Source organism: Palaemon carinicauda, chromosome 3 (assembly GCF_036898095.1).
Source record: "Palaemon carinicauda isolate YSFRI2023 chromosome 3, ASM3689809v2, whole genome shotgun sequence".
NCBI classification, from domain to species: domain Eukaryota; kingdom Metazoa; phylum Arthropoda; class Malacostraca; order Decapoda; family Palaemonidae; genus Palaemon; species Palaemon carinicauda.
Window position 1 is genome coordinate 137,332,015 of NC_090727.1, and position 144,179 is coordinate 137,476,193.

The window sequence follows — 144,179 nt, forward strand, 5'->3', positions numbered from 1 at the left end:
TATAATAAAAAAGGGTTTATAATAACATGCTCCCTGTTAAACAATTCCGTAATTAGATATGATCATTCAATGAAATAATATTGTCATAGTAGGAGATATACTATCCCGTCGTTACTGGGGAAGTATAGGATAAAAATGTTATACAGTAATAACATGTTATAATAACATGCTACCTGTTGGCTCCGGGGAGACAACTATGAGAGACCCGGGGGTCGTAACATGCCTACTGGGGTAGGGGGAGTCGAAAGGGGAGGGAGGAAGGGGTTCAATGACTCCCCGCCAGCCACAAGAACCCAAACGAACACCAACAATAAATAATATAACAACAAATATCTGCTCTTCCGTGATACCCCACGAACAAAATTTCTACGTTATAGTAGAAACTAAAATAATACAGTACATAACAAAACATAACCAATACACAACCGAGTTCCCCCCGCCGAACGATGGCCAATCAGAACGGCGAGGAAAAAAGGCTACGACAAGGCATGAGAATTAATGTACTAGACTGAAACCCCGGTGGATGTTCTCGGTACCAACTAGTGAGTCATAAGGTATCCCAGGAAGGGATGGTGTGAGGGGGGGAAGGAGGTGGTGGCAAGGCTGAGGTACGAGAGGACTCGATCCGTAATGCCAAACCGCTCACACAACATGAGAGACGAGAGGAATCCCTGAATTGGGGATAATGGGGGGGCAGGAGGCAACGAGAACTAACCAATGAGGGGGCAGGAGGCGATCACGTGGACATGAGGGAGGACAGGAGTACCAACCTGACCGATGGAACCATGTAAGTAAAACTGAATGATCATAAACGGAACGGGCAATAAAATAATGTACAATAATGTTAAATAATGTAACACATTGAACTGGTTTATAGGCATGCGTAACTTAAAATAAAATTAGTAAGAGAAGGACGCAAGGGAATGGCAGGGAGATAATAGCTGGCAGCCCTCCAGAGCGGGGAGGAGTCGCGCTGGACAGGGATACCAACATAACTTCTACCTCAGGTAGATGCCGAACGGTAGGAAACAAATAAAATAACAACTGCCCCGCGAGAGTCCCACTCAAACTAAGCGATAACTAGACTAGATGGTAGTCGCAATAATTATTAATAAGATCACTATATAATATCAATAATATAATAATATAAACACTTAATGCGGTAGCGAAACCAACTAGACCGTGCCCGAAGGCAGGCTTGCCAACCGAGTTCAAAACTATATGTAGTATATCATCAAAACAATATCCAAAGCACAATGATGAATTGTAATCGGTGAGAAAAAACTCCAAAGTAAGGTTCGAAACGAAAAACAATCAGTATGGAAGACCAATTGTAATACGTTAAGAAAGAGCGAAGGTGGTAGCAAGCCAGCAAGGGAGCCGCAAGCGGTCTGACAAGAGGAAAAAATAAAACCTCGAATAAAATTAAAATTAATGGCAATGCTACCCCCAAAAGCTCAAAACTCATAGATCTGGTACTTAACTTAGATGGGGAGACCAGGGAATCCGCCATCTGCACAAAGAAATGAGATAACGAAAACACCGAAGAGAAAAATATACAAATGTTCATAGAAACATGTGCTATAAAGGAGTGTCGTCACTGGCGTGGGTTAGGTTAGTGGTAGTAGTGTTGATCGGCACCTCGCTGTGGCGGGGGTTTTGAAGAGGAGATATCTAAATGGTACGAGACCTCTGGTTGTGAATTTTCACGCCCCAGTATTATATCGACACCTTATATAGGTGAGCGAGCTGGGTTCAACCTGGCATTCCTATGCAATTTTTTCTCTGGTAATATATAGCAGTTATATACCTTAGAAATGGTGCTAAAGGAGCATTTCACTGGGCGGCACAGGTCTCTCGCCCAGAAATAGATTTTTCCTTCGTCAAAACCCCTTTTCTCTTTTTCTCTTAGAGAGTGTGTGTGTGAAGTTGACTTCTGCGACCATGCGCACCTGCCCTGAACTCTCCGGCCGCCCTTGTGGAACATATATGTCGGCGGTCGAGACTGATCCTCACTCCCTTTGTCCTTCCTGCAGAGGTCAACGGTGTGATAGTGTTAAGTGTAGTGAGTGCAGGAAGTGGTCTTCCTCCCAGTGGGAGAGGTTTGCGCGATGGGGGAAGAAGTTCAAGCGGGATATTTCTCCTTCAAAGGTTGCTTTGAAGGGAGAAAAACCAAAGGGCTCTTCTTCCGTCGCCCAACCCTCCTCCGAAGCTCCTACTCGGTTGAGTAGTAGCGTAGACCAAGTTATTTCTGACCAACCCTGGGTCTTGAGAGATGAGGTTGCTTCCCCTAGCGAAGCAGCCCCACCTCTCCCCCTGGGTGAGGCCTTGTCACTAACTTCCATTTTTCAGATATGGTCCTCCGTGGGGCTCATGGGTTCGCCCTCCAAGGAGGCCCTGCTGCAGTTCACCCGCATGGGTGCTTCTGTTAAGCAATCTTAGTCGCCGTCAGAGGTAAATCCCCTGACACTTGTCGACGTTGTTGTGTCAGAGGTGTCTCATGCGGCGTCATCCATCTCCTCTGCCACTCCAAACTATACAGCTGTAGCTGCCGACATAGTTTCCCCTGTTCCTGACCATCCTTCGAGGGGGAAACTAAGTTCAACGTCGGTCTATCCTGCAAGTGTTTCCTTATAGAGACTCCTCTTTGGAGGACTGCCGACGGTCAGCTTGCTGATCCAACAACCCCCAGAGGGCACATCCGTCGGAAGGCTTGCATTCCTCTTCGCCTTAGAGGTCAAGAGGCGCCTCTATGGTTCAACATCATCACTGCAGTCCCCCCGCAGAGGAGCCTCCGTCAGACCTTCATACATCATCCATCACTGCACCTTCAACCAGTCTTGTGACTTTGGTCCTGGACCTCTCTGCAGATCATTCGCGATCTCCTTCGGTGGATGGTCGTCCTTACAAAGGACACATCGACCATCCGTTCTCCAGACCTGCTGACCTTCCATCATCTTTCCTGACGCCTGTAGAGCCGACTGTAGCTCCACCGAAGTGCGCAACTGCGCGCCACACTCTCGCCCTGCACACCACGCCCCAACGCTCCCAGACCTGTGCTCACCAGCAGCTCCACTCAACATGCCCTTCGGCGTGCCTCTGATCCTGCTCGCCCTCACAGACGGCAGCATCGTCACGAACTTGCATGCCAACACGCGCTTACGCGCCAACAGTTTCCTACACTTCAGCGCTCTCCTACACGCCCACGATCACCTGCGCGCACAAGCCCAGGGTTGCCCACGCGCCAGCACACCACAGCGCATTTTTGCTCTCCTGTGCGCCCATGATCTCCTACGCGCCAGCTCTCTCCTGCGCCTACACGCATACGATCTACGCACCTACACGCATACAATGTATGTGCCAATGCTCGCCCACACGCCAGCATTCTCCTGCGCGCCAATACTCTCCTACGCGCCAACACACTCCTGTGCGCCAACGCCCTCCTACGCGCCAGCGCTCACCTGCGCGCCAACATGTGCGCTCTTTTAATCCTCTTCATCACCCGCTCGCCAAATATCTGAGCGCCAACATGTGCGCTCTTCATCACCCGCGTGCCAAATATCTGCGCGCAAATGTGCGCTCTTCATCACCCGCGCGTCATCATTCTCCAACGCACAAGTCTGTAGGGAGACGACAACCATGTTGCCGCCCTCACTTACGTGCCAACCTTTACCAGCGCGCCAGCGCTTGCCTGAACTTTCGGGCTCACCTGCGCGCTGACTATCTCCCGCGCGCGCACACAGAGATGCGCCCGCGCACCAACTCTCTCCTACGGACGGGCACTAACACTCAAGTGCGCCCGCGCTCGCTCGCCAGCATTCTCCCGCGCACCAATATTCTCCCGCACAAGCATAGATGCGTCATCCGGAAAGGTCGCCATCACCTCATTCCCCTCCCCGCAAGTGCATACCAACTCGCACTGTGGGAGAAGGGAAACACTTTCATGCAAAGGGGTTCAGGATCCCTAAACTGCCTTCACAGTAACTCCTCGTAGGGAACCTTCGGTCCCTTTCCCTTTAGGGGATCTGTCTGACAGTGCATCTGTCAGCCAGCAGCCCTGGTTCAGTGCCTTAGTCAGAGCCATAACACAGGCTTTCAAGCCTGTCTTGTCTGATCGCTCATGAGAACGACCTATAGCTCTAGACCTAAGGCACGTAACCATGGCTTCCTCTACCCCTTTGAAGAGGAAAAAAAAGAGTTGTTTCTGACACGGTCAATTCCCCGAGGGCGAAGCTGACTCCATGCAAACCATCGAGGCATGTTCCTCCTGTTTCTCAGAGAGAGACTCCATCCCTGTCGGACGAAGATCTCCCGTCACCTAGGGAACCACGCGAGGAGAGAGACTCCCCCATCGCATCAATGTAGGAAATCTCTCTTCACACTGAGAGTTCCCCGCAATCTGAGATCAGAAGGGACATGCCACACAGGTCATCGATGTTGGAGTCTTTTCTCCTTCCCCGGAAGGAATCCAAAGACTCCAAAACTCTGCCGAAGTCCTCCACTAGGGCTAGAATGGAGACGGCCAGCAACTCAGGGAATGTCCGCGACTCGCCCCAAGAAGAGCCTTTGGGGTTATAAGGAGACTTCGCTGCAAGTCCCACAGCAGGAGGAGACCAGGAAGATTCAGAGCATGCATTCTGGCAGGTTCTGACTCTGAGGGTTCTCAATGGGTTTTCCGACCCAGAGATACCGCCTCGAGAGGGCGCCAGAGATACCCCCTCGAGAGGTCAAAGACAAGGTCCTAGACCGAGTCTTTGGTACTTAGAAACCCTCAAAGACCAGGGCAGCCCTGCCCTAGTCTCAAGGGGTGAAGAGTACCAGGGACAAGATCTCCCTACAGCTCTCCGAGTTTACCTCCTCCAACCGTAGAGCAGAGGAGGTACTTCGAGATCCTGGAAGAACCCAGTTCAGCTCTTCCTCTTCACCACTCTCTGGAAGAGCTAACCAGGGGAATCCCTCTTGAGAGAGACTCCATCTGGCAGGTCTCGTTCTCGGCAACCGAGATCCTTAATCAGAAGGTCACAAAGTATGCTATGCAAGCTACTTCGTTGCTGGACATCTGGTTAGGGACCTTAGGTATCCTGATACGATCCAAGGACTTTTCCAAGGAATGTACTAGGAAAGTTATGGAAACCTTCCTACTCTCTGGCACTCGCACGATCAAGTTTCTTGCCCACCAAGTCTTGAACTTGTGGGCAAACACCATCTTGAAACGTCGAGATGCAGTGTTTGAGAGGTTCCACCAGAAGGCCCCTGGCATCTAAGATAAACAGGCTCAGACATTCCTCTCTAGAGGGGTCTCATCTGTTTGAGCCTAAGGATGTGGAACTTGCTGCTGAGAGGTGGAGGAAGTCTTGTCAAGACTCCCTCATCCATAGGGCTTTAACATCTATGCCCTATAAACCTCCAGCACCACAGTAGTCCTGTCCAATCAAGACCACAACGATGACAAAATCAGCAGGAAAGACAATGGTGTCTAAGCCCTTTCTTGTCAAAGACAGGAAAGGCAAAAAGTCCCCCAGGGGAGGAAAAAATCCTAGAGGGAGCAGCCAAGGCCGCAAACGCTAGGATAAGCAGTCCCCCTGCATTTCCACCGGTGGGGGAATGCCTACAAAGTTGCGCAGACAGGTGGAAGCAACTCGGGGCCGATTCCTGGACAATCTCCGTGATCAGTCTAGGATATCGCGTCCCGTTCATAACATCTTTACCTCCCATGACCAGGAATCCAGTGTCATTGAACTCCCTTGTCATGGGATTGGCAAGGGGCAAGCCCTTCGGACAGAAGTCCAGACCCTGTTGAAGAAGGGCGCTCTCCAAGAGGTCGTCAACGGATCCCCAGGCTTCTTCAGTCGACTCTTTCTTGTAAAGAAGGCGTCTGGAGGCTGTAGACCAGTCATCGACCTCTCAGCCCTGAACAAGTTTGTCAAACAAACTCCGTTCAGCATGGAGACGGCAGACACGGTCAGACTAGCAGTAAGACCGTAAGACTTCATGTGTACACTGGACCTAAAGGACGCGTACTTCCAGATCCCAGTCCATCCGTCTTCAAGGAAGTACTTAAGATTCAGCTTAGACAACAGAATGTAACAGTTCAAGGTGCTGTGCTTCGGTCTTTCCATAGCACCACAAGTCTTCACCAGAGTGTTTACCCTAGTGTCATCTTGGGCACACAGGATTGGCGTCCGTCTCCTCCATTATCTGGACGACTGGCTAACCCTAGCAGACTCAGTGTCAACCCTTCTTCAACACCGAGAGAAACTTCTGAGACTTTGCCAGGATCTGGGGATCATGGTAAATCTCGAGAAGTCCTATCTGTTTCCTACTCAGAGACTGGTATACTTAGGCATGATTATAGACACCAATATCCACAAAGCCAAACCATCAGATGACAGGATAACAAGGCTGAGAAAGATCGCAAGACCTTTTCTCAGACGAGAAGAACTTCCAGCCCAATCATGGTTACGTCTCCTCGGTCACCTTTCATCGCTGGCCCGTCTAGTTCCCAATGGTCGCCTCAGGACGAGATCCCTCCAGTGGCGACTCAAGTCCTGATGGAATCAAGTTCACGACTCCCCAGACATCCAGATCCCCATGGGACCTGCGGAACTGACAGACCTTCAGTGGTAGGTGACAGACGAGAATCTACGAAAGGGAGTGGACCTTCTCGTCCGCCCCCTGAATTTGATGCTGTTCTCAGATGCTTCAAAAAAAGGGTGGGGGGAGGCCCACGTGGTGCACCACATGACCTCAGGCCTCTGGTCAGAGTCAGAAAAGTACCTCCACATAAATCTCCTAGAGATGAAGGCCGTCTTTCTGGCCCATCAACAGTTCCAACAGTTCCTGGCAAGTCACTCAGTGGTGGTGATGAGTGACGTGACAACACCACAGTAGTCGCCTACATCAACAAGCAAGGAGGTACTTTTTTGCAGCAACTATCCCATCCAGCAGTAGAGATACTGAGATGGGCCGAAATCCACTCGATACCACTATCGGCACACTTCATTCCGGGCAAAAGGAATATGCTCGCCGACAACCTGAACAGAGCATCTCAGATAGTGAGTATCGAGTAGTCTTTGGATCATCTAGTAGCCAACAAAGTCCCGACTTTGTGGGGTTCTCCGACTGTGGACTTCTTCGCAACGACTCTGAACTTCAGGCTCCATCTGTATTGTTCCCCAGTCCCAGACCCCAAGGCTCTCTGGCAAGATGCTTTCCAACAACGGTGGGACAACATCAACGTTTACGCCTGTCCCCCGTTCTGTCTGATGAGGAGGGTACTCAACAAGACCAGAACATCGCTCAATCTTTCAATGACCCTCATAGCTCCGCTATGGCATCACGCAGAATGGTTTCCGAACCTTCTGCAACTCGTAACGGAGCCTCCAAAAGAACTCCCTCCATGACACAATCTACTCAAACAACCACATGCCAACATCTTTCACAAAGCCGTAGCGAAGCGCCTGGAGACTATCCAGTATCTCCTCTCTCAGAGAGGATTTTCGCAACAAGTTGCCATCAGGATGTCTGGATACCTGTGAAAATCATCAGCAGCAGTACCAGGCAAAGTGGAAAGTCTTCTGTGGTTGGTGTCGTGGAAGGGGTATCTCTCCACTCGATGCCACTATTCCAGCAATAGCGGAGTTCCCTGTGTATTTGCGTGAAGATATGCGCCTATCAGTCTCGGCAGTGAAAGGCTATTGCTCAGCCTGAAGCCTCACCGTCAGACTGAAAGGAATGAATATTTCCATTTCTTCATTGCTAGAACTTTCTTTACTCATACGGAGTTATGAACTTACCTGCCCCCAGTCAGAAGTGAGACCTCCCCCATGAAATGTGGTTCAAGTAATCAGGTCTCTTAAGAGACCTCCCTATGAACCATTACACCAGGTAACAAATCGCCACCTGACTTGGAAGATGGTGTTTGTGCTAGCTTTGGCTTCGGCCAAACGAGTTTGTTTACTTCATGGTCTCTCGTACCACATCGCCCATTCAAGGGGGTGGGGAGAGGTAACGTTCAGCTTCGTCCCAGAGTTTATTGCTAAGACTCAGAACCCGGGAGTAGCGGATCCTCGATTCAACTCCTTTCGGATTTCTAGTCTCTGTACTGTAACAGATGACCCAGACCATCTCTTACTATGCCCAGTAAGGAGTTTGAGGCTGTACCTCAAGAGAACAGCCGCAGCCCGTCCTCGTGTGCCTGCACTATTCGTCAGCACAGGAAGGACCAAGAGGAGGGTCACCAAGAACACCATCTCAGCATGGATTCGCAGGGTCTTTGACCATGCACTGAATCCAGACCCTCCTCCGTCACATCGCCCCAGAGCTCACGATGTCAGGGGCATAGCTACGTCCCTGGCCTTCAAAAGAAACTATTCAGTGACGCAGGTTCTTCAAGCTGGGGTGTGGAAGCGTCGAAACACGTTCACATCCCCCTACTGCAAGACGTGACCTACAGGAGACTCGATATGTTTTCTATCGGTCCTGTGGTGGCTGCACAACAGCTGGTTTAAAACCTCAAGCTCCTTATTGGACAAGTAGCAGAAGGTTGAAGGCATTGTTACCCGGTTTTAGTCTGCATGAATTTAAAGGTTTGACTGGCCCTTATTCTTTTCTTCATCATCCCTTCTCTCGGGGAAAGCAGCATCCTGGGTTCTCTGCATAGCTGACCTCAAACCACTGCAGGTAAACCATGTTCCCTTGTATACCTAGTATCAAGATTAATACTGTTGCGTCCTTATACCCTGACGAGGTGGTATTGGGAAAGTCATAGTGCACAGTTTTTCCATCTAAAGAACTAGGAATAACTTTCCTAGGACAGTCACACTTCTACATACCTTCACACACAGCTTGCGTAGATCGCAAACCTTGCGTAGCAAGGTTTTAGCAAGGCGCAGGGACTCCTTATTCCACGAGTGCTAACACACTCGGATAAGGAGCCCCCGGGTAAAGCCAAAAAGCCAGATTGGCTGGGACGTCCACCCCTCCTAATAGGTGAGTCACCCCTATTAACCCACGAAGGGATGCATTAATTGTCATCAACTTGCGAGCGTCTATATTGTGGATGCATTTTTTTCTTCCTTTCTCCCTCATACGTATGCCTTTAGCTCCGCCTTCTATTGACGTCACAGGCTACTTTAACCAATCAGTGATTGTTTACAAAGCAAAGTTGCCAGAAATCTTATACTTTGAGGTTATAGGAGTGTGCTAAGCATGCGCCGTTGGCGATGGGGGTAGGTGCCGTTTGGCTTATTGATCGAGATTTTATCTGTTGGCTGGATAAAAGATATTGATTATCTTTATGATTCAGAAACAAGTGCTGATGATTTAGACAGCCCTAGTGAGCATGATAATGATTATATTACTAATAGCGATGTTTATGACGACGGTCTTGACATTGAACCTGTTGCTTCATCCTCTAGCAGAAGCCCTACTAACAAAAGACATCACTCACAGGAACAATAAAGATTAATTCTATATTTAGTTCTAAATGCTTATATTATCTATCAGCAAAATACTGATAGGCCATCCAAGAGATAATTATAAACGCTGTAATATTTTTGTAAATCCGCATTACCAAATGGTGAAAAAATGTCACTTGATATGTTATATAATTTTTTTTTTACCACGCTATTACTGGATAGAATATTCTGGTTTTTTTTGGACTTTTCCAAAATTACATTCTTTACAAAATTAGCACTGTTATAACAAATAGGTTTTAGAAGAGGTAGGGGTTGTATGAATCAGATTTTTACAGTTAGGCAGATATGCGAGAAATATTTAGCAAAAGGTAAGGAGGTGTATGTTGCGTTTATGGATCTGGAGAAAGCATATGATAGAGTTGATAGGGAAGCAATGTGGAATGTGATGAGGTTATATGGAGTTGGTGGAAGGTTGTTGCAAGCAGTGAAAAGTTTCTACAAAGGTAGTAAAGCATGTGTTAGAATAGGAAATGAAGTGAGCGATTAGTTTCCGGTGAGAGTGGGGCTGAGATAGGGATGTGTGATGTCGCCGTGGTTGTTTAACTTTTATGTTGATGGAGTCGTGAGAGAGGTGATTGCTCGAGTGCTTGGACGAGGATTAAAACTGGTAGGCGAGAATGACCATGAATGGGAGGTAAATCAGTTGTTGTTTGCGGATGATACTGTACTGGTAGCAGACACAGAAGAGAAGCTTGACCGACTAGTGACAGAATTTGGAAGGGTGTGTGAGAGAAGGAAGTTGAGAGTTAATGTGGGTAAGAGTAAGGTTATGAGATGTACGAGAAGGGAAGGTGGTGCAAGGTTGAATGTCATGTTGAATGGAGAGTTACTTGAGGAGGTGGATCAGTTCAAGTACTTGGGGTCTGTTGTTGCAGCAAATGGTGGAGTGGAAGCAGATGTACGTCAGAGAGTGAATGAAGGTTGCAAAGTGTTGGGGGCAGTTAAGGGAGTAGTAAAAAATAGAGGGTTGGGCATGAATGTAGAGAGAGTTCTATATGAGAAAGTGATTGTACCAACTGTGATGTATGGATCGGAGTTGTGGGGAATGAAAGTGATGGAGAGACAGAAATTGAATGTGTTTGAGATGAAGTGTCTGAGGAGTATGGCTGGTGTATCTCGAGTAGATAGGGTTAGGAACGAAGTGGTGAGGTTGAGAACGGGTGTAAGAAATGAGTTAGCGGCTAGAGTGGATATGAATGTGTTGAGGTGGTTTGGCCATGTTGAGAGAATGGAAAATGGCTGTCTGCTAAAGAAGGTGATGAATGCAAGAGTTGATGGGAGAAGTACAAGAGGAAGGCCAAGGTTTGGGTGGATGGATGGTGTGAAGAAAGCTCTGGGTGATAGAAGGATAGATGTGAGAAAGGCAAGAGAGCGTGCTAGAAATAGGAATGAATGGCGAGCGATTGTGACGCAGTTCCGGTAGGCCCTGCTGCTTCCTCCGGTGCCTTAGATGACCGCGGAGGTAGCAGCAGTAGGGGATTCAGCAGTATGAAGCTTCATCTGTGGTGGAAAATGTGGGAGGTTGGGCTGTGGCAACCTAGCAGTACCAGCTGAACTCGGCTGAGTCCCTGGTTAGGCTGGAGGAACGTAGAGAGTAGAGGTTCCCTTTTTTGTTTTGTTTCTTTGTTGATGTCGGCTACCCCCCAAAATTGGGGGAAGTGCCTTTGGTATATGGATAACAAATAGGAATAATAAGATTTGTAATAATCCAGCTTCAAAGTGACTTTGATTTATTTGAAACTGTGATTTCTAAAGACATTTTTTTTTTATATCCAAAGTAATTAATGTATTACTGTAAACAATAAATGCCCTATTAAAAAAGCTCATCTTCTTGTGGTTTCAATGATACCAAATACTATATGAGTAAAAAATAATATATTTACAGTTTTTGTTTCTTTCTTCTATAAATATCAATAAACCGTCGTCGTCCTTTGTGGGTTAAATAGCGTGGTTTGTATTCCAGTTATGGAACAAATGACAAATTCGTAGATAATTTGTATTTTTCCCAACTATGCAAACCTTAGCTATTTAACCAAACTTGCCTGCCAGCCCTATCCCCCTTGAAGTTCTACCTCCAAGCAAAGTGAGCTCAATCACAGGTGTGTGAGGGGGAGCGGTAGCAAGCTACCCTCCCTACCCCCCCACTAACTAGCGGTGTGGGTAGTTAACCCTCATTAAAAATTAATGGCTCATCATTTCAGCTACGCCGAAAGTAATACCCCTGTTAAATAGCTAAGGTTTGTATAGTTAGGAAAAGTACAAATTATCTACGAATTTGTCATTTTATTCAGTTTTATCAATGTTATAATACATTCAACATTTCCTCTTTCATTCAATATTTTTACCAATGTTATTCTGAAATATGGTAAGGAATAGAAATAATTCATATCTACTCTAAAGAAAATTTAAATATTTTAGCTTAACACAAAAACTATCAGTTTTCACCTGAAACTTGCAATATTACATAGACAAACTATACCTTAATTTACAACAAATCTACAGAATTTAAAATTACCATATTTCCCGTGTCATAAGACACTACAAGTGGTAAGACGCACGCTTAAATTACCAAATCTATTTTTGGAAAATATCAAATTGAGGATTTTACAAGCTATCTTGGCAGCATAATTAGCATTTTTGTCTGGCACAGTAGATTTTCATATTTTGGGTTTATTATGAAATGTCTAAGTTAATATTGATTAGCTTCATGCCAGTTACCCCAATTTTATTGCATATTCATATAAGAAATCATTAAACCAGTCGTAGTTGCCATTACAACTACAGTTTAGTGTTTAAAGTGTTTACATAAAAGCAGTGTTGCCAAATGTTCTAAATCAAATTTGTTAGTTTAAAGTGTTTACATAAAAGCAGTGTTGCCAAATGTTCTAAATCAAATTTGTTCCAACACAGGAACTTACCTCGAACTTCTTTCATAGGAGTTACCTGGAACCTCCTCTCAATCGACCAGTTTTGTGTAGTTTACCCTACTCCCGTTTTCTGTAATGGTAGGCCTAGTCGGAAGGATACGTGCCCTGAGGGCAATGCCAAGGCAGGCCACATGTGAGCTTGGGTCGCGACCTTCAGTAAGTTCTCTGGTTGCGTCGTGATATCATCTCGACGCTCCTCACATCTCAGTGCGACCCTTTGTGTTGTGTACCGCGTGTGTGACCACGTGTTTTACGTTGTGCTCTCCCTTGAGCTTCGCGCTTTAACTTGTATTCCCTTGTGCTTCGCGCTTCAGCTTGTGTTCCCTTGTGCTTTCCTAGCGTTCCCTTTCTTTTTCCGCTACGTTCCTGTGTCTGGCGGTATTGAGTTAGTGTGAAATGGAGCATACCCGCTGTTGTCCTGGGCCTAGGGCCGGGAAGTTGTGTAGCGCGTTTTTATCGAAGCCCGATGTGGACCCGCATACCCTTTGTTCCACGTGTAGGGGTAAAGTGTGCTCGCCTTCGGACACGTGTCCCGAATGTGTTACGTGGAGCAAGGTTCAGTGGGTTAAGTTAGGGACTAAGAAGAAGTAGTCTTCGAAGCGGTCTCCCAGGAAGACCCTTCTTCTTCCCCTACCCAGAGTAGGGGACGAGGCAAGTCGGTTAAGGGGAAGAAGTCAGGGCTTCTTCACCAGGAAGGTCTTGATTCTGGGGTGTCTGTGTCTGTTCAGGCGTGTGAGGGGCCTGAGGGTATGTTTAGTGGGGGTCCACGGGACGTTGCTCTTGTGCAAGGGGAGCACGTCTCGGCTGGGGACTCCATGTGGAATACTATAAACATGTTCCTTTTTCTTCCCCAGATTCTTGGGTGGATGTTTCAGGCGCCTCCACAGTGGAAGGCGCCCCAGAGAGAGAAGATTCCCCGCAGGAGGATCCCCTTGGATGGAGTCTACCAAGGACGCCGTGCAGGTCGCCGTTGAGGGTGGAAGAAGGTCTGAGCTCCTTCTTTCCGTTCGTGGATCGACCGTCTGCGCCTCCAGCACCTCCGTCGGCGGTTCCCGCCAAGTTTTTGCAGCCTTCAACGTCAGGTACGCAACAGGTGTTGAGCAAGGCTCCACCCGTACCGCGTTCCCGTTATGGAAAGGAGTCGTACTCGTCCGCAGCTGGGTCTTCTTTGTCGTCGGAGGAGGAAGATCGAAGGAGACACAGAAGGAAGAGAGACAGATCCAGGGGAAGGCGGTCTGTCTCTAGGTCTCCGTACAGGTCTCGATCTAGCACGAGGAGGTCTCGTTCCCCGCGAAGGAAAAGCAGGAGTGCCTCCCCGAAGGAACAAGAGGAGTGGGTCCTAGTACCCCGCAGTAAGCTTAAAGACCTTACTACGGTCACGGGCACTGCAGTCAGGCTTACCGGAGACAGTCCTCCAAGAAGGGCCTCCGACAGCCGCAAGTCGGCTTCAGCCTCGGACTATAGACCCCCGTCGGAAAGGCGTAGGTCCCCCTCGAAGGTGTCTCAATCCGCCCAGCGGAGAGAGTCGCCTTGGAGGACGGGCAGCCGCGACGAGTCAGCCCGTGGAGGTGATCGTCATGCACGGATCCCTCCGTCGAACACCTTCATGGAGGAGCCCGTCCCCTTGTTGAAAACCCAAAAGACGGCGGAGGCCCCCGTCTTTTCTGAAAGGTCCAACCTCGAGCCTAACTAGAGCGGAGTTGCCCGTGTCAGCGACACTCGACATCGCAGGACGGAGGAAGTGGATGGGGACCCAGATGATGGACCAACGGAGGACTCCGCGTATAGAAGGGTGATTAACCTAATAAGGAGACACCATAGGATCGAGGAGCCTGTACCTTTGGAGGAAGACGTCAGGCGGTCCGGCCTGAATAGGATTATGGATGAGCCGGTCCAGAAGAAGTCATCCTTAGCCCTGCCAGAAGCGAGGGACGTTAGGATGGGACGGTCCCATATTGATAAGGTCGTGAACCGGAACAAGGAGACCTCAAAGGGACAGAGTTCCTCCAAGCTCCTCCAGGGCCTTAAGTCTCAGAGCAAGTACTATGCCTTGGAGGGACGCCCTCATGGAGCCAGCAAACTGGAAGACGTGCTGGAAATTTTGGGTCAAGGTGCCCCGGAGGACAGGGCTTCCTTCTGCATCTATTTTCTTCTCCCAGGCAGAGGCTGTTATGATGGAGGAAATGTCAAAGGACCTTATTAATGTCGCCTCATGGTTGGACTGGTGGGCCTCTACTCTGGTGGGGTCCCAGATTGCAACAGACTCTATGGACCCTGCCAAACGTGATGCCTTGAGGGAGTTAGTCAGCTCAGGAGGCCGCGCCCTGAAGTTCCTGACATTCCAGTCCTTAGCACTGTCAGCGAACTGGGTGTTGAGAAGGAGAGATTCTGTCCTGAAGAATCTCTCTAAGAAAATCCCGGACAAGGAAGCCAAGGCTCTTCGGAACCTGACTGTGTGGGACGAAGGACTTTTCCCCCTTAAGACGACGAAGGAGGTCGTTGAGAAACTAGCTAAGAGGAAGGAGACCGAATTACCGAAACACCAGTCGATGAGAAGGCCTGGGTTTAGAAGACCTGCTTCCGATGCTCCTTCAACTTCTCGCTCTTCCTCTACGCAAGTAAGGAGAGACTCCTCGGCATCTCTGTGGTCGCAGACAACTCATCCCACCCGAAGGGGAAACAACGCAGCTCCTTCCTCGTTTAGAACAGCCTACCCTTCAAGCAGGAGAGGACGTTCAGGACGTTCATCCCGAAGGAGGTAGAGTGAGAGGCCCCTCTCTCCTGCCCAAGCCTCAGGTAGGGGGATGCCTCAGACTATTTTGGCAAGCTTGGAAACTTCACGGTGCAGAACCGTGGACGGTGACGGTTTTAAAGGAGGGCTACAGGCTTCCTTTCCTGGCGGATCCACCTCCCCTTATACCGGCAAGTCAGGCGGAGTGGTTAGCCCCCAAGGACACCTTGAAGAGAGCAGCCTTGCAAGAAGAAGTCTCCACTATGTTAGAAAAGGGAGCAATGGAGACTGTTCACCTACCAGGTCCGGGCTTCTACAGTCGGCTCTTCCTGGTAGAGAAGGCAACGGGAGGTTGAAGACCAGTGATAGACCTGTCAGCCCTCAACAAATTCATATGGAAAACCGACTTCAAGATGGACACCCCGAAGTCGGTCCTGGGGTCCTTGAGGGAGGGGGATTTCATGTTATCCATAGACCTCAAGGACGCCTATTTCCAGATTCCAATCCATCCAGCCAGCAGGAAATTTCTCCGGGTGAGGTGGGACACCCGGAACTTGCAGTTCAGAGCCCTGTGCTTTGGACTCTCCACAGCCCCCCAGGTATTCACAAGAGTATTCACGACGGTCTCCGTTTGGGCTCACGAACGGGGAATCCGTCTAATTCGGTACCTGGACGATTGGTTACTCCCTTTCTTCCTCAGAGGAAGTCTTGAAGCAACAGGGCATGGATCTTCTACACTTCTGCAAGACCCTGGGTATCACCATCAACCTGGAAAAATCTCACCTAACCCCAACCAACAAGATGACGTACTTGGGCATAGTCCTAGACTCCTTACTGGTCAGAGCCTTTCCGTCGGTAGACAGGTTGAACAATCTGGACCAGGTCCTTCACCCCTTCTTAGCGGACCAACCCAGAAGGGCAAAGGATTGGCAGAGGTTGATAGGCAACTTAGTGTCTTTGGAGAAGTTGGTCCCTCAAGGGAGACAGAATCTCAGGAGCATTCAGTGGAACCTAAAGGATCTCTGGGATCAGAGGAGCTCCCCTTACAAAATCGTTCCGGTTCTCCCAGAAACAAGACAGGCCCTGGAATGGTGGCAGGATTGTACGAACACTCTCAAAGGGACGCCACTGGCTTCCGGAACTTCTGTTCACAGACGCATCAAAGGAGGGGTGGGGAGCCCATCTCCTAGGGAAGACGGCGAGAAGTTGGTCGGAAGTCGAGAAAACCCTGCACATCAATTTTCTGGAGATGAGAGCTGCCCAGGAAGCCTGTCTGCACTTCGGGACTCTCCTAAAAGGAAATACAGTGGCTCTGATGTCAGACAACGCCACAGTGGTGGCGTACATAAAGAAGAAAGGCGGATTGAAGTCAAAGGAGTAGTGCGTTCTCGCATTGCAAATCTTAAAATGGGCCGAAGAAGAACAAGTCAATTTGACGGCGAGATTCATTCCGGGAAAGAAAAATGTACTGGCCGACGGCCTCAGCAGGGTAGGCCAAGTGGTAGGAACAGCATGGTCCCTTCACCCGGAAGTAGTGAAGTTCATCATTCGGATGTGGGGATCTCCGGTAATGGATCTCTTCGCAACAAGGCTGAACGCACAACTTCCCTTATTTTTATTCTGTTCTCCTGTCCCAGACCCAAAGGCAGCATTGGAGGACGCCTTCCAGCACAAGTGGGACAACTTAGACGTGTATGCTTTTCCTCCTTTTGCTCTGATCAGACAAGTGCTCAACAGTCAGGACAGCCAACCACCTAAATATGACTTTGGTAGTGCCCTGGAGGCCGGAGAGGGAGTGGTTCGCAGATCTGAAAGGACTGGCAATACTCCCTCCGTGGCCTCTTCCAGACATCAGACCTTCTAAGATAGCCACACTTTCTAAGGTTCCACGAGAATCATCAGTCCCTTCGTCTACACGCCTGGAGGTTATCCAGCGCCTTCTGAGGAGACAGGGATATTCGGCGAAAACAGCAGATAGAATGTCTCGATACCTTAGGCAGTCCTCTACAGCAGTATACCAAGCAAAATGGGCAGCGTTTACAAGGTGGTGTGCCTCAAGAAAAATCAAGCCCTTGGAAGCATCGATCCCTGACATCGCGGACTTTCTCGTCCACCTCAGGGATGAGGTGGGCATGTCTATTCCAGCAGTGAAAGGAGTACGGGCCGCTCTAGGACAAGTTTTTCTCTTGAAAGGAATTGATCTAGTAGCTTCTAGACATATTTCGATGCTCATCAAGAGTTTTGAGCAGTCCTGTCCTCCCTTTTTGTCCAGGGCTCCTCAATGGGACCTGGCTAGAGTACTGGATATGCTTAGTAAGGCCCCCTTCGAACCCTTGAAGGATATAGTGGATAGGAATCTTACGCTTAAAACGGTCTTCTTGTTAGCTTTGGCCTCAGCGAAGAGAGTAGGAGAGATCCATGGGCTGTCCTATGAAGTAGATTATCAAGGGGTTGGCGAGATGTCTCCAAGTTTGTACATTCATTCGTGGCCAAAACTCAAAACCCCTCAGTTTGGGACCCTAAGTTTGAGGGCTTCTCCATTCCAGCAATTCCCGGATCGGTCAATCAGGATGACCTGAAATTGTGTCCAGTCAGAGCTATAAGGAAATATCTGAAAAGGACGGCCAATCTACGTCCAGGTATAAAGAACCTTTTCGTCTCCACAGGCCCGACTAAGAAACAGGTTTCTAAAAACACCATTTCCTTTTGGCTCAGACAAGTCATCATCAAAGCTTACACTAGTGTGGGTCTTCCAGTGCCAGGGAGACCCAGAGTGCATGACGTTAGAGGTATTAGTACCTCTCTAGTTTTTGAAAAGAACATGTCAGTAGCACAGATTCTTAGAGCAGGCACCTGGTCAAACCAGTCGACGTTCATGTCTCATTACCTCAAGGAGTGTACGAGGAAGTCCCTAGATGGGTTTTCGATTGGTACAGTTATCTCCGCGCTCCAATCGGTTTAACGGCCCAAGATCCAGGTTCAATCATGGATATCAAAACCATCAGACACAGGTGCGATCTTTTCTATCTTCCCCTTGTCTTTACTTTCAACTTTCTTTCCTTGAGAGCTCGTGACCAGTGGTCCTGCACAACCATGTCCTAATTCTTCAAGCACTTCATCATGGATTTTTCGAAGGGTGAGTACTTATACACTAATATGAGCTCTTTGTGTAGTTTATCCTACTATCCAGTTTCTTACCCTTTAGTACCTAGTCCCCTGTCCAGGTACGTGTCATCCCGTCAGTTGGGTCTTATGACAGGTAGGCTCTCCCACCTCCTAATGTGTAAGTCTCCTATGAAAGTAGTTCGAGGTAAGTTCCTGTGTTGGAACAAATCACAAATTATTAGTAATTTGTATTTTTCCTATCATACTTACCGAGAACTACTTCCGGGTTATGGCCCTCCCTTCCTTCCCCGAGTGCCTCACTGACCTTTGGTATTTTTACTCTCATAGAACTTACTGAAGGTCGCGACCCAAGCTCACATGTGGCCTACCTCGGCATTGCCCTCAGGGCACGTATCCTTCCGCCTAGGCCTACTATTACAGAAAACGGGAGTAGGGTAAACTACACAAAACTCTGGTCGATTGAGAGGAGGTTCCAGGTAACTCCTATTAAGTATGATAGGAAAAATACAAATTACTAATAATTTGTGATTTTAGTAAAGAAGTAAAAATTCCAGTAATATTTTCCAAATTCCTCATATAGCCTACACAGTTTCACACAAACTTAACTATTGATCAAAAGTCTCCAGAAATTCCTCTAGGTGGAATACTTTTGCTTTTGTATGTGACTCTAGGTCTTGGTAACACTGCACTCAACTGATCACCAAAAGAAACAAATAACTTGCTACTGTACTACATTAAATGAAGTGCAATATAAAAATAAATTTATTTATTAGTTATAAATAATAATTGTAGGTTTATATTTTATGTCTGGTGAGTATGAGTCCTTTATGTCATAAGTTGGGTGTTTGATGGTTGTCAAACTCCCATATACAACTTTTTCTTAGTGTTGAGATGCATGGTGATTTTTGGGGTAATTTTTTAAGAAGAAAAGGTGCTTCTTATGACACAGGATATACGGTGTACTGTACGGTTGCCGCAAAACAACCCCTACAAAAATTAAAGGACCAAGACTAAGCACATCCTCCAATTCATATAATTGCTCTTCAGATAATTAGCAAATATTGTCACCATAGATCTCCATGAGGTGCTGTCGGCACTTTCTCTATCGATAAATTCTTAACTATGTTGAAATTTGTGACCATCCCTTTGATATAATGTGCTTGAACTTCCAATAGAAAGTCCTTTAGTTACAACGGTATTGACATTTCAAGGATATGATACATCTCCCAGAAATTATGAACATTTTTCAACCTAAGTTTGCCTTGTAAATACGAATGGGCATACAAATTCTGAGTGCAGCACAAAAATATATCCTTTGGTGGTAGAACATGGTGCATCATGCTGCCTGAATGAAGAGCACAGCATCCTCTCTTCCTAGTGGTAGACTGTTCTGGATTGTTGCCATCTCTGAGCTTTTTTACCAAGAGCCTTTTGCTCTTCATTATTTGCCCCAAGCATAAAGCAGACAAAGATGACAGCGCTTTTAAGATGAGGAAAGCCATCAGTATGGAAGTGAAAATAACATCTGGAAGTAATTTGTAATTTTCCTACCAATATAAACCTGAAATTCTTTACAGGTTTGTACTCTATATGAGAACAATTAGATACTGTGGAAAAAGAAAAAGGTAAAGATCACCCACATGCTACAACTAAGCCATTAACCTATCGTGACGATTATCAATGATTAAGATTATAGTCTTGAGCATGTGAAGGAGTCTTATCACATGAAATTGACAGTAATTTCAAAGCTTTGTAATTTCATTATTGAGATGGAGATGAGACAGTTCATTCTTTGGTTGGAAGACCAGTGTCAACAGTATATCCCAGTGAGTCTCATGCTAATTCTGGAGAAATAAAAAAAAATTAAAAATAGGAAGAGAAAGAAATTGAGGAGTTTGTGGCCTATAGGGGTTGGTTTGGCAGTTTAAGGATTGTGCAAATTACCATAACCTTAAAGATCAAGTTTAAGCTGCTAGTGGTGATAAGAATGGATCAAGTGTATATCCTAATGTGTTAGTTAATACAATCAAGGGCATAAGAAATATTAAAAATTTAAGTAATTTGTATTTTTCCCAAATAAACAAACTGAGTCTGGATCCTGTGTAGTGTTCTTCTGAAATACACGAGAATCCTTTACACGTATACACGACGTTATTTTAGGCGTAAATTTTCCGAGGGAGAGAAAGAGGGGTTAGTTGGAAACCTCCTACCCTCTGATGTTTAGAAAAACTTGAGATTGAACGAAATTTGTTTATTCCTATGATGATAGAAGACGGTCCCTACTGGACACTCTTTGGAATAGGGAATGTGAGGTCTACCCAAATTATATCGGAGACAATTTATAATTGTTGGCAAAAAAAACTACTGAATTCAGGGTGATCTTTATCCATAATGGGATCAATGTGAGAATCACCCTTACTAGTAAAGTAACTGGATGTCGATGGTCACGACTCAGGAGTCAGGGAAGTCTGTTGGCTAGACCTACCAGTCATAAAAATGCCCGAGGTCTGAAGAGCGCACACATTAAATGCATGCATTTAGCTCTCGCAGGCAACAAAGTCTATTATGAAAGAGAATTCACACTTGCGCTCTTATGAGGCGCTTAAGAGTGATTCACGTAACGTTGAGGTGGGGTAAACAACCTATTCAATACTTCTAACTGGCTGAGCACATGCCAGGGGTTTAGTAAGGTTAGTTCTTCTACATGCACATTCATAAATGCCATGTTTAGGTGTGCTTGCATTGGCAGACCATGCAAGTACTCTGAAGAGCGAGCTTGCTCCAGTGAGAGTGAGAGTCCTGTGTTCAACTTGAACATCCGCATGTAGGCGATTAAGTCTAGTGAGGCTTCTACATGATGCTGATCTGGGCAATGGCCGTCTGAGTGAGGCATGTCTGGGCGCAACCACCGAAGGCGCATCTGGTTGTGGCACGTGTAGGTGTCTGGTAGAAACTCGTCTGTATTCTTCAAGATGATGAAGAGATCCCACAAAGGTTGACGTGCAACTTTGCTGAGGGTTAAGAGTGCTCACTTGGCAAGCACTTTTCAAGTCTAAAAAGCGAGATGATCGTAGACCAAGTCTGGCAATCAGTTAACTATTTGCGAGGTTGAGAACATTGATTCAACAGCCCTCGCTGGGGGACCTGTTGCTTGAGTGTATATCCAAAGAAGTTAACATAATTTCTTTGGGAAGGAGCTTGTTCCTTCGACATCAAGAGTTTAACTTAAAGGTGAGAATCCTGCATTCTCCTTCAGCCAACCGATCGAGTTGTGGGAGACGTTATCTTTAAGCATATTTCAAACTCAAGGACAGTGTCCCAAGAAACTATAGCATCACACCCGGAAAAGGCAAGTGCTATCATAATGACTACTCAATAAGCAAGCAGAGTGACGGGGCTTCCCAGCTCCCAGCCAGGTAACTACGGGCCACCTGCTTACACCTCATTTTACAAGTTTTAGCTGTCGCATTCTCCAGCTTCACTGTTATCTCTCCTATGTAAAGGATGATGAGTTGTATTTTTGTAATGGAACAAGTGAACATTTCAACATAAACTTTATTATAAATTTGATTAAAAGACAATAAAAATTTACTGTCCATCTTTACTTTATGGTAAGACAATAAAAATTTACTGTCCATCTTTACTTTATGGTAAGACAATAAAAATTTACTGTCCATCTTTACTTTATGGTAAGACAATAAAAATTTACTGTCCATCTTTACTTTATGGTAAGACAATAAAAATTTACTGTCCATCTTTACTTTATGGCTGCTCAATTTCTTCCAAACAATGCATAGCAGTTTTATTTTTACCACAATTTATTAAGCTTTCAAATGTAATATTCAATTTCTTTATATCTTCATTCCTTAGCTAGTTATGCTACAAATGTTAACGTAATTTCGCATTTTATAATCAATCACCACTCCTTATCAATCGCATTTATAGCAAAATCATTGATACAGCATGGCAGATCAGCTATTTCTACACAATTTCCTTATAGAATAAAGTCCCCTAACAAAAATATATTGTGAATATTTTTACAAGTACAGTACAGGTGTATCTAACATTTTTGTAAAATTTTCACATTATCCTCACTTTTTTTAATGCTTCCTAGCATTGCAAATATATTCTGCTTACATCATTAAAGAAAGATAATTTTCAACATAATAAACCAGAATTTCATATCTGTTATAGTTTGGCCATACTGAGGTGCAGAAACAATTTCTCATCAGGTGCATAAATTTTGGCCCTAGCCAAAAGTCATGAGCCTGACAGCAATTTTGTTCTGCTGAAGATCATAAGAGTTGAAGAGCATACAGTATATTGTACTTAAAAATACATATTTTCATGTTACATATATCCATATATTTTACTGCAAGCAGTACGCTTACAGTCAAATGAAGAAAATGAGAGGGAATTGTTGTATTGGTACTGAGGAAAGTTCCAAATAATCCATGCTATCTTCATAAATTTACAGAAATTTTGACCTTGGATGATTCCTCATGCTATCTTTTATATAGATTATGTTTAATTCACTTGAATTATGCTGTATGGACTACGAGAGGGACAATCACAGGTTTCGACTGTTTTGACAATATTCCCATTGTTTATCACTTCTAGTAAAGCTCCCACCTCTATAATACAATATGTACTATAAACTTGTATGGTTACTAGTACTTTTTATTCTTAATGCCCTTTTCTTACTTTTTCATTTGGAACAAAAAGGACATCCTTTTTTTATAACTAAGGCAAGTACCATAAAATTACATCATTCAATATATTCACTGAAAAAATAATTCAACAAATCCTAATTTTTCTTTGTAAAAAAATCATATTTTAAGAATTATTTGAATTTTTCCTAGCTGTACAATCCTGAGTCATTTAAAATGGATATACTATAGCACACAAGCTGGTATGGCAGATGAAAAATCATCGAGGATCTGGCAACCAATATGGCATGCCCTACTCGCCCATGTGTCGAATCAAGAGTCTGTAGCATGAAGGGGAAAACCCGCTAAATCCAGGTGGGACTTGAGGGGTGGATGTGGCAGGAAGAAAAACTTAAATGTCTCAGGTTTGTATAGATAGTTGAAATACTATTTTCAAAATTTCTGTTTTGTTTCTACATGAAAACAAACCTTCGTCATTTAAAACGGGAGTCTACTTAAGGTAGGAGAAATTTCCGTTGGCCATCTGGCTAGCAAACAACCCAGAATGAATATGCACATTCTGGTAAGGTGAAAAAGAGTACATGTAACCCTTGCATCCCGTGACACAAGAATAACTTATAATGTGTCACAGCCCACCGTGTTAGATGATATGCTCTCGTCTGTGAACGACATATTGACTGCAAAAGTTGTAAAGACCATGAGGATAATACTTCTACTTATCGTAAAAAACTGCCCATCACCAGTGAGCTTACCTGTATAAGTATCTGGCCAGCAGTAACGTCGTACATGACGATTCCAAGAGAGGATGATGACGATGAAGAGATGAAAAGAAGCATAGAAAAATTATGGGTGCAACTGCCAACTCACAGACATGATATCTGTTCTGTATGGAGTGGGTTCACAACACCAATTGCTGGGCATCTACCACGTGTCCAATGGAAAACATTTACAGACATGAGCTTTAAGGTTTTGTGCCCTTGAATGGATCTTACAGAAAGTCATAGTGGGCTTGGGAAGTGGATTACATAGATGAATCTCCCCTATTCTTGAATGCTCTCATGATGATTTCCCAAAGATAGAAAGAGATGGTGTTTATACTTTCCTCTTTGTCCTGCCTGTACTGACAAAAGGATTCAGTATTTTAGGACAACAATAACATGTTTGTTTCAGTACTGTAAAGACAAATTACCCGTACAAGCCAGAGAGTAACAGATCATCCATATTATCAGTTACTTCCCTTAGTGACGAAAGAGTCTAACTAGATGGGTCCTCAATCATAATTGGAGATGGAGAATCAGTGAGGTCTCTCCTAGCCCCTTTACTCTGCAGAGGAGCATCAGCATCTTCCTGCTTGATTCAGGGATGACAACTATTGCACCTTTCAAGAATACCTTTACGTTGTCTAACCAAGTCATTTGCAGGAACGGAGGAAAGAGACGGTGACAAAACCTGATCGTGACAGGGCAACTCCACTGGAGAGGTTGGGTCAGGGACAGGGTATTGTTTAGCAGAAGGAAGCAGAGGTTTAACATCCTCTTCCTTTGAACTTGGGTAAAATCCAATCAGGATCAAACAGTAACCTCTTTTAAAACGTCCCTTCTTAGAAGCAGTCGTAACACGAGACTCTGGAAGACGCGCATTAGAAACATATAGAATCGGGGGAGTACTAGGTCTAATGTGCCTAATCCCTCTTCAAGGATGATCCTCGGTAACCATCCTAGGGAACATAGGTAAAGTTTCAAGAAGCTGCTTTCTTTCAAATATTGTGGAAGCAAAACACCACAGCTGCCTTCATAGGAACTGGGAAATTTCCACTTCTCTAAGGAATCGATCTAGGAGGTGGACGTGCCTAACCTGCAACACCTCATCCTCCTCCAATAAAACAAGTGGTGGCAGAGAATGAGTTTCCTTATGAGGTACTGAATAATCCACCCCTGAAGGATGACACTGTAAAGGACGAGAGCGTGCACCAAACTGCAGAATGGCGGACGCACCTCTAATCTGCAGTATGACGGACAGGCCACCGGATTTTGGTTTGGTGACACACAGCTAACTTGCTGTATGGCACACGCCTCTCATACTCATAACTTGTACTCTTTATTGTTACTGATGACTCCCGTTACTATGTTGATGCTCTGTTCTGGGGATAAAATCATGACATTGAACTCTGTGAGCAACCCTCACCTGACGGGCCACCTTTAATGACGCTGTCAGAGAAGATTGGTGGATATACCTTGATTATCACGAAGTCGTGGCTCTCAAGGTGTAAGCGGAAAGCCAGACTTCATTGCACAAAGTGGAGAAGAGTAGGATATTAAGAAAGGCAAAGGAATAGAGTTGGGCGAGGTTAATGAGTACGCTCAGGTGATGGTTGGCGCTCTGGCATGCATTCAAGCAAATGCTCAGGAGATTGTTCTGGAGAATGTTCTAAAAACCTCAGATGCAAATCACGAGAAGTATAACATGAGAACTCGCTTTGATACCCCAAGTCAGAAATAAAGACCTGATCATAATAGGCCAGAGCACTGAAATATGGCAAAGTAGATGACTCAACATGATGCTCTTTAGCTGTCATGCGGCGAGTATCAGTAGAAGCAAGCTCAAAAACCGGAGACAAAGAGATAACAAGGGGACTAGCCTCTAATATAAATTAAGTATCTCCTATCTCACTATGGAGGACAGAAGAATCTACATCTTCAAGATAAACCTGGAGAATTAAATGGTAGCCGTCCTTCATTGGTTGGCTTGGTGGAAGACAAATAAGGCTCAGTCAGGGGAATTTCCAGAATCACAGTAGGAGATCTAGACTTCTTCTGATTCAACACTGAAGCAGTCGAAGGAGAATAAGAATGATCCTATTTAGATTTCTTCTTCCATCAGTGAAATTTCTTCCATTGGGAGACCAACCACTCCCTACAAACAGCAGAAGGGACTCTGAGGAGCATCGACGTCCCCTACACGTTGCATACAAAAGGATGAAGGTCAACTTCCACATGACTCTTGAAAGCCCCACAGAGATGTCCTTCCACACCAGGGCAAGTCCTCATCTTGCTCTACTTGCACTCATTCTGGAAGACAAGAGAAAAACAATCAATGCAAAAGCAATGAAAACTTCAAAAGGGCAACAACGGATGTCTGAGTGTCAGCAGAGCTGAAGTTAGAGTGGGTTACCTGCTTCAAGCCACAGCCCGTCGATCCTAAACACAGGCAAGTAGGGCATGTCATATTAGTTATCGGAACCTCAATAATTCTTCATTGGAAGTACCAGCTTGAACACTAAACTATACCAATCATAAATAACAAAGGTTTGTTTTTGCACAGGAATAACAGACAATTAACAGATACAGTACTTGCATAAAAATTAATGCTCTATGCAATTTATGGTATGAAATAAAATAATGTCACAAAATAAATAAAAAGATAATAGGACCTTGAAAAATATAATTTGGATTACGTTACAACTTATTCTTCCTTAATATCATGGAATCAAAATTCCAATGACGAACAGATTGATGGCTTGATTGTTCTTTCATGAAGATCCTACACGGTCACGAGGAATTAGTCGAAGCTCTGAGCCATGCTTTAAAAACACTGTTCCTGTGGACAACAATAACAATAATGTACAATAATTATTTTTTTTTTATATTCTGACATAAAATCAGATGTAGTCTTAACTTACCAGTATCAGTAATTCTCTCTTAAATTAGATTACCTTTGCATGTTCTCTTCAACTTGATTATCATGTGCACGACTTATGCTAGATTACACTATGTTCTCATTGACTCAATCATTAAATGCAAACTGAATTTTAGATTACTTGTATATTCAGTGTATTATTTCAGATTTTGTTCATTTAATTTCCTAAATCCTTAAAAGAAAGTAATTTTAGATCATATAAGTATTTAATAATTAAATAAACTGTTTATTCTACATTATTATTAGTCAGTCATGCTCTTTTTAACTTAATCTTTAAATACAGTTAACTGTTTTGGATTATATTTGTTCTCTGACTTATTTATTAAAAAGTTTATTCCTGATTATATTTTTATGTTCCCTTTAACTTCAATTATCAAATACAGTAATACTGTCTTTATGCCAGTTCAACAAATGTCGGTTCTAACATTACGGGGGTCATCCTTGAATATTAAATACAAATACAGTATCAAATTTACATAACGCCATTTGACCCAGCCTTACATCTCTCTGTAAGTCGTGCAATGACAATGAAGTACTGTACATGGAGGTTTATTAATGAAGCTATCTGGTTTTTATAACATTACAGGTTATAAGTACTTTTTCCTGTTCAGTATGTGTATCGCGGAAGTATAAGTTACTTTATTCGGTAAATATCTGACCGATGTCAAAAACCAACTATTGTTCCAGATTACATGTATAGTAACATCCAACCATATGATCACTGTACTAATAACAACCTCTCAGCTAATACTGTGTGTAAAAATGTATTTCAATATTAATCTTTTTTATTTCTATATTCACCTGATTTTCATATTACTTCTTTCTCCAGAAGCTAGGTTTATTGACATTTACCCTTAAAATTTTTGAAAAATAAATCCCACTTTCTTTCCTTTCAAAAGACATATACCAATAGTAAAATAATGAGACACTAGCAGTTAATGGCAAGAAGGCCATTGTTCCAGTTTCAAAGTCAAACTATTTCCTGTTCTCTGATATCAAGTTAGTGGGAAGGAGGGTAGTCATGTATATGAACAGCAGTTAAGTATAGAAATAAAAAATTTTATTATTAAGATGTTTATTTCTATAAAACTCCCCTAATATTCATATTGCTGTCTCCCACACACTGATGGAGAAAGAGATAGGTACTGGTAAATAATACAATTAAAAAAGTATTATAGTATAATCAAAATTCTAAACTCCGAAGTGATCTAGATTACAGGTAACAAACCTTCAAATATGAGACTCCTGACTGTTTTCCTCAGGATATTTGAAAATTTTTTTAAATATGAAAATCATATATTAACTGAACTGAGCCCAGTAATCTCAAAAAGAAAACGAACTCTTCAAGGTAATATTCAGCGAACAACATGGTGATGCCATTGAGCTGCCTCATTTGATATCTGCAAAAATTTAAGAGATGCAGATTTAATCCTAGTATCCTGATAGAGTAGCCAGGTGTACACTAGCACCCTCACGCGAGCTACACAGAACCATTCCATGAATCTCCAGATTTTCCATGCCCATAGAATGTCTCTAGAGGGGAGGAGGGGGGGAATAAAGGTTATATAACCAGCGGGTAAGTATGTTCAAAAATTAATTTTATTATGAAAATATCATTTTTAAACATTAAACTTACCTGCTGGTAGACGAGAATGACCATGAATGGGAGGTAAATCAGTTTTTGATTGCGGTTGATACTGTACTGGTTGCAGACACAGAAGAGAAGCGTGGACGATTAGTGACAGAATTTGGAAGTGTGTGTGAGAGAAGGAAGTTGAGAGTTAATGTGGGTAAGAGTAAGGTTATGAGATGTACGAGAAGGGAAGGTGGTGCAAGGTTGAATGTCATGTTGAATGGAGAGTTACTTGAGGAGGTGGATCAGTTTAAGTACTTGGGGTCTGTTGTTGCAGCAAATGGTGGAGTGGAAGCAGATGTACGTCTGAGAGTCAATGAAGGTTGCAAAGTGTTGGGGGCAGTTAAGGGAGTAGTAAAAAATAGAGGGTTGGGCATGAATGTAAAGAGAGTTCTATATGAAAAAGTGATTGTACCAACTGTGATGTATGGATCGGAGTTGTGGGGAATGAAAGTGATGGAGAGACAGAAATTGAATGTGTTTGAGATGAAGTGAGTATGGCTGGTGTATCTCGAGTAGATAAGGTTAGGAACGAAGTTGTGAGGGTAAGAACGGGTGTAAGAAATGAGTTAGCAGCTAGAGTGGATATGAATGTGTTGAGGTGGTTTGGCCATGTTGAGAGAATGGAAAATGGCTGTCTGCTAAAGAAGGTGATGAATGCAAGAATTGATGGGAGAAGTACGAGAGGAAGGCCAAGGTTTGGGTGGATGGATGGAGTGAAGGAAGCTCTGGGTGATAGGAGGATAGATGTGAGCGAGGCAAGAGAGCGTACTAGAAATAGGAATGAATGGCGAGCGATTGTGACGCAATTCCGGTAGGCCCTGCTGCTGCCTCCGATGCCTTAGATGACCGCGGAGGTAGCAGCAGTACGGGATTCAGCATTATGAAGCTTCATCTGTGGTGGATAATGTGGGAGGTGGGCTGTGACACCCTAGCAGTACCAGCTGAACTCGGTTGAGTCCCTTGTTAGGCTGGGAGGAACGTAGAGAGTAGAGGTCCCCTTTTGGTTTTTGTTTCTTTGTTGATGTCGGCTACCCCCCAAAATTGGGGGAAGTGCCTTGGTATATGTATGTATGTATCCTGAACATTAACCTTCAGAGCCTTTGTAAGATTTATATCCAATTTACTTTGGGAATTTTTATGATCAAACTTTTTACTAGAAATGTGAATTTTCAACACAATGATTTGGTATCCTAATCTCCAATAACAATCTAAGGTTCAATTAATGAATGGCTCTTACCAGACAAAGAAATTTTTCAGATGCATTTTTACCTTACATCCATTTCCAACAAAGGGGAGTGAAAAAATTGTGGCAGACTCTCCGTCTGGAGATGATGTTTGCTCTGAAGGAAGGCATTACACAAAATCACCTTAAACTACTAAAGCTTACCTTATAAGATGTGTGTCCACAGCAAAATATGCATTTAAATGAAGCCAATGCTAATAGGAAAAGTATTTTAGCTGGGAAATCCGAAAGTTAAATATTTTTCTAATGTTCAAAAGTCGAGTCTTTTAAATACTGTAAAACCACCTTCAAACGCTAAAAATCAAAACTGATTACTGATGGCCTTTTAATAATAAAAACCCCAAATATGATATTTTCCTAATAAAATAAAGTTTTGAACATACTTACCCGCTGGTTATATAAGAATAGCTTGAGTCCTCTGACGTCCGGCAGAAATTCAAAACTCGTGGCAATTGCAGATAGAGTAGCCAGGTGTACACTAGCACCCTCACGTGAACTACACAGAACCATTCCATGAATCTCCAGATTTTCCATGCCCATAGAATGTCTCTAGAGGGGAGGAGGGGGGGAATAAAGGTTATATAACCAGCGGGTAAGTATGTTCAAAAATTTATTTTATTATGAAAATATCATTTTTAAACATTAAACTTACCTGCTGGATATATAGGAATAGCTGATTGACACCCTTGGTGGAGGGTTAGAAACAGCAACATTGTTGGAATATTACTTAAGAGTTAATTAAAACAAGCTTAAGTTTTTGTAGCGGTTAAGGAAGCTGACTTCAATGATTCTCTGCCTCATTATGTCTGCTATCCTTATGAGATCCAGCGATCCACCCAGGGGGCTGAAGATCTCTAGGAGCTGTCAAATGGGTAAATAACCTCTATGCTGACAGGACCTCAACTAATAGCCTTGTTCCGGGCGCTCTTAAGGAACAAAATGACCACCTAACTAAATCAAAGATTGCGGAAGATTGTCGACCAATCTCCACATACAACCATAAAAATATATAAAAGTTCCAAGAGAAGAACAAGGGTACTAGGGATTTTGGGAACGTAGTGGTAGATCCTTCACCTACTACTGCACTCGCTGCTACGAATGGTCCCAAAGTGTAGCAGTCCTCATAAAGAGCCTGGACACGTTTGAAATAATGCGAGGCGAATACAGATTTACTCCTCCAAATGGTTGTATCCATGATGCTTTGCAGAGAACAATTTTGTTTAAAAGCTACAGAAGTTGCCACAGCTCTAACTTCATGAGTTTTTACTTTCAGCAGCTTAAGGTCTGCCTCACCACAGTGTGAGTGAGCCTCTCTAATTAAAAGTCTTATAAAAAAAAAAGATAGGGCGTTTTTAGACATGAAGAGCTTCTGAATTGCCTCTTAAATCTTTAGTTCTGTCCAGATAGAACTTCAGTGCTCTAACAGGACACAGGACTTTCTCCAACTCTTCACCAACCATATCAGAGAGGTTAGCAATCGCAAAAGATTTAGGCCATGGATGAGAAGGACGTTCGCTTTTGGCCAGGAATCCAAGTTGCAAGGAGCATATGGCTTTTCCGTTTCTGAAGCTAATATTCTTGCTAAAAGCGTGAACTTCACTGACTCTCTTAGCTGGTGCCAGACTTACTAAGAAAAGTGTCTTCAAAATCAGATCTTTAAAAGAAGCCGAGTGTAAAGGCTCGAATCTGTCACTCATGAGGAATTTTAAAACAACATCTAAATTCCAGGCTGGTGATTCTTGTTGACGCTTCTTAGAAGTCTCAAAAGATCTGAGATCTTGAAGGTCTTTATTATTTGAGAGATCTAAATTCCTGTGTCTGAATGCAGCTGCCAGCATGCTCCTGTACCCCTTGATGGTCGAGGAGGAAAAGTTGTGCTTTCTTCTAAGGTCTAAGAAGAAATCAGCAATTTGTGTTACAGAGGTACTGGATGAAGAAACTGATTTAGTTCTACACCATTCTCTAAAAACCTCCCCCTTGGACTGATAAACCTTGATGGTAGAAGTCGTCCTTGCTCTAGCGATAGCCCTAGCTGCCTCCTTTGAAAATGCTCTAGCGCTTGCGAGTTTTTCGATAGTCTGAAGGCAGTCAGACGTAGAGCTTGGAGGTTTAGATGGTTTCTTGCCAAGAGAGGTTGTTTGAGAAGATCTATTCTCAATGTCAGGCTTCTTGGAATGCCCACTATCCAATCCAGTACCTCTGTGAACCACCCTCTTGACGGCCAGAAAGGAGCCACTAAAGTCAACCTGGTTCCCTCGTGAGACACAAACTTTTGTAACACCTTGTACAGCACTTTAAATGGTGGGAACGCGTACAAGTCCATGTCCCAAGCTGTTTGACGCTCGGGGTCGCATTGTGCTTGATGGTTAACGTCGCGTCTCGATAGACACTCGACATCACGTCTTGCTGGACGCTCGATGTCACATCCTGCAGGATGTCTTGTTCCGCTGGAAGCTCGACGTCCTGTTAGGTGAACGTTCGACGTCACGTCTGTTTGCTCGACTCCTTGGGTTAAAAATGGCTAAAATACAACATTTAACTCGGGAGTTGTAAAGACGTTCGTCATCAAGAACATCTTGACTAGTAGCCTCACTACGCTTGGTGTCCAGGTGTGAAGTTACCTGACACTCAGGGTCCAGGCCTGCTACTCTCTTGTTGTTCGCAGGCCGATAAACTAGCATGAGCGAAGAGAGCTTCTGTTGCATATCTAGCAGCATAATAAAAATAGGGTCTACACCGTTTAAAAAACACGCAGAGCGTCCAGAAGACGATAACCAGTTTGACAGTGGAGAAGGCGCATGAACCGATGTCATGTCATGCTAGGCCCAGACAACTGTCCTGCAACTGGGCGAGTTGGACGTTATTTGACAGTTCAATGGAATCGGCACTCGAGTCAGTGGAGGAAGAGAGAGCGTGAACGGGATACGATACCCTGAAAGAATCACCTCGACCATCCAGGGTTCGGCCCTGTGGTGAAGCCACCTCTGCCAGCGGCTTTGCAGGCAACCCCACACAGGTCTTATTGGGATCGGCCTCGGCCAGATCCCTTCTTACCCTTTCCTCCACGGAAGGACTTTTTGCTGTGAAAGGCCTGCTTTGCACCCTTTTTACCCTGCTGTTTTGGGTCTCTAGCACTTTTCGGCTGCGGGTTTGTCTGTGCTTTCCGCTGTGGCTGAGAGGGGTAAGGTCTAGCTGTTAAGACCTTTTGGATGAGGGAGTCCTAACTGGACTTCCTCCACCTCTCTGCCACCCGCTCGACATCCTCGGGATGTAACAAAGCATTGCCCTCGAAAGGAGCATTTCTCAGACTCGCTACTTCGGCCTGAGGGAGATGTCTATAGAGCTTGCCTATGACGGCATCTCTCCTCTTCAAGATAGTGTTGGGCCGTGTTGGCCCAAAGGTTCACTACCTGATGGGAGAGGAACTCGATGGCCCGAGTGCCAGACAATAGGAAAGTCTCCAAAGACTTCCTGGAGGACTCCCGAGACAGGTTTTTAGACCGCATCAGTTGTCCTAAGGATCCTAACCAGAAATCCAGCCACGAAGTAGCCTGCATGGCGTACTTCGCCACCTTTTCTTGGTTTAGGATTTCAGAGGCCGAAAAGGAGACTGGAAGTCCCACAAGTTTCTCGAAGGGGGTGGCCTTCGAGAGTGCCTCTATAGAGTGGTCGAGAGGCAGCGTTGGAAGAGATTCCCCAAGGATCTCGTAGTACCTCCTCTGAAACACATACGGAGGAGGTAGGAGCTTGGAGGACGAGTTGGAGCGGAGAGAAGAGGTGGACCCAGTTGCCTGGGACACTGCCTTCTGTTTGGCACTCTTCAACCCCTTTGACCAGGGCAAAGCTGCACTGGTCCTATGAGGTTTCTGAGTGCCATAGAACTGGTCAAGGACCATTTCTTTTCCATCTAGAGGGGCTGCCGATGGATCTGGAAGTCCATTGATGGAACGGATGCAGGCTAGGATCTGCCAGAAGGCATGTTGCGACTCCTTCCACTCATCCTCTGTAAGCTTAGGGCTAGTGGCTGCTGGCAGAGCGTCATCCTCGAGATCGCTCTGCCCTTCCACGTCCTAGCTTTCATCCATAGGAGCCCGGCATGGGTCGAAGTCGTCAACTGTATAGACTGGGGATAGGGAGACTACCGGGGAGGTGCTTGCTTCCGGCTGCCTGGGAGGCAGTGAGGAAGAAAGCCTGGCCGAGGATTTGGGGATGGTGAACAAATCCTTCGGTTCCCTCCTACGAGGCCGGAGGTCTTCTGTCCCCAAGGGCCCAGAGGACTCCATCGGCTTACGGGTGGAATGTAAGTCCATTGCCGTACGGGGGGAATCCCGTCCGGTCGCAGGTCGTGCCTCCTTAGACACTATCTTGACCGGTAAAGAACGGAAGGAGTTTCCATAGTAAGTAACCCTATCCTCCTTGGGGGGCGAAGGACGAATCCTTTTCCTTTCCCCCTTTGGCCTGGCCTGTGGCGTCTTGAACTGCTGGGGGCTACCCTGAGGTTCATGCCTAATCTCCTCCAGAGGTCTTTTGCGAGGGGATGATTGTCTCCTCTTGCCTGAAGGACCCGCCTGTGCTGGAACTTCCGACCTTCTCCTAGGATCGGAGGGAGGAGAGGACCCTGGGAAAAGAGGAGGCGACAAGGGAATCCTAGGTGTATCACCTAAGGGCTGGGAGCGGGGAACGACTCCCTTCATTGAATAAGGTGCTAAGCCACGGGGGGTCACGGGCTCCTTAGGAACTAGGGGGAAGGTCCTTAGCAAAGGACTGCTCCCTGGGTTTAGGAACCTGGGCAGGTTTCCTAACCCTCTTGTCTGATGGAGGCTTCCCTACAGGCAAGATAGGCACAGGTCTACCCTTAGGGATAGGGTCTGGGCTCGGTCGCACAGGCGACCGTTGTCTCTGTTGAGGCCTAAGGGGCTTGAGAGACCGATTGTGAGCGCCAAGATGGTCGTGCGCTCTTGTGCCGAACTGTTGGTAGGCGGAAGGGAGCTCGTGCTCGTGCGCGCGCCTTTCCCGATTGCGCGCACCTTTTTCGCGCTCCTGGAGCGCATGAGGGGTTTCGCGCACCTGGCGCGCACAAGGTTGCTCGCGCACATGGCGAGCAACAGGATGTTCGTGCATATGGCGTGCCATAGGATGAACCCGCGCGCCATGATCCCCATTTTGTTTGCGCGCGCCAAGACGGTCATGCGCGCTAACTTGGTCGTGCGCGCGAGAGCTCTCAGGTTGGTGAGAGAACTCATTGCTACGCTCACCCGAAGGTTCATGATAGCTTGTGTTGTGTGACTGCGAACGATCAACACAACGAGAGTTTAAAAACTCTGTCATAAAAAGAATGACTCTGGTGACGAGAACCCGAAAGTTCAGCGTGAACTGTGTTGCGCGAACCCGAAGTGTTAGCGTGACTAGAGTTACGAGACCCCAATGGTTCAGCGTAACTCAGGTTAAGAGACCCCGAAGGGTCAGCGTAACGAGGAATCGAGGTTCCTCTGTCACGAGATCCCGAAGGATCAACGTGACTGACGGTACGAGAACCCGGAGGTTCAATGTTACTGTCGTTACGAGAGCCCGAGGGTTCAGCGTAAGAGAAACCCAAAGGTTTCAAGTCACGAGAGCCCGAAGTTTCAGCGCGACGGAGACCCGAAGGACACCTGCTGTCATGAGAACCCGCAGGATCAACATGACGAGAGCCCGAAGGCTCACGATCACGTCAGCCCAAAGGGTGATCATCACGAGACCCCGAAGGGTCAACGTGAGGAGAACCAGCAGGCTCAAAAAGACGTCTCCTCACAGCCCGAGGAGGAGAACGCCCGGGGTGGAGACGGGTTACCCACCCCTCCACTCTACGAACCTCCGGAGAGGAACATACAACAGACTCCGCCCGAGGGAGAGACTGATTAAGGTCAACAGATAAATCCTCCATAGGGGAGGAAAGTTCGCCCTAAGGAGAACTACGCTTATAACAAGGTTCTCTTTCCGCCCCTGGAGGAGAACCTAAAGCGTAAGGAGATTGCCGATGCACAGAGGCAACCTTCTCCCGCGAACGAGAGATATGTTCCCCGGAAGGGAAAGCTCACCTTTGAGAGAGCCCTGCCACTGCTCCTGGTGGGTTAGCTAACTCCTCGACGTCGGAACCAGACCCAAGGTCTGGAAAAGAACAGGCACTCCCTGGGTGAAGAGAAGGAGCCGACTCACTAGGGGAGTCGCCATCCTCGTCTATCCCACAGGGTTGACCTGGAGTCACAAGACCTGCGCTACTGCTCGACCGTACCCCGGAAGGGCCTGGTCGAGGATTAGCTTCGGGCAGAGATTTGGGCGTAGAGGAAGCAGAAGCCCGCGATTTCTTCGATTTCGAGGAAGACCCCGAAAGCGAAGATTCGCATTTAGACTTCCTTTTCTGCTTACGTGCAAACCTCTCCCACTGGGAGGCAGGCCACTCCCTACACTCGGAACAGGTGTTTTCCCGCGAACACCGAGTTCCCGGCAAGCCGGGCATAAAGGGTGTGGGTCTGTCTCCACGGATGACATGAAGGTGCCGCAGCTGCGGCCTTCAATCCCTGGACATCCATACACACACTGACACACACAAAAGAAAAATAAAAAGTAATAAAGTCAAGGCAGTTTGTTTAACGTGGTTACTCAACCGACAGGTGTGAGTGAGTGGGGTAGCTAGTTTATCCCAACCCCCTACCGCTAACTAGCGGATGGGGTAATTATCCTTCACTAAAATTGTCTTGGCTAGTTTCCAGCGTAGCCGAAAGTAATACCCTATAAATAGCGAAGGTTTGTATCTGTGTCAGAACAAACATTAGTAAAGAATATTTTTGTGCTTCATATTAACACAAGTAAAAATAATAGAGGAAAATATTACTAACCAGCACTCTGACTTGGATTGATGCCTATCCCATCATCAGTAATAATAGCCGAAGTTGCAGGCGCAACCTTAAATTCCTCCGCAGCAAACTTCAATACGGCAGTAAATGGGGTGTTTTCAGGTACACTAAGCCTGTGAGAAGATTGGAGATTGTGAAATAAATAAATATTAATGGAAAACTGACTACAGTATAATCACACAATATGTGAAGCATAATTGTACAATCATGAATATCATTTCATGTTTTCAAAGATAGCCTTAATTTCACAAGTACAGTACAGTAGTTTTTATCCCACTACACAGTGGACAAATCCTTCACTCAAACTTAGGTGACCTCTTAATAAGAAGTACAGTACCAAAGTCATAACTGGATACTCCATGTACCAATTATCAAAATGGGATATTACCCAGCCCTATGAATCAAACTCAAAAGAAAATATAAAATAATAAATATAGGTAATAAAAAATAATAAAAAAAAATTCTGTAACAGAAATTTAAATTGTATTTACTGAATATGTGTTCTTTAAAATTGTTAAAATCTTAAATACAGAATCTGATACAATGTTGTAGATAGTTTTCTGATCTTTGTTTTTGAAAACCTGCATTCACAAAAAAAATTACCTAATCTTTAACTCATGTCACACTCACTGCACTTGGGACATCTCATGAGTGCATATTAAAAACAAAGGTCAATCTTGCATGACCAATATGCAAATTAACTTCAAGGATAAACAGTTATGATTTTTCCCATTTATTACTTTCCAAAACATTAATCCACACAGTTCACCGTTTTCTTACTATAAAATTCTTTACTGTGCTTACGTAATCCTTAACGGGGAGGTTAATGGTATGTTGTGGTAAATTTTTGCTGATATAGCAGCAACATCTGCTTTTTCATTACCAACAACTCCAACATAGGCCAGAATCCAGCATATCTCAATATTTACCAGTTGATCATAAAATCTAAGGAGCTCTTTTATTTGTAATACAGTACCAGTTTGAGAGCTTCTATGGCACTTCTCAAATCAGAATAAAGGACAAACTTCAGATTCACCCAATCTGCAATTGTTTCAATGTTAATTGCAACCAAAGTGTGGATAGTTTAGATGTAAATATTAATGCTTCATTAGATAATGAGGAGACATTTTCTGTCTGAGGAATCAAATATTTAGTCTTCTCGCATAAAGTGAGGGAAACCTATTTTTCGCGGTTTACGTATACCGGTAATTACACTGCCATATAATGTACACGTAAAGTTAAGCTAGCCTAGCCTAGTTTATTGGTACAGGGCTGGAGTACATTATTTTATACAAGTTCACTACTATAGAAGAATGGCACTACAAAGAATACTTTAAGGCTACTGGACAGTGAGAATTTCTCTAGAACATTACTATGTAATTTAAGGCTAAGGGACATGGAATATTTCTCTTACACTATTTTATTCAAAATATTTATATTTTGCTATATGCATATCTAATCATTCCTAAATAATTTTACATAATTTTAATTGATTCTGTAGGGGGTACTTACCTACGATACACAGTCCAATGAAACTTTAATGATGAAGGCATGATAAATTAGCGGTGCAGCAGATGATGATGAAGAAAATTATATTTACTTCACAGCCAACTGTAGGCACCATTGTGATGTTTGATTGAAATTAATCAGATAAAAACTTTAACGAAAGTATACGTATGGCTTGGAAAACGTAAAGTAGAAAACAACAAGGAAAGAGGCTGCCTGGCCTAGCATCATTTTCTTGGCTGATGCTAGGATCCTTGGGCCAATCAGCAGCCAGGATACAGATACCTATGCCCCAATTGGTTGACACTCATCTGTCAGCCAATAGCGTGTGGTATACGATCTCACATGAGGAACAAAGATGAACAAAGATGATATAAGAAGTCTCAGCCCAGCGTCAGAATACACAAGCCTAGTGTATTTTCTATCATACTCTTGTTCCACCATGCTTTATTTATATTTTGTTACAATAACATATTTTTATCTAGTTTTGTTATATTTTTATTATTTTCAACTTGTTGGGGGTAGAAAATTATCAATTTATCATTAAAATTATTAAAATAATGGAATTTATTTATTTTTGGCAAAATTCAGCACATTTCGTGTTTCGCCGTGATTTTCAAGACCATGAGATGAGAGCATAGATGAGACCAAGATGAGAGCATATTCTTGTAATATGTTATTTTTATTAGTAAAATAAATTTTTGAATATACTTACCCGATAATCATGTAGCTGTCAACTCCGTTGCCCGACAGAATTCTATGGAGGGATACGCCAGCTATCACAATACTAGAAGGGGGTGTATTTACCAGCGCCACCTGTGGCCAGGTACTCAAGTACTTCTTGTTGACACCTCCTCAATTATTCCTCGGTCCACTGGTTCTCTATGGGGAGGAAGGGAGGGTCGATTAAATCATGATTATCGGGTAAGTATATTCAAAAATTTATTTTACTAATAAAAATAACATTTTTCAATATTAAACTTACCCGATAATCATGTAGCTGATTCACACCCAGGGGGGTGGGTGAAAAACCAGTGTACAAGACTAAAGGATAGCTAAGTATCCCGTATTTCATATAATCAGTTATCCACAATAACAATGAAATAATAAGTACCTGGTAAGGAAGTCGACTTGAACCGTTACTCTGCCTTTAATAAGATCGTCTTCCTTACTGAGCGCAGCGTTCCTCTTGGGAGGCTGAATCAACTCAAAGGTGCTAAAGTATACAGGGCTGCAACCCATACTAAAGGACCTCATCACAACCTTTAACCTCGGCGCTTCTCAAGAAAGAATTGACCACCCGCCAAATCAACAAGGATGTGGAAGGCTTCTTAGCCGACCGTACAACCCATAAAAAGTATTCAAGAGAAAGGTTAAAAGGTTATGGGATTATGGGAATGTAGTGGCTGAGCCCTCGCCTACTACTGCATTCGTTGCTACGAATGGTCCCAGGGTGTAGCAGTACTCGTAAAGAGACTGGACATCTTTGAGATAGAATGATGCGAACACTGACTTGCTTCTCCAATAGGTTGCATCCATAACACTCTGCAGAGAATGGTTCTGTTTGAAGGCCACTGAAGTAGCCACAGCTCCCACTTCATGTGTCCTTACCTTCAGCAAAGCAAGGTCTTCTTCCTTCAGATGAGAATGTGTTTCTCTAATCAGAAGCCTGAATAGTAAGAAACTGAGTTCTTAGAACTTGGAAAAGAAGGTTTCTTGATAGCACACTATAAGGCTTCTGATTGTCCTTGTAAAGGTTAAGACCTTTTCAGATAGTACCTAAGAGCTCTAACTGGGCAAAGTACTCTCTTCAGATCATTCCCCACCAAGTTGGACAGGCTTGGGATCTCGAACGACTTAGGCCAAGGACGTGAAGGAAGCTCGTTTAGCAAAAACCGAGCTGCAAGGAACATGTAGCCGTTTCAGATGTGAAAACAATGATCCTGCTGAAGGCGTGGATCTCACTTACTCTTTTAGCTGTTGTCAAGCACACGAGGAAAAGAGTTTTTAATGTGAGGTCCTAAAAAGAGGCTGATTGGAGAGGTTCAAATCTTGATGACATAAGGAACCTTAGGACCACGTCTAGATTCCAGCCTGGAGTGGACAACCGACGTTCCTTTGAGGTCTCAAAAGACCTAGGGAGGTCCTGTAGATCTTTGTTGGTGGAAAGATCCAAGCCTCTGTGGCGGAAAACCGCTGCCAACATACTTCTGTAACCCTTGATCGTAGGAGCTGAAAGGGATCTTACTTTCCTTAGATATAACAGGAAGTCAGCAATCTGGGTTACAGTGGTACTGGTTGAGGAAACTGCATTGGTCTTGTACCAGCTACGGAAGACTTCCCCTTGAGACTGATAGATTCTGAGAGTGGATGTTCTCCTTGCTTTGGCAATCGCTCTGGCTGCCTCCTTCGAAAAGCCCCTAGCTCTTGAGAGTCTTTCGAAAGTCTGAAGGCAGTCAGACGAAGAGCGTGGAGGATTGGGTGTACCTTCTTTACGTGAGGTAGACTTAGAAGGTTCACTCCTAGAGGAAGAGTCCTGGGAATGTCGACCAGCCATTGCAGTACCTCTAAGAACCATTCTCTCGCGGACCAGAGCGGAGCCAACCAACGTCAGCCGTGTCCCTTTGTGAGAGGAGAACTTCTGAAGTACCCTGTTGACAATCTTGAACGGCGGGAATGCATACAGGTCGAGATGGAACCAATCCAGCAGAAAAGCATCCACGTGAACTGCTGCTGGGTCTGGAATCGGAGAACAATACAACAGGAGTCTCTAGGTTATCGAGGTAGTGAACAGATCTATGGTTGGCTGACCCCACAGGGCCCAAAGTCTGTTGCAAACATTCTTGAGAAGGGTCCACTCTGTGGGGATGACCTGACCCTTCCGTCTGAGGTGATCTGCCATGACATTCATACCGCCCTGAATGAACCTCGTTACCAGTTAGCTTTCGATCTTAAGACCAGATGAGTAGGTCCCTTGCGATCTAGAACAACTTCCACGAAAGAGTCCCTCCCTGCTTGAAGATGTAAGCCAGGGCTGTGGTGTTGTCAGAGTCCACCTCCACCACTTTGTTAAGCTGGAGGGACTTGAAGTTTATCAAGGCCAGAATAACCGCCAACAACTTCTTGCAAATGATGTGAAGTGTCCTTTGCTCCTGATTCCATGTTCCCGAGCATTCTTGTCCGTCCAAAGTCGCACCCCAGCCCGTGTCTGATGCGTCCGAGAGGAGACGGCGGTCGTGTTTCTGAACAGCCAAAGGTAGACTTCCTTGAGAAGAAAGCTGTTCTTACACCACGCGAGAGAAGACCTCCTCTCTTCGGAAACAGGAACTGAGACCGTCTCTAGCGTCATGTCCTTTATCCAGTGAGCAGCTAGATGAAACTGAAGGGGGGGGAGGTGGAGTCTCCCTAACACGATGAACAGGGCCAGCGATGAAAGTGTCCCTGTTAGACTCATCCACTACCTGACTGAGCATCGGTTCCTTCTCAGCATGCTCTGGATGCATTCTAGGGCTTGGAAGATCCTTGGGGCCGACGGAAAAGTCCGAAAAGCTCGACTCTGAAGATCCATACCCAAGGAGACAATGGTCTGGGATGGAACGAGCTGAGACTCCTCAAAATTGACCAGGAGGCCCAGTTCCTTGGTCAGATCCATAGTCCATTTGAAAATCTCCAGACAGCGACGACTTGTGGGAGCTCTTAAAAGCCAGTCGTCTGACGGAGCCGGACACAAGATCATGATACTGCTGCACAGTCTGTGAACTGTCAATCATGGGCAAGCGAGGAAGTACAGTGACAACCCGAATCTGTCTAGACTGTCTGGGTCGTACAGACAACTCCTTATCGGGTTGCTGAGGTTGCCGCACTGCGTCACAACAAGTCACTTCTGTTGGTTGTTGAACGTCTTCCCCGTGACACATTGACTCCGTAAACAAAAAATCCTCTAACAAGGACTAAGCTTGGACTGCATGTCATGCAACACAGCTCAAGGTCTATGGGAGCAGGTGTGGTAACAGACGGGATTAGCGACTGAAGTGGAACCATTACCTTCCCTGGAAGCATGTTATGCTTAAATAAAAGTCCATAAGAGGTTATGCAGCTAAAGGCTCCCTCCAAATGACAGAGTCCTCAAGGGAATATCAGAAGGAGGGAGAAAAGAACTTTCTCATCTACAGGGACCATATCCTAGAAAAGCTAAGTTCTCTCAGTGAGGGTTCACTGGTGCAAAAGCAGCAGACTAGAAGGCAACGTTATGAAACTGCTTGACAGTCTAGTGAGTTGGCAACAACCAAAGATGTGTGACTGAGAAGCATGCGGTAAGGTATGCAGAGCATGATGTATGCAGAGTATGCTGTATGCAGAGCATGCTGTATGTAGAGCATGTTGTATGCAGAGCATGCTGAATGCAGAGCATGCTGTATGCAGAGCATGTTGTATGCAGAGCATGTTGTATGCAGAGCATGCTGAATGCAGAGCATGCTGTATGCAGAGCATGTTGTATGCAGAGCATGCTGTATGCAGAGCATGCTGTATGCAGAGCATGCTGTATGCAGAGCATGTAGTAAGCAGAGCCTGCTGTAAGCAGAGCCTGCTGTAAGGAAAGCAGAGCGTGTGCATGGCGTTTAACATTTCTCAGAAATTCCATGACCAGTGCTAGAGTGCTTTATGCATGCTTGCATGGGGTTTTAATATCAACATAATATTTACCTTACATTCATAACTCATGATTCATATTTTTGCCATATTTTGCGATCTTGTTAAAAATATATTGCAAGGAATACAAATATATTTTTATAAGTAATACAAATAACCTCCATTATCATATGGTTTGAAAATGGAGGTAAGGTATGCTGAACAGCAGAGTCAGAACGAGTTGGAACAACAATAGTTGTGGTTTCCTCTTCAAGACTCTGTTGAGGGAACACCTGAGGCTCAGTCTGCAAAGGCTGAATAAAAGACAAGCAGAAGGAAGGCGCATGGGTGGAGGAGGCTGACTCCTAGCATGAGTGGTTGAACCCAAGGGTTGCGCTTGCTGAGCGGTTGGCGGAAGCGGAGTAGCAAGTTCCAGTTCCTGTGGTGTGAGCGGAGCGCGATGAGGAAGAGGCTGCGCAGAACAAGGTAAATGTCTCGCAAGCTGAGGCTCCTGAGGCGCAAGGCTAAGGTGTTGTGGTGCTTGCCTTGTGGAGGGTTGAGCTCGCTGCAGCGAGAGCTGAGGAGACTGACTCATGGACGGGAGAGGTTGTTGTACCTCAACCGAGTGTTGCATCACTGGTGGAGCAGCAAGTGGAGGCGGAGGAAGAGAGGAGTAATCCTCCTGATCCCATTGTAAAGGTTGCCTTAAGGAAGGCGGAGGCTGAACACCACTGGGAACAGCAAACTCAGCACGTGGCTCAACATCGTACGCCTGGCAGGTGGTACTGCGATCAGGCGGAGCGAGCGTAGGCGGAGGGAGTGTAGGCGGAGGCGGAGGCGCAACACTCTCAGCCCGACACTCACGCATCAAGTCCGAAAGCTGTGCTTGCATGGACTGTAGTAGAGTCCACAACATCGTACGCCTGGCAGGTGGTACTGCGATCAGGCGGAGGGAGTGTAGGCGGAGGCGGAGGCGCAACACTCTCAGCCCGACACTCACGCATCAAGACCGAAAGTTGTGACTGCATGGACTGCAATAGAGTCAACTTGGGGTCTGCAGACACTAAGGTCTGCTGAGGTAAAGCCTTAACAGCAGAGATCTGTTGCGGCAGAACCTTACTCCTCTTAGGCGGAGTGCATTCAACTGATGACTGAGGAGAGTCAGAGCTAACCCAATGACTGCATCCGGGTTGAACTTTAACTTCGTACGTCTGGCATAGGTCTGGACTTTACGTTTAAGAGGTCTTGAGACCTGAGACCAGCGTTACTCTGCCTTTATTTTCTCCCCTAAATCTCTTCTGCAGACGAGCAAAATAAGGGCTCAATCGTCTGCGGGTGGGAGTGACGGTCTCGGTAAGACACGCCCACAACCACCGAGGATACTTCTGTGCGCCGATCAAGGCCTGCTGAACCCTTATGCCCTTCGACATTGCTTCTCCCCTGGGCTTGGGAGCTTGCAAGAGGTCCCGGACTGGGAGGACGACTGGCGCGCACAGAAGTACCCTCACGCACAACACTGACATACTTTGCGCTAATCACTTATCACTTTGATTTCTGTTTGCACTTATTTCACTGAACTCGAAACTTTAAGTGGTTTGTACCTGAAACACGCAATTCTATCCTTTCTCAAAAGTTAGTAATTGCGAAAACAGAATTACAATGTAACAGAAAAATCTAATGAAAGATAATTCAGTGGCTGGAAAGAGACTAAACACTAGATCACTCTAGAAACGTTTAGTTTCTACCCCTAAAGAGACTAGGGAGAAGAGCAAAAACGATAACGACGTTACTCGTACGCCTGGCAGGCTTGAATGAAACGTTTATCCTCCTCTTTCTCCCTCCGTCTCTATCTCTCTCTCTCTCTCTCTCTCTCTCTCTAGACTTAGAACCTGAGAGAAGAGCCCAATCATATATATCGTTAAAACATATTATTGTTAAAGGAAAAAACTGAAATATTTCCCAAAATGAAAAGTTCCTTTATTAGGATCAAAACCATTAAGTTAAGAAAGAATGAACAAAACGCTAGACACGGTTACTCTTACTGCAACGTGAAACCGTGAACATTCTTTCTCTATCGTAACGATAGAGTGCAAGTTGAACGTTCTGAACGTCAACAACTGCAGAGACAAAACAAAACGTTAGTTCAACTTTGAAAACAGTACGAGACTATCAAAGAAATTCTTTCAAACTCTGTGGCGGAAATAGCATAATATGTTAACAGGTAAAACCGAAATGACGGGCTCAATGTTAATTAACTTCGGTACCAAGAAAAGACCGCCTACTATTAGGAAGGTCGAATATAAACAAATATAAAAATTAATTTTAATAAGTTTATAATAAAAGGAAGTTAATCGAAGAGGCCTATAAGAGGCGGAGAGATATAAAATAAATCTATAACTTTTGTTAAGCAAAATTAAGAAAGAGAGTCTATACTCTCTTAGACACCAACACTTCCGTCTAAGGGAAGGGTCGGCCATTGAAAGGTGAACGAGAGTTCATACTCTCTTCGTCACCATAATTAATCAAATTAATTCCAAAAGCTAACTAAGCTAATATAGAAGTTTCCAGTAAAGCGACAGCCGAAATCAAAGAGAAATACTTCACCAAAGTCGTGAAAATACTCCAAGAACATAAGCGTATCCCAGAACGTCCGTTTATTTTCTGATACCAAGTAATAACTTTTCCTTATCGAGTGACAGGACGAAAAGAGAGAGGAAGAGAGATCCCTTCACTTTAATTACTGATTTAGTGGGTAATTTGTGGCAGAAGATTAAAACTCCTAATACTTTTATGGTGGATGGTGTGACAATACAAAAGCAGCAGGGTCATTCAGAGAGGGGGGAGGATGCATAACAGGTTAAGGATTCAAGGGGGGCACTTGACCCACAGAACTTAGATTTCTCCTAGTCAGCTTCATTTGTTTTCTACCATTGAATAGGAATTGGTGTATACTCTAATGTACTGCTATAAAGGTAGCCTAGGGTGCTCCATTCAAACCCATCAACAATGCAAGTGGAACAAAAGAGTTAAATCTATTGATGAATAGTTTGTTCCATGAGATTTTGAATAGTAAGAGCTTACATCAGAAGCCAAGAAGGGTGTGCCTTCTGATCTGATTCTCTCAAGGGAAGACTCCTCATCAGTGTGCACACTGAGGAGTCAAAACTGAAGAGGTACTGATGCAAAAGATTCTGACCTCCAGAACCTCAATGCCTCAAAGCGTGGGGGAGGGGGGGGGGGTTGTGGGACTGACTGCAAGCAAGAGATTTCTGGGATCCACAGATCTGATAGCCAATCCATTCTCGGGCAAAATAGCAAGATCCAACCATGGCAGCTCCAGAGAAGGCCTTAGCCTTTGAGAGGCACCGAAGTATTGACCAACGACCAAAGACCTACCTTTGGTTGGCGTCATTGTCCCCATATCCATTGGTTGCATTCACAAATGAATCCAAGAGCCTCCACAAAGTACAGTGCACTATGACAATAGGTTCTCTGCTTCCGTTGGTATTGGGCTCAGGTCTGTACCTTCAGGGCAAAAGAATCCAGAGTCCTCATCCCTTGCAAGGGATCAAGGCGTGGCAGTTTCCTCCAGAGGTGTACTTTCCATGACAATTACAAGCAGTCTGTCCCCAAAGCCAAAACCAGCAACATAATTGGGGGCTGATGAGGGGTCAAGCTGGTTCTTATTGATGATTTAATTAAACACAGATCTGGTATCAGTACCCTTCTCTCAGTTGATTGTGGTAGAGAGTAAGGGACTCTTTAAGTATGGTAAACAGCTCTTCTAGGAGGACACTCCAAAATCAAACCATTGTTCTCTGGTCTTGGGTAGTGCCATATCCTCTGTCCCATGGTCTTCCACTGCCTTGGGGTAGAGTTCTCTTGCTAGAGGGTACACTTAGGCACATTTTCTATTCTATTTCTCTTAAGACTTATTTTAATGTTAATGATCTCAAAAATATTTTATTTTAATTGTTAATTATTTTCTTGTAGTTTATTTATTTCCTATTTACCTTTCCTCACTGGGCTATTTTCCCTGTTGGAGACCTTGTGCTTATGGCATCCTGCTTTTCCAATTAGGGTTGTAGCTTAGCAAGTAGTAGTAGTAGTAGTAGTAGTAGTAGTAGTAGTAGTAGTAGTAGTAGTAGTAGTAAATAATAATAATAATAATAATAATAGTCAACTTAATAATAGGGCCAGTAAACGAGGCATATGGTGCAAATACTCCTGAAAAAGCAATGATATTGCTAATGACTGAAGAAATGATTGATGAAACAGTGCAGTGGACAAATATGAGGATTCCAACTGAATCTGTGAAGCAGAAATGGACAATATCAGTTGTAAGACTAACAGAACCATCTGAAATGAAGGCTCTTCTTCGAGTATAGATATTTTGTGGTGCTCAGAGAGATAACCACCTATCAAAAGAGAAATGTGGGACACCAAGACAGGGTCACCCACTTATTGAATAGCCATGTCTGAAGCTCTATTCAAATTCCTGATAAGCTGCTTATCTTAAGCAGCTTATCAGGAATTTGAATGATCGAGATGCACAGGACGCCAGACATGCAGTTGACAAATTTGCTCCAATTAGGAAACTTTGCAACATGTTTATAAGAATTGTGAAATCATGTATGTCCCTACAGAACCTCTGACTGTAGATGAACAGCTATTTGCATTCAGAGGCCATGTCCTTTCAGAATATACAGACCAAAGAAGCTAGCAAAATATAGTATCAAAATTGAGTTCATATGTGGCAATCAGAACAAGTACATTTTTGGGGCTACACCACACACAACTGTTCTCCTCTGTACCTTTTCTGCAGAACTACTAAACAAATGTGGTACAGTATTACTAATGTCTAAACCATGAAAGTCACCAATTAAGAAATACAGCAAGAAATGAAAAATAAAAAAATATAAAAAAGCAGGTACTAGTGCCTTTTTCTTCATTTTGGTATAACACAAAATAAGAGATTTTAAAAACAAAACTAGTGGTAGATTAGACAGTTTTGATCAAATGTACTCTATGTACAGTATTCATGTGGAAGAGAGGCCAAACGGTGGCCTGTTCGTGTTTTCTACGGCATGATGAATACCAAAACTATCAACTCATAGATTATACATTCTGAAAACCTTGAAAGTATTGACAATACTTATAAGGAATACATGACTTCACCCTACAAATTTCTGTAGAAGATTTAAGTCAGAAAGTTAGCGAATCGAGACTCTGCCATGGAGTGTGTTCGCAAAATAAGATTCACCTAAAGCGCGCTCGCAAAAAGAGACTTGCCTCTAGAGAGCAATCATGAAATGAGACTCACCACTGGCACGTACCCATGAAACGAGACTCGCCACTAGCATGTACCAATGAAACGAGACTCTCAACTGGCGCACATTCGTGAAACGAGATTCACCCCTGCCGCAAGCTCACGAATGACACTTGTCCCTGACTCGCGCTTGTGAACGAAACCTCGCCTCTGATTGTGATTTGCCACTAGTGCTTGCTCGTGATCGCGACTCATAACTGGTGCATGATTGTGAACAAGACCTGCCCAAGTGCACTACCTTGGGTACCGCTCTATATCTCATGAGATAATGTGTGAAAGTGAGACAGATAGCTGGGCTGAAAGCGTGAAACTGTCTACACCAAGGATCCCCGAAAGGTCTGCCAGCTCAGAGAGGTGAGGATAAGGGTGTCCATCACCACATTGAGCGAGTTCGGCGAACACATTCATTCTGAGAGGAGGGTATGATAAAGAAGTGTTCCCATGAGCACTATCTTGCAGATCATTGAATGGAAGAGGATCTACTAATGCCAAAGGTGTAAGCCAGGTCCCTTTGCTATTATATTAGTGCCCTGCATGTTAAGAGCCAGGAAGCAGATGCATTACCTATAATAATCCAGTACTGTAGTAACCTGAGCACCTGCTCAGGTCTGTAATTTTAGGATTCATTTACTTTTCATCCACTAACTAACCCGCTTAGAGGTGTCAGATGTGTCACTCCTGCAGGCAGGCTAGAGGGAATATGACTTGAAATGTCTGCTCTGTCGTGCCACACTCTTATAAGAGTGCAAACCCCTAGCAGTCCATCTAGTGAAGCTCTACTGAGAGAGCAAACTAGAGGATTTACTAAAATAGTGAGAAATCGCAAAACAAATTAGCAAACACAAACACAGATGGAAAATGTTCCGAAATGCATGTAAACATTCCAGAGCTGCTTGTCTCAAGGTGTCAATCGCCCAGAGTAAGGTTGGCAAGGCCTCAAAAGATCGCTATCAAGGATCGTTCAAGAAGGAAACTCCACAGTGCTCAACTATTGTAGTTTCTCTGTCCTCAATGAGGGGCTGGTTAACCTTATTTCTTCCAATGGCAGAGAAATGAATGACGGTAGCATTCAATGAATTTCTAACTGAATGGTCTTTAAAGACTATGCTTAAACAAAAGAAAATGGTCCCATTTTCTTTCAATTGAACCCCATAAGCTGAGAGTTCAAGATTCTTTAAACTCTCTCTTCATCCGCAACTACAAAGGTTTCTGTCTTTCCCTTGTAATTCTTACGAGATTTGACCATCCTACATGAAAGGCTGTTCACAAACTTTTTCAAGAAGACTTCCGAGGTCCGTAACTACAATACTGTACCATGTTCTTATATCTGAACTTAAACCTGAGACAACAGCCTACAACTAGTGTCTGAAAACACTGACAGCTTATACTGAAGTAGTATGTGAATAAAATTTCACAAAAGAAAAGATTCTAATTGCAGGAATGTGGGCACATAACCACTGCTCCCATCACCTAGAAGGATAGATAACCTCAAGTAAGAAATACCTATCTCCCTACAGTACCAATAGCAGATGAATATGGAAAGATAAGTCTCCATAGCAGGAGGGTTACTGTGAAGTTATTGAATGTCCAACATCATGTAGTCAAGATAATTTAAGTCTACAGTACCCTAAAATAAAATTAATCTTGAGGGAATAATCAAAATTTATTTAGGAAGTTAAAAGGAAAATATTTTGGACATAATGAAGATGAGCAACTTAGATTTCACTAAAAAAAAGAAAATGGTCTCAAGACAGGAGAAAGAAATTAGAATACAGTGCACTATTTTACATAGCCTACATATAGTACTTTATACCATACAAACTTTAGAGTACATACAGTGAACCCTCGCTACTTCGCGGTTCGACCATCGCGGATTCACCACTTCGCGGATTTTTTCCATAACCCATATATATACAGTAATATATATATAATATGTATGCATGTATTTATGTATATATGTAGGTATATATATGTGTATACATATAAATATATATATATATATATATATATAAATATATATATATATATATATATATATATATATACACACACACACACACACACACATATATATATATATATATATATATATATATATATATATATATATATATATATATATATCTATATATCTAAAGTAGGAAGATGTGATGTAGTTCTAAGGGAAAAGTATGGGAAATATGTCTGGGTAATAACCAAAGCTCTACCTCCAGTTTGTTTCTACATTATGATCAGAGATAAATGTAAACAAAACATTGGTTGCCATTTTTTATCGTGCTTTTTAGCATGTTTAGGAAATGCATGATATAAAATCACCTTTAATATTTGTGCCTGTTTTAGTTTAGGGTACTGTAGTACATGCATTAAGTGTTCTGTACATTAAAGGGTAGTTTGTTAACAGTACTACGTACAAGGGAAGGTTTTAAAAGTCTGAATATACATGTTGAATAAATAGGTAAATATGGTGTCACTACTTCGCGGATTTTCACCTATCGCGGCCGCGACTGGAACCTATCTACCGCGATAAACGAGGGTTCACTGTACTCTTTTCAAAGAAACTATTCCTTACAAATATTTGCATATGAATGTTTGCAAAAGAAACTTTTCTTACACAAATTTTATGCGAATGAACATGTTTTTAAAGAACATTTAATCTTAGGATTTTTTCCCATTACGAACATTTATGATTTTTTTTCCATTACGAACTTTTGACATGAAGAGCTTTATACCCTATGTTGAGATACTACCACTAGAGAGTCCTTTGACTGTCCTCATACACCTGACAACACTGATATTACCAAAAAATCCTTCTTCACCCAAGTGGTTCACTATTGCACTGTAATTGTTCAGTGGCCATTTCCCTCTTGGTAAGGGTAGAAGTGACTCTTTAGTAGTAATGGTAAGCAGCTCTTCTAGGAGAAGGACAATCCGAAATCAAACCATTGTTCTCTAGTCATGGATAGTGCCATAGCCTCTGTTCCATGGTCTTTCACTGTCTTGGGTTACAGTTCTTTTGCTTGAGGGTACACTCAGGCACACTATTCTATCTTATTTCCCTTCCTTTTTTTTTTTGTTAAATTTTTTATAGTTTATATAGGAAATATTTATTTTATTACTGTTCTTAAATTATTTTTTCCCCTTTTTTCCTTTTCTCATTGGTCTATTTTCTATATTAGAGCCCCTGGGCTTATAGCATCCTGCTTTTCCAACTAGGGTTGTAGCTTAGCAAGTAATAATGATAATAATAATACTTAGGCACACAAACTTTATCCTAAAAAATTTTTCTACACGAACTTTGGTCCGGAATCCTTACAGGACTGAACTGCATTTACAATATTTTCACAACTGGCTTGAAGATTATGTTATACTGTAATCAAATACAAACTGATTTTTGGGGGTGATCTTTCATGTTCTGATATAAAGAACATAAAAGAACCTTTACCAGTAAGTACATTTTCTAAATATTCTTTAATTTCTGTTTGCATAACTGGTCTGCTAGCTATGGAATGCATTGATAATCAACAAAAACTTCAAGGAATTGCATTCCTTCCCCGACACTATAATGTATCCGACTGTTTCAAATGACTTATGGTCTGTATATGATAGAACATTGAAAAGTTTATCCAGGACAAATAATAATTTTTAAGGCTGGTATAATACTTTCATGATACAGTATGTACGACAATCGTCTCATTAATAGAAGCTTAATTGATTTGAAAAATTTGAAGGAGATAGACAAGTACTGAAATGTTCTTAGAACAATGTACTAAGATCAATATACCGGAAGAACTGTCTATAATTATGTTATAAAATCATACAGTTAAAGATCACAAATTTCAGTCACTTATATTTTTCCTACCTGTACAAACCTGAGTCCTTTAAGTAGGAGTAATTTCAGCTCTGCTTGCCCAGATGGGAGAAACAAAAGCATCCTGTGTGAGATCCGCAAGAGCATGAGGGAGAAGCGGGGAAATTAATTTGTTCTCCCGCATGACCCAATTCACCATTCTTGAAGGTCCCAGCCCAAGGGTTTGCGGGGAGAATGAGGTGGGAAGTAAACCTTAAAGGACTTGGGTTTGTATAGTGAGGAAAAATACAAATAACTAAAATTTGTGATGTGTTCAGATACAAATACAAAGCCTTGTCCTCTAAGTCAGAGAATAGCATATAACATCAATGAAAAAAATTATTTGTAATTCAAAATATTATTTCCAACCTAAATTCTTCTACATATTTTACCTTGTTCTTTCATTTTAATTAAGCATTCCAGACTCCTTTATGTTGCTTCTAACCACCTCTTTGACATTCAACCCATTAATAATTTGAGTCAATGAACATTATTTGAGCATAATTATTTTGGTCATCAAAACAGAATGTCAACAATAATTCTTTCAAAACTACAACCATAGAAAGTACCACATACTAAAATTCAGTTAAAAAATAGTGAAGTCCAAAGAAACCGTAGATTATGGTACATTAATTTATCTGATACTGTAAGCTACTGTCTACATCTTAGTTTGCACATTGCACTATGGACAGTTCACGATTCTTTAAACTCTCTTTTCATCCTCAACTACAAGGGTTTCTGTCTTTCCCCTGTAATTCTTAACCTTCATATTTAGTAAACCAGCATTTTCAACTTTTATTTACCCTAAGTGTGATCATAAATTTACTCTGTATGGGGTAGCGTCTACACTATCCCCCATGTAGTGTAAAAGATATGGGATTAAAGGTTCCCCCCAAAACACAAAACATGACTAATTTTCATTGTAGACAAGAAGCTTACAAATTTGGGCCTTGTGTTTAAAATTTAAGACATGATGGTTTTCCAAAAGACAAATTGTTGAACAGTTTAAGTCACTGACTTTCCTCATTAGCAGTTCATGGAGGAGGGTATCCCACATAAAGGGCCAAAGTGCACTGCATAGCCCTTGATTTTTACCTCTTTTATATCTCTTCTCAAATACCTCATCCGTCCTTTCTACTATCTATAAGCAATATTTCCCAATACAGTCATTCAAAACCAAATATGATATTTTAATTATAAAATGAATTTTTGAATATACTTACCCGGTGAATATACAATAGCTGCAACTCTGCGGCTCGACAGAAAACACACTAAAAAAACTCGCGAGCGATCGCTATGAAGGTTGCGGGTGTGCCCACCAGCGCCAACTGTCGGCCAGATACCACTCTTGCATGTAAACAAACCCTTCAATTCTTCTCGTCCCGCTGCGTCTCTATTGGGGAGGAAGGGAGGGTCATTTAATTTATATATTCACCGGGTAAGTATATTCAAAAATTTATTTTATAATTAAAATATCATTTTTAAATATTTAACTTAGCCGGTGAATATATAATAGCTGATTCACACCCAAGGCGGTGGGTAGAGACCAGAGTTAATTAGTTTACAGCGTATAAGCAAAGAGTTTTTTCATTTTGACAGTTATCAATATAACAAAACCAAAATATATAGGTACCTGGTAAGGAAGTTGACTTAGACGATTACTCTGCCTTGTAAGTCTGTCTTCCTCACGGAGCCCAGCGATCCTCTTAGGATGCTGAAAGACTCCCAGGAGCTGAAGTATCAAGGGCTGCAACCCATACAACAGGACCTCATCAAACCCCTAATCTGGGCGCTCTCAAGAAATGACTTTGACCACCCGCCAAATCAACCAGGATGCGAAAGGCTTCTTAGCCTTCCGAACAACCCATAAAACAATATTAAAAACATTTCAAGAGACAGATTAAAAGGATAATGTATTGGAATTAGGGAAGTGTAGTGGTAGAACCCTCACCCACTACTGCACTCGCTGCTACGAATGGACCCAGTGTGTAGCAGTCCTCGTAAAGAGTCTGGACATCTTTCAAGTAAAATGACGCGAACACTGACTTGCTTCTCCAAAAAGTCGCGTCCATAATACTTTGCAGAGATTTATTTTGCTTGAAGGCCACGGAGGTTGCTATATCTCTAACTTCGTGCGTCTTAACCTTAAGCAAACATCGGTCTTTCTCATTCAAGTGAGAATGAGCTTCTCGTATTAAAAAAATCTGATAAAATATGACAAAGCATTCTTTGACATAGGCAATGAAGGTTTCTTAACTGAGCACCATAATGCCTCAGATTTCCCTCATAATGACTTAGTACGAGCTAAATCGAACTTAAGAGCTCTAACAGGACATAATACTCTTTCCAGTTCGTTGCCTACGATCTCTGATAAGCAAGGAATATCAAAAGATTTAGGCCAAGGACGAGAAGGCAGTTCATTTTTGGCCAGGAAACCAAGTTGAAGTGAACAAGTGGCTTTTTTCTGTAGAAAAGCCGATGTTCTTACTGAAGGCATGAAGTTCACTGACCCTTTTAGCCGAAGCCAAGCACACTAGGAAAAGTGTCTTGAGGGTGAGATCCTTCAGGGAGGCTGAATGTAATGGCTCAAACCTGTCTGACATGAGGAACCTTAGGACCACGTCTAAGTTCCATCCAGGAGTTGCCAAACGACGTTCCTTAGAGGTCTCGAAAGACTTAAGGAGATCTTGGAGATCTTTAATGTTGGAAAGATCTAAGCCTCTATGTCGAAAGACCGAAGCCAACATGCTCCTGTAGCCCTTAATCGTGGGAGCTGAAAGGGAGTGAACCTTTCTCAGATGTAAAAGAAAATCTGCGATTTGGGCTACAGAGGTACTGGACGAGGACACAGATGCTGACTTGCACCAGTCTCGAAAGACTTCCCACTTCGACTGGTATACTCTAATGGTAGAAGCTCTCCTAGCTCTTGCAATCGCACTGGCTGCCTCCTTCGAAAAGCCTCTAGCTCTTGAGAGTCTTTCGATAGTCTGAAGGAAGTCAGACGAAGAGCGGGGAGGCTTTGACGGACATTCTTTACGTGGGGCTGACGTAACAGATCTACCGTTAGAGGAAGACTTTTTGGAAAGTCTACCAGCCATTGAAGTACCTCGGTGCACCACTCTCTCGCGGGCCAGAGGGTAGCAACCAACGTCAACCTTGTCCCTTCGTGAGAGGCGAACTTCTGCAGTACCTTATTGACTATCTTGAATGGTGGGAATGCATATGTCCAGAAAAGACCAATCCAGTAGAAACACGTCTATGTAGATTGCTTCTGTATCTAGGACTGGAGAGCAATAGATTGGTAACCTTTTGGTCAACGAGGAGGCAAAGAGGTCTATGGTGGGTTGACCCCAAGTAGCCCAAAGACTCTTGCCCACGTCCTTGTGGAGGGTCCATTCCGTGGGTATCACCTGACCCCTCCGACTGAGACAGTCTGCCAAGACGTTCAAGTCCCCCTGGATGAATCTCGTCAACAGGGAGATGCCTCGAATTCTTGACCATAAGAGAAGGTCCCTTGCGATCTCGAGCAGCGTGAAGGAGTGTGTGCCTCCTTGCTTGGAGATGTACGCCAAAGTTGTGGTGTTGTCTGAGTTGACCTCTACCACTTAGTTTCGAAGAAGCTTTCTAATATCATCAAGGCCAAGTGGACTGCTAATAGCTCCTTGCCGTTGATGTGCATGCTCTTCTGACTTGAGGTCCACAGACCCGAGCATTCCCGACCGTCCAGGGTCGCACCCCAACCCAAATCCGACGCGTCTGAGGACAACACGTGGTTTGGGTTCTTGACTGCTAGGGATAGTCCCTCTCTCAGACTGATATTGCTGTCCCACCATTTCAGGCATGCCTTTACTGGTTCGGAGACTGGGAATGATACCGTCTCCAATGTCTTGTCCTAGTTCCAGTGAGAGGCTAGATGGAACCGGAGAGGCAGAAGGTGTAGTCTCCCTAGTGAGACAAACTGCTCCAGGGATGAGAGAGTCCCTACGAGACTGTTCCAACTCCTGACTGAATAAACGTTTCGTTTCAGCATTAGTTGGACTTCGAGCAAGGCTTGACTGCGAATCTCCATCCCCAAATATAGAATAATCTGGGATGGGATCAGTTGGGACTTTTAGGTTGACCAAAAGTCCCAACTCCCTGGCCAGACTCAACGTCCAATGTAAATCCTGTAGACAGCGAAGACTGGACGATGCTCTGAGAAGCCAGTCGTCCAAGTACAGAGAGGCTCGGATCCCCGATAGATGGAGGGATTTTGCCACATTCCTCATGAGCCTCGTAAACACGAGAGGCGCAGGACTGAGGCCAAAGCACAGGGCTCGAAACTGGTACCCCACATTCCTGTAAACAAACCTCAGAAACGGTTGGGAATCCGGGTGTATAGGAATGTGGAAGTATGCCTCCTGAAGGTCGAGAGAGACCATCCAGTCGCCTTCCATAAATGCTGTCAAGACAGCCTGGTAGACTTCATCGTGAAGTTTGTCTTGACAATGAACACATTGAGCGCACTTGCCTCTTACGTACTCCTGCAGTGAACATGGCTGCCAAATCATTGGAGCCATCCCTGAGGGACTTGTTCCTGCAGAGAACGTGGCTGTCAGATCATTGGAGCCATCCCTGAAAGCCTTGTTTATGCATGACATAATTGTACAGCAAAACTTCAAAGGCTCGAAAATAGCTCTGAAGTCGACCTGTAAAATCTTGGAGCGTCTCATGGCCAGGCGCCAGGGAGAGTCTATGAGGTTTGAGAAGTCTATCTGGGCAGAGGCAGGAACTCCCAAGCCGAGAACTTCTCTCGTGTCATATCAGACTCTCGCTCTATAAGCCAGCTTAAAAGAAGGGAAAGCAAAGGCTGTCTCCCCCAAACTCCTCCTGGTGATAAACCAGTCGCCTAGCAAACGTAAAGCTCTCTTAGAAGAGCGAGAGAGCACTAGCTTATAAAACAACGGCTTCGAAGTAGCTAGGCCTAGTGTAAGCTCTGACGTTTAGGCGAACGAGGAGCAGCAGTTACAAAAAGATCCGGACAAAGATCCTTAAAAATCAGCATGATTTATTTAAAGTCCATAGAGGGCTAAGCAGCTTTAGGCTCCTCTCCGTCTGACAGAGTCCTCAAGGGAATATCAGTAGGAGGGGGAACAGCAACTTCCTCATCTGAAGGAACCTTGTCCGACAATAGCCGAGTCTCAAGCAAGGGAGAGACCTACCGTGGTGGCAATGCTTTACAAGCAGAGTCCACACGCACTGGTGCATTAGTAGCGGACCAGGACGCAACGTCATGTAACTGCTTGACAGTCTGTGAACTGTCAACAACAACAGGTGCGTGAGGACGCACAGCGTCCACTCGAGACTGCTTTGACCGCCTAGACTGAGCAGTCAAAACAACTCTAGAATGCGGAGGTTGACGCTCAGCGTCAAAACAAGTCAACTCCGATTGTTGGCGAACGTCCTGAACGTCAACAGGAGCATCAGCAAGTGGCCTAACGTCCAAATGTGGCTGAAAATCCACACGAGACCGCATCGAGTGTGGTTCTAAACAACCTGACTGACGTGACTTGGCTACGCCAACGTCAACAGGACGCACAAAGGAACGTTAGGGTGGCTGAAGGCCAGGATCTCGATGAGATAAACGGCTAGGCTCAACGGACTTATCGGCAGAATAGTCTTCCATAAGGGAGGCAAGCTTATTCTGCATGTCTTGCCGTACAACCCATTTAGGATCAACGGGAATGGTTGCGGTAAGAGACGAGGGTAACGTCTGTGACTGCAAAACCTTGCCTACAAAAAGACTCTCGGAGTCTGTGTTACGCTTTTGTTAGGCGGCGAGCAGTCTTCCGATGACTGCATAGGGTCAGAGCTGTCCTAATAGTTAAAACCAGGACGCTGGACCTGTCCTGAAAGGACACTTTCGCTTAAAGGGCCTCGAAACCTTGTTCCACGGTTTCTTATGCGAAAAGCCTTCGGATGACGAGGAGAAAATCGTCTCTCTCGCCTTATGGTAGGGGTGATCTTGGTAAGATACACCTGATACCATAGAGGGAACGTCTGTTCGCTGATCAAGGCCTCTCGAACCCATAAGTCGTACGACATTACTTCTCCCCTGGGCTTGGGAGCTTGCAAGAGGTCCCGGACTAGGCGAACGACAGGCACGAACAGACGAACCCTCGGTCGCAACACTGATAACACTTTGCGCAATATCACTTTATCACTACGATTTTCTGTTTTGCACTTATTTCACTGAAATCGAATTTTTTAACAATTCACATTAGGTATGAATAAAACTTATTTCTACCTGAAGCACGCAATTCTACCCTCATCAAAAGGTTGTAATTGCGAAATCAGTCGTATAATGTAAGCACATTAATACCAGCAAAAAACAGTAAACATATTTCAAGATAAAAAACTCAGTGGCTGGGGAAGAGACTAAACACTAGTTCATTCAAAACTACGTTTTCAATCTCTCACCGTACAGTGCCTTGGGACGAGAATAAAAACTAAAAACGTTTTATCTTTTCTCCCCGTACAGAGACTAGGGACGAGAGTAACTCGAGAACAACGTTACTCGCTTGGGACGAGATAAAGATCGGAACGTTCTCTCTCCTCTCTCTCTCTCTCCGTCTCTATCTCTCTCTCTCTCTCTCTCTTGATTTCGCACCGAAGAGAAGAGCCCACTTACCTTTCGTCAATAAACAGGTTATTTGACCAAAGGAAAAAAAAACTGAAAGGTTTTTCAATTAAAAGTTCCTTTAAAATAGTCTTTAAAACATTTAAGCTTTGAAAGAAAAAAGAACAAAACGTCAGAATCGATTTACTCTTTCTGCAAAGTGAAACCGTGATACTCTCTCTCTCTATCGTAACGATAGAGCGCAAACTGCGTAGCATAAATAAACTAAACGTTAGTTCATCTTTGAAACAGTACGAAGACTATTCAAAGAAAAAAACTATCATAAAATATTTACTAAAAATATTTAATTTAATAAGTTTTAAATCATTAGCTCTGTAAAAGTTATTTACGATTGAAAAGGGCTCAACGTTGTTCAACTTCGGTTTCCAAGTTAGGACCGCCTACTCTCAGGAAAGGTCGCATATAAATCATTAAAATTTATTTTGATGTTTATTATGAATGGAAAGCTAATCGAAGAGGCCTAATAAAGGCGGTTGAGATATAAAATATATAGAGGAAAATCTATAATTAATTTATAACGTGATAAGATAATTGCTAAAAGCCTAAAACACACTTCCGTCTAAGGGAAGGGTCGGCCATTTAAAAGTCAAAGAAAGTCCATACTCTCTCTCTTGTCATCAAAAATTAAATCTATCCAAAAACGAGTTAAAGATTTAAGATGAAGATAAAACACCTGCACTGCGAAAGCTCAAACCAAAATGAAGTACTTCACCAAATATGTTGAGAAAACTCCAGGTTCTACAGCGAGTATTGATACGTCTTGTCGTCAACGTCGACAGAGAAGAATTGAAGGGTTTGTTTACATGCAAGAGTGGTATCTGGCCGACAGTTGGCGCTGGTGGGCACACCCGCAACCTTCATAGCGATCGCTCGCGAGTTTTTTGAGTGTGTTTTCTGTCGAGCCGCAGAGTTGCAGCTATTATATATTCACCGGCTAAGTTAAATATTTAAAAATGGCTCTTTACAACCAATTAAACTACAGGTAGTTTGAAACAATAATAATTCTCATTATGTAGGGATAACTTTGTTAATGAGATGTACAATACAGTATAAAATTAAATTAATTTTTTCATGCATTGTACTTTATTAAAGCACTGTATTCCATAAACAGCAAAATATATTTTATCACTTGGACCTTCATTTAGAACATTTATAATGCTTATAAAATATTTCTATACATATCAGAGGTACTATACTGCAAAATTACTGGTAAATTTTATAATTCTAATACCATAAAATATATTAATGGAACACAATGTAAACAGTAAATCATCATGTTATTTTACAAATCTAAGCATGGAAATCAAACCAAACAACCCCCTTACCCATCAGTACCTGCTTCTAAAACTTCAGCACATCAACATCCATTGAAACTGAAATAGGTTTTTCAAGAGTTCTAAAAGCTCAAGAATTTATGTTATCTTCATCATTATCATAGTTTGCTCTTTCTTAAATTCAGAATTATAAAAGAATTAGCTGTCTTCTGGATCTCTTCCTTATTTCCACTGTTCTATAAACTTTATATGAAATAATCCATACATCATTTTCTAATACTTCATTTTTACCTGGAGGCATTGCAACAAAATTAACCAAAAACTATTGAATGAATTGCTCTAACATTTAGTCCAGTCCAATAAAACTTCATTACCCATCTTGAAAAAAAAATATAAGAGAAAAATCAGTTAAAATCATAAACTTCACACTTTACCCAATATATAAACATTCATACTGTACTGTATATGGTATATTCTTCACAAAATTCTGTTTCATGCAAGTTCCACAGTGTATAAGATGATGGTTTTTAATGCTCTTTTATATGGTTTGCAGCATGAGCTAACACAGGCCCGCTTAATCAAAAATTTCTCCAATAAAATCTTGAGAAAACAAAAATAAACAATAATCTCTCACATTGTATAAAACATCTATTCAAACACCTACCACATGAATGGAAAATTTCAGTGGCAATACAGTACTGGTTAGAAATTATTTGTGGTGTCCTACCACTACAGTATTGCTCATGGATTCTAAATATGACAAAATTTGTTGAATCCTACATACATTAAACACAACATATTTGTCTTTCTGAATTTCCTCCATTCAATCTCTATTTAGAGTGCAGATTATATCATTCCACACCATACCTCCTTCTTCTACTGACCAACATGATAGTTTTTCCTTAATATGTTTCGCAAGACTACCCTCGCTCACTAGAGAACGAAATATATTTATTATTCCATTATATTCAATAATACAAGGTTCATCTTTTAACGATATCCAGGTGCACTGTTCACCTTCATAGCAAGGTTCCAGTTTAGTTACCTCTCCTTTTAAAGATACGAGGAGAGCAGAAAGCAGCGATTCTTCTTCACCAAAAAGCTTACACAGCAATACTGAAGGTAACATACCCAACTGAGTAATAACACTCACATAAAGATCATTACAATCGTATGACTGTAATATACTCTTTAACCACTTCATAAAGAATATTGAGCTTTTACTAGGATTTCCAACTGATCTCTGCGATACCCAAGCCTCCGTCAATAGCTCTAAACCATGTGACGACATCAAAACTTGCTCAAAATGGGTGCTAATTTCTTCAACAGTAAAGGACTTTGCAGTTTCAAACAATAGACTTACTTGAAGTCTAGAGTTGATGTTTTCTTCATTTTTTCTTAAATAATCCATTACTTTATCATGGTACTCAATTTGCTGCTTAGCCAATATGTGTAGGTTATGGTTTTCCCCAAATGCTTCCAAAACTTTTTCATTTACATAATTGGACAGTTTCACCTCAAGCAACTGGTTTTGCATGATGAAGCTAAAGAAATACAAACGTGCATTCTGCAACTGTTGCAAAGACAGAACCCAGTCATATTTTTCTGCCATGCCCTGAAGGGCAACATGAACGCTCCCATTATGAGAACACTGTCTAACAGCTTTCTCACAATATTCACTCCAAGCTATAGCTCGGTCAAGGGCATCTTCTGTCCAGTTACCCTGACTATAAGCTGCAGGCAACAAGTCATGCATGAAGTACAAGATATTTTTTACAACCACTTTCCACATGATTTTTTATTTTCTTATTAACACCATTGCATAAACTTTGTTCATCAAGAAAGTTTCTTCACTACCATAAACTCAATTATTAATAGTGTAATAAATACTTATATCTTTTCTTAATGTCATGTTCATTTTATACAAAAATTGTTCTACACGATCTATACCACTCCCTCGAAATAATTATAATGCCACAAAAATTATGTACATGTCTTTAAAATACCAATTTATTCATAACTCTATACAGTAACTGGTTTCTACATTTGTCTTGTTTGCTTCAAGTGGCAAATCTTCATGAATTATCCCCTTAAATTAAGCTCTCCTCTTATTTTCCCTAAGAAAGCAGCCACACTGTGATGTATTTGGCCATTTTCATGAACTCTTCTTTGGGAATCTTCAACTATAAGTTCAGGATTCTATGTCTAAATTATTGCCTGATCATCTGTAGAAGAGGAGGAAGATTCCATTCAGTGTTCTTCCTTTCTTACAAAATTATGTTCCTTAACATTCTATAACTAATTACATACATACATTTACTATATACATACATATATACACACATATATATATATATATATATATATATATATATATATATATATATATATATATATATATATATATATATATATACACACACCTCATACAGAAATTTATATATGTAATGAATATACAAAACTTGAAAGTTATTTGTATTTTTCTTAACTATATAAACATGAGTCCTTTAAAATAGGGAATTTCTTCAGTAAATCTAGAATGATCGTTGAAATAATAAATGAAGTACTAAATGACTGATGGTGAGCATGATCACTTCTGTCAAAGCCTTCCCTTTTGACCTTCAGCTCAGGAGTGAGAGGGGTGGCTGAGGTGGGAAATTTAACATTTAATATTTGTACAGTATAGTTAACAAAAATACAAATTACTGTACTTTAAAAATTTATTTTTTCCTTCATGTATACTGTACAATACAAGCCTTTCGTGCTTCAAAATAGGGAGACACATTGTTGGATATGAAGTCCCCCTAGAACTGAACTAGTTACTTCTTTTTTTTTCTTTGGAATACACCAGTCTCTCTGGTCCCATTAAGGGAGGAATATGACGCCAGTAATCTCCTATCAGCCCATCATAGGGATGAGTACGCTGATATGGCCTGACCAGTACTTAAGTTATGTAGGCTACCTAGTAATTGGGCAATAAAGGAAGCTTTCACCCTCAAAGGGGAGAGACAGTCTGGAATGAAATACTTGGCTTAAGATGACCAATGGATAAGTAATCATTTTACCACCCTTCCCCTCATAAAGGGAGGATGGAAGAGAACTACTACTAACAGATACATCTAATAAGAATGGTACTTAGAAATATAGCTTACTGGCAACAATGTCAGATCCAGCAAGTAACAATATGAATACATCATCCTCAAGTAAACGAAGAGAAAGAAAAGAAGCAGAAAACCCAATCATTCTACTATTATTCCAGATTTACATGTAACACGTTAATATAGACAGCACGGTTCCTTTTCCGTATGGAAGCTTGGCTGGCAACACTTCAGCCGCCACTAAATGGCCAAGAACAATAGTGCTCAAGTACAGTAGTAGGTATGCTTCCTTAAATAAAAAGCTGTGAAGGTTGCTTGCCACTTCCAAACTGTATCTCCTATCAGAAAGCAAAAATTCTTCAGTCTAAAGTGGGACTAAAACCCACAATTTTGTGAGCTCTAGCTGAAGACAGTACCTTCAGTCCTCGACCCTCTCAAACATAGAAGCAAATGCTCTTTTATTATCTCATGAAGTGAGAATGAGATGCTCTTTAGCACCTCTTTCTTGGTTCCGCCAGTACTACGGAAGTAGCTGACACTCAACGATGAGATGTTGAGTCCTCTTCAAATAGCACCACAGAACCCTAACAGGACATAAAAGCTTCTTCTCATGACTATCTGCCAACACTAAATGAAGTGTGGGGATGGAGAAGGTTCAAAATATGGTCTTGTGTCAACTTTTTGAGGGTTTTATTACAAATTTAGACACAAAATAAAAGAAACTTTCTTCTAACCTTCAGGGTTAATAAAGGAGTGTCCATGCAACTTGCCAACTCACTTCACTAAAGCTGCTACTAGCAAAAAGACAATTTTGAGTTAGAATTCTCTGATGACCTCAAAGGCTAATAGAGGACACAAGTAGGAGTCAAGAGTCATAAGGCAGGTCACATCTCACTTAGAGGGCATGAAGTCCTGGGATGGGCAAGCTCCCCACATGCATAGACTACTCGCAAAAGGAGCACAGGCTTATACTCAGTTGGAAGACAAGGTTCCAGATTGAGCAATAGACTTTCAGTTACGACTGAGAGGCACTTATGGACAAAGATCGACGAGTAAGTCTGTGACCTGTGCTACAGATTTTTTTCAAATTACCAACTATTCCAACATGGTCAAGAATCCACCATATTTCAATACTTCTTGGGAATAGAATTTATTAAGGAACTCTTTTAATTTGTAATACCATGTGGTTCATTCTATATTCAATTGTTTTAAAAGTTAATTGAAAGCAAAATGGCCGATAGCTCAGATGTAAATACTGATACTTCAGTACGTAATGAAAACTCCCTTATTTTGCCTGAATATACTGCAGTGCAAAATCATCTATCAATGATTTTGAGGCATCAGTATATATATAGCATAATCAGGACCTTTCCTTTATACAGTATACATTCCAAGATACAATAATACAGTACAACTGTTTACAAATAACTTGGAATACCTTCATTTCAGTAGATGATCATGAAATTTAAAATCAGTACACATTCACTGTACTGGTCAGTGAGTAAAAATTTTCAGCCATATTTGCATTTTTAGTAAACAAGTAGTACAGTAATGAGATTACCACTCATACCCCTACACCATTCACAGGATTTTTTTGCCATTTTGTTTTTTATATTAGCTCACAACACTCACTTGCCCAGAGCCTAACTCTTTCACTCTCGTAGCAGTGCTAGTATAAGAATAATTTCATTGGATTTTTTTGTACTCCATATTCTTTGTTGAGTTGTGCTTGCTATTGTTTATCATACAGGCACTTTGTACTGCGCTGTAAAGTTAACAGTATTGTGACGATGGCCCCAAAACTTTATTAAAAAAAAAACTGCGGCAGACCAGCAAAAACTTTATTTTCGTACTACAACATCCGTGATTGGTAGTTATAATTCTCCATAAAGAGAATATCGAAGCATCAGATGAAGTGAAACAGACAATGTCATTGACAGACTAATAGCAACATCTCAACGCTATATATTGTAAAGTTTATGCATTTATCAAATCAATTATCATTATTACTTGCTAAGAAAAGATAGATGAATACTATGAAGAACTGCAGAGGGTAATAGATAAGATCCCTGAGAGATATGAAAATTGTGAATGGCAACTTCAATGCTAAAGTTGGAAGGAATATCCAAGGGATAGAGAATGTGATGGGTGTCGAGGGTCTTGGCAAAGTTAAAAAAGAAAATGGAGAAAATTCCATAAGTTTCTGTTCAGCAAACAATCTTGTCATTGGAAGTACTCTTTTTCAACACAACAACATCCACAAGTATACATGGACTTCATAATGTTGCAATTACAAAAATCAGATGGATCATATTGCCATTAATAAAGAGAGAAGGAGGATGCTGAGAAATGTAAGAAGCTACAGAGGTGCAGTTATTGTTAGTGATCACCAGCTCCTCACTGCCACACTGAAATTTAAACTGAAAGCACCCAACAGAAAAATTTATAAAATACCTAGGTTTGATACAACTAATCTTTGATACAACTAATGTACGAATCGATTTGCAGTCTTAGAGACTTTAAGAGACAACAAACAGACAATTAATGAAGAACAGTGTGATATTAAGAAAATATATCAGTCAGTTGGTAGTGAAGTCTTGGGAGACACAGTTACATGGAGAAAGCCGTGGATATCAAATGATACTTAGGATACTATAAAAAGGAAACAAAGACAGAAAATTATTGTTGAAAGTTTTTGAGGAAGTAATGAACATTAAAAGGTAGAGCGAGCTAAGTATTCCAGTATTGACAGAGAGGTCAAAAGAAAAGCCAGGAATGACTGGAGAGAATATTTTGACAGTAAAGCAGATGAGGCTGACAAAGCTATGAATTCAGGAAGTGGCTAGGTGTAAGAATTGCTTATAGAATTATAATTGAAATCTCGGGACAAAAAGTTGAAGCATATACCCATCAAAAAGAAAGATGGCTCTGTTATAGCAACAGAAGATGAAGAAAGACAACGTTGGATGGAACACTTTAGTGAGGTTATCAATAGGAGATATGAAGGGAATAATTTGATTGATATACCTGAAGCTGATGAAGCCCTGATGTGCCCATGAATGAATTCATTGTGTTTGAAATCGAAGCTATCTTCAAAAACTAAAGAGATGGAAAGCCCCAGGATGCTGCTTTCCCCAAGAAAGGGGAGGATGAAGAAAAGAATAGGAGCCAGTCAAACCTTTTCATTCACGCAGACTAAAACCAGGTAACAGTGCCCTTAACCTTCTGCTACTTCTCCAATAAGGAGCTTGAGGTATTATACCAGCTGTTGTGCAGCCATCAAAGGATCGATAGAAAACGTATCGAGCCTCCTGTGGGTCACGTCTTGCAGGTAGTGGGCTATGAAAATGTTCTGACGTTTCCATACCCCAGCTTGAAGAACCTGCATCACTGAGAAGTTGCTCTTCAATGCCAAGGACGTAGCCACGCCCCTGACATCATGAGCTCTTGGGCGACGTGGAGAAGGAGAGTCTGGATTCAGCGCATGGTCTATGACCTAGCGAATACATGCTGAGATGGTGTTCTTGGTGACACTCCTCTTGGTTCTCCATGTGCTGACAAAGAGTGCCGGCACACGAGCCAGGCTGCGGCTGTTCTTTTAAGGTACAGCCTCAAACTCCTCAACTCACAGGTTTTGAGTCTTAGCAACAATTACCCTGGGACGAAGCTGAACGTTACCTTTCCCCCATCCCCTTGAATGGGCAATGTTGTATGAGAGACCATGAAGTTCACCGACTCGCTTGGCCGAAGCCAAAGCTAGCAGGAACACCGTCTTCCAAGTTAGGTAGCAATCTGTTACCTGGCGTAATGGTTCATAAGGGGGTCTCTTTAGAGACCTGAGAACTCGAACCACGTTCAATTGGGGGAGGTCTCACTTCAGACTGAGGACAGGTAAGTTCACAACCACGTATGAGCAAGGAAAGTTCTGGAGATGAGGAAATGTCCCTTCCGTTCAGTTTAAAGGCGAGGTTTAAGGCTGAGCGACAGCCTTTTAACGCTGAGACTAACAGGCGCATTTCTTTAAGCAAATACACAAGGAACTCCGCTATTCCTGGAATAGTGGCATCGAGAGGAGAGAAACCCCTTCCACGACACAAACCACAGAGACTTTCCACTTTGCCTGGTAGAGTGCTGCTGATGACTTTTGCAGGTATCCAGACATCCTGTTTGCAACTTGTTGAAAAAATCCTCTCTGAGAGAGGAGATGCTGAATAGTCTCCAGGCATGAAGTTGTAGCGAAGCTACAGCTTTGTGGAATATGTTAGCATTTGGTTGTTTGAGTAGATCGTGTCGTGGAGGGAGTTCTCTTGGAGACTCCGACAGGAGTTGCATAAGGTCCGGAAACCATTCTGCGTGATGCCATAGCAGAGCTATGAGGGTCATAGAAAGGTTAACCGATGTTCTGGTCTTGTTGAGTACCCTCCTCAAGAGACAGAACGGATGAAAGACGTAAACGTTGATATTGTCCCACAATTGTTGGAATGCCTCTTGCCAAAGAGCCTTGGGGTCTGGGACTGGGGAACAGTACAACGGGGACCTGAAGTTCATGCGAAGAGATCCACAGTCGGAGAACCCCACAGAGTCAGGACTTTGTTGGCTACTAGATGATCCAAAGACCACTCGGTACTCACTATCTGAGATGCTCTTCTCAGGTTGTTAGCGAGCAAATTCCTCTTGCCCAGAATGAAGCGTGCCGATAGTGGTATCAAGTGAACCTCGGCCCATCTCAGTATCTCTACTGCTAAATGGGACAGGAGCTGCAAAAATGTACCTCCTTGTCTGTTGATGTAAGCCACTAATGTGGTGTTGTCGCTCATCACCACCACTGAGGGGCCCGCCAGGAACTGGTGGAACTGTTGAAGGGCCAGAAAGACGGCCTTCATCTCTAGGAGATTTATGTGGAGGTACTTTTCTGACTCTGACCAGAGGCCTGAGGTCGTGTGTTGCAGCACGTTATTTCTAGATTTTTTATTTATCATCATTAGTCAGGTTAAACTGTATTTGTATAACACATTACAGTATTGTATTTCATAAATTTTGTGTACGGTTTAATTGATCGCCAGTCCATCAATAAAAAAATTATCTTTATTACAGAGTGATGGTGCCCCACACCCAGCAAGGATTATGGGTAGATGGAGAAGTTTTCAATAGAAATGTTACTCAAAGCCTGTTTCGTTGTTATAACTTCCATACACTGAGGAGTGATTCAAGCACATCCTACTACATTGTGATGTAATTAAACTTGAGCAAAAACATAATTATGCATATACTGCTAATATAACAATGTAAGCTTCCTTGTTAGCTTCCATTAATAACTATATGAGTAAGATTAAGAGAAAATGAAATGAGAAAATAAAGAAGAAGAAACAAGACTGAATAGTAGAGTTTAGTGATCTCCATGTCTATCCAGGAAAAACCATAAAATCCTTGGAAAAGTACCAATCTAGAGACTCCATAGTATTCCAGTGAAGATATAATGATAGTGAGAGTACTGACTGAGAATTATGCCAAAGTCAGAGCAACTTTAAATGTGTGTTTTATTATATAATTATTCTTATCACTGACAGATGTTTTCCCATCATAGTGTAATTGTCTTTTTTTTCATATATTGACACAGGGTTTCCATGCATATTGTTTCACATACTCGTCCCCAGAAACAAGTGAACAAAGTGGCATAGAAAAACTCAGCAGCAGCCAAACTTTAAGAGTTGTCAATGTCTAAACCCGGCTGACTGTTCATGCAGATAATGAACCACAGTGTTTTGGGGTTCTCCTTTAAGCTTAAAAGTTTTTTTTTATGTCACAAGCCTGGAACTTTCTCTGGAAAATATCTACCTTAACCAGAAAGGCTCTGACTTGATGTTAACAATTAGAAAATCTGCATCACAGATCAAATAGGGCTTGATCCTAAAAAAGGGCTTTTATATGTTATACCTTATTTTTGTGTGTGTGACTTTGCAATCAAAAGGAGGGGCCTCAAAATATTATTATATGTGATCTCAACACTTATCCATTTTCATGGGTGTAGAATATCCATGACATACTGTGTATCAGCGAGGATTGTAAGCCTTTTGCTTTTTTGTCTTTCTGATGTAGAGGTGAGAATATAGAGCCAGGTCCAATGTACAACCTTGTTTTATAATCCCTTTGATCTTGATGCAAGCAATCATTCAAATTACATTTGAATTTAGCCAAGATATGTATACTATTTATACTTGCATATTTACTGTATATGAAATATTTTCTAGATTGAATCCTAAAAGGCTTTGCCTGGATATATCTAGGTTGCTACTTCTGGTTTTTGAAGACCTGTACTTTCTCCTCACTATTTTTTTTCTCAAAATAAATATTCTAATTTTTTGTAAACTGTGTATTTTTTTCCAGTACATCATAGTGTCCTCTTCTCGGCCTCCAATTTATAATTTGTTTATATACTGTATATATGGTTTTACTGTCATTTTCCTCTCATGTTAAATTACCTAAAAATTAAGAAAAACCTTCTCCTTTGAAAGCATGCTGCCGCTATCTAAATTGGATTCTATGCGTGCTAGTAACAAGCGAGACTTCTTACCTCTGAATAATATTAAGTAACTTCAGTTCTAGTTGGGTCCCCTTGCCCAGTATAAAATCAAGGGGTGGTGCCCACTGCCCAGTTCCCTTGACTGTTTACCTGTTCCTCAGATTTCTGGGTATTCCACTGTTCAATCTTTTTGTGTAGTGAAAGGAGTGTGGTCGGCATTCAGACATTAGCCAGTCTGCGTGCTACATCTGGCCACAGTCTGCAAACCGCTACAACGTCCGTTCTCTACCAGCCAAAAGTAAAGTGATGTGGTTCATTGAACCGGAGTAGATATTGGTGGCTGGAAGATGAGCAATTTGCTCTCCTGCTCACGCATCCCTCGTGAGAGCGTGCGAGAAGGAGCTTTAGAAAGGGATTTGGGGGTGCGGGTAGAAGAAGAACGAGTCCCGCTCACCCTTGAGGGAGAACGATCCCGCTTAGCCTTCTTCCTCCTACGCCAGCTAAACTTCTCCCAATGGGAGGCAGGCCACTCCCTACACTCTGCGCAGGGCGAGCCCTGCTCACAACGATGCCCTTGACACGTAGGACACAGAGTGCGGGTCGGTCTCCAACGACGACATAAAAAGAGAAAGCAAACAAATCAAAGGGTCCAATCACAGTCAGGAGGAGAGTGGACACGTCAGATCACTACTGAACCAAAAGAAAAAGTGACGTCTCACAGCTATACAGGCAGCTGGGTACCCTCCATCCACCCGCTGCCTACCCGCTAAGCAGTTAGGCAGGGTTGCCAACTCGCACTCAACAGTCTAATGGCTACCTCCAGCTGCCACTGAAAGAATATCCACATAAATAACGGAAAGTTTGTTAATATGGGAACAAACCAATTTTTTAAAATTTAGCTTCAGTGTAATGTATTGCGAGTATGAAATAAAATAACAAATTAATAAGATATAGTAATGCTAGGTTAACTACTGCATATGAAAAAAATATCTAAATCTGTTGTTGCACATAGAAATATTAGGACCAAATTTCGTACCTATTAAGAATAATGTGAGAAAACACTTATAAACGATGAATATATAACTTAATTGGCCCCCTTAAATATTTCACTTTCTAATTTAAAAAAAAAAAAAAAAAAAAAATTCTAAACCAACATTTGCTCTGCATAAATGGCATAACAACACAAGCCAATATTTCAGAATACTTAAATAATGAAGATTTTACTATAAAACAAATGGTGGATTCCTAAGAGAATACTGTATCATGGCTTCGCTATGATTACATCAAGAAACTTGTTAATTTTACTTACACTTTATAAGGAAGTTTGGGATCTGAAGTCAGAGTGATCTTGAAAGTAACTTTTGATCTGAAAAACAAAGTAAGAAATTATAGAAAACCAGTTCCTGAAACCCAAAACATTGTCTTGAAAGGTTCATCAACTACAATCACACTGCATGATTTTCCACTTAAGAATCTGAATTGGAACATTATACTTTTGTCTCAAACTTTTATTCTAATATAAAGTTATCTTTGAATGCCGAATCTAATTTCAAATTCTCTCAACTGGCTATTGTAACTAGTATACAATCATTCATTTGCTGAGAATAACTTTAAATCAGCAAGCAGAAATTCATGTACTAGAACTTCATACAAGTATAAAACTGAAAAATCGATTTTTTTTCAAGTAATCTGTCTTTTCTAACTATACAACTGAGTCCTTTAATAAAAGTATGATTAACAGCACTGCTGGAACTCTGCTATTAAACTTTATAACAAGATGTCAGCAGTTACTGGCAGGTGGTAAGGAGGCCTTACCTCTTCCAGCCCACTAAGTAGCCACTTTGACCTTCACCTAGGAACTAAGGGGACGGATGAGGTGGGAAGTGTTACTTAGGTTTGTAAAGTTAAGAAAATACAAATTACTTTTAAAATCTTTGATTTGTTCCTACATGAACACAACCCCTTGTCCTTTAATGGAAGTCTTTTCTTAAGGAGGAGTTATTTCCAGTGACCAAACTGGCTGGTTTAAAATCCCAGGATGTCAGGATACTCAGACATGAAGAGATGCAAGTGTTCTCCAATCCACCTCCTAGCAATCCTAGCAACCTGATAAAATTTTCTGACTACCTTTCCTCTTGAAAGGAGGATGTGAAGAAAAACTTTTATCTTAATGTAAATAGAACAGTTGCTCAATAGGGTATCTTACTTGCATCCAAGTCTAATCAAGCAACATAATGGCTTGACTCCTGCACCCCAAGAAAGGTGAAAGAAAAGAGGAAAAAGGGCCAGACATTCTTAGTGCTCCTCCTAGATTAACATCACAATTGCTTATCTTGATGAGATGTTTCCAGATCTTTTCCTTCAAGACTTGCCTGACAGGTTCTTACATAAGTCCAGTGTTGCGCCCACTCTAACTTTGTGAGCCTGTACATGCGTAGGTTCTTCTGGTTCTACTGATTAGGTTTGCACTCTCCTCATCATATTCTAAAGCCAGGTTTTGTTTTTAGATACCTTCTTATTACACCTTCTTGAGCTGATGCACAGGTTTTGGAGCTACTGTCTCATAATTTAAGTTTTCTTCAGGTAGTGTTTTAGTATTATCACAGCAATAAATCATCTAGATGGAGTGAGTACATGGAGGTCTCAAACTTGGGGTCATCCACGGCCAGGTTCTGAGTTTTAGTGACAAACTAAGGGAGGAAGGAAAAGGAGACTTTTCTCCATCCCTCAGTATGACTAACAAGATGCGAGATGATGTGATGTTCACATACTCACTTTGAAACAATGCCAGGGCAAGCAAGAAAACCATTTTAAGTATCAAATCTTTGTCTGACACTTGCCTCAAAGGTTTGTACAAAGAACTCTTCAGACCTGAGAACTCTGGTTGCATTCCACGAGGGTGGTTTGAGTTCTCTTGGAGGGAAGGATTGTTCAAAGCTCCTCATGAGTATTGACATTTCTCATGAAGGGGAAAAGTCTAAGCCCTGAGCAATAGCCTTTCACTGCTAAGACTGAGAGGAGCTTCTCTCGACAAAGGTAAAATGAATTGAATTGAATATAAAATTAAGCTGTAAGCCAAGCAATGGGGCATCAAACGCCATTCAGAGCTATATAATACAAATAGAGAAACTCAGCTATCAGTTGTATAGAGGCTCTGACCAGAGAAGAACCCCTTCTAAAAGGCCAATAGCAGAAGATGGCCCACTTTGCCTGAGAGTCTGCTGTAGAGGATCTGAGGAGGTATCCAGACATCCAACATTCAGCCCCATCATGATACTGCCACCTTGTCCAATAGCTTGATAGGCATTCCCATCATTGGCAGTAGCTGGAGGGGATTGCCTTCCTAGAATTCTCTGTTTCCTATCATGGGCCTTCCCTTTTTGGGCTGGCCAGAGTGAGGTCGAAAGGTCTGAACCAAGTCAGAAGATCTTCGAGGGGAAGATGCGGCCAGGGTAGTGGACTTAGCTCTGGAAGTTGTGCAAGACTTCTTGAACGCAGACTTCAGCAGTTTTGATGTCTTGTCCTTTTTAGGTTGGTTTCGATGTCACTGTGCTCTTGAAAGTGATACCTTGGTGGAAAAGTGTCTTAGCTTTTCTTTCCCAACTTTTCCAATTTCTTCGATTTCATTGGGGGGAGACTAGGCTATGTCTAATCGGGTACATTTCAGGAGTTAGAAAACTATCAAATAAGATCCAAGAAAGTAGACTGAGGTGGTATGGTCATATCATGAGAAGAGATGAACAGTATATTGGGAGGAGAGTGATGGAAATGGAGGTACAGGGAACGAGAAGGAGAGGGAGACCAAAGCGAAGGTGGGTGGACTGGATGACCTTCAATCAAAGAGATTAACCGGTGATGAGGTGTGGGACAGAGGTAGATGGAGAAAGCTGACCAGAAACATCGACCCCACATAGAAGTGGGAAAAGATGTAGAGACCTAGAAAGTTATTCCGAAGTTCTTTAGATGGAAAACTGAGCATAAGACTTTCCCAATACCACCTCATCAGGGTATGGGGACGCAACAGTATTACTCTTAATACTAGGTACACAAGGGAACATGGTTTACCTGAAGTGGTTTGAGGTTAGCTATGCAGAGAACCCAGGATGCTGCTTTCCCCAAGAGAGGGGAGAATGAAGAAAAGAATAAGGGCCAGTCAAACCTTTTCATTCATGTAGACTAAAACCGGGTAACAATGCCCTCAACCTTATGCTACTTGTCCAATAAGGAGCTTGAGGCTTTAAACCAGCTGTTGCGCAGCCACTACAGGACCGATAGAAAACGTATTGAGTCTCCTGTGGGTCACATCTTGCAGGTAGTGGGATGTGAACATGTTTTAACATTTCCACACCCCAGCTTGAAGACCCTGCGTCACAGAATAATTTCTTCTGAAGGCCAGGGACGTAGCTATGCCCCACACATCATGTGCTCTGGGGCGACGTGACGGAGGAGGGTCTGGATTCAGTGCAAGGTCAATGACCCTGCGAATCCATACTGAGATGGTGTTCTTGGTGACCCTCCTCTTGGTCGTTCCTGTGCTGACGAATAGTGCAGGCACACAACGATGGGCTGCGGCTGTTCTCTTGAGATACAGCCTCAAACTACTTACTGGGCATAGTAAGAGATGGTCTGGGTCATCAATTACAGTACGGAGACTAGAAATCCAGAAGGAGTCGAATCGAGGAACCGCTACTCTCGGGTTCTGAGTTTTAGCAATAAACTCAGGAACGAAGCTGAACATTACCTCTCCCCATCCCCTTGAATGGGCGATGTCGTATGAGAGACCATGAAGTTTGCTGACTCGCTTGGCCAATGCCAAAGCTAGCAGGAACACCGTCTTCCAAGTCAGGTGGCAATCTGTTGCCTGGCGTAATGGTTCATAGGGAGGTCTCTTAAGAGACCTGAGAACTCGAACCACGTTCCATGGGGGAGGTCTCACTTCTGACTGGGGGCAGGTAAGTTCATAACTCCGTATGAGTAGAGAAAGTTCTAGCGATGAAGAAATGTCCATTCCTTACAGTCTGAAGGCGAGGCTCAAGGCCGAGCGATAGCCTTTCAGTGCCGAAACTGATAAGCGCATTTCTTCAGGCAAGTACATGAGGAACTCCGCTATTGCTGGAATAGTGGCATCGAGTGGAGAGATACCCCTTCCACCACACCAACCACAGAAGACTTTCCACTTTGACAGGTAGACTGCTGCTGATGATTTTCGCAGGTGTCCAGACATCCTGATCGCAACTTGTTGCGAAAATCCTCTCTCAGAGGGGAGATGCTGGATAGTCTCCAGGCGTGAAGTCATAGCGAAGCTACGGCTTTGTGGAAAATGTTGGCATGTGGTTGTTTGAGTAGACTGTGTCATGGAGGGAGTTCTCTTGGAGGCTCCGTTACGAGTTGCAGAAGGTCCGGGAACCATTCTGCGTGATGCCATAGCAGAGCTATGAGGGTCATCGAAAGGTTGAACGATGTTCTGGTCTTGTTGAGTACCCTCCTCATCAGACAAAACGAGGGAAAGGTGTAAACGTCGATGTTGTCCCACCGTTGTTGGAAAGCATCTTGCCGGAGAGCCTTGGGGTCTGGGACTGGGGAACAGTACAGCGGGAGCCTGAAGTTCAGGGCCGTTGCGAAGAGGTCCACAGTCGGAGAACCCCACTAAGTCAGGACTTTGTTGGCTACTAGATGATCCAAAGACCACTCAGTACTCACTATCTGAGATGCTCTGCTCAGGTTGTCGGCAAGCACATTAATTTTGCCCGGAATGAAGCGTGCCAATAGTGGTATTGACTGGATTTCGGACCAGAGGCCAGAGGCCTGAGGTCATGTGGTGCAGAACGTGGGCCCCCCACCCTTTTTTTGAAGCGTCTGAAAACAGCATCAAATCCAGGGGGAGGACGAAAAGGTCCACTCCTTTTCGTAGATTCTCGTCTGTCACCCACCACTGGAGGTCTGTCAGTTCCGCAGGTCCCATGGGGATCTGGATGTCCGGGGAGTCGTGTGCTTGATTCCACCGGGACTTGAGTCGCCACTGGAGGGATCTCATCCTGAGGCGACCATTTGGAACTAGACGGGCCAGCGATGAAAGGTGACCGAGGAGACATAGCCATGATTGGGCTAGAAGTTCTTCTCGTCTGAGAAAAGGTCTTGCAGCAAAGGCTTTGTGGAGAATGGTGTCTACAATCATGCCAAAGTATACTAGTCTTTGAGTGGGAACAGAGAGGACTTCTCGAGATTTACCATGATCCCCAGATCCTGGCAAAGTTTCAGAAGTTTGTCTCGGTGTTGAAGAAGGGTTGACACCGAGTCTGCTAGGATTAGCCAGTCGTCCAGATAACGGAGGAGACGGATGCCAATCCTGTGTGCCCAAGATGACACTAGGGTAAACAATCTGGTGAAGACTTGTGGTGCTGTGGAAAGACCGAAGCACAGCACCTTGAACTGGTATATTCTGTTGTCTAGGCTGAATCTTAAGTACTTCCATGAAGACGGATGGATTGGGATCTGGAAGTACGGGTCCTTTAGGTCCAGTGTGCACATGAAGTCTTGCGGTCTTACTGCTAGTCTGACCGTGTCTGCCGTCTCCATGCTGAACAGAGTTTGTTTGACAAACTTACTCAGAGCAGAGAGGTCGATGACTGGTCTCAAGCCTCTAGACGCCTTGTTTAAAAGAAAGAGTCGACAGAAGAAGCCTGGGGATCCGTCGAGGACCTCTTGCAGAGCGCCCTTCTTCAACAGGGTCTGGACTTCTGCCCAAAGGGCTTGCCCCCTTGCCGATCCCATGGCAAGGGAGTTCAATGACACTGGATTCCTAGTCAATGCAGGTAGAGATGTTATGAACGGGACACGATATCCTAGACTGATCACGGAGATTGTCCAGGAATCTGCCCCCAGTTGCTTCCACCTGTCTGCGCAACTTTGTAGGCATCCCCCCACTGGTGGAAATGCAGGGGGACTGCCTATCCTAGCGTTTGCGGCCTTGGCTGCTCCCTCTAAGATTTTTCCCTCCCCTGGAGGACTTTATGCCTTTCCTGTCTTTGAAAAGAAAGAGCTTAGACACCATTGTCTTCGCTGCAGTTTTTGTCATCGTTGTGGTCTTGGTTGGACAGGATTACTGTGGTGCTGGAGGTTTATAGGGCTTAGATGTTAAAGCCCTATGGAGGAGGGAGTCTTAATGAGACTTCCTCCACCTCTCAGCTACATGTTCCACATCCTTAGGCTCAAACAAATGACACCCCTCTATGAAGGAATGTCTGAGCCTATTGATCTTGACGCTAGGGACCTTCTGGTCGAACCTCCCAGCTACTACATCTCGACGTTTCAAGATGGTATTTGCCCACAAGTTCAAGACTTGGTGGGCAAGAAACTCGATCGTGCGAGTACCTGAGAGAAGGAAGGTTTCCATAGCTTTCCTGGTATGTTCCTTGGAAAAGTCCTCGGATTGTATCAGGATACCTAAGGTCCCTAACCAGATATCAAGCCACGAAGTAGCTTGCATAGCATACTTCCTAACCTTCTCCTGGTTAAGGATCTCGGCTGCCAAGAACGAGACCTGCCAGTTGAAGTCTCTCTCAAGAGGGACTCCCCTGGTTAGCTCTTCTAGCGAGTGATGAAGAGGAAGAGCTGAACTGGGCTCCTCCAGGATCTCGAAGTACCTCCTCTGCTGTACGCGAGGAAGTGGGAGGAGCTTGTTCGTCGTACCGGAACGGTTGGAGGAGGGCATCTCGGAGAGCTGCTGGGCTATCTTGTCCCTGGTACTCTTCACCCCTTGAGACCAGGGCAGGGTTGCACTGGTCTTAAGAGGGTTTTTGAGTACCAAAGACGCGGTCTAGGACCGTGTCTTTGCCCTCTCGAGGAAGGATCTCTGGGTCGGACAACCCGTTGAGAACCCTCATTAGAGTCAGAACCTGCCAGAATGCACGTTCTGACTCCTGCTGGTCTCCTCCTGTTGTAGGACTTGCCGCGAAGTTTCCTTCTGTCCCCAAAGGCTCTTCTTGGGGAGAGTCGCGGACATTTCCCGAGTGGCTGGCTGGCTCCATCCTAGCCCTAGTGGAGGACTTTGGCATGGTTTTGGAGTCTTTGGATTCCTTCCAGAGGAGATAAGACTCCAACATCGATGTGTGTGGCATGTCCCTTCTGCTCTTAGACTGCGAGGAACTCTCAGCGAGAAGAGAGATTTCCTCCATTGGTGCGCTGGGGGAAAGTCTCTCTTCGCGTGGTTCCCTAGGTGACAGGAGATCTTCGTGCGAAAGGGATGGAGAGTTTGTCTGAGGAACAGGAGGAACTTACCTCGATACTCTGTGTGGATTCAGTTTCGCCCTCGGGGAAGTGACTGCGTCCGAAACTCCTATTTTCCTCTTCAAATGGGTAGAGGAAGCCATGGTTCCATGCCCTAGATCTAGAGCTATAGGTCGCTCTGATGAGCTATCAGACAGGACACGCTTGAAAGCCTGGGTTACGGCACTGATCAAGGCATTGAACCAGGGCTGCTGGCTGACAGATGCATTGTCAGACAGACCCCCTGAAGGGAAAGGGACCGAAGGTTCCCTGAGAGGAGTTACTAGAATAGGTGGGCTTGGCTTAAAATGTAACTTAAGGATCCTGAACCCCTCTGCATGAAAATGTTTCCCTTCTCCCATAATGCGCGATGGTATGCGCTTGCGGGGAGGGGAATGAGGCGATGGCGACCTTGCTGGACGACGTGCCTGTTGGTGCGCATGCCCCCGCGCGGGCGAATACCGGCGCCCCCGCGCGGGCGAATACCGGCCCACGGGCGCGGGGGGGAATACCGGCCCACGGGCGCGGGGGGGAATACCGGCCCACGGGCGCGGGGGGGAATACCGGCCCACGGGCGCGGGGGGGAATACCGGCCCACGGGCGCGGGGGGGAATACCGGCCCACGGGCGCGGGGGGGAATACCGGCCCACGGGCGCGGGGGGGGAATACCGGCCCACGGGCGCGGGGGGGAATACCGGCCCACGGGCGCGGGGGGGAATACCGGCCCACGGGCGCGGGGGGGAATACCGGCCCACGGGCGCGGGGGGGAATACCGGCCCACGGGCGCGGGGGGGAATACCGGCCCACGGGCGCGGGGGGGAATACCGGCCCACGGGCGCGGGGGGGAATACCGGCCCACGGGCGCGGGGGGGAATACCGGCCCACGGGCGCGGGGGGGAATACCGGCCCACGGGCGCGGGGGGGAATACCGGCCCACGGGCGCGGGGGGGAATACCGGCCCACGGGCGCGGGGGGGAATACCGGCCCACGGGCGCGGGGGGGAATACCGGCCCACGGGCGCGGGGGGGAATACCGGCCCACGGGCGCGGGGGGGAATACCGGCCCACGGGCGCGGGGGGGAATACCGGCCCACGGGCGCGGGGGGGAATACCGGCCCACGGGCGCGGGGGGGAATACCGGCCCACGGGCGCGGGGGGGAATACCGGCCCACGGGCGCGGGGGGGAATACCGGCCCACGGGCGCGGGGGGGAATACCGGCCCACGGGCGCGGGGGGGAATACCGGCCCACGGGCGCGGGGGGGAATACCGGCCCACGGGCGCGGGGGGGGAATACCGGCCCACGGGCGCGGGGGGGAATACCGGCCCACGGGCGCGGGGGGGAATACCGGCCCACGGGCGCGGGGGGGGAATACCGGCCCACGGGCGCGGGGGGGAATACCGGCCCACGGGCGCGGGGGGGAATACCGGCCCACGGGCGCGGGGGGGAATACCGGCCCACGGGCGCGGGGGGGAATACCGGCCCACGGGCGCGGGGGGGAATACCGGCCCACGGGCGCGGGGGGGAATACCGGCCCACGGGCGCGGGGGGGAATACCGGCGCCCGCGCGGGGGGGAATACCGGCGCCCGCGCGGGGGGGAATACCGGCGCCCGCGCGGGGGGGAATACCGGCGCCCGCGCGGGGGGGAATACAGTGAACCCTCGTTTATCGCGGTAGATAGGTTCCACACGCGGGCGCGATAGGTGAAAATCCGTGAAGTAGTGACATCATATTTACCTATTTATTTAACATGTATATTCGGACTTTTAAAACCTTCCCTTGTACGTAGTACTGTTAACAAACTACCCTTTAATGTACAGAACACTTAATGCATGTACTACAGTACCCTAAACTAAAACAGGCACAAATATTAAAGGCGATTTTATATCATGCGTTTCCTAAACACCTAAAAAGCACGATAAAAAATGGCAACCAATGTTTTGTTTACGTTTATCTCTGATCATAATGAAGAAACAAACTCCTTTAGTGTACTGTACACATATATGTATAGGTTAGTTTTTGCATCGATTATATTGATGTATACAGTATGTTGATTTTGTTATTACCAATGTTTTACTTAATTTTCCTTAGGACTTCCAAATGAAATGTTTTTCTTTATGATGCCGCCTGAAACGACGGCGTCATAAAGTACGCTCAGTAAACAACCACGCTCAGAACAAAGAAGGCATTTAACGCGCATGATGAAAGTAATAAATAATGATATTTACAGTAAAAGCTTTTAGAAAATATGTTATTACAAATATTGTTTACCGTATCTATATAAAATCATACAGTACATACTGTACGTAGCAAAGCAGGAAAACAATTTACGGAGAGAGAGAGAGAGAGAGAGAGAGAGAGAGAGAGAGAGAGAGAAAGAGGTAGAGGTAGAGGTAGAGAGAGAGAGAGAGAGAGAGAGAGAGAGAGAGAGAGAGAGAGAGAGAGAGAGAGAGAGATTGTTTTACATACGTAAATGTAAATTTTAAACAAAAAAAATATGATAGGCTTTTAAAACCTTCCCTTTAACTTAATGCATACAGTACTAAACTATAAAACAGGCACAAATATTAAAATGTTTAAGTAAAAAATGGAGTTTTTATGATAAAACAAAGTTTTATGAATACTTACCTGGCAGTTATATATACATAGCTAATTATCTCTATTTCGGCAGAATTTTTCTAAAACTAGGCAACCGCCTTGTGGTGGTTGGGTGGTAACACCCGTTAAAGGGTGGTAGGAGGAATCATTCCCGTTTTCTGTTCTTCAGTTCATCTATGCCCGACCTGTCTCCTGAGGGGAGGTGGGTGGGCCTTCGAATGTATATATAACTGCCAGGTAAGTATTCATAAAACTTTGTTTTATCATAAAAACTCCATTTTTACGAATAGAACTTACCTGGCAGTTATATATACATAGCTGATTAACACACTTGGAGGAGGGTGATAGACAGTAACATCGTTGGGGAAACAACCAAAAAAGTTGTAGGATAAATAAACACCTTGATTCCTTACCTGCTAAGGTAGCTGACTTCAAAGGTTCCTGTCTCTTGAGTCGCTTTCCCTTAGGAGTGTCAGCCAGGATGTGACCTGCAGTGCTGAAAACACTCAATCGAGTCTGTCAACGGGGTGAGACCAACAATCTGACTAGACTTCAGGACTACCTATTGCCCAAAATAAAAAACCGCAACTTTACCAAACCAACCACCTAACATTAGCAAAGTAGATAAAAATGATCTAACTAGACTGAGGTGACTGTACACAAGTCGAAGTCCTCAGACAACCAATAAAAAATACACCAACCTATGCACAAGTAAACAAAACTAAGGTTGAGGGGAGGTAGTAACTCCTTTGCCTAATACAGAAGCCGTAGCTACGTATGGTCCCAAGGTATAACATTTCTCATAATCCACCCTCACCTCTCTGAGGTAATGAGAGGCGAACACAGAGTTGCTCCTCCAGAATGTCGCATCCATAATTTGACGGAGCGACATGTTCTTGCGGTAAGCAAGCGAGGTCGCAATGGCCCTCACTTCGTGGGCTTGCACTTTTAAAAGTCCGAAGTGTTCCTCCTCACACAAGAGATGCGCTTCTCTTATCACTTCCCTCAGGAAAAAGGATAAAGCGTTCTTGGAAAGGGGCTTTTGAGGATCTTTCACAGAACACCACAGGGAGCTAGAAGAGCCTCTCACACTTTTTGTGCGAGACAAGTAGGTCTTGAGGGCTCGTACTGGACAGAGCAGCCTCTCTTGCTCTTGACCCACTAGGTTGGTCAAGTTAGGAACCTCAAAGGTCCTCGGCCAGGGCTTAGAAGGGTTCTCGTTCTTAGCGAGAAAGTCTAATCTCAAGGCACAAACTGCCCCATTCAGATTGAAGCCTACCTGTTTTTCAATTGCATGGACTTCACTAACTCTTTTAGCTGTTGCTAAGGCCAAAAGAAAGAGGGTCTTCTTGGTAACCTCCCTAAGGGGAGCCTGTGAGATGGGCTCAAATCTCTTGGTGCACAGAAATTTAAGAACTACATCAAGGTTCCAAGAAGGGGGCTTTAACTGGGTCTGCTTGGTCGTCTCAAAAGACTTCAAGAGGTCATGTAAGTCCTTGTCGCGAGACAAGTCCAAGCCTCTATGCCGACAGACGGAAGAGAGCATACTTTTGTACCCTTTGATAGTGGACACAGCTAGCTTAGCGTCCTGTCTGAGGTACAACAAGAAATCCGCAATCTGGCTCACAGAGGTAGTGGATGAGGAAATCTTGTGCTTCCTACACCAAGCCCTAAAAGTCTCCCACTTGGACTGGTAGACCCTCTGCGAAGAGACCCTCCTCGCTCTGGCGATAGCTTTCGCAGCTTGCGCTGAAAAGCCTCTCGATCTGACGAGCTTCTCGATAGTCTGAAGGCAGTCAGATTGAGAGCGAGGGGGTTTTGATGATATCTCTCGAAGTGGGGTTGTCTGAGCAGATTTGGACTTGCAGGGAGGCTTCTTGGAAAGTCCATCAACAAGTCCACCACCTCCGTGAACCATTCCCTCATCGGCCAGAACGGAGCTATCAGGATCATCCGTCCCGAATCGAGGAGGGCGAATTTCCTGACTACCAGATTGATGATCTTGAACGGGGGAAAAGCATAAGTGTCCATCCCCGTCCAATCCATCAAAAAGGCGTCTACTGCTATTGCCTCTCTGTCCGGAACTAGGGAGCAATAGATGGGGATCCTCTTGGATAAATTGGAGGCGAAAAGATCGATGAGGGGTCTCCCCCACAGCCTCCAGAGACTCTGACAGACCTGTTGGTTGAGGGTCCATTCTGTGGGAAGGACCTGCCCTTTCCTGCTGAGCATGTCCGCCCTCACATTCTTCTGTCCCTGAACAAACCTCGTCAGCAGGCTTATCCTGTTCTCCTTCGCCCAAAGAAGGAGCTCTCTTGCTGTCTCGAAGAGAGACAGAGAGTGAGTCCCTCCTTGCTTCCTGATGTAAGCAAGAGCTGTGGTGTTGTCTGAGTTGACCTCCACAATCTTCCCAGACACCAAGTCCTTGAAGGCCTTTAGCCCCAGAAAAATGGCCATCAGCTCCTTGTTGTTGATGTGCCATCCCAGCTGAATTCCTTCCCAATAGCCTGAGACCTCCTTGCTTTCTAGTGTTGCCCCCCAGCCTGACTCTGATGCGTCTGAAAACAACACTAGGTCTGGGTTCTTCTTGTGTAAGGAGATCCCTTCCCCTAACAAGGTTGGGTCCAGCCACCACTTCAGAAGAGTCTTGACTTCTATTGGAATGGGGAAGGAAAAGGAGTCTTCCTGCATCTTTCTGTTCCATGTCTTCGAAAGAAAGTGCTGAAGAGGCCTTAGGTGGAGTCTCCCCAGAGAGACAAACAGTTCGAGGGAGGACAGAGTCCCCAGCAAACTCATCCACTCCTTCGCTGTGCATCTCTTCTTGTCCAGGAAAGTTCTGACTTTTACGAGACACTTGGCCTGTCTTTCCTGAGAGGGAGAAGCCCGAAAAAGAACTGAATTCAGAACTATCCCCAAATAGAGAATAGTCTGATTCGGTCTGATCTGAGACTTCTCCCTGTTGATGACCAGGCCTAGATCCTGAGCCATCATAAAAGTCTTCCGTAAATCCTCCAGACATTTCTCCCTCGATCGTGAACGAATCAGCCAATCGTCCAGATAGAAGGATATCCTTATCCCTTCCTGATGCAGCCAACCTGACACATTCGCCATTACCCTGGTGAAGACTTGAGGAGCCGTGCTGAGACCGAAGCAAAGAGCTCTGAATTGGAAGCACTTGCCCTCCATTACAAACCTCAGGTACTTCCTCGAAGTCGGATGGATGGGGACATGGAAATATGCGTCCTGCAAGTCGAGGGACACCATCCAGTCCCCTGGACGTACTGACGCCAGCACCGACTGAGTCGTCTCCATGGAGAACTTTGTCTTCTCCACAAATACGTTGAGCGCGCTGACATCCAGGACGGGTCTCCATCCGCCCGAGTTCTTGGGGACCAGAAACAGGCGATTGTAAAAGCCTGGGGAGACTAGATCCCGAACCGGTTCTATCGCCCCCTTGTCTAGCATTTGGTTGACAAGGTCTACTAGAGCCTTCTGTTTCCCAGGATCTGAGTACCGGGCTACTAAGGCCAGCGGAGCATCTGCGAGAGGAGGTTTTTTCAGAAAGGGGATCTTGTATCCTTCCTTGATGACTGAGAGGGACCAGGTGTCCGCCCCTCTCCTCTTCCAGGACTGCCAAAAACCTGACAGTCTTGCGCCTACCGTCTGGAGGAGACGAACTTCATTTCCTGGAGCGAGGTCTGAAAGAACCCCTGGTAGATCTTGGTCCTGAATCTTGCCTTCTCCCTCTAAAATCTGATCTTGAAGTAGTCCTGCCCCGAAAGGGCTGCTGGAATCTCCTTTCCTCCCGTTTCAAAGAAGAAGGAGGGGCTGCAAAGGGCTTACGAGCAGAACGAGATAAAAGGTCTTGGGTGGCTTTTTGGGCCAGAGAATGCGTAATGTCATTAACCAGAGACTCGGGAAAAAGATGTTGAGAGAGGGGGGCGTAAAGAAGCTCAGACTTTTGAGCATTGGTAACAGACCTAGAAGCAAAAGAGCAAAGCAGAGCTCTCTTCTTTAGGACCCCAGCTGAGAACAGAGCAGCCAACTCATTCGCCCCATCTCTGAGGGCCTTATCCATACAGGACATAATGCTCGTAAGGTCCCTAGATCCATCCATCTGTTCAGTTTTCCTTGCGAGAGTCCCAAGCGACCAGTCTAGGAAACTAAAAACCTCAAAGGCTCTAAAAATACCTTTGACGAGATGATCCAGCTCCGACATTGACCACATGACCTTGGCTGAGTTGAGAGCATGCCTTCTAGCAGAGTCCACTAAACCAGAGAAGTCACCCTTGGAGGAGGAAGGCACTCCCAGACCCAAAGGTTCTCCAGTTGCATACCACATACCCGCTCTTGAAGCAAGACGAGCTGGTGGAAACGAGAAGGAAGTCTTAACTGTTTGTCTCCGCTCCATCATCCAGTCATTAATCTTCATGAGAGCCTTCTTTGCGGAGATAGACAGCTTCATCTTGATGAAGGCCGACTGTTTCTTGGCCTTCTTTCTGTTAAATTGGGACTGAGGAGATTGAGGGGCAGCAGGTTGGAATTCCTCTCCAAAAAGTTCAAGAAGGGAGCGAGAGAGAACTTTGTAATCTCCCACAGCATCGGCAGGATTATCATCGTCATCAGAAACATCCTCGAGGGCCTGATCCACATCTGCAATATCCTTCGAAAGAGAAGAATCCTTAGAACCCGACAAGGGCAAAACAAAGGCATCATCCTGCAAAAGACGGGTTGCATCCTGGAGTCCCGCGCTAGAAGAATCCTTGGAACGAGAGGTAGTATCGTCCCGAAGAGGCAGGGTGGTATCGCCCTGGGACCGAGAACGAGAGGCAGAGTCGTTCTGTCGTCGAGAGCGAGAGGCGGTATCGTCATGGCGGCGAGAATGAGAGGCGGTATCGTCGTGGCGGCGAGAATGAGAGGCGGTATCGTCGTGGCGTCGTGAACGAGAGGCGGTATCGTCGTGGCGTCGAGAACTAGGGTCGGTATCGTCGTGGCGTCGTGAACGAGAGGAGGTATCGTCGTGGCGAAGCGAACGAGAGGAGGTATCGTCGTGGCGAAGCGAACGAGAGGAGGTATCGTCGTGTCGAAGCGAACGGGAGGCGGTATCGTCTTGGTATCGAGAACGAGAAGCAGCTTCGTTCGATAAGGTATCGTCCCGGTATCGAGAACGAGAAAACGTATCGCCCTGGTATCGCGAAGAAGTATCGCCTGGCGCAAGCACACATTCCTCATCCTGGCGTAGAGAGGGAGAAGTTCTCTTTAAAGAAGAACTCCGTTCTCTCTTAGAAGCAGACTTCTTAATCGGCAACGAGTCGTCTTTACGTCTGTCAGACTGGGCGTGAGGGCGGCTAAAGGCTTGTACTAAAGTCAAAAGTTGTTCCTGCATGACAGACATAAAGGATTTAGCAACATCAGCTGGGTCTTGCGGATCCGAAGGGGGGGGCTGACGAATAACACTCGTATCTTCGGCAGCAGGCTTCGTCCTTTTCACAGGCACGGAGTCGAAATCATCCTCCGACGGACAAGGTTCATAACTGCTAGAACCGGGAGAGAAAGAACGAGACCGTTCGTCGCGGTTCCATCTCCTCTTAGTAGGTCTTGAAGCTTCATACTTCCATTTACGTCTGGACGAATTCGGAGAAGAAAACAACACATCCGACTCGTCTTTCCCGTGACGGTCAAGAGCAGCCTGGGAATAGACAACAGGACTGTCTGAGGCGACGGCTGACCGAGGGTACGTACCTCTCACCCCCTTTCGGTCATCGACGTACCTTCTCCCTTGGTCCTGGGAGCTTGGTAGAGGTCTAGGCCTAGGGGTATGACAGATTCGGTCGGTCGCCACCTCCACTGCACTAACACAAGCACTTTCACTTTCCTTACCTTTAAAGGCCTCCAGCTGTTCTTTAATGGCCTTCAACTCGGCCGCCAGGCTAGTGTACCGAGGGTCATCCGTAGATACGGAACCTGTAGGAGGCGCAGGAGTTACTACCTCAAGGGAAGGATCAACTTCCAAAGAGGAATCAATAATAGGATCAATAGATAAATCTACGCTAAGTTCGTCTTCCTTACCACTAACAGACTTAGACTTAGACCTAGAAGCTCTCCTAACTCTATCGAGCTCTAGCTTACGCACATAGCGCTTCATAATTAACCAATCTTTCTCATCCAAAACCTTACATTCCCCGCACCTATCATCAAGGGCACAAACAAAACCCCTACAATGAGAACAAACAGTGTGAGGATCAACCGCCATTTTGGGTAGTCTCACCTTACATTCCTCATTCGCACAGATACGGTAATGACTCTTTTCACTCATAATGAAAAACAGCAAAAAAAAAGCTAAGAGAAAACAAAATACAACGATCGCCAAAACCCCAAATCAGAGTACTTCACCAAAAAAAGCAGACTGGTACACCGAGCAGGGAAATCGAAGAAAAAAACTCTTAATGACGGACCAACGTGTTATCGATCCGGCCGGCAGAGATGAACTGAAGAACAGAAAACGGGAATGATTCCTCCTACCACCCTTTAACGGGTGTTACCACCCAACCACCACAAGGCGGTTGCCTAGTTTTAGAAAAATTCTGCCGAAATAGAGATAATTAGCTATGTATATATAACTGCCAGGTAAGTTCTATTCGTAAAAATAAAGATTGTTACTGTACTCACCACGAAAGAAGTTCAAGAAAAACTTGAATGATGATGGCGATGAATTTGCTGCACAGTAGAAATGATGATGATGAAGCTGGTGATGTCTTCTACTGTGCAGCCAATAATAGTATTTTACGTCTCTTCAGACGGAGGTGTCTTTTCCTGGGACACCTCTTCAACTTCTTCCTGAGACACTTCTTCAATTTCTTCTGAGGGCATTGTGATCGGAAGTTGCTGCCGCTGTTTCTTTTTTCGCAAGAGCATCCTGTAGGGAGCCATGTGTTCATCGATCTTGGTGCAGAATTGTACAGAACGAACCATATCCTCGTCCCACTCTTGCGACATTTCTTTCACCTCATTCGCAAGCTTGCAGAGCTTGGCAAGCCGTTCTAATGTTAAGACCGTTTCTTCGACATTTTCTTGGATCTCTTCCTGTGTTTCACTGTCTTCACTGCCCGATTTCGTCAGGTCTTCGAGGTCTGCGGCCGCGTAACTACTACTGTCTTTTAACATAGTATCGAGAAGCGTCACCTTCTCAGCAATCGTCATCATCTTTCGGTGCTGTTTAGGCTCACTACCAGCCTTAGTAGAAGCAGAAGGCTTGGGAGGCATTGTACAGTAGGGTTTAACAGAAAGTTCAACAAAAAGTTCAACTTAAAACAGTCACGCACAGCACAGATTAAAGTTCACAATTAACAACGTCAACACAGCGATACAGCGGGAGACAAAGTGACCGCGGAAAGAGATGCTGCGGGTTGGAGAAGCGGTCAAAACACCAATCAGAGGCTAGATTACAAAACTTGAGTTCTGATTCGTCATCTATCAGCGCTTGAACCAATCACAACCCGTCTTACAGTACTATGATGCGTTGGTTACCTACTCATAGAAGATGCCCCGCGCATACTGAACGTACGTAGATTAAGTACAATACCGTAATAATAATAAATAATGATAATAATACTGTACAGTAATAATAATAATAATAATGATAATAATAATAACAATAATAATTTTATTAACAACAACAACAATAATAATAATAATAACAATAAGAATAATAATACAGCTTTACGTACGCTATTTTACGCCTCTCTCTCTCTCTCTCTCTCTCTCTCTCTCTCTCTCTCTCTCTCTCGTACGCTTATTCGAAATGTGATTTTTGCAACAAAGAATATTATTGGATGCAGTACTACGTACGTATACATACAAAAGAAGCATATCCATTACAGTACACACCATTCTAATATGGTATGACTGCATCTGATTTGCGTTTCATGTTCGATTTAATTTTACTACGTACTGTATACAGTACTGAATTATCGTATGATCACATTCTCTTTTCGTGTTTTATTTCTTTCTGTGCTTAATTATATGTCATATGTAATGCAATGAACAATCAGTAAGAGCAGATATTACTAAATACAGTATTAATGGAATTACAGGTAACGAAATATCGTATTTGGGGTCTTCAGATATTGCGGTATTTTCGAAATTTCCGGAAAATCCGCGATATGTATATATATATGGGTTATGGAAAAACCCCGCGAAGTGGTGAATCCGCGATTGTCGAACCGCGAAGTAGCGAGGGTTCACTGTACCGGCGCCCGCGCGGGGGGGAATACCGGCGCCCGCGCGGGGGGGAATACCGGCGCCCGCGCGGGGGGGAATACCGGCGCCCGCGCGGGGGGGAATACCGGCGCCCGCGCGGGGGGGAATACCGGCGCCCGCGCGGGGGGGAATACCGGCGCCCGCGCGGGGGGGAATACCGGCGCCCGCGCGGGGGGGAATACCGGCGCCCGCGCGGGGGGGAATACCGGCGCCCGCGCGGGGGGGAATACCGGCGCCCGCGCGGGGGGGAATACCGGCGCCCGCGCGGGGGGGAATACCGGCGCCCGCGCGGGGGGGAATACCGGCGCCCGCGCGAGGGGGAATACCGGCGCCCGCGCGAGGGGGAATACCGGCGCCCGCGCGAGGGGGAATACCGGCGCCCGCGCGAGGGGGAATACCGGCGCCCGCGCGAGGGGGAATACCGGCGCCCGCGCGAGGGGGAATACCGGCGCCCGCGCGAGGGGGAATACCGGCGCCCGCGCGAGGGGGAATACCGGCGCCCGCGCGAGGGGGAATACCGGCGCCCGCGCGAGGGGGAATACCGGCGCCCGCGCGAGGGGGAATACCGGCGCCCGCGCGAGGGGGAATACCGGCGCCCGCGCGAGGGGGAATACCGGCGCCCGCGCGAGGGGGAATACCGGCGCCCGCGCGAGGGGGAATACCGGCGCCCGCGCGAGGGGGAATACCGGCGCCCGCGCGAGGGGGAATACCGGCGCCCGCGCGAGGGGGAATACCGGCGCCCGCGCGAGGGGGAATACCGGCGCCCGCGCGAGGGGGAATACCGGCGCCCGCGCGAGGGGGAATACCGGCGCCCGCGCGAGGGGGAATACCGGCGCCCGCGCGAGGGGGAATACCGGCGCCCGCGCGAGGGGGAATACCGGCGCCCGCGCGAGGGGGAATACCGGCGCCCGCGCGAGGGGGAATACCGGCGCCCGCGCGAGGGGGAATACCGGCGCCCGCGCGAGGGGGAATACCGGCGCCCGCGCGAGGGGGAATACCGGCGCCCGCGCGAGGGGGAATACCGGCGCCCGCGCGAGGGGGAATACCGGCGCCCGCGCGAGGGGGAATACCGGCGCCCGCGCGAGGGGGAATACCGGCGCCCGCGCGAGGGGGAATACCGGCGCCCGCGCGAGGGGGAATACCGGCGCCCGCGCGAGGGGGAATACCGGCGCCCGCGCGAGGGGGAATACCGGCGCCCGCGCGAGGGGGAATACCGGCGCCCGCGCGAGGGGGAATACCGGCGCCCGCGCGAGGGGGAATACCGGCGCCCGCGCGAGGGGGAATACCGGCGCCCGCGCGAGGGGGAATACCGGCGCCCGCGCGAGGGGGAATACCGGCGCCCGCGCGAGGGGGAATACCGGCGCCCGCGCGAGGGGGAATACCGGCGCCCGCGCGAGGGGGAATACCGGCGCCCGCGCGAGGGGGAATAACGGCGCCCGCGCGAGGGGGAATAACGGCGCCCGCGCGAGGGGGAATACCGGCGCCCGCGCGAGGGGGAATACCGGCGCCCGCGCGAGGGGGAATAACGGCGCCCGCGCGAGGGGGAATAACGGCGCCCGCGCGAGGGGGAATAACGGCGCCCGCGCGAGGGGGAATAACGGCGCCCGCGCGAGGGGGAATACCGGCGCCCGCGCGAGGGGGAATACCGGCGCCCGCGCGAGGGGGAATACCGGCGCCCGCGCGAGGGGGAATACCGGGCGCCCGCGCGAGGGGGAATATCGGTGCCCGCGCGAGGGAGAATATCGGTGCCCGCGCGAGGGAGAATATCGGTGCCCGCGCGAGGGAGAATATTGGTGCACAGGAGTATATTTGCGCGGGCGGGCAGGAGAATCATGATGAGCACGTGGGAGAGTGTTGGCGCGCAGGAGAATATTTGCGAGCTGAGCGGGCGGGAGTATATTGCCGCGCGTCTGTAAGAGAGAGAGGGCGCGCGTGCGCACAGGAGAAAGATGGCACGCAAGTGAGAGCACATGGTCTGGTGAGCGCTAGCGCGCAGGTAAAAGTTGGCGCACAGGTGAGGGCAACAAGGTTGTCGCCTCACCTACGAACTTGCGCGCAGGAGAGTGATGGCATGCATGTTTTTGCTGTCACGTTGGTTGGTCGCAAGATGGCGCGGGTGCGCAGGCGGTGTGAGGCGCACATGTTGGCGCGAGGGAGAGCACTGGCGCGCGGGAGCGCGCTGTTGCGCAGGAGAACGTTGGTGCGCAGGTAACTGGCGCGTAGGAGAAATTTGGCGCGCAGATGGGCGCTGGCACGTAGGAGATCGTGGGCGCGTGTGTGCAAGAGAGCGCTGGCGGGCAGGAGATCATTGGCGCATAGGAGAGCGCAAGTGCGCTGTGGTGTGCTGGGGCGTAGGCGACCCTGAGCGTGTTTGCGCAGGTGATTGTGGGCGCGTGCGCATGGCGCGCAGGAGAGCGCTGAAGATTAAGTTGGCGTGCAGGAGAGCGCTGAAGATTAGGTTAGCGCGTAAGCGCATGTTGGCGCATAAGCGCATGTTGGCGCACAAGCGCGTGAGGCTGCTGCCCTTTGTGAAGGCGAGCATGATGGGTGGTGCACCGAAGCGTTGGTGATTGACAAGCTGCTTTGTGAGCGCTGGTCAGGGCGCGTAGGCACGTGGTGCACAGGGCGAGAGTGATGGCGCGCAATAGCGCACTTTGGAGGAGCTATATTAGGCTCATACAGGAATGGAGATGGAAGGTCGGCAGGTCTGTTGGATGGATGGTCGACGTGTCCTTTAAAAGGATGACCATCCACTGAAGGAGATGGCGAACATTCTGCAGAGAGGTCCAGGACCGAAGTCACAAGACTGGTTGCAGGTGAAGAGATTGATGATTGAAGGTCTAGAGGCTCCTCTGAGTGGGATTGCATTGAAGACGTTGAACCGAAGAGGCGCCTCCTCACCGTAGGTGAAGGAAGGTCTCTAAGGCGAAGAGGAAGGCGAGCCTTCAGACATATGCACCCTCTGGGGCCATTGGATCAGCAAGCTAACCGTCAGCAGTCCTCCGAAGAGGAGTCTCTGTAAGTGAACTCCCCCGAGGGAGAGAAACACTAGCAGGAGAGGCCGATGATGAAGTTAATTTCCCCCTCGGAGGATGGTCAGGAACGGGGGAAACTAAGTCGGCAGCTACAGTAGAGTTTGGAGTGGCAGAGGAGATGGGTGATGTCGCATGAGACACCTCTGACACAACAACGTCGCAAGTGTCAGGGGATCTACCTCTGACGGCGACGACAATTGCTTGACAGAAGCACCCATGCGGATGAACTCAAGCAATGCCTCCTTGGAGAGCAAACCCGTGAGCCCCAAAGGAAGACCAAATCTGAAACACGGAGGTTAGTGACAAGGCCTCCCCCGCGAGGAGAGGTGGTGCTGCTTCGCTAGGGGAAGCAACCTCATCTCTCGACACCCGGGGTTGGTCAGAAATAAATTGATCTACGCTTCTACTCGACGGTCTCTTGAAAGAGACCGACCAAGCTTGGGAGGAGGTTTGGGCGATGGAAGAAGAGCCTTGGGTTTTCCTCCCTTCGAAGCAACCTTCGAAGGAGAAATATCCCGCTTGGACTTCTTCTTCCACCGTACCGAAAACCTCTCCCACTGGGAGGAAGACCACTCCATACACTCACTACACTTGTTGACACTATCACACCGTTGACCTCTGCAAGAAGGACATAGGGCGTGAGGATCAGTCTTGACCGTCGACATAAATGTTCCACAGGGGTGGTCGGAGAGTCCAGGGCAGGTGCGCATGGTCACAGAAGTCAACTTCACACACACAGTCAAGAAAAAAAGAGAAAGCAAAAAGCATTAATGCCTGTCAATTGTCGGTGAGGATGAAGAACAGCAACGTCCGTTCACCATCCGAGCCGAAAGCAAAGTGAGCTCAATCGCAGGTGTGTGAGGGGGAGTGGTAGCAAGCTACCCTCCCTACCCCCCCGCTAACTAGCGGTGTGGGTAGTTAAGTCGTTAAAAATTAATGGCTCGTCATTTCAGCTACGCCGAAAGTAATACCCCTATTAAATAGCGTGGTTTGTATTCCAGTTACGGAACAACTAGTATTTACTGTTTTCTAGGCTGAATCTTAAGTACTTTCTTGAAGATGGATGGATTGGTATCTGGAAGTACGCATCCTTTAGGTCCAGTGGTCTTACCGCTTGTCTGACCGTTTCAGCTGTGTCCATGCTGAACAGAGTCTGCATGACAAACTTGCTCGGAGCTGAGAGGTCGATGACTGGTCTCCAGCCTCCAAACGCCTTTTTCACAAGAAAGAGTCGACTGAAGAAGCCTGGAGACCCATCAAGGACCTACTGGAGAGCGCCCTTCTTCAACAAGGTCGGGACTTCTTCCTGGAGGGCTAGCCCCTTTGCTGATCCCATCGCAAAGGAGTCTATTGACACTAGATTCCTGATCAGGGGAGGGAGAGACGTTGTGAACGGGACGCGATACCCTCATAGAATCACGGTGACTGTCCAGGGTTCTGCCCCGAGTTGCTTCCACTTGTCCCAGCAACTTTGCGGGCATTCCCCCACTGGTGGACAAGCGGGGGGGAGTGCCTATCCAAGTGTTTGCGGCCACAGCCGCTCCCTCTAGGATATTTTCCTACCATGGACGATTTTGTGCCTTCCCAATCCTTGGTCAGAAAGGGCTTTTAAGACACAGCTGGCTTTGCTGCTGTCTTGTTTGTTGAGGTCTTGGCTGGCCGGGACTGCTGAGGAACTGGGCTTGGATGTCAAAGCCCTATGGAGGAGGGAGTCCTGGTGAGACTTCCTCCATCTCTCAGCACCGTATTCCACATCTTTTAGCTCGAAAAGAGAGGATCCCTTTAGAGAGGAGTTCCTGAGCCTAGCAATCTCTGCATTTGGGAACTGCTGATGGAATCTCTCAGCCACTGCATCTCGACGTTTCAGGATGGTGATCGCCCATAAGTTCAAGACTTGATGGGCAAGAAACTCGATGGTGCGAGTGCCTGAGAGGAGGAAAATTCCCATAGCTTTCCTGGTACATTCTTTGGAAAAATCCTCGGTCTGTACCTGGATTCCCAGGGTCCCCAACCAAATATCAAGCCACAAAGTAGCCTGCATGGCATACTTCGTGACCTTTTCCTGGTTGAGGATTTCAGCTGCTGAGAAAGACCCCCTAGGTAATCTCTTCCAGAGAGTGGCGGAGTGGAAGAGCCGGATGAGGCTCGTCCAAGATTTCACAGTACCTCCTCTGCTGGACGCAAGGAGGTGGTAGCAGCTTGGCAGTAGAGCCCAAACGTTGAGAGGAAGTGAGGTCGGAGAGCTGTTGGGCGATCTTTGTCCGGGTGCTCTTTAGCCCTTGAGACCAGGACAAGGCTGCACTGGTCTATGAGGCCTTCTGAGTCCCGAAAACACGATCTAAGACCGTGTCTTTGCCCTTTTGTGGGGATATCTCCAGGTCGGTAAACCCGTTGAGTACTCTGATAAAAGTCAGGACATGCCAGAAGGCATGTTCTGCTCTTTATGCTCCCCCTCTGAAGTGGGACTGGCAGGAAAGCATCCTCCTTCCACCCCAGAGAGCTCATCTCGGAGTGGGACGTGAACATCCCTAGGGTGACTGGTGGTTCCTGCAGGCCTGGAGGTCCTCGAAGCAGACTTTGGCAGAGTTTTAGAGTCCTTTGATTCCTTCCAGGGAGCGGTGGTGCGCAGGCGAGCTAGAGGGCGCTGGTGGGCAGGAGAGTGCTTGCGAGCTGAAGAGCACTGGTGCGAGGAAAGCGCAGGCATGTAGGAGAGCACAGATGCGCAAGAGAGCGCTGGAGCGCTGGCGAGCGTTGGTGCACTGGCGAGCGCTGGCGCACTGGTGAGCGCTGGCGAACTGGTAAACGCTGATGCTTCGAATGGCATGAAGGCACTGGTGATCAGGAGATCGTCGGGGCATTGAAAATCACTCAACAGCAGGAGAGACCTGATGCACCGGAGAGCGTCGACGTGCTGGAGAGCACTAACGTGGAGGTGAGCGCTGATGTGCCGATGAGCGTTGGTGCACAGACGAAGGCTTCAAACGCTGCGCAGGATGGCAAGTTCGCGAAAAGGAGTGACACTTGGTCACATCGCGAGCAGGCAGGTCAGAAGGTTGGAGAGATGCAGAAGATCAGCGCGTAGGAAGATCTGGAACAGGGATGTGCCCTTTGGAAGGGCGAACATTCTCCAAAGAGAATCGCGCACGATCCACCAAAGAGTTCATGGGGGAACTTAAGTGGACTAGCGGCAGCATCATCAGGAGAAGGTCCAGGAGAGGGTGAAGGTCAAGGGCCAGAAGACGACGAAAGAGAAGACTCCTCTGCGGGGAGAAGGCTGCGAAGACGAGGCTGAAGAGCCGAAGAGGCGCCTTTTCACCGATGGTGAAGGGACACCTCGAAAGAGAAGCGGAGGGCGAACTCTGCTAGAACGTTGACGCCCTCTGTGGCCCGGTAGATCAGCAAGCTGACCTTTGGAAGCAGCAGTCCTCCGCAGAGGAGTCTCTATGAGTGAACTCCCCCAAGGAGGAGAAACACTCGCAGCAGACAGACGAAGGACTTTGCTTCCCCCTCGAAGGATGATCAGGAAGGAGGGAAGCGCAGTCAGCGGCACCAGCTGAAGAATCTAAAGGAGCAGAAGCATCGGCAGCAGCAGCAGCAGATGACGCCTCAGACACCACTACGTCCACACATGACAGAGGATCCACCTCCAAAGTCGACGAAGGTTGCATACTAGCACCACGTATGATACGTTGCAGCAAGGATTCCTCGGAGAGCGGACCCAGAAGCCCCAAGGATAACCACACCTGTACAAAGGGAGAAAGAGACAACGGGGGTAGAGGTAGGGCCACTTCACTAGGGGAAGCAACACCATCTCTCGAGGACCGGGGTTGATCATCAGTTAAAGAGCCTAAGCTATTACTCGACGGTCTCTCAGAAGAGACCGAACGAGCAGAAGCTTCGGAAGAAGGTCGAGAATCGGAAGAAGCAGCCTTGGGTTTTTTCCTTTCGAAGAAACCTTCGAAGGAGAAATATCCCACCCTGACTTCTTCTTACGCCAGCGCCCAAACCTTTCCCAATGGAAGGCAGACCACTCCCGACACTCATTACAATTATTTTCACTGGCACACCATTGACTTCTGCATGCGGGACAAAGGGTGTGACGATTGGTGTCCACGGCCGACATGAAGGTACCGCAGGGCCGGCCTTCAAGTCCAGGGCAGGTACGCATAGTCGGCAGAAGTCAACACAAACACACTGTTAAAGAGAAAGCACAAACACAAAACATTAACGGCAGGCCAAAATATTGGTGAGGATGAAGAGCAGTAACGACTGTTCACCATCCAAGCCAAAAGCAAAATGAGCTAAATCCCAGGTGTGGGAACAGGAGCAGTATCATGCTAACCCCCCTACCCCAGCTAACTAGCGGAATGGGTAGTTACTCCTCGCTAAAATTTTAATGGATCATCCTTTCAGCTTCCACGAAAGTAATACCCCTAATAAATAGCATAAGTTTGTATTCCAGTTACAGAACAATTGTCAGTTTCTAATAAGACATAGCTTTCCCCCAATGACATTTATATCAAAACAATTGCATCACCATGATAGATAAGCCATTTCTACATAATATTCATATGAAATAAATTCTTCAAACATACATCTTTTATTTTTTATGCTTATTGTTTATCTAAATATCTGTTTATCTAAATATCTAAGTTTTTGCTAAAAAATGATATTTTAATTATAAAATAAATTTTTGAATATACTTACCCGGTGAATATATAATAGCTGCTGCTCAGCGGCTCGACAGAAAACACACACAAAAACTCGCGAGCTATCGCAATGAAAGGTTGCGGGTGTGCCCACCAGCGCCAACTATCGGCCAGATACCACACATGCATGTAAACAAGCCTTCAATTCTTCTCGTCCCGCTGCGTCTCTATTGGGGAGGAAGGGAGGGCCTTTAATTTATATATTCACCGGGTAAGTATATTCAAAAATTTATTTTATAATTAAAATATCATTTTTAAATATTTAACTTAGCCGGTGAATATATAATAGCTGATTCACACCCAAGGCGGTGGGTAGAGACCAGAGTTAATTAAGTTTACAGCGTATATGCTTAGAGTTTTTGACAGTTATCAATATAACAAAACCAAAATATATAGGTACCTGGTAAGGAAGTTGACTTAGACGATTACTCTGCCTTGTAAGTCTGTCTTCCTCACGAAGCCCAGCGATCCTCTTAGGATGCTGAAGGACTCCCAGGAGCTGAAGTATGAAGGGTTGCAACCCATACCAACAGGACCTCATCAAACCCCTAATCTGGGCGCTCTCAAGAAATGACTTTGACCACCCGCCAAATCAACCAGGATGCGAAAGGCTTCTTAGCCTTCCGTACAACCCAAAAAACAATATTAAAAAACATTTCAAGAGACAGATTAAAAAAGGATATTGGAATTAGGGAAGTGTAGTGGTAGAACCCTCACCCACTACTGCACTCGCTGCAACGAATGGACCCAGTGTGTAGCAGTCCTCGTAAAGAGTCTGGACATCTTTTAAGTAAAATGACGCGAATACTGACTTGCTTCTCCAAAGAGTCGCGTCCATGATACTTTGCAGAGATCTATTTTGCTTGAAGGCCACGGAGGTTGCTATAGCTCTGACTTCGTGCGTCTTAACCTTAAGCAAACATCGGTCTTTCTCATTCAAGTGGGAATGAGCTTCTCGTATTAAAAATCTGATAAAATATGACAAAGCATTCTTTGACATAGGCAATGATGGTTTCTTGACTGAGCACCATAATGCCTCAGATTTACCTCGTAATGACTTAGTACGAGCTAAATAGAACTTAAGAGCTCTAACAGGACATAACACTCTTTCCAGTTCGTTGCCTACGATCTCTGATAAACAAGGAATATCAAAAGATTTAGGCCAAGGACGAGAAGGCAGTTCATTTTTGGCCAGGAAACCAAGTTGAAGAGAACAAGTGGCTTTTTCTGTAGAAAAGCCGATGTTCTTACTGAAGGCATGCAGTTCACTGACTCTTTTAGCCGAGGCCAAGCACACTAGGAAAAGTGTCTTGAGAGTGAGATCCTTCAGGGAGGCTGAATGTAATGGCTCAAACCTGTCTGACATGAGGAACCTTAGGACCACGTCTAAGTTCCATCCAGGAGTTGCCAAACGACGTTCCTTAGAGGTTTCAAAAGACTTAAGGAGATCTTGTAGATCTTTATTGTTGGAAAGATCTAAGCCTCTATGCCGAAAGACCGAAGCCAACATGCTCCTGTAGCCCTTGATCGTGGTAGCTGAAAGTGAGCGAACTTTTCTCAGGTGTAAGAGAAAATCAGCGATTTGGGCTACAGAGGTACTGGACGAGGACACAGATGCTGACTTGCACCAGTCTCGGAAGACTTCCCACTTCGACTGGTATACTCTAATGGTAGAAGCTCTCCTCGCTCTTGCAATCGCACTGGCTGCCTCCTTCGAAAAGCCTCGAGCTCTAGAGAGTCTTTCGATAGTCTGAAGGCAGTCAGACGAAGAGCGGGGAGGCTTTGGTGTACATTCTTTACGTGGGGCTGACGTAACAGATCTACTCTTAGAGGAAGACTCCTTGGAAAGTCTACCAACCATCGAAGTACCTCGGTGAACCATTCTCTCGCGGGCCAGAGGGGAGCAACTAACGTCAACCTTGTCCCTTCGTGAGAGGCGAACTTCTGCAGTACCTTGTTGACAATCTTGAATGGTGGGAATGCATATAGGTCCAGATGAGACCAATCTAGAAGAAATGCATCTATGTGTATTGCTGCTGGGTCTGGGACTGGAGAGCAATAGATTGGAAGTCTCTTGGTCATCGAGGTTGCAAAGAGGTCTATGGTGGGTTGACCCCAAGTCGCCCAAAGACTCTTGCACACGTCCTTGTGGAGGGTCCATTCCGTAGGAATTACCTGACCCCTCCGACTGAGGCAGTCTGCTAAGACGTTCAAGTCGCCCTGGATAAACCTCGTTAACAGGGAGATGCCTCGATCTCTTGACCAAATGAGCAGGTCCCTTGCGATCTCGTACAGCGTCAGGGAGTGGGTGCCTCCTTGCTTGGAAATGTATGCCAAGGCTGTGGTATTGTCGGAGTTGATCTCTACCACTTTGTTTCGAAGGAGACTCTCGAATTTCATCAAGGCCAGGTGGACTGCCAAAAGCTCCTTGCCGTTGATGTGCATGCTCCTCTGACTTGAGGTCCACAGACCTGAGCATTCCCGACCGTCCAGGGTCGCACCCCAACCCAAATCCGACGCGTCTGAGAATAGTACGTGGTTTGGGTTCTGAACTGCTAGGGAAAGTCCCTCTCTCAGACTGATATTGTCGTTCCACCAATTCAGGCATGCCTTTACTGGTTCGGAGATCGGGATTGAGACCGTCTCTAATGTCTTGTCCTTTTTCCAGTGAAAGGCTAGATGGAACTGGAGAGGTCGAAGGTGTAGCCTTCCTAGCGAGACAAACTGCTCCAGGGATGATAGAGTTCCTACTAGACTCATCCAATTCCTGACTGAGCATCGTTCTCTCTTCAACATCAGTTGGACTTTGAGCAGGGCTTGCTCTATTCGGGGGGCAGACGGAAAAGCCCGAAAAACTGGACTGCGAATCTCCATCCCTAAATACAGTATAGTTTGGGATGGAATCAGCTGGGACTTTTCTAAGTTGACCAAAAGTCCCAATTCCTTGGTCAGATCCAATGTCCAATGAAGATCCTGCAGACAGCGATGACTGGACGAGGCTCTGAGAAGCCAGTCGTCCAAGTACAGGGAGGCTCGGATACCCGATAAATGGAGGAATTTTGCTACATTCCTCATAAGCTTCGTAAACACGAGAGGAGCAGGACTTAGGCCAAAGCACAGGGCCCGAAACTGGTATACCACATTGTTGAAAACAAACCTCAGAAACGGTTGGGAATCTGGGTGTATGGGGATGTGGAAGTATGCGTCTCTTAGGTCGAGAGAGACCATCCAGTCTCCCTTTCTGACCGCTGCTAAGACTGATTTCGTGGTCTCCATGGTGAACTTTGTCTTCGTAACAAAGATGTTGAGTGCACTGACGTCTAGCACCGGTCTCCAACCTCCTGTCTTCTTCGGTACTAGGAAGAGACGGTTGTAAAACCCCGGTGATTGAAGGTCCGAGACTTTCACCACCGCTCCCTTCTCTAGCAAAAGAGACACTTCTAGGTTCAGGGCTTGTCTCTTTGACTCCTCTCGGTACCTGGGAGAGAGGTCGATGGGGGAAGTAGCTAGAGGAGGTTTGCGTACAAATGGAATTTTGTACCCCTCTCTGAGCAACCTCACAGATTGTTGGTCTGCGCCCCTCTTCTCCCAGGCCTGCCAGAAGTTCTTCAGTCTGAGGCTGCGGCCAGTCAGACTCTGCCACGTGAGGACTTGGCTCCTCTCTTCTTTCCTCTCTTTCCCTCGGCACGAGTACTTCCCCTGCTGGGAGCTCTGCCACGAAAGGGCGGAATAAATCTGGACGCCGGAGTGTCTATCCTAGGTCTAGCAGAAAAGGATGTAGAAGGAGTCCCTTTGCGAGCTGAGGACGCCACAAAGTCATGGGTGTCCTTCTGCACGAGTGAAGAAGCTATGTCCTTAACCAATTGTTGCTGGAACAAAAACTTTGATAAGGGAGCAAAGAGCAGTTCAGATCTCTGACAGGGAGTAACTCCTGCCGAAAGAAAAGAGCAAAGGGACTCTCGCTTCTTTAAGACTCCCGACGTAAAAGAGGAGGAGAGCTCATTGGAACCATCGCGGATGGCTTTATCCATACAGGACATAATCAGTAAGGAGACATCTCTATCAGCCGATGAGATTTTCCTACTTAAGGCTCCCAAACACCAGTCAAGGAAGTTGAAAACTTCAAAGGCTCTGTAAATGCCTTTCATCAGATGGTCAAGGTCCGAGGAGGACCAACTAATCTTCGAGCGTCTCATGGCTAGGCGGCGGGGAGAGTCTACAAGGTTTGAGAAGTCACCCTGGGCAGAGGCAGGGACTCCCAAGCCGAGAACTTCTCCCGTGGCATACCAGACGCTCGATCTAGACGAGAGTTTAGACGGAGGGAAGGCAAAGGCCGTCTTCCCCAAACTCCTCTTGGTTTCCAACCAGTCGCCTAAAAGCCCTAAAGCTCTCTTGGAAGAGCGAGAGAGCACAAGTTTCGTAAAGGCTGGCATGTTAGCAGGTACGCCTAGAGCAAACTCAGACGGTGGCGAACGAGGAGCAACAGCGACGAAGTGATCTGGAAACAACTCCTTAAAAATTAACATGACTTTCTTAAAGTTCATTGATGGAGGAACTGTTCTGGGTTCGTCTACATCCGAAGGATGATCATCATGCTGAGGGTCAGCAACGTCCTCATCTGAAGGATCCTCATCTGACAACTGCTGAGTAACAAGCAAAGGGGTTGGCAATGCTTGACACGCAGCGTCCACACGCACTGGTGCATTAGTAGCGGACCAGGACGCAACGTCATGTAACTGCTTAACAGTCTGTGAACTGTCAACAACAACAGGTGCGGGAGGACGCTCGGCGTCCACTCGAGACTGTTTTGACTGCCTAGTCTGAGCAGTCAAAACAACTCTAGACTGCGGTGGTTGACGCTCAGCGTCAAAACAAGTCAACTCCGCTGGTTGGCGAACGTCCTGAACGTCAACAGGAGCATTAGGAAGTGGCCTAACGTCCAAATGCGGCTGAAAGCCAACACGTGACCGCATCGAGTGAGGCTCTACATATCGTGACTGACGTGACTTAGCTACGCCAACGTCAACAGGACGCACAAAGGTTCGTTTGGGCGGCTGAAGGCCAGGATCTCGATGAGATAAACGGCTAGGATCAACGTGAACCTTATCGGCAGAATAGTCTTCCATAAGGGAGGCGAGCTTAGTCTGCATGTCCTGCAGTATAACCCATTTAGGGTCCACGGGAATGGGTGCGGTAAACGACGGGGTTAACGTCTGAGACGGCACAACCTTGCCTACACCAAGACTCTCTGAGCCTGTGTAATGTTGTTGCTTAGGCGGCGAGCAGTCATCCGATGACTGTAACGGGTCAGAACTGTCCCAATGACTACATCCAGGACGCTGGACCTGTCCTGAAGGGACCGACTTTCGCTTAAGGGGCCTAGAAACCTTGCTCCACGGTTTCTTATGCGAAAAGCCTTCGGATGACGAGGAGAAAATGGGCTCTCTCGTCTTATGGTAGGGGCGATCTTGGTGAGATACGCCTGATACCATAGAGGGATCGTCTGTTCGCTGATCAAGGCCTCTCGAACCCATAAGTCGTACGACATTACTTCTCCCCTGGGCTTGGGAGCTTGCAAGAGGTCTCGGACTAGGTGAACGACAGACACGAACAGACGAACCCTCGGTCGCAACACCCTGTTCACAACACTTTGCGCACTAATCACTTTCCCACTATTTTCCGCTGTGGCACTCTGACACTTAAGCTCTTTAACGTCAGCCATGAGTTGATTACGATCAGTTGCTAACGTTTCAACTCTTTCACCCAAGGCATGAATAGCACGTAACATGTCTTGCATAGATGGTTCCTGAGTGCCAGAAGGGGGGTTAGGTACAACCACTACAGGGGAAGGATTAGGGTCAGGGGCATGTGGAGAGGAAAAATCTACTGACCTAGAGGAACTCCTCCTTACCCTATCTCTCTCTAGCCTACGAGCATACTTATCGTATTCGAGCCAATCAAATTCCGAAAGGCCCACGCATTCCTCACACCGATCTCCTAATTGACAGGTTTTACCCCGACAATTAGAACACACAGTATGTGGATCGAGAGATGCCTTTGGAAGACGCTTATTACAGTCCCTAGCATTACACTTACAAAATCTAGGGGCTTGTGAAGCGTCAGCCATTTTGAATTAGTCAAAGAAAGTCCAAAAAACAATCCAAGTCATCAACAATTAAATCTGTCCAATAAAGAGTTCAAGAGTTTAAGTTGAGGAAAAACACCTGCACTGCGAAAGCTCAAACCAAAATGAAGTACTTCACCAAATAAGTTGAGAAAACTCCAGGTTATACAGCGAGTATTGATACGTCTTGTCGTCAAGGTCGACAGAGAAGAATTGAAGGCTTCTTTACATGCATGTGTGGTATCTGGCCGATAGTTGGCACTGGTGGGCACACCCGCAACCTTCATAGCGATCGCTCGCGAGTTTTTGTGTGTGTTTTCTGTCGAGCCGCTGAGCAGCAGCTATTATATATTCACCGGCTAAGTTAAATATTTAAAAATACATGTTAATCACGCAATCTTCATTACTTCTTAGTATTATAGATATTCTACTTATATTATGAAAAAGCACCAAAACAGAAGCTTGTACCTATTATAGTATTGACATGCCAAAGCATGCAAGAAAACTTTACTGCGAAAGTGTCACTTTTCAATGGACCCTCCGAAAATGAGAGGGGTTTTCTTATTTGCATTTTATCAATGTATATTAGATGCTTTGAACCGTAACTACTTTCATATGGAGGTTTTTTGCTTTTTCTGATAAAAGTAATTTTACAGATCAAAGGCAATAAAATTCCCTATCTTTTCCTGATTTAACGACAAAAATTGATTCATATTAAAAAAAAAAAGTAGGAGCTATTTTTCTCAGGAAACTTAAAGTTTTGAGAAAAAGTTTATTTTTCTTTTTTTTTTTAGATTGATTGAATAGACTTTAGAATGGGCTTTTGGCATTAAATTCCCACACCATTTGGGTGAGTCCCTTCTCTCAAATCCAAAAATATCACTCCCCACAGACACGTAACATATGCTACATGTACCAAATGTGCACACATGAGCAAGAAATGGCAAGCATAATATATTCTAGTCTGTAATTTTCTGGGTAAATTTCATGTATTTGGTCAATCTAGTTATTGTCTCTAACACTTAATGCACCGTTCAAAATAATACCATAAAAATTTTAAAAACAGTATATAAACAAGCAGACAAATGTTTATGAATACATATAGAATATAAGAAAACTGATAATCTATTCCTCGGGACATTATAGAAATGGGGGGAACCATTGTAAATGGGATATTAAAATGGTTATTATATGATACATTAATTTCTAGCAAAACTGGAATTGACTATAAGAAATGGACAAGTGCTAGCTAGTTTGGCCTTTTTCTTTGTATGATCAATGGTGGCTGAGCATAAAAACTTATGTATCAATTGATTAAATTGTGGACACCATTTCATTGTCCATATCAAATGCTTACTTTTAGGAGACTGATTATGAATTACTGTATTGAGCATGCATTGTTTGCATTCGATTTTGCCAGCTGTTCTGTTTTCTGTATGATATAATCATTGCCTGGCTTTTTCTACCCAATTAAGAACTTCCAAATATTTCCCCAGAAGTTCCCAGATATTCTTCTAAAACAGCCATCTTCTCCCACCTACCCCTTCAGTTCCTGCATGATTAATGTTACAAGAAGACGTCTCCAAAAGTACAGTATAGTATAATTTATTTTAAAATTTATATTGTAATTTCATCTATTTGGGTATATATAACTGACAGGTAAGTTCTATTCATAAAAATTTATATTGTAATTTTATCTATTTGGGTAATAGATTAAGCTGAAAATCCTCTCTGTTCAGTAGAGTACATAGCTATTGTTGCTCAACTGTAAAAAGTATCCGAAAAATAATGACACATAGTTGACATGTGCAGTACATTTATGTTCAGCTTGTCAGATTGATTGATTGATTTAAGGTTTTCTGGCATCCTGATACCGCTTGCCAGAACAGAGGAGTAGTGAGATTATGTTTATTTGCGAGTGAAGTGAGCCACGGCAAAGCAAAAATCATCAGAGGGATGTGAAATGAATTAGATACAGTAAATATGATATTCATTTCCAGCCACTTACATGAATCATATATTTGTACAACTCGTTAATTTGTGTTTATTGTGCATTTTGACCATTGTTATTGCTGAAAATAACTAGTTTTTGGCGTTTCCCCCACCCAAAACTCCGGGAAACTAAGATTCTCTATAATTCTTTTTCATAAGGGGGTAGGAAAAATCATGAACTTGTGGTTTACCCCAATATTCCTGGCCAAAAATGGATAACAGACAAGATAGTACGAAAAATATATGGTTCATGTATTTGGCTATAAATCAAAGAACCAAACTGTATATTTACCACTCATATAAACAGCTTTCCTGGAATTTTTGAAGGAAAGTAAATAGATAGGCACTAAAACAAATTTTTCATTAAAAAAAAAAAACTATTTGAAACATGGAATATAGACTTTTTCCTTGGCAAAAATGCAACAATTTGAATTTCCAAAATTCCAATCCATAGGTCGAGAGTCATGCTCCTTAACATTATCGACATGCTCCTCTGTTTTGGCAAACTATATATGCTGCTCTGAGTATTTTAGCATTACAGTATTCAAACATTAAGACCTGGCTTCCCATTTCTCATTATCAGACTAAATATATCAAACACATTACTACCCTAACCTAACATTATTCACACAACTGAAATTAGGGCATTATTACATTGTACATCCCAATATTGAAAACACATAACTAAGAGGGTATGAAGGTAGAACATTTTTTTGTTTCTGTTCAAACAATTACATTGCAAGATAAGCAACTATTATATTTTTCTTTAGTGTGCAAAGGAACTTCTCATGGCAGGTGTCAAGATGAAAACTATAGAAGCAAGGCAAGAATCTATAATAAAATCTGTATATATATTTATACTTCATAGGATATGAGGTTCAATATAGTGAATTTAAAAAGATCTTTTCCATTAAGTAAATTTTAATGTCCTAACTATTATTGTACTACAATATAAAAAATCCTTACAATGGGGGGAGCCTTTGTATAACAGCGGCCAGTTCCTCACGCGTTGATTAAAAATGGGTTTCATTGTAGTGTATTACAGGGCAATGTAACCTAGGAAAACAACTACTTTTTCTTATAGAAAAAATTACGCTCTCTTCGAAAATGACACTCGTTCCCGTCGCAAATGAATAGTTTCAGAAATATATATACTGTACATCTATATCCTCCGATAATGGGGGGACCCCCAGTCGGAAATCGGGGTTTTGGGTGGGGAAAACCTACTGGGAAATCGATATATAAACGTAAAACAAGCCTTTTCTTCTCTATAGATTACCTTCTTGAAATTATAATAACCGGAGGAAAATACAAAACAATATACATTATCTGGATAAACTTTGGAGGTGCCGTTGCAAAGATTGTGTCATGAAAAAAATACAGTAACCAGTGCTGCCAACGTCCAATGTAGATCAAATGTTATTTTGTGACCTGTCATACTACTAGGCTAGGTTAGGTGGGTTTGTTAGGTTCTGTGCCCTTTTTGTACTTTTTATATATTGAGTAAAACTTATATGGAGATATTATTTAAAATACGTATGGAAATATCTATCATTACTATCGTTAGTAATGTCAGCGTGCCGTCGGTAACTCTGTGTACCATACGTCAACGTTGGTAACACTGTGTATTATTGGTAACGTTGCTAATGTTATCGTTCGCAGTACATTCGTAAGAGAAGTGACACCGTGCAACTTAAAGTTAGCCGTATTGGTTGATGGGTTTGTTTCCGATTGAAATGAACATGAAATTCTGTTAAATCACGTTATTTACTATAGGAAAACATCTATATTCTGTTCGAAATCTCACCCTGTAATACAATACAAAATTACCTAAAAATGGACATCAATAACCTAAACTTTCCCTCTTAACCTAACCTACAAGCCATGTTCTTACCTACTTCCCTAACGGGGGGGGGGGGGGGCTGATGCTCCCTTGCGACCTCCCTTACCCTGCCATATTCTAAGTTAGACATAATAATACATACAGGTAGCAGCTATCCTACATACAACCCCAATTAACTTTCAAGGTAAGCACCTATCCATTTTCTTTTCTTTTAGTGTGCAAAGGTGCTTCTCATGGCAGGTGTCAAGATGCAAACTATAGAAGCAAATCTGTAACTATGTTTATAGTTAATAGGATATGGGGTTCAATATAGTGAATTTTAAAAGATCTATTCCATTATGGAAATTTTAATGTCCTAACTATTATTGTACTATACTATAAAAAAAACACCCTTACCATAGGTTATTTCTCTTTCACACCATAACCTATCAGCAAACTTCTGCTATGTTTACCCTTGACTTTTCAAATTTTGTCATTTTACCATTTGCAAGCTTGATTAGTACTTTAATAGACTGATTGTCTTTTTTTTATACGAATATTCGATCAAGTTGAGCAATAGCCTAAGGCTAGTGGCGATACCTACAATACAAAATGTGCCTTAAGCAAAATACAGTAATCCATATCTAGACCATGGATTTATTAAGAACAAGAATTCTTAATTATGATAATGTTAAATTAACATTTAAAAAATAAAATATTCATTAAGACCCAAGAGCCGACTTGTGAGAGAAAGCCCTGCCGTTACTTTACATCACTCCTACCGCACACTGAGAGGACATGGCTTATCCATTCCAACAACAGTTATCCTTATGTTTCCTTTTGACAAAGGGTACCCGAATATCAGTAAATATTCCATTGCGGTAACAAAATAAATAGGCATATGGTTCACACTTACGTCATGTTGTCCAAGCTTTGACAGGTCAGGGCGACGTGTTCTTAACTTTCAGAGGAAGGGTCGGGTTGCCAGAGTTTTTGGCAGAACTATCGTATTCTGGCTTCAAAATTATCATACTTGCGCCAAAGTTATCGTACAGAAATGTCAGTTTCCTTTTAAGAATATCGTATCCATTTACCAACAATACTAATATTATCAATACTGTTAATAGACGTTACGAGATCTTTTCAAGAATAGCCATGGCTAAGTTCTACTTCACTTTAAGAGAGTTTTTTACCTTGCCCTATCATACAAGGAAACACTATGCACTACTGGGCCTACAAGATATGTTTTGTCGTATACATTCTTAGGTATTTAAAGTATCACATAACGTATTCATCGTTAATTGTCAAATTCACATTACTTTACTTACTATAAGGGTTATCTCTTGGTCTTACCACACAGGGTGCAGCACCGGCAAGATCTGTTTGTTGCATATATTCTTGGGTATTTAAAATATCAAACAGCGTATTCCGTGTTTATTGTCAAATCCACATTACCGACGAACTTACAAAATAAGAAAGTCTTCAGTTTCTTAAAAGCCTTAATATCTTGTCTTTCGGATATTTAGTGGAAACTCGGGGGTGGGGTTACATTCGGTCACACTAGTCTATCTTACTTCTCCTCCTCTTGATTTTTTTTCTTTTAGTTTTTAGTCTATATATGAAATGTCAACTTTAATGTTGTTACTGTTCTTAAAATATTCTATTTCAATTGTTCATTACTTCTCTTGTAGTTCATTTATTTCGTTGTTTCCCTTCCTTGCTGGGCTACGTTACCCTGTTGGAACCCTTGTGCTTATAGTATCCTGCTTTTTCAACTAGGGTTGTAGCTCAGCTAATAATAATAATAATAATAATAATAATAATAATAATAATAATAATAATAATAATAATAATAATAATAATAATAATAATATTCTTAGGGGCACATGTTTGAAAGCTCTAGACTAGAGCCTACAGTAGACTTACTCGTACATCAAATTGGCTCCAATTATTTGAAACTATCTGTTACTAATATCGTGTCCACCAGATTCGTTTGCTGCATGTTGTGCAGTGCTATTATACATTATGGACGTCCGGTTCTGATAACTTAATGAGTTATTGCACACATCTTAAACTCTATTCTAGCTTTAGAGTTTATTGTGTTTTTTTTTTATTCCTTAAATTTTACGTTGGGTAGATTACAGTAGATAGAGTTACAGTGGTCAATCTTGGTAATAAAACAGTTTATCACAAGTTTATTTACAGGCTATTCGCCCGCGTAATTCTTTATAAAAGAAATGTTTCTAATGTCGTATACAGTGGTTCATAGTACATTATCTATTTGAGCACAGAGACAAATTACAGCTGAGTGATACACCTAGGTTACGAACTCAACTAAATATTGTACTACAAATAAGTAGTAGGTTGGTCAGAGCACCAACCACCCGTTGAGATACTATCGCTATAGAATCATTGAGTCATTTGACTGGTCAGCTAGATAGTACTGTACTACGTACTGGGAGCATTAGCCTGCTGTATTGGTTAAGGTATCCTAAAATCAGCATGAAGGCCTAACAATAGAATGAAGATCAATCACTTCAGCTGCACATAAAATCAATAAGAACACTTTCAGAACTCAGTTTCTTTAACTCAAAAAATTATTTTGAACAACGTGGTTGGAACATGTAAATATTTTGATTGTCTGAGGGAGGCATCCAGATGAGTCTATATAATCAACATTGGAAATTTATCTGATTGTTCAAATTAGGCTGTTAATGCAATTTAAAAAAAAATAGGATTTCAGTAAAAATCGATGGTCACTTTAACATATCCTATGCATTTATTCAAGATTTACACAATCTTTATAAGTGCCATCTAAAAAAAACCGACATTTAATGGGAACAATTATCTACATATGTAACTTTAACTTGGTAATCCAGTGAAAAAGTTAATCAAACATGTCCTAAGAAAAAACCAATAAAGTACAAAAATGAAGCCAGGAGGTAAAGGGAAATATGGCGGGAAATTACAAGGATTTGAATATGGTTATCCATGAATAAAAAGAAGTTAGTCAATAAAAAAAACGACAATTGATGAAATGGTATCATATGTCCATTAAAATTACCATAACAAATCAAATACCTCACAATGAACATATAGTCTACAAACAAAAACTTTGCACGCACACCCGAATGTTCATATCCAAATAATTAAATTGATTACTTAAATGAAATTGTCTACTTATTCATTAACTAAGGGGAAACGTGCAAGTTTTCCTTGGAATGTGAAAAAGACAGAGTTTATATTGGAGGGTTCATCCTAGTGACTGGCTCCATAGTCTAAATAAATTTACAGTGAACAGTAGAGTACTCCAAGGGAATGTGTTTTCACCTATGTTGTTTATCCTCCTCATGGATTTTGTGATGTATAGAACAGTTGAGGATGGTGGAGAAGGATTGGTAACAGGAAATTAGCTGACCTAGAGTATGCTGATGAAGATTTCCTTATTAGCAGAACACCACAGGACTTACAAAGCTTGCTTACCACAATGCATGAAATATCACATTGTGGTGTGAATTGGTAACTGTGACTGCTGGTGTTTGTATGCTTGCTTGGCAACATTGAGTCTCTAACACTGTACCGGCTTGGCCAACACCTTGCCACAACTTTAAGCCGAATAAAGCCAACGTTCCAGCAACTGTGTTTGGTATTCCACAAACATGAGGTTGGGCTTAAGATAGATAAAAGAAAGGCAGAGAGGATGAGAACGAAATATGAAATGGAAGATGAAATATCATTAGAAGGAGAAAGGATTAATTAGGTGGAATCATTTAAATATGTAGGAACTATGATCCCCAATACGGGATCTTTAGAATTTGAGTTTAATGAATGATTTAGAAAAGAACAAATCAGACCATGGTTAGGTTAAGTAAAACTTGGAAATCAAATGGCCTGAAATTAGATATAAAATAAGGCTATATATCAGTTTAGTGAGATCTGTGTTACTGTATGGAAATGAGTCGTGGTATGACAATGAAATGATATCCAACAGATTTTGTAGATTTGAGAACAAAACCTTCAGGAGTGTACTGGGAGTTAAATGATAGCATAGGCTAGAAATGAAACTATGAGAGAGATTACTCGAGTCCCACATGTGGATAAGATCATGGTGAGGGGTAGATGGAGATAGTTTGGGCATGCTCTTTGCAGCTTCAAGAGAGATTAGTTCACCAAACTTTCCACTGGGCTCCACAAGGCACTAGAAGAGTTGGAAGACCCAAGCCTACATGGCTGAGGACTATGAAGTGTGAAGTAGATGATGAATGAAGCTCAAGATAAAGACGACTGGCAAAATCTAATTGAGGTCTTTAGCATCACTAAGCATGGAGTAGATGATGATGAAGATTATTATTATTATTATTATTATCATTATTATTATTATTACTTGCTATGCTACAACTCTAGTGGGAAAAGCAGGTTGCTTGCCCAGGGGCCCCAACAGGGAAAATAGCCCAGTGAGGAAACGAAATAACGAAATTGAAATATTTTAAGAACAGTAACATTAGAATAAATATTTCCTATATCAATTGTAAAAACTTTAACAACACAAGAGGAAGAGAAATTAGATAGAACAGTGTTCCGAGTGTACCATCAAGCAAGAGAACTCTAACCCATGGTACAGTGTCTATGGCACTACCCAAGACTAAAGAACATTGGTTTGATTTTTGAGTGTCCTTCTCCTAGAAGAGCTGCTTACCAAAGCTAAAAAGTCTCTTCTACCTTTACCAAGAAGAAAGTAGCAACTGAACAATTGCAGTGCAGTAGTTAACCCTTCGGGCATAGAAGAATTGTTTGGTAAAATCGGTGTTGGCAGGTGTATGAAGACAGAGGAGAATCCGTAAAGATTAAGCCAGATTGATTGATTTGAGGTTTTCTGGCATGCTGACATCTAAGATCATTGACGCCGGACTATTCGGTATATGTGTAGGCTAAAGGAAAATGGACCGTAACCAAAGAGAAGAATCTAATGTTGAGATACTACCGCTAGAGCGTTATGGGGTCCTTCGACTGGCCATGCAGTACTACATTAGATCCTTCTTTCTGGTTACGGTTCATTACACCGAATAGTCTGGCCTATTCTTTACATATTCTCCACTGTCCTCATACTCCTGACAACACGGAGATTACCAAACAATTCCTCTTCTCTCAAGGGGTTAGCTAGTGCAATGTAATTGTTCAGTTGCTACTTTCCTCTTGGTAATGGTAGAAGAGACTCTTTAGCCATGGTGAGCAGCTTTTCTAGAAGGACACTCCGAAATCAAACCTCTGTACCATGGTCTTCCACTACCTTGGTTAGAGTTCTCTTGCTTGAAGGTGCACTCGGGCACACTATTCTATCTCATTTCTATTCTTCTTGTCTTGTTAAAGTTTTTATATTTTGTATAGAAAATATTTTAATTTCAATGTTACTGTTCTTGAAATATCTTATTTTTTCCTTGTTTCCTTTCTTCACTGGGTTATTTTCCTGGTAGGGGCCCCTGGGCTTGTAGCATCCTGCTTCTCCAACTGGGGTTGTGGCTTGGCAGGTAATTTTTATATATATATATATATATATATATATATATATATATATATATATATATATATATATATATATATATATATATATAAAGCCCCTTGCGGAATAAAAATTCAACTACTCAGTTACTCCACACACTTGCACAGAAGAATGAAGTGTGACACGTTGAACATTAGACTCACTTTGCCATTCCACCATATCTTGTTTGTAGGCTACTCCTGTCCATTGTTTCATGGATAACAATCGTTATCATTTGAGTCCTTCTCCTCCTACCTCCTAGGACGTCAAAACTATGTTCTTTTCAATGATCTATTTTGTCAATTCGTATCAGATAACTGAACCACCTTGAAACACTGATCCATTCATCTGCCTACTGTACGCATTCTTTTATACCACTTACGCACATTTCAACATTCGCTACCAAAAAAAGCATCCTCTAAAGTAAAAGTAATTTGATTTGTTCTTATATATATATACAACATTTTTAAGAATCTGCCATTTAAAATTTCGGGTATATCATTTCGATAGATGGATGGTAAAAACATACTTAACAGTTACACATAATACCTAGATAATTTTAATCACAACCTTGTCATATTAGAATCTATAGCCGTTACCTCCACATATTCGATCCAATGACGTCGGAAGAAAAGGCTTTGCGAATTAGTGGCGTAGCGAAGTTGCCATTCGTTGTAGAACGTATTTGTGTTATTTATAATTGTGTATTAAAATAGTAGCCCGCTGCCCACATCGCGTTTTTCCGTGTGTAATTTTTTAGTGCTCATAAATTCCGTCTGTGTGAAATTAAGTGTATCCAGGCCACCCATTCAGCTGCATTGAGTCACTTTATGCCTTTGCTTGAGGCCTAGGCCTACAATAATCCAGCTATACCTAGGCCGCCAATGTACACTAAGGTAAGGTGAATTTATTGAATTTGTCTTTTTTTCTACCTGGAATTTCATACTAGAATAACTATATATCTGTAAAGATTAAAATGTTATCTTGAAGGTTACTGTACTGGCCTAGGCTTATGGGCTTTAAAACTTAGCACTTAGCTGTAGTATAATATCAGTTAGGAGATTGGATTCAAACACTTCATTTGAACCACACAACATATATTTGGATGCCTTATTATTTAGCCAAATACACGAACTATTTATTTTCCCGTCAAATCTAGGTTGTGGGGTTCAAATGAGTCTTTGATAAAAAGTTTCAATTATGTCAGTTCGAAATCGGTAGCCTTTGTAATTGATTGGGATGGACCAGGCGTCATATTTTAAAAGTTATGACTGATAATCAACATTTTAAGACTGAAACCAATGCAAGAACACCACCCTGCCTGAGGCTCTCCACCTAGCCTAACCTAATGTAGGAGCTGTATCCTTACCTACTTGCGACTCCCCTTAGACTGCCGTATCCTTGGCTTACCCCAATTCTAAGTCTTAACTCTGTGTTTGCTTCCCAACCAGCTTCACTCCTGGCAAGGTAACACCAGGTCATCATAATATTACATAAATTGTAAAGCTAGATTCACATAAGTCAATTATATTTCAGACCAAGATAAGAAATATTTTCCCAAAAAGAAAATGAATGTAACAAGTAATGAGTAAGTTCATGCCAGTTCCAATGAACTACGTTTACCCTCAATCTCCTAACTAATATTGAATGTTGGGGTAAACCACCTGTTCGTGAGTTTTCCTATCATGTGACCTTTATATTATAACAGTTTTGGGGGATCCCAGTTGGAAACTGGTTTTTGGGTTTGGGAATGGGTGATATAGGCAATATTAATGTTACAAAATTCATAATAAACATAAGTTGTAAAAATATCTGGTTCATGTAGTGGCATGAAATTTAAGTATCATAATTAATCTATCTATAATTTACATCACGTTCCTCGAATGGTGTTTACTCCTCTGTGGCTTGCTTTGCTCACAAATAAACATTGTCTCATTGCTCTTGTGTTCTGGCAACTGGTGGATAGTTTAGCTGCACACGCCATCCCATTGGGTCACAATGTATCGCAATTAGGTATCTGTAATTCATGGTATTACTATAGTAAAACACGGAAAAAGCTTTACTAATAAAGGGATGTGGTTTTACATGTATACAGTACATGAAAACTTGAGTTTTCTTCGAAAATAAAGTTAATTTCCTTCGCAATGAAATACAGTAATTAGTAAGATATACCCAAATATATCTTACAGTAATATGGGCCACCCAGTGGGAACTAGGGGTTTTGGGTTGGGAAAAACTACTGCCGAATTGATAAATAATGGTAAAACTAACCTTTTCTTCTCCATACATTATTCTCTGAGGAGCAAAATAAATCAACATTAAATACACAAAACATGTGCATCCGCTTCCCCTGAAATATTTACATTACAGTATTTCAATTTTGTTTACATTTTATAAACTACGCGTATCTGCTACAGTTCGTGTGTTTTTTGTTTACAGTAGCTTGTTGCGCAATAACGACTTTATACTTCCTATGCATTATTCATCCCTCCACTTTCTTTCTACCAACGGAATTACTTCTGGTCGTTCATTTGTTCGTAGCTCCTCCTCCTTCCTTTCCCTACCATATGATGAAGTTTACCATATTTGAGTATGTTTGTATGCTTGAGTGTGACAGAGGCAGTTCTGTGATCCATCAAATTTTCTTTGCACAGCTCTTCAGTTCCTTTGTAGCTGTGTTACGTGTCGGGTGTGCGTTATGGAGCCCTAAGTAACAAAGTTTAATGGCTGCCATTATGGCTATACGGATGCTATAGCCAAGTTTTACTGCGAGTACAGGGATACTTCTCGATACAAAAGCTTCTGCTTACGAAATTTTCACACTGCAAAACAAGTTGCGAAGATTTTTCCGACACATTGAGAAAAATGTTTCATGATAAGAAGAAAGATTTGCCAGCCAGGCCGAGGATAAAAGTCACCCATTAAAAATATGAGGTCAGTTAAAGAAAATGTGTTGTTTGTACATACAGTAATAAAATATGTATCTCTCTATAGGAAGGGTAACTATAATAGTATAGTGCATATGGTACTGTATACTGTATTCTGTGTACAGTATGTACAGTATTAAACTGGATATATGTAGTATTGTATTATTTTCCATTTATTATTGCATTATGTTCTAATAACTATTTAATTTACAGGTATTAACAGTTAAATTAGGTATATTGTATGATTCAAATGCATTTGGCTGAACAGTATTTCATTGTGGTTATACTGTAGTTGTTCCGTAACTGGAATACAAACCACGCTATTTAATAGGGGTATTACTTTCGGCGTAGCTGAAATGACGAGCCATTAATATTTAATGAGGGTTTACTACCCACACCGCTAGTTAGCGGGGGTAGGGGAGGGTAGCTTGATTACCCCCCCCCCCTCACACACACCTGTGCTTGAACTCACTTTGCTCTCGGCTCGGATGGTAGTCGGACGTGTCCGCTGTCATCCTCGCCGCTCATTGGCAGCCATTAATGCTTTTTTTGCTTTCTCTTTTTGACAGTTTTGGGTGTGAAGTTGGCCTCTGCTATTATGCGCACCTGCCCTGGATTACCCGACCGTCCCTGTGGAACGTTCATGTCGGCGGTCGAGACAGACCCTCACGCCCTTTGCCCTGCCTGTAGAGGTCAACGGTGTGATAGTGATAATAAGTGTAGTGAGTGCAGGGAGTGGTCTACCTCCCAGTGGGAGAGGTTTTCACGGCGACGGAAGAAGAAGTCCAAACGGGATATTTCTCCTTCGAAGGTTTCTTTGAAAGGAGAAAAACCCAAGGCCTCTTCTTCCGTTGCTCAAACCTCCTCCGAAGCTCCCACTCGGTTGGTCTCTTTTGAGAGACTGTCGAGTGGTAGTGTAGACCGTGGTACTGTTTCCCAAACTCTGGGTTCGAGAGATGGCGTTGCCTCCCCTAGCGAGGCAGCTTCACCTCTCCCCCTGGGGGAGGATTTGTCACTAATCCATCTTTTTCAGCTTTGGTCTTCCCTTGGGGCTCGAGGGTTCGCCCTCCAAGGAGGTCTTACTTGACTACATCCGATAGGGTGCCGCTGTCAAGCAATCGCCGCCTCCGGCAGAGGTTGATCCTCTGTCGATTGTCGATGTTGTGGTATCAGAGGTATCCAATGCAGTATCTCTTCAAACCGCACAGTAGTTGAAGGCTTAGTTTCTCCGGTTCCTGTTCGACCAACGAGGGAGAAACACAGTCCAACTGTCTCTCCTGCTGGTGTTTCTTCCCCCTCGGGGGAGTTCACTTACAGAGACTCCTCTTCGGAGGACTGCAGAAGGTCAGCTTGCTGATCCCACGGCCCCTAGAGGGCGTATTCGTCGCAAGGCTCGCCTTCCTCTTCGCCAGAGAGGCCTTCCTTCACCTGCGGTGAGGAGGCGCCTCTTTGGTTCTACATCTTCGTTGCAGTCCCCCGCAGAGGAGCCTCATCAGCGATCACCGACTGTCCCTGATTTGGTCCTGGACCTCTCAGCGGATTGTTCGTGATCCCCTTCGGTGGAAGGTCGTCCTTTCAAAGGACACGTCGACCTTCCACCCGTCAGACCTGCCGACCTGTCGTCACCGTTCCTGAGTGCTGATGCGCGCTACGCGCCGACGAAACCTGACCTTCATGCTCGTCAGGCATCATCTAACCCTAATACAGGGCATCAAGGGCATATGCGCCAACGCAGGCATTCTTCCCTCATGCGCTATGCCAGCAAAGCAGAGCATACGCGCCCACGTTCTCCTGCGCGCCAGGCTTTGCCTGAACAAGCGAGCCCACGCCCAGCTACTCGCCATTCCTCACCTGCGCGCCACTAACCTCCTGCGCGCCAGCGCTCTCCCGCGCGCCAGTGCCCTCGCACAGCAGTTCTCTCTCCAGCGCGCCCACGATCTTCGGATCTGGCCGCTGTTGGGAAGTCTATTCTGACTTCTCCCACGCGCCAGCTTTCTCCAGCACGCCAGCGGTCGCCAACTCGCAGACACACGCAGTCTCCTGCACGCGTCCACGAGGATACGCGCGTGCGCCCCGCACGCCCTCGCCCATCCTCTCCTGCAGTTGCGCGCCACCATCCTGACGCACGCCCACGAGCGATACAGGCTTCAACTGCGCGCCCGCACGCCAGGGGTATCTCTCCTGCGCGCGCTCGCACTACGGCTTCTTGAGGGGCGCGCGAGCTCTCGCCCGCACGCCCGCATGTTCAACACCCTGATCCTGCGCCCCCACGCGTGCGCGAATATTCTCCCGCGTGCGCATGCATCAGTCACCCGTGCGCGCTCCTGCACGCCATCAGTCCCACGCGCACCAGCAGTCTCCAGTGCACGCGCACCAGCAGTCTCCAGCGCGCGCGCCATTAGTTGCACGTGCGCCAGCAGTCTCCAGCGCACGCGCACCAGCAGTTTCCAGCGCACGCGCACCAGCAGTTTCCAGCGCACGCGCACCAGCAGTTTCTAGTGCGCGCTCGCCATCAGTCTCCCGCCGCGACCCCTGGTATTCTCCATCGCGCGAGCACCATTACGCCCCCCCGCGTGAGCGTCGATATCCTCCCGCGCGCGAGGCTGCCGGACAACGCACTGTAAGGTCACCATCGCCACATTCCCCCTCCCCGCATTCCCTCTCCCCGCATTCCCTCTCCCCGCATTCCCTCTCCCCGCATTCCCCTTCCCCGCATTCCCCTTCCCCGCATTCTCCTTCCCCGCATTCCCCTCCCCGTAAACGCATAACAGTGCGTATTGCGGCGGAAGGGAAACATCCGGAAGGGTCCAGGATCCCTATTCCTTTTCAGGCGAACCCACCTATGGGAACTCCTCCCAGGGATCCTTTGATCCCTGTTTCTTCAGTGAGGTGTCTGACAGCGCGTCTGTCAGTCGACAACCTTGGTTCGGTGCACTAATCAGAGCAGTTACACAGGCATTCAAGCCTGTTTTCTCTGAATTAGGTCACAGATCCTTGGCTGTCTCTACCCCTCTGAAGAGAAAAAGAGGAGTTCCGGTCGCGGTAACTTCTCCAAGGGCTAAGTTGACTCCACGTAAGCCTTCGAGGCAGGTTCCTTTACTCCCCCAGACTTTCTCTCCTTCCCTGTCGGATGAGTATTTCCCGTCCTCAGGGGAATCACATGAGGTGAGACTTTCCCCCATCGCACCAATGAGGGAAACCCCTCCTTGCACTGAGAAGTCTTCCCAAGTGGGGCCTGGAAAGAACTTGCCATCTTCTATGTTGGAGTCCTACATCCTTCCCGGGAAGGAGTCGAAGGACTCGAAGACTTTACCAAAGTCTTCTACAAGACCAAGGACAGAGCCTTCTAGCCACTCGGAGAACGTCCGCGACTCTCCCCAAGAAGAGCCTTTGTGGACAGGAGACTTCGCTGCAAGTCCAACGTCAGGAGGAGAAGAGCAAGAGTCAGAGCATGCGTTTCAACAAGTTCTGACTCTAATGAGGGCTCTCAATGGGTTTGCCGACCCAGAGATCCCTCCTCGAGAGGGCAAGGACATGGTCTTGGACTGCGTATTCGGTACTCGGAAACCATATAAGGCCAGTGCAGCTCTGCCCTGGTCTCAGGGGGTTAAGAGTACCAGGGACAAGATCGCTGTACAGCTCTCCGAGTTGTCTTCCTCCAACCATTGCAGTGCCGGCAACAAGCTTCTCCCACCTCCTCGCGTACTGGAGAGGAGGTACTTTGAGATCTTGGAGGAGCCTTGTTTAGCTCTTCCTCTCCACCATTTGTTGGAAGAGCTTACCAGGGGAGTCCCTCTTGAGAGACTCTCCAACCAGCAGGTTTCGTTCTCGGCAACCGAGATCCTTAACCAGGAGAAGGTTGCGAAGTGTGCTATGCAAGCCACGACATCTGGTTAGGGACCTTAGGTATCCTGATACGCTTTGAGGATTTCTCCAAAGAACGTATCAGGAAAGCTATGGAGATGTTCCTTCTCTCAGGCACTCGCACGATCGAGTTTCTGGCCCACCAAGTCTCGAACTTGTGGGCAAACACCATCCTGAAACGTTGGGATGCGGTGGCTGAGAGATTCCATCAGAAGGTCCCTAGCACCGAGATCAATAGGCTCAGGCATTCTTCTTTAGAAGGAACGATCCTGTTTGAGCCTAAGGATGTGGAACAGGCCGCTGAGAGGTGGAGGAAGACTCGCCAAGACTAACCCCTTCATAGGGCTTTGACATCTAAGCCCTATAAGCCTCCAGCACCCCAGCAGTCCCGTCTGACTAAGACCGCAAAATCAACGACAGTGGTGTCTAAGCCCTTTCCTGTCAAGGATAGGAAAGGCAAAAAGTCCTCCAGGGGAGGTAAGCATCCTAGAGGGAGTAGCCGAGGCCGCAAACGCTAGGATTGTCAGTCCCCCTGCATGTCCACCAGTGGGGGGATCCCTACAAAGTTGCTCAGACAGGTGGCAGCAACTCGGGGCCGATTCCTTGACGATTTCCCTAATCAGTCAGGGATATCGCGTCCCGTTCACAACATCTCTACCTCCTCTGATGACGAATCCAGTGTCATGAGCTCCCTTGCCATGGGATCGGCAAGAGGGCAAGACCTTCGGGCAGAAGTCCAGACCCTGTTGAAGAAGGGCGCTCTCCAGGAGGTCCTCGATGGGTCTCCAGGCTTCTTCAGTCGACTTTCTTGTAAAGAAGGCGTCTGGAGACCAGTCATCGACCTCTCAGCTCTGAACAAGGTTGTCAAACAAACTCCGTTCAGCATGGAGACGGTCAGACTAGCAGTGAGACCGCAAGACTTCATGTGTACACTGGATCTAAAGGACGCGTACTTCCAGATCCCAGTCCATCCGTCTTCAAGGAAGTACTTAAGATTCAGCCTAGACAGCAAAGAGTACCAGTTCAAGGTGCTGTGCTTCGGTCTCTCCACAGCACCACAGGTTTTCACCAGTGTTCACCCTAATATCGTTGTGGGTACACAGGATTGGCATCCGTCTCCTTCGTTATCTGGACGACTGGTTAATCCTAGCAGACTCGGTGTCATCCCTTCTTCAACACCGGGACAAACTTCTGAGACTTTGCCAGGATCTGGGGATCCTGGTAAATCTCGAGAAGTCCTCACTGCTTCCCACTCAAAAACTGGTATATCTAGGCATGGTTATAGACACCAATCTCCACAAAGCCTTCCCATCAGACAACAGGATAGCAAGGCTGAGGAAGGTCGCAAGGCCTTTTCTCAGACGAGAAGAGTTTCCAGCCCAATCGTGGCTATGTCTCCTCGGTCACCTTTCATCATTGGCTCGTCTAGTTCCCAACGGTCGCCTCAGAATGAGATCCTTCCAGTGGCGACTCAAGTCCCGGTGGAATCAAGGTTACGATTCCCCGGACGTCCTGATCCCTATGGGACCTGCGGAACTGACGGACCTCCAGTGGTGGGTGGCAGAGGAGAACCTACAAAAAGGAGTGGACCTTCTCGTCCTTCCCCCGGATTTGATGCGGTTTTCGGACGCTTCAAAGAAAGGGTGGGGGGCCCACGTTGTAGTGGTTTGCGGACTGTGGCCAGAGGGAGCACCCGAACTGCCTAGTGTCCGAATGCCGACCACAACCCGACGTTCACTACACAACAAATATACAATGGTGTAATACCCAAAAAAAACTTAAGTAACAGGTCAAGAGAACGGAGCTCTGGGCACCACCCCTTGATTTATACTGGGCAAGGTGACCCAGCTTGAATCTTGGTTTTTATCATACCTTTCATTGGGCTAGCTGGATTATAAATAAAGGTATAAGAACATTAGGTGAGAGGGATTATTATAAGTTACTTGAAAGATTAAAAAAAAACAGTGACTGAGTAGGGGAACTCAGTGGTTTAAGGAACTGGAATGAGATGCTGTATTATAAGAAACAAGAAAAAAAATATTTATTTAACCAAAACTGTTAGGATTACAATTACATTGACCCATAAATCCAAATAGAAAATTAAAGGCAAAATTAGCATCCCTTTACATCAAGCTTCAGCCACAGGATAACCAGATAAACAAATTTTGAAAAAGAATAAAAGAATTATTCACATACTGGTCACTCAGGTTTACTAAGCCATCTCAAACCAACCACCCATAAGAAATATATAAATCTGTGAGACTACTGGACTACAATACTTTCCCCTGAATCACTACTGTCCTTTCAATATCCAGTTCACCACTAAACTGCAAAGTCACTTAAAATTATCATACTCTAAACGGTAAGGCCGCATACGATGCCGTGCAGGTCTCTGCAGGCCCACAATAACAATGTCTCAAAAATTTTGTCAACAACACATTTGAAATCTCTCAATCTTGGAAGGGGTTTTGAATAAGTCTGAATTCATACTAAACTCAAAAGTCACCCTCTTCCTAACATCGGAATTCACTTCTTGGGCCTCTGACCAGATATGCCATTTCAATAGCTCCTGTTGACTATTTAATGTTCATGACACTCTCATATAGCAACACAGTAGCTTACTTCTAGTTACAAGGTATGGATATAGAACAGCATCACAGACTAGTACAGACTGATAACAGGAAATATTCTAAATTCGCTCTCCCTTACACTCCCTACTGAGTGTAGGGGCTGCTGTCAATACCTGGAAAGGAACAATAACAAATTAAGACATTTTTGGAAAAAGGGGGCTTGAGGGATGCAAAAGAAAAAAAAATAGAATCAAATATATTTCATACACACACAAACCACTAAAGTTTTCTCAGTCACAAACCCTTATATATTGCAACGTACTGCACCACACAACCTCAGGCCTGTGGTCAGAGTTAGCAAAGTATCTCTATATAAATCTCCCAGAGATGAAGGCCATCTTCCTGGCCCTTCAACAGTTCCAACAATACCTGGCGGGTCACTCTGTGGTGGTGATGAGCGACAACACCACAGTAGTGGCTTACACCAACAAACAAGGAGGTACTTTTTCGCAGCAGCTATCCCATCTAGCAGTAGAGATACTGAGATGGGCCGAAATCCACTCGATACCGCTATCGGCACGCTTCATTCCAGGCAAAATGAATATGCTCGCCGACAATCTGAGCAGAGCGTCTCATATAGTTAGTACCGAGTGGTCTTTGGATCATCTAGTAGCCAACAAAGTCCTGACTTTGTGGGGTTCTCCGACTGTAGATCTGTTCGCAACAGCCCTGAACTTCAGGCTCCCGCTGTACTGCTCCCCAGTCCCAGACCCCAAGGCTCTCTGGCAAGATGCTTTCCAACAACGGTGGGACAACATCGACGTATACGCCTTTCCCCCGTTCTGTCTGACGAGGAGGGTGCTCAACATGACCAGAACATCGGTCAATCTTTCAATGACCCTCATAGCTCTGCTATGGCAGCAAGTGGAATGGTTCCCGGACCTTCTGCAACTCTTAACGGAGCTACCAAGAGAACTCCCTCCACGGCACAATCTGCTCAAGCAACCACATGCCAACATCTTCCACAAAGCCGTAGGTTCGCTACGACTTCACGCCTGGAGACTCCAACATCTCCTCTCTGAGAGAGGATTTTCGCAGCAAGTTGCTGTCAGGATGTCTGGACATCTGCGAAAGTCATCAGCAGCAGTTTACCAGGCAAAGTGGAAAGTCTTCTGTGGTTGGTGTCGTGGAAGGGGTATCTCTCCACTCGATGTCACTATTCCAACAATAGCGGAGTTTCTTGTGTATTTGCGGGAAGAAATGCGCCTTTCAGTCTCGGCAGTGAAAGGCTATCGCTCCTTAAGTCTAGCTTTCAGGCTGAAAGGAATGGACATTTCTTCTTCGCTAGAACTTTCTCTACTCATACGTAGTTATGAATTACCTGCCCTCAGTCGGAAGTCAGACCTCCTCCATGGAACGTGGTTCGAGTTCTCAGGTCTCTTAAGAGACCTCCCTATGAACCATAACGCCAGGCACCTAACCTGGAAGACAGTGTTCTTGCTAGCTTTGGCTTCGACCAAGCGTGTTAGCGAACTGCATGGCCTCTCGTATGACATCGGCCATTTAAGGTGATGGGGGGAGGTAACGTTGAGCTTGTCCCTGAGTTTATTGCTAAAACTCAGAATCCTGGAGTAGCGGATCCTCGGTTCGATTCCTTCCGGATTTCTAGTCTCCGCTCTGTAACAGATGACCCAGACCATCTCTTACTATGTCCAGTAAGGAGTTTGAGGCTATACTGTACCTCAAAAGAACAGCTGCAGTCCGTCCTTATGTGCCAGCATTATTCGTCAGCACAGGGAGGACTAAGAGGAGGGTCACCAAGAACACCATCTCTGCATGGATTCGTAGGGTCATTCATCTGGCCTTGAATCCAGATCCTCCTCCGTCACGTCACCCTAGAGCACATGATGTCAGGGGCATAGCTACATCCCTGGCCTTCAAAAGAAATTTCTCTGTGAAGCGGGTCCTTCAAGCGGGGGTGTGGAAGAGTCAGACAACATTCACAGCCTACTACCTGCAAGACGTGACCCACAGGAGGCTCAATACGTTCTCTATTGGCCCTGTGGTGGCTGCACAACAGCTGGTTTAAAACCTCAATTTCCTTATTGGACAAGTAGCAGAAGGTTGAGGGCATTGTTACCCGGTTTTAGTCTGCATGAATGAAAAGGTTTGTCTGGCCCTTATTCTTTTCTTTATCATCCCCTCTCTTGGGGAAAGCTGCATCCTTGGTTCTCTGCATAGCTGACCTCAAACCACTGCTGGTAAACCATGCTCCCTTGTGTTCCTAGTATTAAGTTAATACTGTTACGTCCCCATACCCTGATGAGGTGGTATTAGGAAAGTCCTAGTCTACAAGTTTCCATCTAAAGAACTTCAGAACAACTTCCTAGGATGAATCACACTTCTTCATACCTTCACACACAGCTTGCGTAGGCTGCAATCCTTGCGTAGTAAGGTTCTAGCGAGGCGCAGGGACTCCTTATTTCTTGGGTGCCCACACACTCAAATAACGAGCCCCCGGGCAAAGCCAAAAGCCAGTAGTGGCTGGGACGTCCACCCTTCCAAATGGGTGAGTCACCCCTAATAAATAGCGTGGTTTGTATGTCAGTTACGGAACAAATGACAAATTCGTAGATAATTTGTATCTTTCTTAACTATACAAACCTTAGCTATTTAACCAAACTCGCCCGCCAGCCCTATCCCCCTTGAAGTCTTACCGCCAAGTAAAGTGAATTCAAGCACAGGTGTGTGTGGGAGGGGGGGGGGGGGGGGGGGCAAACTAGCGGTGTGGGTAGTAAACCCTCGTTAAATTTTAATGGCTCGTCATTTCAGCTACGCCGAATGTAATACCCCTATTAAATAGCTAAGGTTTGTATAGTTAGGAAAAATACAAATTATCTACGAATTTGTCATCTTTATTATAAAATTTAATGTGGAGTTTTTGTAGGGTTTGGAATTAATTAGGCAATTTACATGTAAAACGTGACTCATAATACAAAATTTTCCCGAAACGTATGCCACTCCAGAACAAATAAAGTTGGTATCTTGAGGCATGACAGTATTATGGTACTCCTAGTGTAGTGAATGATTTATTAAATGCTCATTTTGGTATCTCACAAAGTTTAAAAGTGTCTTAAGTGCAATTCTGAGTTAGCTTTTAGGGAAGACTAGCTCATTTTCTAATGTAACTCGACTGTTTAAGATAGCCAAGACAAAAAAAAAAAAAAAGACATAAATGCTGTTATAGTCTTAGTTCTTATTAAAAAACATTCCTTGATAAGGCCCATGTTGAAACCTGGAAACTTATTGTATTTGTAAGTCACTAGCTCAGCAAACATCGTGACCATGAAACTGTCATCATAGGGCTCCATATTTCTCCCAATACTAGTGTTGACTGGAGGAGTTTCTGTTCTGAGGTAACATAATTTTTTTTTTTTTTATAATCAAGAGGCTATTGGTGCTGATGGAATGATAGTGGAGATAGACGAATTCACCTTGATAAAGCTAAGTACGACCGGGGTAGGTATTTAAGTTCAATATGGGTGTTTGGGGGATTTGATAAGTGTCTTAAAGTTTTTTTTAATTCTGTTGCTTGAACCTTTACCAAAAATTGATAGTGCTACCCTGATTCCCTTGATCCAAACATATATAAAGGTATGAATTATCATTATCAGTGATAAGTGGGGTGCTCATAACTCGTTACAAGAGCTGTGATAAGAGCACAGAACCATCAACCACTCGGAACACTTTGTCAGCCCCTCGAACCCAGGCACCCATACCCAGAATATTGAACACCTCTGGTAATAAATTAGGAGTACTTCCAACAATACTTTTCCAGGTTTTGTACACTCGCCATTAGCCAAAGGCCTCTTTATTGCGCCACTTTTTCATCACCGCCAGTTGCGTCTACCCTCCATAACTACACCAGGTGCCAAGAGACCCTGATGACCCCAACCCTCTATTTTTTCCTACAGTGATACAAACCCTCATTCTTTACTATAGGAGATATTCTAGCGCGAGCTGGAAAATATGGCAGAAAAACCTTAACAAGGTCGTTAACGACCGGGCAGGTAGTTATCCACCTGTTGGAAGGGGGTGACCGCCGATCGGTATCTACTGTTTACCTTCAATCGAATTCTAGCCGTCGCAGTGGTAACACCGCTGCTCCTGCTTTTGTTTGACTGGCAGACAAGCCTTTCTTTTTTGTGCTTTTGATTAATTTTTTTTTCTTTGTTGGATGTGATGTCCTCTGTTATGAGGAAGTGTCCCGGGGTGCCCCCGAAATAATGTGCGACCTTTATGTTGCCGCTGGAGTTGGATCCTCATTCCCTATACCCTGGGTGCAGAGGTCATAGGTGTTCTGAAGGCTCCCCCTGCCAAGTATGTAGAGAGTGGTCGCCCTCTCAGGGGGAGAAGTTCGGGAAGAGGAAGATGAAGAAATCCAAGAAGGACTCGTTACCTCCAGGTTCGCCGTCGAAAGCTAAGGAGTCTCGGGCCTCTTCTTCAGCCTCTCATTCTCTCCCTTCGGACTCTTCCTTGCCACCGTCCTCCGGGGGAAGTCAAGGAAGAGTGGCACCATTGATTTAACCTCCATTCCTCTTGGTCAGGCGGATCCCGTTGCCTCCCCTAATGTTGCAAAGTTTTCCGCCACCGGGAATGTCTCCATTACCGCTTCCATTCCAGATCATGTACGAGCGGTATGGCCTTCCCTTGGACTTCCTGGTTTTCCTTTGGGGGAAGTTTGGAACCAGTTCCTTGCGGGTAAGGTTGTGCCTGAGGTCCCTTCTGTTTTGGAACCCTCGGGAGTTCCGGACCTCGCCTACCTCCTGTCAACTCAGTCGGCGCCCGCTGAAGTTTCAGTGGATATAGTAACTTCAGCTCCTGCGGCGCCTACTTCTCACACCGTTTGCACTTCTACAATATCACAGCGTCGCAAGCACAAACAACGCAGTACCTCCTCCTCCTCCTCTTCGGAGGCTAGGAGCGAGAGAGTGAAGAGGAAAAGGAGAGCTTGCTCTCCTTCGCCTAGACGTTCTCGCCGGAGAGACAGGCGATATAAGAAGAGACATCATCGTTCTCGCTCTTCCTTGCCTTCTGTCTCTTCATGAGACGTTTTGCCTCGAGACTGTAAGTGCTTTCGGCGCAAACTTAAGAAGAGCGCTTCCTCTCGTCATCGTTCTGCCTCGCTGTCGTCTTCCTCTCTCGAGGGATTATGTAAGCGCTCGAAGCACATCAAGAAAAAGAGCGTTAAGTTATGTTCTCGCTCTTCATCGCAAGAGTGCTCTTCAAAGCGTAATAAGTGCTCCAAAGAGAAGCGCTTCCCACAGTGGGCGCTCAGAATCGCCTGCCGATTCTTCTCATGATTTTTCATCTAATCGCGCCAGGAGCATGACCAAGGGCAAAGCGTGTCCTGATCTCGAATCCTCTCCTTCACATATTAGTTTGAGGGCCTCCGATCGCTCTAGGAAAGTCAGAAAGAGCACTTCTCGCTTTTGCTCTTAATCATAAGAGAAAGATCGCTCTTGCCCTTCGACTTTTCGATCTCGCAAGTCTCCAGTTATACACTCGCGGAGTCAATCTCCTCGCCCTCGTGTTTCATACAGGACAATCTCGCATTCGGTTCTCTTGCTACCTAATGAGTTAGGGATTACGAGCCTCTTGAAAACCTCGGATGACGACGCAGGGGTTCAACCCTTCTTCTCTTTGGGTGAGAGCAGAGGGGAAAGGCCAGATCGCCAATCAATTCGGCCTCTTCCACCTCGTCCTTCAGACCTTTCAAAGAGAGTAATCTCTACAAATTTTACTAGGTCAGTTCCGATAATTCGGTCACCTCCTACACCGTCTACATCCACGCAATGTCAGGTGCTTGCAGCGCCATTATCCAGCACTCAGTCTTCCCTTGCAACAACGGTAGTATGGTCTCCTACTTCGCCGTTACCTCTAGACACTCCTACTTCTATCGCTCTTCCCCTTTCGAATAAGAAAGATGCGAGGGGTACGGCAAAAGGTTTGTCTGCTGCTCGCATCTCCACTTCACCTGTAATAACACACAAGGAATTAGCGCAGCCTGAGGATTCCTCGGAAGAGCCGCCGTCGATGGACTTGGAGTCCTAAGAACTATGTGTAATTTCTCAGGCCTCGGCAATTTGCATCTGTCTCCTTGACCTCTTGACGCTCCAGCCTTAGATAGGCTGTGTTGTCCTCCACCGAACCCTAAGGCCAGAATTGAACTTCCCTGGTCTATTCACATTGCAGGCCGTCTGAGGAAGGTCTCGCAGGCGGTCTTGAGAGAAACGGATTCCCTAAAGTCTTAGGGATCCCATAAACTTTTGCAATTTTTTTTTTGAGGCAAAAGCGCTTATACAAGGTCAGAGACGCCAACCCTTCTCCTCTGAACTTAGATCCCCTCACAGCGAGGCTCACACCTGGCTGCTCCTTGGAGAGACTCTACTCTTCCAGTCTCTTTCTCAGTCACAGAAGCCTCGGCAATGGAAGCAGCTTTATCTTGGTTTGACACATGGTCTGGTACAGTCGGCTACCTCGCGAGTCACGAGGACCTGTCAAACCAAGACTCCATGCAGTCCCTACAGGAAGTCCTGGCTGCTGGGGCCAAGACAATGGACTTCCTAACCGCTACAACAGCGACTATGTGGGGCAATTGGATTCTCTAAAGGAGGGAATCAGTAGTTTCCAGACTTCTTAGGAGGATCGGTAAGCCCGAGAGATCAGATTTGAGAGACTCGGACGTTCTACAACCTTTTCTCTTTTCTAAGCAAGCAGTGTCCTCTACTTTAGATACTTGGAGGAAAGAGACGCAGGACACCGCGATGCAAAAGTCTGTTTCCTTTCTCACAATACAGCAGCAGCCAACTCCACAACCTAAGGCCACAATAGCGGCTCCACTTCCAGCTAAGAGCTTCAGCCACCCCTCCTTTGTAGCTAAACCTATGGGAAGAGGAAAGTTGGCTCCTCCCAAGGCTAAAGGCAGAGGGAGGAACCCTAGACAGAAATAGGGTCTCGGTTCCCCCCTTCCAGTGCGTAGGGTGGTGCCTGCAGGGGTGTTGGAGGAGGTGGAAAGCTATGGGGGCCATGCAATGGACCATCAAGGTGCTTCGTTGGGGGTACTGCATCCCCTTCATAGGCTCTCCTCCTCCTCTAATTCCTCCTCTGATCTCGTCCTCCCAGGTCCCTCGGGATCACTGGAAACAGCAGGCCCTAGTTCAGGAAATCCAGAGCATGCTTCTGGAGGGTGCTATCCATCAGGTCCCCAGCACCTCCCCGGGTTTTTTCAGTCTCCTCTTTCTGGTAGAGAAAGCCTCGGGGGGTTGGAGACCAGGAATCGATCTCTCAACCTTAAATCAGTTTGTGAAGCAGACTCCATCCAAATGGAGGCAGCAGCCTCCCTAATCCAAGCGGTGCATCCAGGAGACTTTATGGCATCTGTGGACTTGAAAGACCCATATTTTCATGTACCACTCCATCGCTCAGCTCGGAAATTCCTGTGCTTTGTGGTTCAGGGTCGAAGCTTCGAATTCAAAGTACTATGCTTCGGTCTCTCAACCGCTCCACAGGTGTTTACAAGGGTTTTCAAACTCGTATCCTTATGGGCACACAAGCACGGGATACACCTGCTAAAGTATCTGGACGATTGGCTACTCCTGCCCTCGTCCAGGGAACAAGCTCTGGATCACCTGATGAGGCTTCTCGACCTTTGCAAGGATCTCGGGATTATTGTAAACGTAGAGAAGTCTTGCTTGATTCCGACTGAAGTCATGAACTATCTGGGGATGTCCATCAACACCCAGATAGGGAGAGTGTTCCCTTTGGAATACAGACCTCTGAGACGAACAATCCATCGCCCAACTCTTGTCTCCAGTGCCTCCTCCAGCCATTTTGTGGCAGTCTTCTGGGCCATCTTTCCTCCCTGGAAAAACTAGTTTCAGGTGGAAGATCAAGAATGCGAAGTCTCCAGTGGCATCTGAAGACCCATTGGTCTCAAAAGAACGATTCCCCATTCTTGTCAGTGGAGGTTCCAGCTCTTTTGATACAAGATCTTCAATGGTGGTCAGCCAGAGAGGATGCCCAGACAGGCATTCCTCTCCAAAGCCCCAATCCGAAGTTTAAATTTTTCGGACGCGTCACTACGAGGCTGGGGTCCCCACCTTGGCCCGAAGTTAGCATCAGGAGACTGGTCTCCGATAGAGCAAACTCTCCATATAAATCACCTGGAATTGTTAGCAGCCTGGAAGGGCCTAAAGTACTTTGTAGAAGATTTACAAGGACGAGGGGTGGTGTTGATTAGTGACAACTCCACGACCGTCTCGTCTATCAACAAGCAAGGGGGTACTCTGGCAAGAAACTTCTGTCTTCTAGCAGTACAGATTTGCCAGTGGGCGGAAGGTCACGACATTTCTCTCACAGCCAGGTTTATTCCGGTTTGGAGAAACATCGTGGCGGATCAGCTAAGCAGGCATCACCAAATGTCAAGTGGTGAATGATCTTTGGATCTTCGAGTAGCGAAGGCAGTAACAACTTTGTGGGGTTTCCCCACAATAGACCTGTTCGCCACTTCTTTGAATGTGAAGCTTCCCTGGTACGGTTCTCCAGTTCCAGATCATCAGGCAGTGCTCCAGGACGCCCTTCAACATTCTTGGGACAACCTGGACGCATACTCCTTTCCACCCTTGTGTCTGCTGAGAAGGGTGATCAACAAACTCAGGATCTCCCGGAACTGCAATCTAACCGTAATAGCTCCGGCATGGCCAAGCAGAGAATGGTACGCGGACCTTCTTTCCCTTCTGGTTCAGGTTCCAAGGTTTCTTCCTCTGGAACCTGTTCTGCTGACGCAGCCACACAGTGGTGTCCCCCACGGGAGAATTCCCTTGCTGAAGCTTCACGCCTGGAGGCTGTCCAGTCATTCTTCAGAGGCAGAGACTTTTCATAGAGAGTGGCTGAGCACATGTCCAGGCACCTGCGTCAATCTTCCACAAACCTCTACCAACCAAGATGGAGAGTGTTTGCAGCTTGGTGTAGAGGGCGAGGCGTGTCTACACTCGATCCCTCTCTTCCTTTAGTGGCGGATTTCATTTTGTACCTCAGTTGAGGAAAAGCTCCTCTCATTCTCGGTGATTAAGGGCTATCGCTCAGCTTTGAGCCTCATCTGTAGACTGAGAGGGGTTGACTTTTCCGCCTTGGAAGATATCGCCTTGTTGATTCGAGGTTTTGAGCGATCTTGCCCCCCAGTTGAGATTAGACCACCACTTTGGGACGTGTCTTTGGTCTTACGTTCCTTAAAGGGTCCGTCCTATGAGCCCTTAGATAGGGCTTCAGACTACTTTCTGACCCTTAAGATCGTCTTCCTGGTAGCTCTGGCCTTGGCTAAAAGGGTCAGTGAGCTACTTGGTCTGTCTTACGACGCCACCCATTCTAGGGGATGGGGGGAAGTCTCTATCAATTTCGTACAAGGCTTTGTGGCTAAGACTCAGAATCCTTCATCTGCCGATGAGAGGTTTCGAGAATTTCAGTTTTCCAGCCTCAATAAGGTAATACAGGATACAGACCAATTGTTACTGTGCCCAGTCAGGGCGCTAAGGAAATACCTGAAGCGCACCAGACCTTTCAGATCACGTCTCTGTCATCTCTTCCTTAGTACCAACAAGGTAAAGAAGAGAATCTCTCGCAACACCATCTCTTTCTGGCTCAAGGGCTATTCACAGAGACCCAGAGGCAGCACAACCCAAAACCCATCAAGTTAGGGGAGTGGCTATTTAAGAGAAATTTCTCAGTCTCCCAAGTCTTAAGAGCTGGGGTCTGGAAACGCCAATCTACATTCACCGTTCACTATTTGAGCGATGTGACACATAGGTCTCTAGACATCTTTTCTGTAGGGCCTATTGTGTCAGGTCAACAGGTGTTGTAGTTACCTTACGCCCTTTCAGGGGACAGTAGCCATTGGTTGGGGATCCTGTGTTACACTAGGTTTTAAGAAGGACATCCATCCATCTATCTTCTTCGTTTCCTTCTCCCTAATATCTGGGGATCCTAGTCTGTAGCCAGTTTCAGCTGGACTCGCCAATAGAAATAAGGTATGAAACTTAACTGATTTCTCTCACAGGGTATAAGTTATACTCGTTACGAAGTTTCCCTTTTCAAGGTCGGGGGAGTCCCAAGTATGAAGGTGTTCGAGTCGAATGTTCCTGACCCACTTCATCTTGAAACATTTGTTTCCATGAAGCTACAAACTTTCAGTTGTGCTAAGATTATGGGGATCTACAAAGAAAGAAGATTTACGAGAGTCTAGTCTGAGGATTATCTTCCTTATGAATAGGGAACTCCTTGGCCTCCCTAGCCTCGGGACTAAGTCTCCTATAGTAAAGAATGAGGGTTTGTATCAATGTAGGAACAAATGACAAACTTGTAACAGAGTTCGTATTTTTCCTAACATACAAACCCGAATTCTTTACACAAATCTTCCCTCCATCACCGCCCCCTAGATATTCCTAGCTAGAATCCGATTGAAGGTAAATAGTAGCTACCGACCGGCGGTCCCCCACCTTTAACAGGTGGATAACTACCCACCCGGTCGTTAATGACCTTGTTAAGGTTTTTCTGCCGATTTTCCAGCTCGCGCTAGAATATCTCCTATAGTAAAGAATTCGGGTTTGTATGTTAGGAAAAATACAAACTCTGTTACAAGTTTGTCATGTCTCAATCATAATGTAAGGAGTTATTTGTGATTTACTTTTAGTGTTGGTGACCTGAGAATGGGGTTCTTGGGGGCTTGGCCCCTTACTAGGTCAGTGACTTGGAAAGGTTTGTGACTTGGGAAACGGGAGCTTGGCCCCCCGGCTAGGTCAGTGATATGGGGACGTTTGTGACCTGGGAACTACTAGGTTAGGTTAGTTGGGTTTGTTAGATTCTGTGGCAATTTACAAATCTCGAAAGTGGTAAAAATCATGTTTTTCCTGTTTTCGGCCACTCAGAGTCCCAAGTTCCCACCTGTGTCCATCGGGAAAGGGCGGGCCATAGCAGGAGAACGGCATATTTGCAGTGAAAATAAGGGTTAAATTCGTTGGAAGCATATTACTTACTGCAGGAAAGGTTTTTTATTCCTGTTGGAAATGTAGTTCCATGTTCTTCTTCCTCTTCCCTACCATCCTCTGATGCTCTTGTTTGTTCGGTCTTCTCCGGGAGAGTGTCAAGCAGTAGTGCAGGCCGCTTAACTCCTGGACAACCTCGGTCCTCGAGAGACGGTGTCACTTCCCCTAGCGAAGCGGCCCACCTCTCCCCTCATGGGTTCCTTGTCACACTTTCCCTTGTTACAGGTTTGACCTTCCTTGGGTTTGCAGGGTCTGCCCTCCAAGGAGGCTCTGCTGCAGCTACTGCACAGTGGTGCTGTTTTGCAGAGTTCTTCAGCTTCAGAGGTTTTCCTCAGGACCTCGTCGACGTTGTGGAGTCAGAAGACTCGTCCCTTACTGACCATCCTTCAGGGGGAGGAACAAATTCCTAGGCATGTCTCTCCTGCGAGAGTCTCTCACTCTCAAGGGAGTTCACTCATTGAGACTCCTCTTCAGAGGACTGCAGCTGCTGCTGCTGACGGGCAGCTTACTGATGCTCCGGCCCCCATGGGGCGTCTTTGTGGTCATAGACCCCGCCGTACTTGTTCACCTCATTGCCTTAGAGGTGTGCCTTCACCTTCGGTAAAGAGACGCCTCTTTGGCTCATTGGCCTCGTCCCCGCAGCCCTCCTCTTCAGAAGAGCTGTTTTGTCCGACTTCTGGTTCCCGACCTTCGCCTGCCTTTGGTCCTTCTCCTGCCAACTCTGCTGTTTGTCACCGAACTTCGGTTCGTGACTCCCCGCTGAAGAATTGCTCTCCCTTTTAAAGGGCACATCCCGTTCTCAGACTGTTGATCTGTTCGCAGTGCTTCTGAACTTCAGGCTCCCGTTGTACTGTTCCCCAGTCCCAGACCGCAAGGCTCTCTGTCAAGATGCATTCCAACAACGGTTGGTCAACATCTACATTTATGCCTTTTCCTCACTCTGTCTGATGAGAAGGGTACTCAACAACAAGGCCAGAACATCAGTCAACCTATCTATGACTCTTATAGCTCTGCTATGGCATCATGCGTAATTATTCTCAGACCTTCTGAGCCTCCCAGAGAACTCCCTCCTCGACACAATCTACTCGGACAACCACATGCCAACATCCACCACAAAGCCGTAGCTTCCCCACAACTTCACACCTGGAGACTATCCAGCATCTCCTCACTCAGAGGATTTTTGCAACAAGTTACAAAGAGGGTGTGCATATTTGTGGAAGTCCTCAGCAGCAGTCTACCAGGCAAAGTGTAAGGTCTTCTGTGGTTGGTGTCGTGGAATGGTTATCTTTCCACTCGATGCTACTATTCCAGCAATAGCGGAGTTCCTTGTGAATTTGCGGGAAGAAATGCTCCTTTCAGTTTCAGCAGTGAAAGGTTATTACTCAGCCTTGAGCCTCGCCTTCAAACTTAAAGGAATGGACATCTCCTCATCGCTAAAACTTTCCTTACTTATACAGAGTTATGAACTAACCTGTCCTCAGTCTGAAGTGAGACCTCCCCCATGGAGCGTGGTCAGAGTTCTTCGGTCCCTAAAGAGGCCTCCCTACGAACCATTACGCCAGGCAACAGATAGCCACCTGATTTGGAAGACAGTGTTCCTACTCGCCTTGGCCTCATGGTCTCTCATACGACATCGCCCACTCAAGGCAATGGGGAGAGGTAACGTCCAGCTGCATCCTGAGTTTGTTGCCAAGACTCAGAATCCAGGGGTGTCGGATCCTAGATTTGACTCCTTCCGAATAGGGAGTCTCCGCTCCGTAACTGATGATCCAGATCATCTGGTATTGTGACCATTTAGGAGTTTGATGCTTGAACAGCAGCAGCCTGCCCGCGGGTGGCTTCACTTCTCTTCAGCACCGGGAAAAACAAGAGGAGGATCACCAAGAACACCATCTCTGTATGGATTCGCAGAGTCATTGATCACGCTTTGAATCCAGATCCTCTTCCATCACGTCGACCTAGAGCTCACAATGTCAGGGGCATAGCCACGTCCCTGGCTTTCAAAAGAAATTACTCTGTGTGACGCAGGTTCTACAAGCATGGGTGTGGAAGCAGCAGATGACTTTCACAGCCCATTACCTGCAAGATGTGATCATCAGGAGACTCGATACGTTCTCTATCGGTCCTGTGTATTTAAAGGTTTAAAGGTCGCTCATGAATGGTAGAGGCAAGGGACAGTGACATTGCCCTAGCAATCAGGACAATGCCCTAGAGACTGACCATATATTATATGATCAGCGCCCAAGCTTCCTCTCCACCCAGGCTAGGACCAGGGAGGGCCAGGCAGTGGCTGCTGATGACTCGGCAGGTAGACCTATAGGCTCCCCCAAAACCCCCAACCTTAACTCACAAGGATGGTAAGTTTGCAGACACTAATGGCACTAACGAGTCTGAGCGGGACTCGAACCCCCGACTGGGAAACACCAGGCAGAGACGTTACCAATCAGGCCACAGCAAAAAAACAGCTGGTTTAGTACCTCAAGCTCCTCATTAGACAAGTAGCAGAAGTTTGAGGGCACTGTTACCCAGTTTTAGTCTGTGTGAATGAAAAGGAATGACTAGCTCTCTTCTTTTCTTTGTCCTCCCCTCTCTTGGGGAAAGCAGCATCCTGGGTTCTCTGCACAACCTGGCCTCTACTACTGTACTATAGGTAAACCATGGCTCCCTTGTGTACCTAGTACTTTTTTTTTTTTTTTTTTTTTTTTTTTTTTTTTTTTTTTTTTTTTTTTTTTTACACTATCATGAGAGCTCTCATCCTATTTCCTAAGTCCTACACCAGCTGGTATCTAATTACCTCTTCCCACAGGTTGGTTTCTTTTCCTACATTTATAGGTGTTACTCTAAGGTGAAGAGGTTTTTAAGATGTTATTCTAAACCTAATACCTTAATATTACTAGCCTTAACACTTAATTTTTTTTTAGAGATGTAGCATACACGCTGATGACAAACAAAACTTGCTTCCATCTCTAACCGGTGACCATCTCCACTCAATGAGTGGTATGTTCTTAATCATCACCCTGAGGAACGTCTGATGGTCAAACTTCTTGGCCATCGGTGCTAAGATACATCTCCACCGCCCGACATACCCATATAGTTAGCATAAATTACGAGTCTACCCTCAAGGATCTTGGCTGACAACAAGTCCAGACCATCTAGTCGCATCCTTAACTTCTGGCACAAGTTTTTGGTTCCCCTGGACAGCACCCCACGCCAGTTCCCAGTTATTGCCTTGATTTGGGACACTGCCGCCGTAACGTCTTGTATGGCGTTCTTTATACAGTTGGTACCTGTATTGTATTTTTGGATTTTCAATTCTTCGAAGTAGTCGAGTGGTCCCACATTCACATCAGCATTGATCTGGCAATCGACTACTATTGCCGTTGAGTCTTTCCAGACGTCAAGGTCTGGTTTACAGAGCCCGGCTGTCGTAGTGATGTGGGGATCATCAATATTAGAAAAACCTGCTTTTTTTCGCCTTTTTCTCGCCTTTTTCTCGCCTTTTTCTCTATATAGCATTTGATGTTGTCATGCCATCTGATTCTCCAAGGCTGGACTGCTGGGCACACTTGAAGAATATGGTGCAGGGTACCGGGGACATTGCAGCCAAGTTCGTATCTGCTGCTTCTTTCTCTGCCTCTTGAGCTTTGGGCTGGTGTTATTAATAGCCCAAGTTTCAGCTTCAAGGCATTACAGAAAGTGCCCCCCTTCATCAACCGTGTCCCAGAGTCCAACCATCTTGGCCAAAGACCAAAGGGCGCCTCCTTCAGTCCACAACCATCCACTGTCTGGTATAGCCGTAATCCCCAGTCGGTGCGGCGGGAGGCAGATGTTCTTGCCGTTTCTCAGCAGCTAATCCCGCCACCAACGAGTCTGAGATCTGTCCAACCTACCATAGCATTCGTACAAGGCATTTGGAATGCCTTCAGCAAAATTAAATATACCTAGGCCTCCTGCTGCTGTCCCTGCTTAAAATGCACCTAGAGGAGTGTCTCCTGGTAGATGAAGACATCTCCTCAAGAACTTCCTCACCTGGTTGTCTATGCCTCTCAGGTGGTATTTCAAGTCGCCATGCACGGCCACGTGCTTGAGCTGGGATACCAGCACGTTTCATAGGGGCTGACTGCAGATTCCCAAGCTCATTCTTAGCCTTGCCAACCAATTTTGCCCCGTTTATGTTAGCCACAAGTCCGACTTAGACCCCAAGATACTTGTAAAACCCGCCAGGTCTTGTGGCTGGGATGATGATGTCTCCATACATAAATGGGCGGGTATCCACGTACTAGGTCTTCCTGTGCCTATCACCGACGATACTGGCTGTGGCACATTTCCTCCTGCCGGATTCCAGACCCAGCTTTCCAGCTTTGTCCAATAGTCTTCACGGCAGATGTAAGTCCAGCTCTAGTGGATGCCACAACACCAATATCATGGGCGAAGGCCAGGTACAGTACTTAATATTCACCCCTCGTAATGTTGCCCCTACACCCTCGGGGAGTCTTTGGAGCGCATGATCTAGGGTAGATTAAAAAGCAAGGGAGATAATGGGTCTCCCTGCATAACACACCTAGTTTATTCACATCGACACCAGCTACCTCCGTGCTGATACTTGTGTAGAAATTGGCGAGGTAGCTGGTTGATTCATTGTCAAGGCCGGACGCTCTTAAGGTGTTCAGGAGCACTGGTTGGCCAATGGAGTCAAAAGCCTTCTTCAAAATCGATGAATGCAATGTAGTGGCTCTTTGGCTCATTCTTTTCCTCCTTGAGAAGTTCCTTTAGTAATAGAAGATTGCTGCTGACACCCTCCTCGGCTTTGAAGCTCTTCTTTCTGGTCGAGGAGGGAATGTGCTCTGCCAAATGCTTAGCCAGTATCTTGTGTAACCCTCTTGTCACTACCGATGTAATTGTAAGGGGTCTAAAGTCTCCGGCCTCTTGAGGGACGTCTGTCTTGGGCAGGAGGGTGGTTCTTCCTTTAGCCCATTCGTGAGTGGCTATTTTGGAACTTAAGATTTTGTTATAAAGTTCAGCGATGTTCTCATTTGTCGCCGCTTTAAAGTCGGCTGCTCTTACGCCTTCTGGGCCTGGCAACGTTTTGGTACTTGCTCTCCCTTTACACCATAATATGTCTTTAAGAGACACGGGCTCCATAATGGTGTGCTGTTGAATAGATTGATCATATGTAATGTTGCTGGATGGGCTTGGTCTCCCAAAAAGAGACAGCCTGAAGTCAGCCGTGCCAGGCACGGGTTTGCCAGCGGGTCCTTGCCGAGAATGGCATTCTGGGCAACTCTGCCTCGGATTTTTGTCCAGCCATGGTGAGTTGCCGCATATTCTCTCCTCCTCCTAATTCGTCTGGGCAGTGCCCGTTCCAGGTGTTGCTGATCACTCATCCTAAAAGGTCTTGTAGGTCTCCTTCCAAATATCTCTTCTTTACAAGCATCAATCTCTTAGGGTGTTGAAACTTCTCCAGGTGTCGCCTCTCCACTCGTGCTTGATGATATTGATCTCCCACTCTCATCCGGACTAGATGGGGGAGACCCTCCATGGTCGGTAATTAAGAAATCCATAATACCCGCCCCAGAGTCGTAATACTCGTTCATTCCGTCCTCGGCATCTAATATATTTCCAACTGCTCCAAGGGAGGCGCCGGGTTCCGCTGGGTCAATAATCGTCCATTGCTGGCGTAGTTTGTCCTTGTCGGGTATTCGTCTTTGGGGCGTTGTTCTCCTTCTCGCGGGTATGTCCGTTTCTTCTTTCGTAGACTCCTGCGGGTCCTCGGCGCTGGCAGATGATGGTCCCCTTCGTCGTGATCGTGTGTTGGCTGCGACCGTCATAGTAGTTGTAGTTGTTGTGTCCTCCATTTGATCCCGCGTTGCTCTTATGCGTTGATTCATAGGTGGAGGCAGAGCACTGTTCGTCTTAGTCTTATATGCACTCGACGCGGCCTTCTCTTTGTACCTTGCAGTCTTCCTTCTGGACCGTATACTCTCCAAGGTCTTCCAAGGTAAGATTGCGGCCTTTATGCTTTTGTTGATGTGGGGGTCGTTCTTGTAGGCAAGCTCGAAAATGATCATGGTTGCTTCTTCGTTGGAGGTCCACCCTGGATTCCCCAGCACATGGGCTGCCAGGGTGACTCCAACGGGCTTGGATTCGTCTAATCTAGAATCTCCTTTGCACTCCTTCTTCTCCTTGTTCAGGGCCTCCTTAAGGACTTCCTGGTATGCCCTTGACTTCCTTTTTCCAATTATACTGTCAGTCATTCGGTCTTAAAAGATGCACTCCTTTATTAATTGATTCATAAAAGGGTGGCCAACATTTTCCACTTCAAATGTGTCCATAATTGTTATTTCCCTGAGGGACCAGGGCTTATTCCTTTGTTCTTTGATCCTTCAGATGTTTCCCTCTTGGAATTCGCTGGCATGAGCTTTCCGCTCATGGAGTCTCCTATCTGCGTATGACCTGAACTCTCTTCCGCAAAACGGGCACACTGAGTTTCTCTCAGCGCCAGTATTCCCTCTTAACGAGAGAATGCCTTGATGAAGTCATTGGGCTTCAGCCGTGCTGAAGGCTTGTGACGGGCAAGAGGGCTCTCGAACTGGGGAATTTCTTTTCCTCAGTTTGACTCTAAATTTCTCTCATTCTTTTTCTATTACTTCTTATTGCTTATTCCTCCTTCATAATTATCAGCTGTCTCCAACCTTGCTGTCAAAACTCTCTTACCCATTTCACTGTCCAGGTTTTTTGGAGGGGACATTGTATCCACGATCGGTTTTTATTTCAAAATCAATTGTGGGAGCTGTGGTGGTCTTGCCAACTGCCCGAAAATGTTTGGACACCTAGGAGTGTCAGTATTCCCATACTGGCACGCGGAACTATCTCGTAGGAAATTTGGCCTTCGGATTCCAGGGGTTGGCGATTTCATAGAGATTGGACTCTCGGCATTCTGTCCGGTTTGCCTGCCACTATGATTAGAGTGGGGATGATTGTATTCTTGAAATGCTCTCGGTCCCATCAAGCGGGTTTGGCATACACTTGAGCCACTCTAATCATAGTGGTACCATCCCTTTGTGGTAGGGTAGGGAGTGGACATTTGGTAAGCAGCTTTCACAGGTGTCATTGGTGGAGAAATTAATTCCAGGAAAGGCTAACGGTGTCTTCTTTGGAATTTCAGACAGTCTTAATTTTTTCTCTCCCTTAAACTTTATTTTTTTCCATTGTTTTTTTTCATTGTTATTATGACCCCTTCCCTCCCCCTAAAAAATAATTAATGAGTAAACTTGATATTCCCCGTACCCCTGGATCAAATGGCGAACTCCAGACACCGTTGACGACTTCTGTTTGTTTAAATAGGGAAAGCTCTGTTGACAACCTCGGCAATAAAAAGGATTCCCCCAACAATACTTCTCTGACCAGTGTTGTTAAAGACAATTTATCGGCACTGGTGGAAAATGATTCTTGTAATAACAGTAATACTTTACTCTCTGGTTCTGGTGCATTACCAGATCCAACAAAAAATCTGAAAATTCTCCACTTAAAAAACATACCAATTGGTTGTAGCTATGACATAATTCATGAAGCCTTCTGTAGATTTGGGGCAATCAAAGAAATTTTAATGGAGCTTAATGGTAGTAAAGGCTTTTGGGAAGCTTGGGTATCATTTTCAAGTTTTGAGATTGCTTTAGAAGCAAATAAAAATTGAGAGAGCATAAAAATTGACAATTGTTTGATTTCTGGGGCTCTATGTGATAAAGCACCAAGACACCTAGAGGTATATAAACCAGAAGAATGGATGGAAAAAGAAATAAAGCATAGACTTCCAGAAGTAAGAACCCCTAAGCCCCCAACATGGATAATTGCATCTGGGAAGATAGATAATTATAACTATTATAAGATTAGTAAATTTATACAAAAAAAAGTTGGTTTAATTAAAAGTAAGGATATTAGTAGATACGGTAAGCAATCTGTTTTGATTAATGCAAAATCAGATACTCAAGCTCACATGCTTTGTGGCATGAAGATTGCAGAAATGGATCCTATTAAGGATATTAAACCACATATGAGCTTCAGCTATGGTAAAGGGGTAGTTTTTGATAAAGATGTATATGAATTCTCAGAACCAGAAATTCTAGACATGTGCCCTGCTAATGTTTGGAAAGTAAGTAAGATCCCTCAAACAAGCATGGTAGTTTTAACATTTGAAACCCCTGTTTTACCAGATCATATAATTATTGAGAATGAAAGAGAACGTGTTCGAGAATATAAACCTAGGCCTTTACAATGCTTTAATTGTTTCAAGTACGGTCACCCTTCCCGGTACTGCAATAATACGAAGATCTGTATTAACTGTTCTTTGTTAGAACATGGCCAATGCAACAGAGATACAACCTGTGCAAACTGTAAAGATCATCATAAATCAAATGATAAAAGATGTAGAGAATACAAGAAAGAAGAAGCTGCAATCTTGAAAGCAAATGCTGAACATATAAGTGTAGGTTATGCAAAGCATTTACTCAATTGGCAACTTAATTTTGCTCGCGCGGTTAAGATGCCAACAAAAGATTATAATCCACTACCCCTTACTACCACAGGGGGACCAGTGGCAGCACCTGTCCCGTCAGGTGCATCTCCCTTAGTGGTAGTAGCCCAGCCATCTGGGTCAAGTGCTCAGCCTATAAAAGCCAGAGCACAAACCTCCAAAGAGGTCAATATGGTGTCCAACACACCAAAAGTATTGTCACCGATAGGAGCATCTCCCCTAGAGGTAGTAGCCCAGCCTTCTGGGTTAAGTGCTCGAACTGTTGAAGTTCTAGCACAATCCTCCAAGGAAGCCAATGTGGCTTCCACCACCTTAAATGTATTGTCTCAGGCAGAATCTCTACCTGATTTGATGGAGATTGGAAAACAAGATCTTCCAAAGAGGAAAAGGTCCCCATCATCCTCACCTTCATCTAAGTCAGGTAAGTGCCCTACTGCTCATGATCCTAAGGTTGACTCTTATAAAGATCCTAGAAAGAAAGAAAAGAAGAGTGGTGGCCTAGTAAAGCCTTCCATCTACAGGCCGTACATGGCTTCTTCTGAAAAGTCCCAAAAGACAAATGAGACAAAGAAAAATAATAACAAAAGATAATGTCTATCATCCAGTGGAATTGCAGAGGTCTAAGTACTAGCATTGAGCAAATAAAACTTTAACCAGGGACTCAGAAACGAAGGTAATTTGCCTACAGGAAACCAAGATCAGTGACAAACCATTTAATCCTGGACTCAATTATCATTTTTGTAGATCCCCTCCTTTGCAAGCTGCAAGAGCTCAAGGTGGTACAGGTTTTATTATTCACAAATCTGTAAAATTTGAAACAATCCCACTCAATACACCACTACAGGCATGTGCAGTTAGAACTCATATCGGAAAAAAATTACTTTATGCTCGCTATATATTGAACCATCCTTAGAACTTTTCCTCTTAGATCATGCTGGTAATCCAAGAAGGCTTAGACTTTCTGACCTCCAAGACCTGATCAATCAGCTTCCTGCCCCTTTTATTTTAATGGGTGATTTTAATGCAAAGCATACTTTATGGGGTGGAAATGTGTGCGATAGATGGGGTAATCTTGTTGAAGAATTAATCGACAACAATGATGTAATACTAATGAATGATGGTTCTCCAACTAGGTATGATGTACAGTATTCCACAACTCTACATCAGCCATTGATTTGGCAATCTGTTCCTCATCCATTCGATTGGACTACCTTTGGTCAGTAAATGAACACCTACATGGCAGTGACCATTGGCCAATAATGTTAAATTATGTCCATAATCTTCCTTCTCAGTGTCCACCAAAATGGAAGATAGATGAGGCAGACTGGGCAGCTTATGAAAACTGTTCACACACCGATAAAGAGTATGATGAATTTACATCTGCAGTGCATGCCTATCAACATCTTGAAAATATTATTGATGATAATGCTAGCAAGTTTATACCTAAAACATGCGGTTTACCTCATTGCTCTGTAGTTCCTTGGTGGAGTAAAGAATGTGCCAACGCAAGAAAAGTGACCCGAACTTGCTTCAGAAGATACTTGAGTACAAACTATTTAGCAGATAGAATAGCATATCTCAGAGCCTGTGCCAAACAAAAAAGAATTTTTAAAAAAGCAAAGAGAGCATCTTGGAAGAAATATATATCTAATATTAATACCAAAACTCCTTCAAAGGAAATATGGGACAAGATTAGAAAACTTCAAGGTAAATTCGTCCCTAAGCCTCTACCAATATTAAGGGAAAATAATAGATATATATCTGACCCCAAAGATGTAGCAGAGGTTCTTGCTAAGCACTGCCCATGTATCAAGTGCTGACAACTATTCCCCAGCATTTCAACAAATTAGAGCATCAACATCTGTTGTTCCTCCTGCTTCTTCAAATACTGAAGCTTTTAACCTGCCTTTTAGTATGGAGGAGATGCAAAATGCTATCTCTAGCTCTTCTTTAACTGCCCCAGGTGAGGATGGCATCCGGTATGAAATGATATCACATCTTCCAGTGGATACCAAGGAATTTTTATTAGAAACCTTTAATGGTCTATGGGCTTCCCATACATCTCCTGATTCCTGGCATACTTCAATTGTAATTCCAGGCCACAAGTCTGGTAAAGACCCAGAACTGCCATCTAGTTATAGGCCCATATCCTTGACCAGTTGCATATGCAAACTATTTGAGAGAATGATCAACAACAGACTTGTGTGGTATCTAGAATAAAAAAATCTTTTATCTAACAGACAGTTTGATTTTAGGAAGAACCGAAGTACTCTAGACCCTTTGCTGATGTTATCAAGGGAAATTTCAAATGCTTTTTCTAACCAAAACCAGGTGGTGGGTGTCTTTTTTGACCTCGAAAAGGCATATGACACCACCTGGAGGGGTGGTATTTTAAAGCAATTGGCCTCGTGGGGTATAGGAGGACATATGTTCTCTTTTATTGAAGAATTTTTATCAAACCGCTCAATTAAAGTGAGAGTAGGGTCAGAACTATCTTCATCCTACATGCAAGAAGAAGGTGTCCCCCAAGGCAGCGTATTGAGTGTGACCTTGTTTGCTGTTGCTATTAATAGTCTCATTAGTCACATACCTCCTGGCATACAAGGATCACTATTTGTCGATGACTTTGAAATTTATTGTAGTGGATCATCTGCACTACAAGCATGCCAAAATCTTCAAATTGCAATAAATGCTGCTTCCGCATGGGCAAATTCTCGTGGATTCATGTTTTCTCCTCAGAAGACCAAAGCCATTCGCTTTACTCGTACTCGTAAAAGGGAAGAGATCTCCACCCTTTTCTTAAATGATTGTATTTTGCCATATGAGGATAGTGTCAAGTTTCTTGGAGTCATTTTCGACAAGAAAATGACATTTGGTCCCCATATAAATGACCTATCTATCAGGGTTAAGAAGTCACTGAACATTCTGAAAGTGGTATTGCATTTTGATTGGGGTGCTGATAGAACAACTTTGCTTAGAATTTATACATCTTTGTGTCTGAGCAAGTTAGACTATGCATGCCAAATATATGGGTCAGCTACAAAGACTTTACTTGGAAAACTTGATATTGTTCACAATGCTGGGCTTCGCATCTGCACAGGTGCTTACAGAACATCTCCCATTGACAGTCTCTATGTTGATTCTGGCATACCTCCCCTTTCCATTCGCAGAGAGGAGATGAGTTTGAGGTTTTTAGCTAGATCCCTTGCTGTGAGAAACAATCCTAACTGTAAATATGTTAGGGCGCCTTTAGATCGGGCTCCTAACAGATCTAGAGTGCCTAAGCCTTTGGAAGTACAGCTGAAAAATGATGCTAGAGTAGTAGGCTTGTTAACAGCACAGATAGCAGAGGTAGGATATCCCAAGTCTCCTCCTTGGTGTAATCCACCTGTTAAAGTATGTTTTACGACAGGAGGGAAAAATACCTTACCTAGTAGGGTAATGAAAAGTGGGTTTTTAAATCATGCTGCTCAACATCATGGGAAACATGTTTTTACAGATGGCTCCAAATCGGCTGCAGGAGTTGGAAGTGCAGCTGTGGTGGGGGATATTGTTATTAGAAGGAAA

The 144,179-nt window shown here is 44.9% G+C and overlaps 2 protein-coding genes across 2 annotated transcripts; both read right to left on the reverse strand.

Annotated features, from left to right (window-relative positions):
* Nucleotides 1-26,354: 26,354 nt before the first annotated feature.
* LOC137638571 (ubiquitin-fold modifier 1) lies at nt 26,355-107,110 on the reverse strand. The gene is made up of 4 exons (XM_068370742.1): nt 107,003-107,110; nt 70,593-70,649; nt 36,384-36,514; nt 26,355-26,530 (listed from the first exon to the last, which is right to left on the reverse strand). Exons 1-4 carry the CDS (start codon nt 107,005-107,007, stop codon nt 26,463-26,465), a joined length of 261 nt encoding a protein of 86 aa, XP_068226843.1. The 5' UTR covers nt 107,008-107,110; the 3' UTR covers nt 26,355-26,462.
* On the reverse strand, nt 59,384-61,884 carry LOC137637908 (uncharacterized). The gene has a single exon (XM_068370021.1). The coding sequence runs from the start codon at nt 61,455-61,457 to the stop codon at nt 60,489-60,491; it is 969 nt and encodes a 322-aa protein (XP_068226122.1). The 5' UTR covers nt 61,458-61,884; the 3' UTR covers nt 59,384-60,488.
* Nucleotides 107,111-144,179: the final 37,069 nt, after the last annotated feature.

Excerpts from the sequence above, each read along its gene's own strand:
- LOC137638571 (XM_068370742.1), bottom strand. Across the intron at positions 36,515-70,592 it reads CCCAAACTTCCTTATAAAGT|GCTTAGTGTACCTGAAAACA; the intron begins GTAAGTAAAATT and ends ATCTTCTCACAG. Across the intron at positions 26,531-36,383 it reads CAATCCAAGTCAGAGTGCTG|GAACAGTGTTTTTAAAGCAT; the intron begins GTTAGTAATATT and ends TGTTGTCCACAG.
- LOC137637908 (XM_068370021.1), bottom strand. The coding sequence starts at position 61,457 with ATGTGGAAAGTGGTTGTAAAAAATATCTTGTACTTCATGCATGACTTG.